Here is a 109,847-nt window from a genome sequence, read left to right as displayed (position 1 = left end):
GATGGTGGTGGTGGTGGTGATGATGATGGTTATGATGACAATGGTGGTGGTGATGATGATGATGATGATGATGATGATGATGATGATGATGATGATGATGATGATGATGATGATGATGATGATGATGATGATGATGATGATGATGATGATGATGGTGGTGATGATGATAATGATGATGATGATGATGATTATGATGGTGATGATGATAATGATGATGATGATGGTGATAATGATGATGGTGGTGGTGATGATGATGACGGTTATGAAGATAATGATGATTATGATGGTACTGATGGTGGTGGTGATGATGATAAACATGGCAATGCATTATTCTTTTACCCATTATTACATCGGGAACCTTAACTGACCCACGGACGCCGCGACCATAACCTCTGACCATGGGCAGATTGGCCGCCTAACGGCATTCCCACTCGGAAAGCTAAGCCTACGGCGACGCCAAATTGAGGTCCTGAATGCGTCGATTCACTCTTGGTGTCACATGCGCCATTCTTTTTTAAGGGTCGAGCGCCGAAGGTTGAATCAGTGAGCTGCTAGCAATTAATGACCCCTTCGTCCCTGTCCCTGGTGGCACTTCTCAGATCTGAATATACACGCACGCCAATTGTATTGCAGCCAAAAGCGTTAGTTCAATCATGGAGCTATTACCAAAGCTCCATGGTTCAATTTACATGAAAAGAACCAATACAAAGACTTTTTTTTCCTAAAAAAGAACCGGGCTTAGCAATTCAAAACCTGATATTGCCCTTTGGAACAACGTCATTATCTAAACTCCTTTTATTACTAAAATCACTGAAGTCTCTCGAAGCGTAACAAGATAAGATATATTTGAATACGAAATACACAAAATCTATATCGAATCTTTCAACAAATTAAACGAAGAGTAGAAAAATATGATTACAGGAACGTGTAGACGACGAAACGTAGCATATTCACAGGGCACGAACACACTAGCATGACTTGGATCACATTTCTCACTCAGCACTCTGTATAACAACTACAAGGTCGAAGTAATGATGTTGTTTGATTTACATGAATGTGAACCCACGAGGTGATTATTTGTATGTCTTATAGTTCGAAAACTTAAAAGCAGATAATTCCGACAATTCATCATGAGAACTGAGCGGGCACTTCTGGCCAGGTGAGTGTAACTATAGATACAAACTGGTAGATGTTAGGCCTAAACACTTTACTTACCCCTGCCCTATACCCCCCTCCCCTCTATCATCACCACCACATTTGACATAGGTTTTATAACTCGCCAGGACATGATTTCATTTGTAAAGATGATTCAATTTCCATAAAATTTGGTGCTAATTGCATATACTATCAGCAATATGTAGGGATATTATTACCGGTACTATGAGTAAAAAAAAATAGAAAGGACCTTCTGTGTATTAAGAAATGTTACATTGTCGTTTGCATGTGAGTCATTTGTGTATGACGACGCATGTTAATTTTGAAGGACATTATAGCAACACGTTTGGTTGAAAACGGACATTTGGGGGGGGGAGGGGGGGGGGGTGGTGATTGGCGGCTCCGTGGCCCTACCCTTAACTCATCACTGATCGTTATGGTTGTTCTTACAGTGGTTAAATCCGATTCTACCTTTACTCTACTGAAAGAACAACCATCTTAAAATGTAGCTTATATAACATCTTTCTGACATAATATAATATCTGCGAGCAAATTCTACAAAATGAGCATTCCTTTGAAAGCCTCGAAACGGAAATGATACGAGCTTAACTAAAATGGTTCATATACCACGTAAAATTTGTATAGCTTATATAGACCATCTTAGATAGTCCCTTGTTTGATTTTGTTTGCATACTTTCCGAGTTTGAAGTTTGCATAAATCACACAGAGACAAGAGTTATCTTTAAACGATGTAAATGAAGACTCGGCAGTTACCATCTCAGACCAAGCGAAATGAAGTTGATTTCTTACATACATGCTATGCTGCCGCTAAACAGGTCATATCATAGAGACAGATGTCCAAGGCTGGGTGTCTGGGTACGACCCCAGAGCCCGGGGGTATGGGAACAAGATGGATCAGAACAGGGCTTCCACCCATTAGGGGGAAAAGTTCTTTACTCGGCCCTGAGTTTTCCATTAATTGAAAGGAGCCATCCGTTGACACAATAATCGTCAACGAGTTCCAATATGGCTCTCGAGTCCCTTGTGTGATGACTATGGTGTGACGATACTGCGACTCCAATGGATGGGTCATGTATACATATTCAGGTCGAAAACAAGACAACGAAAATTTAAAGTGACTAATGATGTCAACAATTACTCGTATGACCGTTTGCCATTAATATATATATCTATGTTGACTATACTTAAACAAACCTGTGACAACAATTTCATTTCCTTAATTTTACATATCGACAAGCAGTCCGTTTTCGATGAAGATGGTGAGAGCAATATTCGCCTCTCTCTCGATCACCTTCTTGGTGTTAATATTAACATTGCTGTCGGTGACTAATCAAACACAATCCAATGGGGTCGTTACGGGGACTCGAGGCTCCGTCAACTTCGCCGATCCAAGACCCAAGGTCGCACAGATGAAAGAGAAGAGTTCAGGGTCTCGTCGGCAGAGTCAATATGATCAGGAATCGGCGGGTGACGATCACCGCGGTAGAGGGGAGATGGTGCCGAGTCCGAATATCGGGAGAAGGATCGAAAATGATGAGAACGATTTTGGAGACTCTGATAGGGACTCCACGAAGGAGAAGACAGGCATGATTTTGAGAAAGAGTAAAACAAATAAGAATAAACATGGTGCTGCGGGATTTTTGGCTTTGATGCGGGATAAATCTAATTGGGTAAATGGCAAGATCAACGGTTCTTTCGGTCAATACCTCTTACAACGGTTAAACTCAAACACTGCAGTAGATCAGAGTGTAATGAAGGGTTATAAGTCCAAAGTGACTACAGACGAAGGTATGATCAAAGAGCAGAGTCATTCGATGTCGGTTTCAGAAACGAGAGAGGAAAGTTCGTCGGATTCGTATGAATCCAACGACGGTAGCGAAGTTTCATCGGGGTCTGATAAAGAACAGAAACTAGTCTTTGGGAAGGAAAATAAGAAAAGCCAGAAGAATATACCTAAACTGCAAAGCATTTGGAAAATCACGGTTCGATGATTATTAGACCTAAGCCAAACCTTCAATGGCCTCGAAAATCCTTAGGGTAATTTTTGTTTTTAATTTCCAAGATATTCACATAATAATAATTTTTTTTTATACCGCCTGTCTGTAATGCTCTGACTAATGTCCTTGCTAAACTGCAGAGGGATATAAAAGTAATTTTGAAAGTCGTGTGAACGTATATGAAAACTTTGACACCCTTGAATTTACATATCTTCAAAATCTGGCCCACGCACCGTTAGGGACACCCATCTCTAACCTCCCACAACCCATATTTCTATAATCCAAACTATATGTTTGAACAATACATAACCTGTCACTATATGCGTTGTCTATGCAAGTCTCTACGTAAAGTGCATACTTTAACCCTTGTAACATCAATAGTTTCATTACATTATGGGTATTATATGTATGACGAAATAGGTGAACGAAGCACAAGTATATGATTATAGTACAAGTACCCAAATGCATTGTTTGTTTACGAAAGCAGGTGCGCCCACGCGCGAGTTACCCAATCCATATTGTATTCTATATATATTATATATACGAAGCTGTCTGAGTCGTTATACACGTACGATATTAATGCTATTGTTCAAAGTCGTCGTTCGTATGCCCATGATAATATTACAAATACTAACAGTGCAAGCTTTATGTATGCAAAGTAAATTTTCAAATGTGATTGCAATAACAGAAAACATTTCACCTGTTGTTGTGTAATATGAAAGCAGCAATATATATACGGTGCAGTTATATGTTTTAAAGAGCATTATCTTGCCTATATATGGACTCGAGCTACATACAGATATCCATTCTACTCAAAGCTACACAGACTAAACCGAAGATAAACCTACCTAAGTTGCAAAAGGTATGATAAGTAAGATATTAATTATTACTGACCGAGCTAAGTTTAGGTAACTTTATTAGGCAATGGCTGTTGATCCTGTAAAGGGTATACTTAAATATGATACTAAAATATTTACTAATATGTTAACGATTAAGTAGAGTCGATTGAATAATGGAGATAGGCTATTAGTGTTCGTTTATATGGTCTCCATATTGTTTTACACTCTTTAGTATTTCACGTATGATCGGTATTGAAATCCGTACAGCAATGTTATTATGTTCAAGTTATCACAATTGGGTTAATCCAGAGATTAGCATGAAAACTAAATTGACTGGCCACACTAGTGGAACTTTTTATCCCAATGCGGGTGCCACAACACTTAAGGAAACGATGTACCTGTTACCGTAACACAAATGGAAATATCACATTTCATGGAAAATAAAAAACAAATGATAAGAAAGTCCTCTCCATTTGGAAATTGTAAATATGCTATACTGTTGAAATATTTTATCACAAGTCTTATATGAAAACAAGTTCCTAGACTCATTTCATGTGTTCCTTTAATTGCTATAAGGGTTCGTCAGAAATAATAGCGTTTTGACTTGAAACCTAGTGGACCGACCGAAGGTTGTTTGCTCACGGGCAACATGAGGGCCCGGACCGACTGTATTCCCACCCACCTGTGCGGTATAAGTCATAAATAGAAGACGTTATACCCACCGTTACACGAGACACAAAGCCTATACCGTCATTAGTAATCTGTGTGAAAGATACAACTGTCATAAACAACTTGCCCCAACAGCTAAGAAATATACCCTCTGTCATTTGGGAGATATTCCAAGAGCTGTTCCTTCACACGTTACACAAGGCCTAAAGCCCGGGTCACATCTGCGCGATTCAACACGCGATTCAACTCGCAATACAATTGAAGGTTGAATCGTGAGCAATTCTAAACATGAAGTCATTGAATATGCATGTGCATCTTTATATGATACACCTTTTTTATATTAAAATGATTAAGTTCTGTAACTGTGATGGCTTTTGCACGTGCTATTAAAGCCAGTGGCGTAGAAAGGTACTTTTGAGTGGGGGGGGGGGCTGAAGACTGATGGCCGGCCTGGGGGAGGGCTTAAGGGGAGGGTGTCCCCCTCCCCTTTGGAAATCTTTTGCATTTCCAGATGGCCTCAGATGCAATATAGCACACTTCAACACCCACTCCATTTTGTAATTAATTTTGCATTTTCACCTGGCCTTAGATGCAATTTGGTGCTCCAAATGAGATTTTTTTTCTCATTTGGAAATGAAAAAGGGGTTTTCTGACATGCGAAGCGGGGGGGGGGGCGGAATGATACTTCCGCCCCGGTTCATACGCCCTTGATTAAAGCCATAACATAATATAATGATGGTATGGGCTTCAGTGTCAACAATGTCAACATTGAAATACACTGAAAATGTTAAAATATATATCAACAAGCGGAGCAAGGTTTGCTCTTCACAGAGCTCTCTTCCATATGTAAGCTAATGTTGCATGGTTGGGTTTTGTGTCCCTATTAAAGACATCAACACGGCATTAACTCTCCATGGCTGCATATTCCATGTTTCTCTATCTAAGTTCTTGACTAACTTCCTCTTGATCTCGTCTTTACTTAGATGCAACTTTCTCCTCCCGATGGTTGTTGACGACAAAATAGCAGAAACAGAAGAAGAAGAAGAAGAAGAAGAAGAGAGAGAGGAGGAAAAAGAACGTAGTTATTGGTTGTGATTTCAAGAATCTTCAAGTTGTATATTCAACATGGCCTTATCACAGCGATCGAACATAATTCTGTTTGTTTGTATTGTTACTATGTTGTTAATCGTTTATTCCAGACAAGGAAATAACGCGACAAGTTTAACATATTCTCTATCCAATGGACACAAGAATACAACAACTGACGATCTTCATAAAAGTGTAATTGTTCAAGCATTAAAAAAGAATCCTACTATCGATAACAATTCAGATGTTAAGGAAACCCAGACTTTGAATAAAGATGGGATGTCCAAAAGTTCTCAGAAGGATACGGACAGTAGCTCACCATCTAGTAATTCAGGAGTTACTCCTCTCAAACAAAGCGACAGTGAGAATGAGACTGGCAAGTCGGAGGGCGTCCCAAGGATTGTTACAGATGATGTCCAAGCACCACAGAAATCAATAAATGTAACCACTTTAGGTCATGCAAAGTCGGAATCCATTCCCACTAAGCAACACAGCGATGCCACTACGTACCATCAAGACGTGTCTACGACGACCGGCGGGAATACTGAACGGTTCACATCGGTAATTACCGAAATAGTAACAGAAACGACTGCAGAAATAATAACGTTTACCTCCAATGAGGAGGTAAACGATGATAACATTGCGGTTACCCAAGTGGATGGGACAATGACGAACAATGATGTGCAAGAATTAGTAACACAAATAGCTGCGGTAGAAGGTACCGAGGTCCAACAAGTGACTGACGAGAAAGTAGTAACAGAAATAGCTGCGGCAGAAGGTACCGAGGTCCAACAAATGACTGACGCGACGATCACAGATGATAATGAAGTGGACCGAGATGTGACGATAGTTACCGAAACAGTTTTAATAACTGAGGTACATGAAACAATGACTACTATCAACGAGTGACGAAAATGACAAAACAATAAAAGAAGAAGCAAAGAGGTTGTGATTGTAAATGCAGCAAAACTGGGTTCCATCAGAGGTGTCGGAGTGGAGGGGTACAGGGGAAATTCCCACTTCCCTCACTTTTGTTCCCACTGAAGTGTCCCCTTTTAATAACTTAGATGCACCCCTTGTCAATAAAAATTATCCCCCTTCCTTCTTTTTTGTACATAAAACGAAAATGCCATCTTGTGTGTTTTTTGTTAAATGTTTTCATACAAAGCGGCCGTTTTTATTGCATCTTTCTTTAGTTTTTCAAAATGGCACTCTTTCAATAACAAAAAAGCAATTTTATATTACAAAACAAAAGGACTTATTTTAAAAACAGGTACTTTTGACTATTTCACAAAACTGTCAGGACGAGGGGACGGGGGGGGGGGGAAGGGGGACGGGGGGAACGGGGAATATTCCCCTGTACCACCTGACCCCGCATTCATGAATTGGCTCGTCAGAATGATCTTGAGCATATTTTAAATCATCAATAATTTTGACAGAGAAAACTTTATGAACAGATTTTTAAGTGCTGATGTGAAATAACGTTGGCATTCCGAATTGTTCATATACCGTATTGCACCACAGGCATGACTACCGTTATGTCGCAACTTAGTTCCTATACGTCTGTACGCTAGACTAGTTCCGAAAGAAATATGCTGTACCAGTAGTCTACGTTTTACTACAATGTCATACGTTTGCCAGTTTATAGCAACGAACAGGTTGTTATTTCTAAAAGGAATTAAAGAGACCATAACAAATAATATAGACAAGAAAATATAGAAAAATCCCCTTTTTTCGCCCTTCAGTTGTAGTAGGGCTAATGAAATACACAGTAAACAAACACAATACCGTACTAGCATTGTGTTCTACGCTCGGGTGAACTGGTGTTGAATTAACAGGTCGTACACAGTGTATGCGCGAGGTCTATACACCATAACACGTTAGCCTGCGAACGCTATGAAAGAGGTGTCGTTAGTACCACTATTGATAGCTCCACACACCAACTTCGTCATTTTCCAAGGTCACAACAGCGAAGCAGTTTTCCGAAACCGATATCACTCATCAACTATATGATAGCTGATGACCAGGACTAGAAGAGGGTAACGTTTAGCAAACTAAGCCTATTTTATGTTCCCAGCCTGCCAAGGATCCGAGGGGAGGGGATGTTAAATCTCCTTCCTCTCTCCCCCCCCCCCCCCGTCAACCTCATATCCAAATCAGTTAATATCACAAGCTTGCGTGTACACCTTAGTACAGACAATGCACCATTTCAAAACGGTTCATTGTTCTTTCTAGGCCAGGGGTGGGCAACCTTTTTGAATGTATGGGCCAGATATATGGGGTGAAAAATTGACTGGGCCGCACCTAACCAACGACCTGCTGTTGATTTCAAACCTTTGATTTTGAGGACTTTCAAGCAATAGGTGTGTGTACTTAATCTGTATTCACAAACACATGTCAATACAGCACAGTTGATAATTGATAGGGATAATAGGCCTACCTGACAGCATCATTAGTGCCGATAAATTCTAAGCAGCTAGCTCGTTTTTGTGATAATGTAAAATAGATTGATTTCTTTTTCTTTTTCTTGAGACATCTCACAGGCCGCAAAATATCACTGGCGGGCCGCATGTGGCCGCGGGCCGTAGGTTGCCCACCCCTGTTCTAGGCGATGGGATGGGTAAACCCAGACCCGCTATATGCAGGGGAGTCGACTTCAACGACCCCAGGACCATACACTCTCCTTTTTAAGACCCTGGATCCTTCCCTGCTCCCCAACCCAGAGTGTCAACTCTTGTTGCGTAATGTTAATGCCCATCAAATAATTTGTGACATGAGTTATATCACCGAAAATCTTCGGGATTTTTCTTTATACCATCATAACTTCATTTAAGAGACTGTTCAACATTCAAGCATCAAACTTAGGTGATGATAACTGCTAACATATACACACACATACATACAAATAAGGGCACTTCAGTATGTCTGTTAGAATTTTTGTTTTGACAATGCTTAGTACGTGACTACAAGGTTTTCACCCCTCACCAACCCTCACCCAGTGGCTAACAGTATGAACAGGGTACACGTTTAACATTAACAAAAAGAAAAGAAACTTTGCGAAATATGATTAACTTTCAAATAGGACACAAGTAGGATAATTGCTTTTCTCTGTTAGCAAATTTAATTCGTTCTCTGACATTAACAAGTAACACTGAAACAATTAATAAACACAACAATATCATTATCCCCATATTTTTTTTGGCGTTTTTTGTTTATCTCGTTAAGCACAACTTCTGCAAGTAAATGCAGTCTGTCACATCACAACGTAGTATTTTTTGTGTGTGCGTATAACCCAATTCTACTAGGAAACTAGCAACGTTTTTTTGTTTGTTTGTACAAATTTATCTACAAATAAAGAAAGTGATAACACAAAATGATCTAAACTGGGTAGACTTTATAACTGTTTCTTTAAAATTTTGGAATGAACCTTCTTTTACCAAAAAAAACCAAAAAAAAACGAAGTTGGTTAAAACATACTTTCAGGTTATTTGTAGTAAAAATCTGTCAAAAATTCATAAAATTTTTCATTTCAGTTAGCTAAGAAAAACGATTACTAAAATTTCGTGGAAACGCTTTTTTCTTTTCCTTCCTTTTGATAAAAACTGCACAAGAATAACTGTCACATTTAAAGAAGAAGAAAAAACTCACAACATTTTTTTATTTTATTATTTCAGTTTAAAAATTAACAATATTGGGATGACATCATAAAAATGTTCTAACGTTAAGAATACTTCATAGGGGGTCACAAACCCAAACGTCACATTTCGGTTATTATGACGGACATAATTATGAACAGCAACACCCCCCCCTTCCCAAATGGTTCCGTTTGAGAGACAACCTCGTCAAAACGTTGTGTTAAAACTTCATAGTGCATACATATAAAATCGGACACTTCTTACTTTCTCTTTGTATGCTTTTTGTTTATATTTCAAGTTCAAGGTTGAATGTTGTTGACAATTTTGCCACCCAAACCAACGTCATCATAATTAGATTATGTTATGTGTTTAATAACACGTACAAAAGCCATTAAAGTTACAGAAAATAAACATTGTAATCAATAACGGAAAACATAATAAATTCAACCACATGTGGCTCGATGACGTCATATTTAGACTTGATCAAGTTTTCCCTTTAAGTGACAACAAAAAAAAAAAAAAAAAATTAAACGAGTGATATCTCTAAAGTGGAATATAATTTTTCTTTGCTATTTGAGGAAGTTGTTCAAGACAGTTTTATCTATAATTACATAAGGTACAACAAACTATGGTAGGGGTTAAGTGCCTTTCTAGGCAGTACAGAATTTCCTTCACACTAACCATTATCAGCATAAGGACAATGTAGTACATTGCGCTGTAGTTATTGGATATCAATCATATACAACCATAAAAAACGACCATAAATGAAGAAGTCTATAACAAGGGGATGGTATCGTTTTAGGGGTAGCATACTACATTTCTTCAAATTTGTTTCCCAACAAAACTTCCCATCTTTTAAATCTATTTAATTTTCTCCAGAGGAGTTGGAAATTCAGTTTTGTTCGACTAACATCTTTCTTGAAGAAATTCAAAACTTGTTGCATTTCGAATTGCTACAAATCATTAATTCGCTATCGTTTTCGCCAACAGGGGGAAAATGTTGCCATGTAAACAATTACCTTCGTTGCATATGCATCCTAAAAACTAAATCGTTAAAAAAAAAAAATTACTCATCAACTTTTCTCCTGAGCTGCATAACCATATTCTACGGATGTTTACAACACAATAAACCTCAATAAGTGCAGGCAATTAATACTTCCATATTTTTCAACAAAATAAAGTTGGTTCTCATGACAACCAGTTAATTACTGTTCTGTTTAAAATGTGTCATATCAAGTCGTCTAGAAATATACAAAGACAAAACAACAACAACTAACAAACACGCATTCATAACATGTGAGAAGACAACACTTTGACAAAGGAGCCCTTCGAAGTAACGGGATTACATTAAAATTATGAGACTATGGATTTATAAGCATCATCAAAGGTCATTTGAGGTCATTTAAGTTTGAAGACGGTATATTCAAAACAATTCTGCCATGTTTTTCATGAATCAGATAAGCCAGCCTGTTTAAACAATTAACTTCAACAGTTGGCTTAAACAGTTGACTTAATTAAATCATCTTATTGCTTTGGGTGTTGTGCATTTGATGAAGAAGAAATTGTAAAATTTATACCTCTTCTAGCAAAACGTATTATTAATACCCTTACCTACAGGTGGTAGTTATCACACATAAAGTAACAGAAACATTGTTGTAACAGCTTTGAAGCTTGCTGCAAACATTATTACAATGAGTTATTTGTAGTTAACACTGATTACAGTTACACACTGTGATTGTCACTGGGTTGGTACAAGAATCATTGTTGTAAGTAACAGCTTTAAAACTACCTGCAAGCATTATAAAAACTAAGTAGTTCACACTGACTACAGCAATGTAATGTGATTGTCACTTGCTTAAATCGTTGAAACAGTCTGAAAGTTTTACGTCAGCATAATAACATCACATTTTGCAGTGAACACTTAACCTACTTGAGACCGTTTTAACTTTGTGTTACTTCAAATTACTTGGTTAGTGCATGACAATACATCGATAGGGATTGTTTATCCCTCCAGCGACAATGTTCACTTCACATGAGTTTCTGCAATTAACGCCTAACTTGTTAGACAGTTTACGATTACAGTAACGTAGTGTGATTACATGTCACTTGGTTGCTACAAGTGATTACCTTTTCTTACTCATTGCAAAAATTTGCACTTTAAATGAGTTTCTGAACTGAACACTAACTTATTAGACAGTTTATGATTACAGTAACGTAGTGTGATTACATGTCACTTGGTTGCTAAGAGAGATTAACTTTTCTTACTCATTGCAAAGTTTGCAATTTGAATGAGTTTCTGCACAGAACACATTGTTAGACAGTTTATGATTACAGTAACGCAGTGTGATTACATGTGACTTTGTACATACCTGTAGACTGATGTCATCAATAAACAACAAAATTGACCAAAAGGCATACAACATCGAAACAGAACTATTATCAATGCAATTGGTAGTCTCTTGCAAATTCCATAAATATCAAGAACTATATTATCATTCCCTCCCTTGTGATTACCTAGGCCAATAATTTGAGCTTGCTTTCCAAGCAACTTATCATGCATGTTCTTTCCATCAATCAAAGCTCGCAAGGACATCGTTGGTCAAGCACACAAAACGATGACTTCCTCAATCATTTTGTTACCCTTGCAAGGAGGTCACTGTCCCAAAAAAAGTGACCAATTAAATAGAGACACAGAATAACATAACCTCACAGGATCATCTACAGAATTGTCCTCTTTAAAATACATTAAGTCCTTCCAAACCACTATTAAAGTTTACCATACTCGGTCTAGACATCAAGGGCAAGCATAGAAATCTAAGCACCAACACATTGAAGCAAACTCATAAATACTCCTGTTGACCCTCCAAATTATTGTCGCTTCCCTACCCCCCCCCAACCCCATCCCATTTCTTCTGATTTTCCTAGCACATTTTATGATAAAATATATGATGACCTTGAAATATCTGCCATCATAATAAAGCACCAAATAAAACACTTGATTTCAAGCTCACATCTTAACATAGCGGACATGTTACGACGGAACTGAAAAAAGCACTTGTTATATTTCTTTTCCTCAGAGAGAGAAAAACCCCATATATCTCAGAGTTGCATGGATTGCTCAGTTTGATAATCCACAAGAGAAATGCATCATCATAAGACTTATCCGCAGCCATATGCTGACATCATAACGTCAACACATCGGAAGACTGTTGTAATGACAACGTTATCAAGAGACTCTTAACTTACTTCAAAAAACAAATCGCACACTACAAAATAAATCCAAAAATCTGACGTTATTACCATGGATACGTAAGTTGCCATGGTAGCCTGCTATTTCGAAAACTTGACTACTGAAGAGCTTTTTGATCGTTTCATTCTTATTACTGACTGCTCCTTAGAAATTAGAACACCACTGTCTGGGTAAAGTGAGGCACTCGAGGCACATCCATAATAGTCCAAATGGAAACACTACAGTTCGTTGTTTGTATTTTTCGAACAAAGGTAATGAATGGTATTTGTGAATAAAAAGGGGGCAATGGGCAGTGCGTAGCTCACATGTACAACAACGATCATGAAAATCTCTGACCAAAAGTTCGCAATAATGGTTTTAAAAAAAAAAAAACCCTCCATTAGTCTTACTTTGTGTATAGTATTGTTTAGCAATGAATATATGGTATACATCTTTCCATTGGTATTGCAAGTTGCTATGGGATACTGGATAAATTATTCCATGGAAATGCCGATCTTGACTTTGAGAAAGAAAAAAAGGGGGGGGGAGGGGTAGTAATTAGTTTTGCGATATACACTCAAAGCCATCATTGCGACATCTGACAAGTTTAAACAAATATTCTGGACCCATTGTTATTAACCGAGGGTTAATTAAAGATAAATATATGCATGTGTTGTTTTGGAAACCAAGGTTTTGGTCACAACTCTTCATCCATTTTCAATCAGTTCAAGAGTCATGTGGCAAACGCATTAAAACAAAAACAGAAAACGAGTGAGAACCATCCTTCAAAAATTTGCCATATATTTGTTCCCTATTTCAAAGAATTTCAAATTCTAAAACATTCTAATTAGCGAGAGAAATGAAGTTTCAAACCAATTCAACCTAGACCCCCCCTATGTGGGTGGGGAAATACAGGAGGAAATAAAATACTGTAACATAGGTAAAGAAAAGAGGACTAAAATCCATCTATTTTTCTTTCAATATTAAAAATTTTTCATTAAAATGTTAAATGTATAGTGAGATTTTAAAACAGATTGTTTGATTGCAAAATTTCATACTTTTGGCACCAAAAAAAAAAAAAAATCCCATTATTTATTGGGCAAAGGATTGTCATTTTATATATATCTTTTATTCATGTACAAAGGATGCTATCAAACTATTTAAAAAAAAACAAAAAAACCAAAAAACCAAAAAAATGATATAATCAGCGTTCTGACATAGACACTGTCTGAAAGGAGGGTTAAAAACTTCTTGGGTAGGGGAGAAGGGGGTTAAACAAAAAGGGGGGGTGGGGGTAAGGGTAGGAAATCTCTCCTAATCCATTGGTATTGAACGAATCCTTCCACCTGGTTGTACATTCGTCCTCTGCCTCCCTCCGCTGTCTCTGTGACAACGCACACTCTATGTACACAAATCCCTAGAAATTTCTTCGCGCTGATGAACCTCCCTCTCTCCTTTATACCTGACTGACGCTGATCTGGGATGAGGCCTGGTCTTGCTGATGACCGTCCACTCCATCCTGAGGACGGTGCATGGTGGGATCTCCTGAATTTATTGAATGATCCCCGGCTCGGGGTGCCACCACCTTGGTAGAATTGGCGTTGACTTCGCCGGTAGTGCCGTTGGTAGGAGAAATCTTCACGACAAGAAACAAGAAAATAAAAATTGTCATATTTCTTAAGAGCGCGTGGTCAAGACTGATGGATCCAGAGGAGTCCAACACATTCAGCCAAAGTCACCATCTTAACGAAAATTGGCTTTGATATCGCGACAGCCTCCAGGTACCATTCTCCGATTATCCAAGGAAACACAAGTTGTCGGCAGGCAATATCTTTTGTTTTTGTCCACCAAAATTTCATCAAGAATGATGAACAGACTGTCTTAGTTGACACAACCATTGGCAATTTGGCAATTCTTGGTTTACGAAATCTGCTGCTTTTGACTCGAAGAGGCTATTAATTTGAAGACAAATTATTGCACAAAATTGTTAGACTTAGACTTGCCCAATTTGCATATTACATAGCTACAGTTTTCACCAAACTACCAACAGGATACTTTCTCCTGAGGGGTATGTCTATGGTCCGCTGGACGACTGGGGTGAAGGGGAGGGGGTGGGGGGAGGTGCTGCCATACTTACCCACCAACATTTTTCGATTGTCCCTGCAAACTGGACGAATATGGATCGACCCAACCGACCTGGACGACCCTGTTTTATTGTTGCAGCCTCCAATTGACGTAAGCATAATCCTTATCATAATTACCACCGAAAATATGGAAACTTCTTTGAATTATAATTGGTATTCTTACCTTTTGTGTAGAAGGATCTGTCAAGGCCTGGCTAGTAACCTGTGCAGAGACTGGATCTATGGGTTAACGAGAAAAAAGGGACATGAAATGAGCGAATGACCATGCACAATACAGCTGTACCAGAAGCAATCCACGGTCACTGCACAATCTATCTCTCTCGGTGTAGTTCCAGTGGTTCCCCCACCCAGGGGGTATGTGATCCCCCTCCTGCATGGTGAGACCAAGAATTTGGGAGAGGGTGGGGGGGGGAGAGAGGGGTTATGGTGCTGTTGCTGTATACTGATTTGAAGTTTATACATATTTTGACCACAAAGTGAAAGACTGTGAAAACAAAGTGAAAAGTGTTTATTAAATTGAACTATAAACCGAAGCGTACAAATTGAGTGTTATAGCTGTGCAACGATACCAAAATGTTCGGTTTTTATTTAAAAACGTCAAGCAATATAAGACAATATAAATAATACGAATAGACTCATGGTATAGTGCTTAGCTTCAGAAATGGTTCATAATTCAGGACACTGTACTTTGATTAAGTGTGCTAAAGCTTGGAAAACAGTTTAACGATTGAATAAGGAAATATAAGTTCAATTCCATAATTTTGGACACATCTGACTTTTTCATCATCGATCGTTTCAAGTTTGGTATAAAGTGTCTATGAAGACACCAAACCGGAAGGCACAAATGGTTTTTCCTCCATCAAAATGGGCTTTTGTAACTATTTCATAGTCAATTATTTCATGGTATATTGTCAATCTTTGAACGGTTAGCCAGGTCAATACAAGGATAAAGAGTTATCAACAGGTGTGTGTACCAGTCAAAGCTTTGGAAAAGTCATTGAACTTTTAAAGACATGAGAAGATGTGAAACCTACATAATACTCTTGTCCAACTGTTAAAGGCTACTGTTACGCTGTTGGTTGTTATTTCATGAGAAAGATATATTTCTGCTTATACCAGATACATTTCAAAATACTTGCACAACCAGAGGTAAAGAGGAGGCTTCCGGTCAAGGGCTTTCAAAGCAAGGCCAGACCCCAGGGACCTTTACACTACCCACCCCCCGCTTGAAACGTTCATAAAAGTCTATGAGATTGCATTGTCCGTTATTTTTATATTTGCCTGGGCCCTCTCAATCGACCCAGGATTGGAAAACCTTTGCTGAATTTCCAACAAATGTTTTGTTAGTTATAACCAAAAAAAAAGGCCTGTTATTTAATTGCATAGTGGAAAACCCAGCAAATCTGATACATGGCCTATTTCACACTGACAAGAGAATATAAACACTCTGTGGTTTTTGCTTTATTATATACCATTTTTATGTTATGCGGTCTATTTGAGCCTTTATACATTTTTTTCCCGTTTAGTTTATATAATTTCTCTTTATTTTCTATATTGTTTCTCATGTGAGCTACATTTTCCCACCAGGTAATTTCAACACCTGATTTCACATGGTGAGCAAGGTTTTCCAACCCTGCTCAAACCATTGCACATCCACTCCCACCCTCCTTGCCCCCCCCCCTTACCACCTCTCACCACTTTGTATGCATTCGTCGCAACCACTACAGTATAGGTAGAATTATTCCATTTTCAAAGTACTGTTCACTGATCAATGTCTGTGCAATCACATATATAAATTGTTAAAGTACATCAACTACATAACTACTGTAAAAATCTGAATTTCAACCATTTCTGCCCTTTGACTTTTATAGGGAAACTGTTCTTACTGTTCTCATGAGCAGAGCGACATAATCCACCTTTTTAAAATGTGGGAGCATTTCCTCAATCGACACGATGCACACTTCCTTTAGAAGTCACGACCACTTATAAGTAGGGGCAAAGACAAATATTAGAAGAATAAAAGTATTTTTTGATGTTGTAGATCTATAATAGACACTGCATTCAGGTCAGGATATATTTCTAAATCACTTTTTCCCCCCTCTTTTCGTTTTAATGAGAAAAGACCTTTGAAACATCAGAGACATGTCTACAAAGGTTGCTTTTATCTATTTATTCAAGTACACATTCCCAATAAGTCAGTATGTAATAACTACACAAAACTCACTCAAGACTAAAAACAAAACCAGGTTAAAAAAGCCCATATTGTTTTGGAATAAAATAAAGCCATTTACAATGCATTTCAAGTTTAGATTTGGTCAAAGGCAAATGGTGAAGGTGGCTTTTATCTATTTATTCAAGTACACATTCCCAATAGGTCAGTTAGTAATAACAAAACAAAACCAGGTTAAAAAAGCCCACACTGTTTTGGAATCAAATTAAAAGCCATTTACAATGCATTTCAAATTTTGATTTAGTCAAGGGCAAATGGTGTGGACTTCACCATTGGGCTCGCTATGGTGACTTACATTGAATTCATGTTCTTTGGTTTCTTTCATCAGAATATATAACCAAAACGTGGATTAGCAGTACTATTTAGACCTACTGTCCATTGAATGGGGGGGGGGGTGAACACCATCGGTTTAGTCTTAAAGGAGTACTCGACACATTTTGATATTTTTAAAGTAAATAGCTTTGAAAACCAGAATAGCTGTAGAAACATTTCTATTTTCTAGCACCTCAAAATCCATTAAAAAAAAATAAATAAATAAATAAAAATAAAAATTGTTTTAGACACTCAGCAGGAGAGATCTTTCTATGAATACGTCAATCTACAGTATATAGTAGTCTTAAGATGGTAATAATTGATCCCGTATTCTATCCTAACCTGCTACCAAAAATGGTCAAATTGCTACAAATGTGCAAAGATGTACAGCAGTTGTTAAGCACACAGGGACTAAGGTATTTCATTAGAGACAGAGAAGTCAGAACCCTTCTAAATCTGCCTTACAAAATTAGAACACTAAATTATTTTTCCTGGATTTTTATAACAAAAGTTCAGAAGACAATTAACAAGAAAGCTGTTGGTCAATTAATTTAAGGCACAACTTAATTAATAAAGCAGCAAATGGCACAGCAAGCAAAAAGTTTTGAGGAAGAGAAGATAAAAATTTGAGCATTTGTAGAAACGAGAGAAATCAACTCGAAACTTGTAACGTCAACGAGGGGAACAAACCTTTGTTCGCTTGGAGCACTTGATTGGGTTTCCCCTTGATATCCATATGTTGGGGTGGGGTATAATATAGGGATGTATCTACAGCATGACACAAAATCAAAAAGATGAAGTGTATATATATTAAACATGACAACAAGTTGACACCATCTGCAAAAAGGAAACTTGAAACTGCCAGCACATTATATGAAGGATTGCCAAGATGTGACGTCCAGAAACGATGTCGGAAAGGAGTTTGAAGGTGTCGGGGGGGGGGAGTGGGGATGGTGCGGGGAAGAGAGGACTACAATGGTCTGACTTTTTACATCTCTTTACCCCATATGTGGGAAGTTGAAAAGTTGAAAGCGTCAAGAAAAGGCAAATTTTTAAGGATTTCATTTGGTCATCCCTCGGAACGACCAGGCCATACATTTTGGTTGTACGAACGGACATACAGCAAATTTTGCTGTCGGAAGAGAAATGTAGCAAAATGACATATGACCAGTATGTCTCTGTAGGAGAGATGTTGAGGTTGGTAATTAGAACACCAGCTTTGGGGGGGGGGAGGATGGTGGGGATGGGGGGAGGGGTGATAGCAATTCATCATTTCACCAATTTTAGGGATTATTTAGTTACCATGCAATTTTCATCTAATGTAAACAACTGGTCGTCTGCCGGACAAAACTCCACAGCTGATTGTGGCCGTCCAAAACAGAAACTCGGCTGTCTCGGACCACCGCCGGACAACCATTAAAGATCTTTGCCATCAGATGTATTGCAAAACAGGACGTACAGTGTCCACAACTTTGTAGGCTGGATTACATCAAAAAGCATCATCATTAATAGGTTGTATTAGTAGGAGTTACAGCATTTAATACACAACAGCCATGGACCACTCTTTCCACCGCAACTCAGACCTAAATAGATTCAACATGGGTACTGTAGCTAGCTAACTAGTGGTGCATTTTTTTTGTCTGTAACCAGGGAACCGGTTTATCCAGCAAAGTAAGGCAGAATACTATAGATGCAAACTATATAGATTGCTGCCTAAAGTGATGCATTTAAAATATGCAATTTTAGGACAAATATGAATCGATAAACCACGATGTTGATTTTCATGAAACGACTAAATTCATATTTTCAGATGCTACGGAACAGTTGTTTCAATTCTCTCTGTCTTCTTGGACCCACTGATTTGATCCAGTGATACGATCACTTTATAACAGTGCTCAGAAATTTCTTCCCAGGTATTTACATATATGCAAATGAAGCTACCAACCTCTTGGGATACCGACTATGACAATGTTACTACACTAGAGGGCCCTACTGTACAGTACTGTGTTGACATTATTTTGACAAAGAAAGTAACCATTTCTAGAGTTATTAAAACAGCCGTTTTTATGTCAAGCTATTTCAACTAACTGCTGATATTTTGCACTCACACCTTGTTAATCTGGCAGAAGATGTTACCATGGATACACAATCAGTTCTGCAATAATAGTCTGCACTGTTTTGTGCCCAAAACTTTACCGATCCCTCATTCCTGGCTGTCTGATCGAAATCAGGACAACCAGAGAACACAGATCTCAGGAAATTCACATCCTTATGCAAACAGTACCCCAGGAACTAAAGTTGTTTGTATAACCAAAAGTAACTTCATGAAACAGGTGAGTTCTCTGCCTTGAATAATAAAATAAAAAACCCAAAGAGTATTGAACTGTGTGCAGCACGGCAAAACAGCCAAACCTTCAGTGTACTCCGTTCTTAGCGGAGTTCGGAAAGAGGCGGGAGGTGAGGGCAAACTCTGAGGCAATAATTCATCTGAAGGACAAGCGAGGAAAAGAAATATATGAGATGTAGTTATGCTGGTGTAAGTCTAGGTGTGGGGGGGGGGGGTAAAAAATAGTTATTAAATATGTAATTTATCAGGTATGACCACCACTGCACAAAAGGATTACAGCATCATCAAAAATAAAAACCTGACGATCCCAAGTTAGATATTGCAAGAATAATTACTTTCAGAATAATTACTTTGGTTGGAATGGAAGACTTCCAGCACAAATTTATTTATTGCATTTTAAGACTTTATTGAGCAGGCTATCATCAAAATCATATTTGGACATTTTAATTGAATTTGCTGGAAGGAACCATAGAAAACTGGAGGACTACATTAATCTTGTCTGGCCATGACGTACAAATTTAATTTGGCATACACTAAGTCTACAGGGAGCATGGACAGAGGGGGGGGGGGGGAGGGAGTGGGAGAGGGAATAGATTTTGGAAACCCTTAACTTTCCAACTGTTTGTTTGAACTCATATGACATGTAACTACTGCAACACCGTTATTTGAGAAACTAGTAATGTACCTCCAGTACTATCACAACTTAACCTAAACTTAACCAGGCTGTAAAATTGCTTAATATGACAATTTATAACTGGAATTTTTTTTAAATATCCTCCCCTCTTCCCCCACTACCTCCCTGCCCCCACCCTCAACTCCTTATATCTCTACTGACCAAATTTATAACAAAAATGTGAAAGTACATCAAATATGAAAATGATCTTCCGGTAATATTCATCACCCCGATTCAAATTTCTCATTGTGCCCCCTTATCCCAAACCCGTCTCACCCAGCCTAAGGGATATACTGTGATGAAATTTTACTGCCTGAGGAAAAGCCTAAGAGTTACATACATGCACGAGTGACTTTCAGACAACCCCAGGAACTGATACAGACAGCATCATGGTCAAAACAGGAAACTATCTATTGTCCCATCAAATCTGTATTTCTATGTTGATTTATGGTTCTTTTTTTCGATAACTGTGTGACACTTAAAGGTCACGACAACGCAGTTGATAATTTTGACTAGTACTCAAACTTCACTTTTACAATAACCAAGAAATAAGGCACAAAGGTTTTTAGGAATGGCTTTCCTAATGCTGCTTTAAATATGAGAAACACTGCGAGGTTTTCAAGGTGGTTGCAAAGCTTGTGGTCTGATGAGCGGAGTGAGATGTACTCACGAGTAACACAAACTCTGAGATTTTTTGGGGAAATACAATTAAAACATAAAGTGGCAGCTGCGAATTGCCAGGCTGTTACTAGGTACCAAACACTTCCGGCTGGCCTCTTTCCTTTAAAAGTTGACATGAGAAAGAACTCAAATTTTGTCTTGCCGGAAGGAATCAAATTCATAGATGTGTTGCATATCCTACATTACATCACAAAAATAATACAGGCAATCATCAGCTCAAGGGTCAAATGATGCCAACCCCTGGAAATAGTAGAATTGAATGCTTTAAAGCTTAGGCACAGAAATGATTGAATATACATTGTGTGTTAGGCTACTTGAGCTGCAACAAACCAATGGTGCAAAGAGGACATGTGGTCCTTCATAGGGTGGCAGTGGGGGAGTTGAAATTAAAGCCATATTATGTAGTGTTTCCCTAAGAAGGTATCAGCAAAATAACAAGGTTGAATTCACAGTGGAATGTCTCAAAATGAAGTAAGTAACCATGTTGTAGGAAGGTTTCATCTGTGTGAAAATTATGGGGCGGTGGGGAGGGGGGGTGGTGGGGAATGGGGAGGAGGGATCAGGCCTCATACGCGACAAATTCTCTTTTCCCACTCCACCCATTAGAACTCATACTAGCTTTCTATTCCAAAATTTAGCCTCAGACTGCTACAAGTGTGTTGAAGCATGTTCTTATTTTCAAGAAGAGCAAACTAATGAACAACTTAAAGAAGAGAACACAATGCTGAACAAGAGCAAGATACCATCCCTGATGAAATACCCAGTAACAAAGTGCCATATAAAATGGATATATTGCTACAAAATAGCATAGCAGTTAGCATTATGTTCAGTATCTTATCGCACATGATTACATTTTCAAAACCCTCAAGACTGTTGCTCCCTTACCCCCTCCCCCCCCACACCCTTTTCATGCCCTGTGAGACAATACTTTAATGAAGGTAAAGAGCAGATCAACTGCATACTTGGTGGTGCTATTAAAAAAAGAAGAAAAGAAGAAAGATGTAGAACAGAGTTTTGTCATATCAACCTAAGCTGATACTGTACCCAGGTTGAAGCATTCCAGGCAGTTGAATAATAGATGGCGCTATATCGCAATAACACTGCAGAACAGGTTAAGGCAAAGATTCCCATTAAAAGATGGGGCTATTTGGAAATTAATCAAACATAAATAATCTACAAAATGGCTGATACTCTTGAGCAGGGTAGGCAACAGTGCAGTAGGTAGGTAAAATACATAACTACTCACAGATACAGTTAATACAGCAAAGTCGTGAGTAGCTGTCTCCAACATTGGACAGTACAACCTTACTTACAAAAACTGAATATAGTAAGTTCATACTAAGACACAGGGTGCAGATACATTACTGTTCCAAGCTGTGAACCAGTTTCTAATGTTAGACAGCAGAACCTTGCATGTCTATAGATGGTTATCAAGTCTTTAACTAGACACATTTACCGGTTACATTTTAAACCATCAACTAGTTTTAAATTTTAGACTGAAGAACTTTACATGCGAAGCTGTTCAAGCAGGTGTGTGGTTTAAGAAGCCTTTAACAAGACACAGGTATGGTCAATGGTTACAAACCATTTGCTGCGACCGAATGGATAAAGGCGGTGGCATTTGAAGCAATGAGGCTTAGCAATCGGGAGGGTTCCGGGTTTGATACCCAGCCAGTTCATAGTAAGGTGGGTTTTTCATCCAAGAGCAATCTACAGTTTTCCCATCTGAAATGACTTTCTAAGCTTGAAACGATTCAAAATGTGAGTAGAAATGTTGAATTGGAAGCCACCCGACGTGTAAGTTGTACAACTCCATAAGCCCATTTGTGGTCCCTTAAAGGTTGTGAAGACTCGCGCACAAAGAAAAATCTAATGCCGGTAATCTGACCTAGTTTCAAATGAGGTGCAACAGAAGTGTTAGAAACCACCATCGATCCCAGAAAATACACACACAGCTTGCTACCGTCGGTAATTAGACACTAGTGTACAGTCGATACATGCAGCTACGGTCTATACCCACAACATAGTGTACATATGTAGCAGCGATGGACATCTCAGGTCTAGATAAAAGATAACAAGGTATCACGTTTCATTACTGTCTTCATTTTGTATCGACAAGAAGAAAACATAATTTTGCAAGCAACGGAAAATTAAGTATTTCAGAGCGCGGCACGCGGTTTGGGGCGAGTCTTCAATGCCTTTAAGAGTCGTAAAAATAACTGCTGATTATTATTACTATTATTTAAATCTATGAACTCTGGTTGCAGACAGTAGAATGACATACCTGTGACTACTGGAGTGGATGGAGTAGCAGAAGCATTTGATGTGTTAGTTTGTGGATCTATGGAGATGATGAAAAAATGAATGAAATCAGTGTCATAACTGTTCATATTTTGTTGGAAGGCTAGCATTGCAAAAAAAGTTTATTTTTAAAGGTTTTGCACTGATGGTTAGGTCTCACCAATTTTACTTCCCTAACATCATCAGTGGAGTACTTAAATAGGCTAAATTATATCTATCATCGAGGAGAGCGAAAAATCGCTCCAGTGTGGCAGTAAAATGTTTCTCAAGTTTGAGGATGAGTGACCATTACTGAACTTTCTGGCCTTATTTCAGGGCAATATTGATGACCAATGAAAGCAGATGTCATCTTTACACAACATCATGCAATTATTGATAACAACAGATGAGTCTGTTACATAAGTGTCATGCCATGGGTGAAGTTCAATGGGCGACCAGGGCACATATGGACACCATACCTTGCCCAACAGCCCCTTAAACCAGTGAGAAAATATGCAAGCAGAATTTTTTAAAGCTTAGAAGCACCCCATCCAATCAACAACTGATAGGCTAAAGTTCGCAAAAAAATTTGGTGCGCAAGCCCCATGTGTTGAGGGTGAAACAGTGGCATACTATGATTCAAGTGAAATATTAGCTTAATGTGCATATGGAGATTAATAAAACCACCACATAGCTTAATAATCATAATCTCCAGATATGGTTCTTATAACTAAAACAGAAATAAGTCAACAAAGTATCAATCAACAGGATAATGGCAAAAGGGTGAATACCTGGTGTGGTAACTGAAGACAAAGGTTCATTAACAGAAGGGGCTTGGGTAATAGGTACTTGCTCTGTGAAATGAAACAGTGAATGATTATGAAAAAAAAAATTGAGGCCACTGTATTTGTCACCTCACAGTGACACTGTAATTCCAATGCTAAATTGAGGTCATTGTTCTTGTGACCTCACCCTTCTGATTTATCTTGAAACAATATTCTAATACTGAATTTAAACACTGTAGGCAAATTATATGGATGTGAAGCAAAAACACACAAACTGGACTTGTATATTATATTTATGATTAAATTCACATAATAATAGTGTTAAGGCACCTGTCAAAAGCCTGGAAAGTTGGAGTTGTGTGAGTTTTGCCCTAATTATGTTAACATTATCTCACAATTCATTAAAACCTTGCTAGCCTAAGTCATATGCAATCTTATAACAGGGCGCATTCAAATGAGGATTTTTTCCACAAAATTTGTCCAGATTAAACACAAGAATTCAACGACTTTGATGACCTAGAAAAGAGGTGTTTCCCTTGCCCTGCTTTCCTTCTCTTTTTATTCAGATTTTTCCCATTTTCCAATTCGGGTTGCTCAGGTGAAACATGTGAGAACAGGTATGCGGTTATATGAAACGATACCAGCTATTGATATTTCCAAACACATAAATTTAAAGCAAAAAATTATATAAAAAAAGAAGAAAATATAAAGAGACAAGTACCTGTTGACAAGGATTCGGGAACATGTGTTTGTGGTGCAAGGGAAACAGGAACGGAAGCAACATGAGTTGGTGCCCTTTGTTCAGCTGTACCAATGTGACAAAATAAATTTGAGAAAGCGGCTTTCTTACAGATACCGATGAAACAATGATTGGGTTCATGCTTTTGAACAAAATTGATAATTTTTATATAAAACTGCAGAAAGCAAGCGATGTATTTTCTTCTCTTTTTCTCTTTGCGAAAATTACAAGCTAGAGAATAACTCATTCCACTACGGCCCGAGTGATTCGGAGACAATTTTTTTTCCGAAATCTAATCTCATCACCAGTCACTAGATCTTATTAATATTCAGCTTCTACTGCCCCTCCCCCACCCCCCAAAAAAATTGTTGACCACCACCACCAAAAAAAAAATGCTGCTACCATAATTTTGCTTCCAAAAATGCTATAAAAATGTTTTGTTGGACTTTAAAGCTTCCATTTGTGAATAAATAAAAGTACCATTTGCAATCAAATGAAAAGGATGTGCATTCCATTAAATTTGTGGGACACGCAATAATGGTTACTGCACTCGATGAAAGATAGAGCAAGAAAAAATGGAATGTACCTAAGGGAGCGGGCAAGCTTGATGTTTCAGGAGCTGCTTTGTCTTGTGTGATAATACTTTGTGGTTCTGACGGCTCTAACGTGACAAAATGAAAAAAAAAGATATTTTAACGTTCAGAGTTATACATGGTTTGGCATGGGGAGCTAACAGTATAGGAAGTAAAGGATTAGAAACTGCTACATATTGTTTCAAAACTAGGAAACAGGAAAGTTAGTCATCCTCTGTATCCAGTATTCTCGCATATTGTCTTTTGATATATTAAAATCAGAAAGCCAAAACCACAATGCAAAATGCATTGTGGTTTTGATGATGTAACATGAGCAGTTTTCTTCATGACTCTGACGTAATGTATAGGGAGGGTGTACATGATTACAAGGGTTTCACGATTTGACCTCTGATGACCCCAAATGACCTCCACCATTTCCGCAAACTGTCTTTTGATATATCAACATATATGTGGATATCAGAAAGCCCCCCAAAAAACAGCAACAAAAACCTGTGGTTAAAATGATTGCACTGAGAGGAGGAGAAAAAAGTCAAAACGAGATGGAATGTACCTAAGGGAGCTGCGGGCAAGCTTGACGTTTCAGGAGCTGCTTTGTCTTGTGGTATACTTTTTGGTTCTGTCGGCTCTAACGTGACAAAATAAAAAAAAACAGATATTTTAAACATCAAACACTAGATACAGGCAAAGCATACAAAGCAAAAAAAGGCTAGAAAAGCAAGGAATACAAAAAAGTTGCTATTTGTAAATGAAACAATGAATAGCTTGAAAACACCACTGCTTGAAAAACACCATGAATGTCAATGGTCTGCTAGCTTTTGTACCAGGTTCCCATCTCCTCTAAAAATTGTTTGAGAAGCCTTATAGATATATCCAAGCGGTGCTTTTTGCCATAGCTTTTAAGCTGTTGGTATATTAAAATGAGTTACTTAGTGGTAACAACTGTTGATTGGCCAGAACGGTCACCATGGAGACATGCCGGTGAATTATTGGGTAGTTTTTTTTTTTGGGGGGGGGGGGTTTAGCTATGTGCAACCTATGGTGAATAAAAAATTGTTACATCATTTAACGTCGGAACAGATAGGAACACAAGCAGAGTACAGAAAATCGGGTAATAATTTATCAGGTATCACATGGTCGAATGATCATGCAACACAATTCACACTGCTACATAAATCGCATTTTCATGAATAGCAGCAGACCTGAAAAAATTGACAATATTTTATGATACACAACATAAAAATTCATAAACCTTGGAACTGGGGTGAAAGCGTCCAAATTCTTTAAATCATTTCCCTGGATATTGAGACTATTAGACTGTCTTTGAATGGTTGCTTTTGTAAAAATTGCATGTAACTTTCACAAAACAGGCACATAAGAAGATACATGGATAAACCAAAAATGAGCAAGAAAATGTCTTCATTTCAAAGATTTTTCATTTGTTACCTTTGACCTCTGGTTCAGCAGGTGGGGTCACAACCTCCTTGGGTACTTCTGGGGCAGCTTGCTGGGGGGCCTGAGGGGTACCCTCCCCTGACTTGGTTTCTTGAACCGTCTGGTTTTTAGGTTCTGTGGCCGCAGCAAACGAAAGAATAGAGAAGGTAAGAAACTGATCAGCAAACCTCCCATGCAGTGTTTGGTAGAACTAAACAACTCGATGTAGTTTAAGAAAACAATCAATGGTTTGAATCAATTCTAACCTTTTTTTTTAAATTTGTTTGAAATGATTTCATATTTGGATAGAAATAACAAACACTTTGGTAAATGCTTTTCATTTAGCATATTGGTCCAATCAAGAAAGCATTGGCAAATAAATACCTGGTCTTTGATGAAGAATGCTACTTTTCAAGATAAGCATCAACATTTAGCATAAGCTTATATGTCTGATATCTTTCTAGCTAGAAATATTTTTTTTTATAATATATAATATCATTTACCTAATGGTATGGATTTGTACAGCTGTCCTTGTGGTATTAGCAACTATTTTTTGGTTTGATGCACTAGTGCCATGATAATTTCAAACCCAACATGAACACTTGGGAGTTGAAACCTAAAACACTATCAAAGCAAATGCGTCTAGCCGGCTTTGCATATAAGAATCGGGACAGCAGTCGTTATTGTCTTTAACCGCTGAAGTTTATCCCACTGCTAAAGCTGCAACGTTATGGACGATACCAAAATGTCCATTAAGACTTCCTAACTGAACTTGGAAATCTTCAAACAGTGTGTTACTTTTCAAAAACCGACGTGAACACTTTGAACCTAAACCTGCAGCAACATAGCAATTGTGTATAGCCTACTATGCGTATATAAGATATATATATATATATCTGCAACGATACCATACTCTTCCATTCGATCATTACAGATCATTTGCACAGATAATTTCAACAAATCTTGATCAGAAAAATATGGCTCAGAAAATGCAGACAGCTCAAACTTGATTCAACTGACCTTTGACCTCCTGTTTATCAACTTCTTTAGCTTCTACCGGTTCTGCTTCATCTTCTTCTGCTGCTTTCGGTTCTTTGCTCTCAGCTTTTGTGTCCTCCGTCTCTTCCTCCTGCTCGGCAGGGGCTGGTTCTGTCATACGAGGAGATTAGTTCAGGGACATAATAATTCCCAGTGACATTGACTATGGTGTTTGTCTTAATAAGTGGATATTTCTGGTGACTAGATCACTAGAAGTTGATTGCTGAATTTGCCTCAAAATTCAAAATAACTATCTGACTAATGAGTGAGTTTAATTTGTGCAAGAAAATTACGTGAGAACCAGAAAATGGTTTGTAGCAATCCCTTGTGGGCCATCAACCATGTCATTCACTGGTAAGGATTTTACAGTGTAGAATTTTAACCCAAAATGTTTCAATATCCAGAACGAGAAGTCTTCCTATGTGAAATATAGACACATTTTACCAATTTTGAGCTAGCAATCCCTTTATTATTGTTGAGAGTAACATGACATTGTTTATACATTGTGAAATATTTTTGAGAAAATTTAAATTGTGATTTAGACAATCTACCTAGAACTGTTATTTCTTTCTTTCTATTTACGTCTTAAAAAAAAAAAAAAAAAATGCACGATTAAATTTATTATTTATAATTTATTGAAAATATTACCCAAATCAATCCTCCTCAAACTGAAAGAATAACTTAGCTGTTTGAATTATCCATAGCCATCTTTTCAAGGTTTACCATATTTTTTTTTAATTCTAAACTATTGAAGTTATTTTAACATTACTGTATGTGTCAAAAACAAGAAGCATATCCATCTATTGCACCCGAGTAGCAAATTTGATCGCTTATCGAAATGAGGCTCTTTCCTAACGGGTCCAACAATTCAGTTTTCCTCATCCGGAGCAAAAAAAAAACAAACCTACCAGTTGCAGGTTTTTCCTCTGCCTCTTCCTCATCCTCTTTAGCAGAGGTCTTCTCCTGGTCTTGTGGTGGTTCCGGTGCATCTACTTTATCCTCTGAACAAAATAAAAAACAAACCAAAATATAAATAAGAATATATAAGAATATAAATAAATAAAGAAGAAAGATCATCTCAGGAAATAATTTAATGAGTGTTCGGATTTTGTGTAGATGTTTTGAAGGCTTTCTCTGAACCTGGGGTGGGCAACCTACGGCCCACATGCGGCCCGCCAGTGATATTTTTTGGGCCCGTGGGATGTTTCAAGAAAAAGAAAAATATCAATCAATTTTACATCATCACAAAACGAGTTAGCTGCTTAGAATTTTATCGGAACTAATGATGCTGTCAGGTAGGTAGGCGTATTTTCCCCTTAATTATTAACTGTACTGTATTGACATAATGTTTTTGTGAATACAGATTAAGTACACACACCTATTGCTTGAAAGTCCTTGGAATCAAAGGTTTGAAATCAACAGCATGTCGTTGGTTAGGTGCGTCCCAGTCAATTTTTCACTCCTTATATCTGGCCCATTCATTCTAAAAGGTTGCCCACCCCTGCTCTTAACAAAACACACTATGGTTTCCTGTTTATAACAACTGCCATACAACTTTCCACTCTGGTAGCAATCTGCCAGTGTCGCATATCATTTTGTGACGCGATACCACTGGATAAATTATTCCCTGCATTTATCAAATAGAAGATAAACAACAACAACAACAACAAATATTTTTGAAATGTGAGACTTTCACACCATCAATAAAAATGAGGTATGTGGGTGGGTTGGGGGTAGGGGGTGAACGATGTATCATTGCTGTTGGGTAGCAAGGCAATATAGACCCAAAGGAAAGCGCCTTTCAACTAATTTAATAAATCCCCATTCAAATATCATTAGCAATAATATCACTATCAGTGATTCATTAATATCATTCACAGTTTTCTTTAAAACCCCCCTCCCCTGTACTGCACTCATATGATCGTATACATACAGAGGTGAGTAAACATGAAAATATTGTTACAGCTTTCAAATGCATCAAGCAGTGTTGTTCTCTCTCTCTCTCTCTCTCTCTCTGAAGTTGTGATATTATTCCCAATGATGAGAAAGAAACATCTGAGATAATTCATCTTGGACCAGATTTCAACAGTGATAGAAGATACTGTATCTTCATCAACCACTGACATTTTACGTGTTTCCTATAAAACGTAGTTACGCTTGGCCTCGGTACAACTGTTGTGACTGTGTGTTGTAGATCCAAAGTTAGTGCTGAGAGATGATAAATCAAACTTTTGTTGTTCAACTCAGACTGGAGTGATGCTTTTTTTCCCTTTCTTCTCAAAGTTGAAAGATGTGTAGCAATAGTTTAAAGGTTAATATTGAAACCATGATGTAGAGAAAGTCCCCCTTGTAGTGAGCAAAGATGAAAAAAACTTCAAGTTCATGGTTGACTGATGCACTTTAAGCCACTCCCGTTGTCTTGGCTATGAATGCTAAGAACAATCTGCTCCTTCCCTTCAACCGAATTATGACGATAGTAGATGGCATGTTTCTCCATCCACCTCCCCCCTTCCACCATACCCTGTACTATCTTTTTGTGTTTTATTCCAGTTGATACAGACCTGTACCTCCTTACAGTCCTACAACCTCTGCAGCAATTTTCTCAATTGACTCTGGTACCCTCCAATGAATTGTGTAGATATTGGGTAGTGGATTGCCACCTCCTATATCCCTCCCTCCCTCTCTCACTTTCTACCATACCCTGTGCTATGATGCTGTTTGATACAGACCTGTATCTCCAGAGGGTCCTACTTCCTCTGCACCCTTCTCCTCCTCATCCTCCTCTGGTGCAGTCTCGTCCTGCTCCTCCTCCATGACTTCTGGAACATCCTCTTCCTCCTCCTCATCTTCTTTGGTTGTCTTGGTATCTGGTTCATCATCTGCGGGCTCTTCTGCCTTCCTCTTACGACTCGAGGAACGTGAACGAGGAGTTGTTTTCTTAGGTTGAGCCTGCAAATTCAAAAGATCAGACTTGTTCATCCTCTTTTGAATTCAAAAGAGGAGATAGTTTATTGTTAACCGTGCTACAAAAAGATAAGGGATGCTATTTAAAAAATAATAAAAATAAATAACTAAATAAAATATTAAAATTAACAAAGGCTTAGTTGAAAAGAGATTCCAGAGATCTAAGGATTCTCTTCTTCAGTTTTGTTGGCCATTTTTTCACAGATTTACAATTTGGTCAGACTTTAGGGAAGTTAAGGCAGCTTTATTTTGTTTGCCCAAAGTAAATGAACCAAGAAATTTATGAATTTGATCTCATCCCCAACAGTTCACCATAGAGACAACTTGTTCAGTGTTATAGACATTAAAAAAAGGGCAATTTGGGGAATTTTGTAATTTTTGAAATATTTTTGACTTTTACTTTCACTATTTGAAAAAAAAAAAAAAAAATGACTACTGTAGTTGAAATTATTTTCAAGCAACATCAGATAATTTATGAAATTATCAAAATCAAGATAAATTGCGTTTTGAGAAACAATTTCAGGAGAGGGCAGCGCTTGGCCACCTTCAGTTGTAAGATATCATTCCTTTGCAGGATTTTATGTGTGCATAGATATAGATACATATATAGTATACATATATACATATTTGTATTATATTCATAACAAAATGTTAGCAACATCTAGTCAAATTTCAATACCTTTTTGGGCGGTGTTGTTTTAGGTTTCTGTGGACTTGGTTTTGACCTTCTTGGTCTTGAGCTGGATGGTGACATCTTTTCTTTTTCTACTGTTGCTCTGGTTGGGATCTCAGAGAGATCCTTTCTGGGTTTGGAAGAGAGACGAGAGCTCCTTCTCGGGGCCTCAGATTCCCCCTGTGATGATCTCCTCGACATGGTGAGAGTCAGAGAAAGCTGCATCATAAAAGCAAAATACAACGTTTGTCATTATCCAGATTATCACAAGATTTGTATTTAAAAAAAAATGGGGAATGTGAAAAAGTAAGTTGGCCTGACGTTTCGATCCTAGCAGGATCTTCTTCAAATGCTAAAAAAAAGAGTTATTAAGATTTATATTACTACAAATTCCATAACAGACAGTTTCCTTTTTTTATAACCACTGGAAACTAAATGTTTATCCTTTTTTTTAAGGGGGAGGGGGGGGGTTACAGAGAGGGGCTTTGCTTTTCTCTTTCACAACAATCCCTACAGTAGAAACAAACGTTTTAATTAATTTGATTTTAGCACAGACATGTATGTCATTTCGTAATCTGCATTCTACAAATCTAGAAACCACTTTACAGAACAACTGCAACAGTATTTAACATGTTAATTCTGGCTGCAATGATTGATATCAACGAACAGTAAAGTTGCTAAGTGCAGAGAAAATGGGGGAATGTATCGAAGCATACATTTAGACTACATCATTGTATATGTACAGGAAACATACTTGCAACATAGATCAATCTGTAAATATAAGCAACTTCAATAGTACTGTTCTTTACAGAATTGACTAAAAACACTGCAGCTCATCTTAATTGTCATACAGTTCATGCGTACCCCTTCAAGTGCTTTATCATCATTATGCATGAATGCACAACAAAAAAATCACTCAATAGTTTCCATTGATTTGTGAATGGCACTTTCTGTTTTGCACAGTGATGTTGGATTACTGTGAAAATACCATATATATAAATACAAATTGATATAGTGTTTTTGGTTATTGTGGGGTACAGTAAAATACACCTCCTCCCCATTCCTTCCACTGTTATACCTATAGCCTATGCATTGCAAAGTGCTTTGGTTTCATTACTAATAAGCCTATAGATGAAGGGCGAGGCTTACAATAACAAAATGAACTGAAAGAAGAGGCCACATTGGCTAAAGGGATCCCATCCAATAAAAATAGCCATTACCATAAAGAAAAAGACCACAAATTTACCAAGCCTCAATCCCAGCCTAGAATATTTTCATATAGCCTAAGCTAGGCCTTAATTTAGCCTAGTTTGAACTAATTTGTGCACCTGAAGTTACCCCTTGCAACAAATCAACAGACATAAGGTCCAGCTGGAATATGCCTAGCTTAGGCATAAGTGAGATAGATCTAGCCTAGGATACTGGTACGAGTATTACTAACTTAGGCCTAGGGCCTAGTTGCATATTGAACCACACTTTGACGATCATGTTTTCAAGTCAATGAGGCAATTATATGGAGAATTCTTAGGCTAACCTACTGATGCCATTGGAATAGTCAATGGGCTTAAAACTACTTGACGTTTGACAGTAAGTGAAACATGAATTCGACACTTTACCATGTAGCCTAGCCTAGGCCGATCACTATTGTAATTCGTGTTAGGGAAGCATATCAACGGCCTACTGTTTATGTACAAGCGAATATTACTAGGCCAGATTCAGAACTTTATTTCAAACGACTGTCAATCGAAATCTACACGTGATACCCGCCAAAACACAACACACAACATAGCACAGAAAGCACACGCAGAAAGAAACCCCTGATCACAAAGCTTACCTACGAGTCCTCAGGAAAACTTTGAATTGCTCACCAACTGAACAATTCTCATCAAAATAAAGAGCACGAGTGGATTTTGTGAGTTCTTACGTTCCCTACCGTGTTAATTTCTTCGGTAGAAATGTCGCAATCAAGGATTAAAGGGTTATTTTTCCGGGAGCCTCCAGTGCTTGTTCCGTTCGTTTGTCCTAACGCTTACCTCGGTAATGCGGGCGCTCTATGGTTATGGCTGATCTTTGGGGTCACTGTATTCTGCGAATATGTAAACATTGAAGCACGCCCCCAAAATACTACTGTTTACTCCCCTATCGCTTAGGTTTATGATGTCCGGCGATATCAACATATGGCTCTTTGTTACAACGCTTAGCGTTAAATGATACGCCAAACACCGCAAAAATTCTTCATATTTCAAAGTTTGATTTATTCTTAAAGAAAAAACAGGAAAAAATACTAATCTGTCATGTCATATCATGTAATTCGCAGCCCTGCTTCAGAGGTCCTCATCCAGATATCTTAAAATAAAAAAACCTTATAATGCTTGGTCATTGTCAGAGTCACATCAAAATTGGACTGAATTAATGCTTTTTAGCCTCATTTACATAATGTTCACAAACATCACTGCAGGCACAGAAACTTACACTGTGTTATGAGTATTATAAACGGAGTATATATAGTGTTCAAAATGAGTTTGTGGATTGGACCGTTAACTTATAGCGAGGTATGACTAACGATAAAAAGAAGTCACATCAATTTGCCTTTGGGCACATATTCTGGGCCAGTAAGATTGATGTAAACTCTCACACATCAGGGGAATCCCTTCACAATTGTGTAGCACTAAAAATTAGCTACAAATGTTGGTAATAACAAAATATCAGTTGTCGGCAAACTTTGAGTAGCCTAGGTTCCATGAGCGCACTTTTCTTAAACTTTATCGATGTTGCCGTATGCATCGCTATTTCGGTAGTAATATCCATGCCTACTGATACTTCCCTAGCCCGTCCCCATCCTTGTGGGGGTGGGGGAGTGGGGCGGGGATTCTCAATTTCGCCTGACTGATTCAGGTAGGGGAACGAACCTTTCAGTATGAGAGATATGGGGAAAAACACAAGTTATGTCTAAACGCAAGGTTGTGCAAGGTTTGTGTAAAACTGAAAAGAGGGAATGCCGCTTCCACATCCCCGTGATGCCTTCTTGAGGGGTGTTCTGTAGATGCCCAGAGGACTGGTCTAAATCTTCTCAGACAGTTAAAAATCCCGCCCACAGACGGCCGACTGAGATGAGATGCCACTGCCACAACATATGCCCACATTACACTCTCGTCTATTTTAACATACTAACCAAAAGCATTATTAACACGGATCTAACGGGCTCAAGTTAGTTGTCTTTTCGTATCAGCTTACTTTTGATGTTCGCGTGTAGAAACCAGGATGAGTGATCTAATTCCTCTCAGACAGTAAAAGATGTAAAAATCCCGTCGACAGAGCATTTGTAGCCGCCAACTGTCGGCCGACTGAGGTGGGGTGCCACTTCCACAACATAGTCCGCATTGATATACTCTCGTTCTAGACGATGAGATTCCTATCACATTCTCACCTGCCCTCCCTCCCTCACCCCATCCCGCCGCGGTTGGGTAATTGAACCTTCAGGGCATGATGGAGACTGGTGGTGATGACCCGAGGGTAGCTCTTTCGTATGAATGGCACGCATAATGTTCGCATCCATGTCGGGGGCATTACAATTGTCCCACCCCTCCCAACCCAATGAATTAAATATTCATGATTAATTCAAGAATTGTTTTACTATTTTAACGGGCTTCCTATCATCAATCATTGTTTTAATTGCCTATTTCATACAATGAGGGCTGACAGCAGAGCAACTCTTGCTATCCCCACCCACCCTCTCCCCTTGTTACCCCTCATCACCCCTCCCACAGTTCCATTCCACCAGGACCTTGTTGGCTACGCAAATTGCTCCAAGGACATAACTTGGGTATCTTTTGCCATTTCCGTATTTCGCAAAGTTGTTGAACACAAACAGACAAATATTAATTTAATATAAAGAGACACGTTACAAGTTTGGTATTTAACATTTTGATACTTTGTTTGTTTTTACTAATATTTCCTTTCAAAAATATATCTGAAGATCGAATATAACATGATTGAATATTTAAAATTGACAATATAAAGTGTGGCTCCCTAAAAAACATAACTTTGTGCAAAATGCAAGCCACGTGACTATACTTGCGATAACGAACTGCGTGTGTGCCTTCATGCAGTGACATGTCACTAAACACTAAATATCTGAGCCGTTACACCTATACGAAACAAATACATTCTGCTGGGGTAATACATATATATTCGCCAGCCAATTCCTTATACTCTTTGCTATTGCTATTATTTCAAGGTAGCAACAAAAATGTTGGAGGAATAGGAACATTCCCGAGATTTCGATGTAAGAAAGAAATCAAAACCTTTTCAATAATAAATGAAAAATTTTGACCCGGTCCTCATCGATATCGATCCTGGCTTATCCAGATTCAAAATCCTAAAATTTACCCCTCCCTCCCTCCTCTCTCCAACCCCTCCCCTCCCCGATCCCCCTCCCCCGTGTAAAGCAATATTCCACACGGTTAGTTGAAAACCGTACTTCAATATCTCGTCCGTAGCTCGAGATATTGGTTATAATTGAATATACAGCTGACTGTCTAATCGCCCCTCTCCCTACCCCCCCCCCCCTACGTCACTACAGAATGTGTAACACAGTGGATGATTTGTGATAATCATCATGGTAAATGATCTTCGAAATTATATTACGTGTTCCTTTGATAATCTTTTCGAAACTTTATCCTCGATATGTGAAACATTTTCAATATTTGTTTATCTGGCAGCATTCTCTATATATATATATATGGAGAATGTCATATAAATGATGATCGAAAGTTAGATACGGTGACTTAAGACACAACTGATATCATAAAATGTAAAAAAACAGAACCTGTTATCAGACCAGGTTGTATTTGACATTTGTAATATTTGAGAAATAACCTTTATATACAACCGGGGCTCAAAATGTAAGCAGTTATAAGCACAACCTTGTGTGTAGACACACATATAAACCTAACCTATAGCCGAAACATAGCTCCAGAATACACAATTTCAACGTCTCAAACTTTATTTTCTTTATGGGGAGGTACCCCCTCGCCCTTCGATACCCCTACATGAGAGTTGGCTTCAACCTCAGAGCCAAACCCCTTTTTATAAATCCCAATTCCGCCCCATCAAGGACAAAATGGTGTTGATTGTGATACAATGGTCCTGTTCTTCATATGAAATTAAAAGAATCTGTTTTGATCAAGCTATAGAACTGATGAAACACTAACCTTAAAGATGACTCCCATGACTAAAATTAAGAAGTATACCCAACAGGCGCGTAGCCAAGGGGGGGGGGCGAAGGGGGCGGCCGCCCCCCCCCTCCCTTTAGCATATTTTTTACAAATTTTTTTAAGGTTTTTATGATATCGCTAGTATTTTCAAAAGAGAAAATGCTAAGATGCAACTAACAAGGCATGGGAAGTGCCATTTCCGGCGATCTGGGGGGCATTTACAGCCAAAATTTTCTTGTACGCTTTGCGCCAACCATGGTGGCGCTACGCTTAGATAGTTTGCAATGCCGAATCTACAGTTTCGCCCCTCCCTTGGCAAATTCCTGGCTACGCGCCTGATACCCAACGCTCATTCTTTTTCTTCTTTTTCTTGGTCTAGATGATAAATCAAAATTGAAATTCTGAATTTCAAATCACCCTTGGTAAGCTGCACATGTTTACAAATCTACAAAGGTGTGTCATATTTTGGTCAAGCACAATTCTGAAGTAATACTCTGTAGTAATGGCAAATCGACAAACGCAAACGGCTGTTTTATAAGTAAAGACCCAAATACGACTAATATGCCATGTGACATGCTCGGACACCATTTCAAACCAATTAGAAATATTCAGAACTATAGTAGCAGGACATAAATTGATATGCCACCAGATGATCAAACATAGCAGCAAAGTATAGGCTAATGTAACTCCATAGTACACATGCGCATGATCCTTATAAAGCGAATGAAATCTCCTGTTAGTACGAACGAGAACATTATGGAACGAGTTTAGACAAGAAGATGTGTGACAGGCAGCGTGGACGAATCATACACAATGTGGCAGTTCCCGACGCAATAACTTGCCGGCTATCTTTATGTTTACCATTCGCATAATGACATGATTGAATAATATATCATAATTTATGTAATTTGACAAACCAATTCCTTCAGAATCGACACCTCCCCGAAACCAACCCTCGCCACCCCACCCCCCCCCCAACCCGCCCGGAAGTATCTGTCTGTGTGCATTAGCCACTTGTAGTCAATGGTAGAACGTATTATAGTTTGTTTTTTTTTTGCTACAGTAGTAGATGACTTACATGTAGATATACGTTATCAACTTAAACTTCCAAACAGCAAAATAATTTTTTTGTGTAATCGTGAAACCGTACCAGAAGGCCCAATGAAATGTTCATACCGGTATCTTATATAATTATGAAGATCAAACATTAATGTGTTTACTTTAAATTTACGAGGGATTTTACCTCTTGTTAATTCCGCAACAGAAAATTGCCGATCGAATTGGGCATATGTTAACGACGAATTTAGGCACGCATCGCACAGACACCGTAAACTTTCATCATTTATGGTCTAGCACATTTTAATTAACTTTTTTTTCTGTTTATTTTCATACCCATGTTTCTATGACAACAGAGGCATTGCTAATACCACTATCTTGACTATGCACAGAACTCAACCCTGTGTCGGAGCCAGAATCGACATTTTCTGCACTTTTACCTTTTTCTACAGGGGAGAGAATGTCTTGTCCAAGTCCTTGGTCAGGACTTCGCACCCTTGATGTGCTTGGCTTCAATATTTTAGATTTGATTGGAGTTGAATGAACAGGTTCTCTTATTGGCAATTCTTGTTCGTCCTTAAAATATACTTTTCTTCCTATTTTACTTATCCCTTGCCCATTTAAAACATCGCTTTCCACCTTCTTTTTGGAAATGGCACTCTTTAAATCTTGGCGCAAGTTGTTACACTCCCCCGTTTCCTTTTCAAGCGATACCTTTATGGTAGATGATAAAACATGTCCATTTAATTTGCAAGATCGTAATTGCTCAACTCGAGGGTGCAATGCAGAACTACAATAACTTTTCGGAGCCATGCCAGTGCTGCAAGCTACACCAGGTCGTTGGATACAGTGCGAATTGTTCAATGAAGATCGTGAAAGTACATGGTTAGGTTCTGTTGGGCTATGACGCACTGGACCAGAATCCTCTGTGGGATAGTAAATGGGAGGTTTTGGGACTCTTCTTACAGATACTGGCGATGATTGAGGCTCGGGAACTGGTCTACTTGAAAATTTGTTCCCACACTTTGCTGCAGTGATCGAATGTACCGCACGGATTTCGTTATTCTCATCACATTGTTTGTTCTTTACCACTTGTTCAGAAAGTACAACTGAAGGATTTCGCGAAACCGGTTTGGCGTTTGATTTCGTTCTATGAGATTCTTCTGATCTTTCACCATTAGTTAACACGTTCATTGAATGAACTTTTGAGGTGTTCCCTTTTGTACTTTGCAAAGGGAAGTTGCTCCCAGAGCGGTCGTTCTGTTTTAAGTTAGATGCCTCTGGGGAGGACATCTGCAACCTGGCACGTGGTGCTGTATTTGCATTTGAGGTTTTTTTCATGGGAGCGAGTATAGGCTGAGGTAAACTTTGCCGAGAGGTAGGCATGTATGGCAATATCTTAGCATCGTCCTTTGGGCATTTCTTTTCGATGGTCTCAGGTTTAGATGAATCTGCTGGTTTGCTGTTGTCAAATTTTTCTTCCTTTCCTTCCTCTCTTTCTGAATGATATGAAGTTTTCTCCTTCGAAACTAATTGACATCTCATTCCTTTTTCTTTCAATTTACATTCAGGGGAGCAAACTAGGGTGCCCTTCATCACCTCTGAGATACCAGCTGCATGAGATGTATTCGAATCAGCAAACAAACTTCCCTCTGAGCGCGTAACTTGAGTTGATGTTAAGTCAGACCTTTCACTTATAGGTTGCGGACCGTCTTTGGTCTCCATGTTTCCGTCAACCCACGTTTCTATTACTTTCGCTTCTGGCATCTTATTTTCGTTGGCACAATCTGCTGAAGTCAAACACAGCTTATGCTCTAATTGGAGGTCAGAAATACTGACATTGAGCTCACCCACTTTCATAGAGCTATTCGTATTTACCGTACCTGATGTCTTTGCTTCTCTATTCCTGTTCGCAAACGCATTGCGGAATTTAAATTTGCGGTTACCACGGCACTTTAAGTCCTTGTCACTTAAAAGGCTCTCCGAATCCCAATCAACAAAACTAAGATTTTCCATACTCTCCAGTCTCTTTAATTCCTTGTCCATTACTTTTAACCATTCACAACTTTGTTCAAATTCATACAGCCCAGGCAACCGCTTCTTGACCCTGCCGCCATGTTTATGTTGTCGTTTTTTTGTTGAACGGAATGAAGGCGTCGTGTCTTCGTAAACCGGTGATTCCTTCCTCGCGTCGGTATGATGGTGGTGTGAAACATGTTCAGTCTTTAATATTTCATGCTCTGTTTGATCTGGCGTTTGTGACGATGTGGTATGATCTCGAGGCAAAGGATTGACTACTAAGACCTTAGTACCATTCTTCTTTCCTAATACAACCTCGGAATGGCCATGTTTCTTCCAGGAATTCTCCTCAATGTTTATATGTTGTTCTGCGGCGTTTTCTCGACCAATACTATTTAAAGTTCTGTCATCCGTTTGTTGGTCATTTTGAACATTTTGCTCTCTTCCTTCTTTACTACTAGCTGTTACCTCCTCTTGTATTGTACCACATGAATTACTGTTATCCTGATTTTCTAAACCATTTTCATCCCGTTCTGCCAAATATGCATCTTGAACATAATCCTTTCCACCCTCAAGTAGCCTGTAGTGATGTAGCTTCGCTTCGTAGAACAGGATTTCTTCATCCATATCTTCGACAGTTCGACTGATACCTTGTAATTGTTCACTTTGACGAAGTACCTGTTTCAGTAATGTTCGCTTTCTCCTCGTTGCAGGGGACTGTCCCCCATCAGCGACACTTTCATTTAGTAAATATAGTCCCACGCCGTCAGATGATGACGTATTTTCTGAGTCATCACCTCCAACGGCATGGGGTTCCATACGGAGGGCGACGTGTCGTTTTGGGACTTTCAATTGGGAAGCTTCGACATACTCTCCGAAGTCCTTTCGGGCAAGTGTTTCCATGGCAACCTTCTTGACGACAAATTTAACATGAATTCTTTCGAGGCCCCACAATTTCCATAGTTTATAGATACGTTTCCCGGGAGGTATTAACCGTTGACAGCCACGCCAGTTTTCGAAGAGGGCATAACACCTGCCCGATCGACGGGCCTTCTCTGTAGTTGACCACACACACTCGGACAACACGAAGCTCACTATTTCGACCGCAGTTGTCTTATGGGAGACCCCGCCGATTTGTTTTGGATGACCTTTGACCCACACGGAGATTTCTCCCATGGCAGATACAAACTACAATTATGTAGGTGGAGCATGCCGATGATAAGAGACCTGCTGTCGTTTGTAATGCAGTAGGAAGTGCGGATCGGATAGGCGAAGAGAAGCAGACAATCTCTCACAAATTATGCCCCTGCGAATAGAAAGAGAAAAAGAGAGGATAATATTTCATAGCTCATAAATCCATAACTATATGTGAAAAGTATTTTGGAGTAATTAGATAATCTAGGCAGTTGGGATAAGCCAAATTACGGGCAAGGGGAAGTATATACTAGACGATTTTGGTGGTTATTCTTTGCCTTAGTTGCCTAGAGTCAAAAGCCACCTGCGATTATCGTCACGCATATGGCAAGCCACGTGGGACAAACACCGCATAATAATACATCCACGTTTTAATTTGAATATATACACGTATTAATTCGAATACATACGCGTATATATCATTTGGCAATCAAAAGGCGTAAATATTCACGTATTAATTCGAATATAAGCACGTATTAATGCGAATACATATGAGGATTAATTCTAATACATATGAGGATTAATTCGAATATATACACGTATTAATTCGAATAGATAAACGACGTATTAAGTCATGCTGTTGTCTAGATCAAGTAAGTTTGGGCCTGGGTGTACGTCAATAGATACTAACTTTGCAACTTTGCAAAGGCTCACTTTGTTGTACTGGCGAGGCTACAATGTGGATGTAAGCTATAAGACATGACAGTTATTGTCTGATTTAATACGTGTATAATGTTCGAACTAATACGCGTGTATGTTCAATACGAGGATACGGTGCGGTGTTGGTCCCATATGGCTGGCCATACACGCATATGGCAAGCCATGTGGGACAAACACTGCATAATATATCAGCGTATTAATTCGAATATATACGCGTATTAATTCGAATATACATGTGTTGTAGCCTACATGTGTAAAGTTTCGCTTTTTGAAGCGATCACGCGAGCCCGCCAAAACATTTATCGTATATGTACACAGCAAGAGCGGAAATGTTTTTTCGCGTATATTCTAATTAATCCGTGCATATATTGGATTTAATCCCCATATGTATTTTATTTAATACGTGTATATATTCGAATTAATACGTGTATATATTCGAATTAATACGTGTATATTCGAATTAATACGTGTATATATTCGAATTAATACGCGGATATATTTAAGCCATATGATTGGCTAATAATATATACGCGTATATATTCCAATTAATACGCGTATAAATTCCAATTAATACGCGGATATATTATGCAGTGTTTGTCCCACATGGCTTGCCATACACGCAGTCTACGCAGGTGCATAGAACATCAAAGACTCATCTTTTCTCCATGTCCTCACTAATAGTGATATGTACATGTATATATCTAAATGCGATGTTGTCCAATGGTCGCAAGATTTATGAAGTGCGTCCTCCATTTACCCTGCCTCACACAATGCCATTTCTTTGAGCATTTTATACGAAGTCGAGTTTGTGATGTGAAATTTATCAATCTAACGAGAGGTATTTTACAGCCGTTGATTTTCCAGTATCGGAAAATAATATTTTATTCTTCCGGAATTTATTTTGTTGTGTGGGTAACAGCTGCTTTTCATGGTGGAACATTTATGTCCCAAAACCGAGGTAATGGGTCAAAAGGCCATGCAAACATATAAATGTGGGAAAATCTAATATTGCTTGTGGGAATACCACGATTTTGTACCATTGGAAAGTTTTGTTGATCTCTTTCTGAGTCAGCAAACTTTTCTCGATAGTTTATTTGACAAACGACAATTATGCGACATCGCTATATGCTAACAACACGTTTTAGCCTGTGGGAGAGATTGAAATAATCTTTCCTCAATTCTGGACCTCAAGAATTAAGGGCTTTCATTGTTAATGAATTGGAGGTACGACACAGTGCATATCAATTTCAGTGTCACAGGAGTTGAGGTGTCACAAATGGAGATGTTGCACCCATTAGGCAATAACACCCTCCTGAAGTGAAACACAAGCATAGAAAAAAGTTTCGTTTTTATTTTGCAGAGGACTGGTGAGGTTCTTTTATATGGGGAGGGGGGTGGAAGGGGGGCCTAGCACGACCTTTGTAACGACAATCATACCTAAAGATTTTAAATGTAAGACTAGATCTCGCGTTGGAATAAGAAAAACATCTTCGTCTTTTCGAAATTGGGCAGGGAGGTAGGCCCTGTAGCCAGGAGTTCGGGGGTACCGACAAGATGGGCACAATTTTATTGTGTCCTGTAAAACTTGTAAAATGTTTGGTACACATTGTGGTGGCACACATCCATGGGAGGGAAAACAAAATAATAACCATCATCATAATAATAGTGATTTATAACGAGTGCATATCCACCCGGAAGGGTGTTCAAGGCGCGGGAAGGATGTTCAATGCGCGGGAAGGGTGCTCTTGGCGAACAGGTCCTCACATGATGGGTGGGGGACTGCCTGCGTGTCCCAGCATGGCTGCGGGTTTGGAGGAAGGGATATTTTTTCTCTTTGTTTTGTGATACATCACCATGGTGACCACGCCACGTAAAGATTCACATATACTATCATACCACATTATCTAACTATTAAGAGAATTGTAAATGTGGTTTCAACTATTTATCAGTTCCTTTTGTCAAACAAGTCATAAATCGTAAATTCAATATACTGAAAATGTGACGTCTCAAAATGTTAATTTAATACCGTAACTTATCAATTAGAAAAGCTTTTATAGCTCTTAAATTAATCGGATTCAATCGTTCCAGATTCGAGTTGTTGTATGCTAAGGTATGTAATAGTTAATTTTAAGGAACCTTTGCTTTCCTTTTCGGTTAAGAATGCGATAGCGACAGGTTTTGACAAGTTCAACCCAATCGCGTCCTTTAATCTGCAGAAAACTGGTTATAATCTGTTTCTCTTTGCAAGCAAAACTGAATATGAATATCAATTTTTGCTCTATACTAGCCGAAGGCGAAAATAAACTACATATCATTGGCTTTGACTCATTTTGGACAATACAATTCTTTGTAGGAATTTTGCAGTTTTCCTTCAAAGTATGATATTGTCATAGCGATGATCATTGCTTTCGACCTGGGCGTAATTGTCCGAGCCCCAATTCAGTCGAATAAGGGGTTTACACAGTTCATCATAGATTTCAAAGCTATATACTGAGTATAACAGCATACTTTGAAGATCTCTTCGTTAAATATCGATGCCAAAACAACAACATGCAACAAGAATATGAAACAAGAAGTACAAATCGAGGATTCATGCACTTAATCTACAGGTTTTATCCTTATGTATTTCCAAAAATTAAACCCTGATTGCTCGAATACTCGTACAAATCTATAGGTGGGATTTTGGCTTCTTCCATGTTGGGATGTTTCTCAACCTAACGTGGGAAATCTTTGGACCTAAAAAAAAATGTTATCACCACTCTAGTCCTCAATAATAGCGAGTTAGCGAGTTAGCGAGTTAGCGAGTTATTAATCCATTAAATACGATAACAGATACTTTTTGTGTTACACAGACATATCCTAGACCGTTAAGATGTTATTTTTTTTTGTACTGATTTTGGTGGACGATATCTACCAAGACAGATTCACTGATCATACTAGGTTTTCTAGAGTTGTAACGAGCCACTCGATTTTCGGGTCGAGTAGAGTCAATTGACTCGACACACTGTATTACGTCTATATGGGAAGAAATACCGCAAACTTCTTCTTCTTCAATTTTGAAATTGAGTGCCTCGAGTAATGACTCATTAAAAAACAATGCTATATAGGTTCTCAATTTTTGTTCCAACCACGGAACTCTAGGGACAATGAAGAAATGTTCACGCCCCTCCTACTCCCCCAGAGTATCCCCACCTACTCCCCCAGAGTATCCCCAATGACCTCAGCTCCACCGTTTCGGTTTCTTTGCCAAAGATGACACTGTTAAACTTGTCACTTCTGACTTGTTCTGGCTGTCTCAAACAGCACAAAGCAGGAAACTGGTAATAGGGCCCTTCTGCGTTTACCGACCTCATTTTCGATCCGGGGGGGGGGCCGAAGTTGCCAACCCGGACCCCTACATTTAACGGATCCCCTACGAGGATCCCGCGGATTCCAAGCTGAGGTAGATACAAATAGGGGATGTATAAGGTCGAGGCGAATTATCATGTTTTGCCAAGGAATGTTATTGGAACTTATTGAAGCCGTCTGAAAATTCAGAGGTCAATATATTGGTCACTTGGTCGTGCCTGTCATCATAAAGGCAGGACAACACGTGTCTTCAAATCGAAACTGAATAACTCCAAGATAACACAAAAGCAGAAGAGACGACTTTATCGTACAATGCAGGGAAACAGTGATAAATCATCCCACATTTCATTTTTCATTTTTCTTTTTTTCTTGTTTTAAGGTCTGTTTATCAAAATAAATTTTTCTGTTTAACTTCTGATCGGACAGATGGCTATACAGAAAAAGACCAAGTACCTTCATAAATCTGTCAAACTCAAAAGTGAACTTTTTCACGGAAATTCTAAACAAGGACGACCTGTTACTTGGTACTGCGTTTTGGCATGCTGAATGCCAATATTACAGACCAAATGTAGTAGGTATACACATGTAGGCTACATTTGTAAAAAAAATTGCACAAGAATGGAGGGCGGGGTGTAGGAAATAGCTGAGTTGCTGTCGTAATAGGCCTAACAGTGATAGTGTCTATCTGTTGTATTATAATGGGGCTTGATAGCTCCATGGTTGTATATATTACAAGACGTCATGTGTGCAATTTGTATCAGAGGACACAATTTTCTGTTGTCGATCAAAACCTTCAAATAATTACGCTTGATAATAATGCAATTTATGAATCTAAAACAATAGTTTGAACTGCTTTCCAAGTGAACATAGTAGCAGGCGTGACTACATGATTACATTCGAAAGAGAAGATTTCGTCTTCTTATTTAATATTTAGGTATACTATTAATCACACACACACACACACACGCACAAGGAAAAATCAGAAAAGTCTCCGGAGTTTAGCCATTTCCGTCAGATTTAAGTCGACTACATAATCAAACATATATCATAAACTAAAAATCTTACATAGTCCTATATACAATCCTACATAATAACACGGTTGGTTACCCAGTATATCTTATTTCATGTATAGCTCCATGCCCATACAGAGTGCAGGCTATAAACGTTCCCTAGAAATACTGTGAGCAGGGAGAGTCCTGCCTTATCCGAAACTGCCGGGAGGGGTGAAGGGGGTGGGGATATCTCATTAACTCTCACAGCAATTTATTTCCTGTGGGCGTGGTGAGCGTCTCCACCCAACAGTGTATACATGAGAATAAAACAGACTAACACAGGGTCCTCGGCACTGGGGAATGGGTCCCAGAGCAGTCTCAGAGCAATGGTTTTCAACGGTACTGGACATTGTTCAGAACACTTATGCCCACGAAAATATTCACTCTTGCTACCCCCCCCCTCCCTCCACCACCACTACCCCAACAAACGTAAACCTGTATCAAGAAATCATGTAATTGTTATCGGTTATTAGTTTGTTGCATGGTTAGTTATAAACGTATATGCATACCGTACATGACAGATCGAGCTGAAATTATAGCAATTCAACTGGTTTATATAAAACATAAGACAACCAAGTTGCAAGAAGTATTCGAACGGAACATTACGGTGATAGCAACGATTAGGGGATATACCTACGTATTAAGATAATATGTGAATTATGGTTATATATATCGTATATATATATATGAGAGTTTGATAGTGAAACGCCCGAGGCGTCAAATTCACTATTTCTGAGACATGGAGGAGGTACAACTGTGAAGCATTTCCACTACAACTCGGAGGAAAGAAAAAGGCTCTTATGGTGTTAATAAAATATATGTTTAATCAGTGACCTCACTCTAGGTTAAAGGTTGACAATAGCTGACTATGATCTAGCATATTTGGGTGAAATACTATTGACCTTCAAAATCACCAGGTTTAACATATAGTTTACATCAATACAAAAGCAAGAACAGAAAATCCCAAACTCAATAATCTCACCACGATATTAAATAACTTCTTTTCTCTGTGGACTGACTGCAACGATGAAGGTAGAAGTTTAATGTGAAACCAAAAAAAACCGGGCGAACCGATACGAAATGTAAAATCAATTACACCAGCGTGAACAGTCGTAAGTGAAAATGTAATCCGCAACGAATTCAACAGAAAGAATGCTGTCTAACTCTTTGTAACTTTTCAATGACATCTCCCGTCTCAGCACAATTATAAATAGTTCCAACTACCAACCTCAAACAGTACGGACGTTCACACATTCCGGGATGAGGGAAAAAATGTTCATAAATTAATGACAATCACAAGAGGGCCAAATTATGACTCATCATTCACTCGAGAGAACAGATGTAGCTTTAGTAATATTTGCTCAAAACTTGCAAAAATCCAGAACTCTATATAGTACAGTATTCACCTGCAGTCTAAGGTCATCATTTTACTGCCACAGTGCAGACTTGAGTTTAGGTTTGTATATAATTTATCTTGAAAGAGAAAAAGAGACAAAAAACCTTGGAATGTTTGTTCCACTATAAAGCGTCAGGTGTCACCATAACACTCAAAATCGATAGCAGAGTCACACGGCTGTTACGCGACTAAAATAGGGCTCTTGGTTCTGAATGTAACAACGTCTGAATTGAAATCAATATAGCTTGATATTTTTTTTTCCAGTTCTCTGTTCGGATGAATGATCTTTGCACAACGAAAAAAGCAGAACGCCTGAGACATGATTTTTGAGTCCACCACGCGAGACCCAACACCACAAAACAAATACTGAACACAAATCACAAAGGTCAACCCGTATATACCGCGTTAGACTATCACGGAGAACTTGTAATTATTACCAAGAAAAGTGTCAAAATATTAATACCGAAATTATTGGCGTGTCCTCGTCACCTTTGGTGTTGAGAGTTGGTCGAAAGGAGGTGAGAAAGAACAAACTTTCAGCCGGGTTTTGGCTTTTTAAAATGACATCAAAACAAGTATCTACTTTTGGTTATATATTTTTTGCAGGATAAAAAAACTGGAGGCGTTTAAGTGTTTCTAGGTTTCTCGTCCATATTATTCGGAGTATCAAGTTTTGTTATCTAGATTGTGAACTTTTCAGTTTAAAGACAGAATTTAAAGGAGAAATGATCCCCATTTGATCATCAATAAACCTGTATGTGGCAGAGGTCAATAGAAAGTGAATAATTCCAACCAACAGACAGTAAAGCAATGTTTCTATTCCTTTTTGTTTTTACGAGATGTCATGTTTTGATTAAAGCTACAACATCATGAAGACTAGATCATGTCTAAATATAATATCACAAAGACTCTTATACTTTGAATTTCCATGTTAGTTTCTTTTATTCACTTGTTTACGGTCAGTCAAGTCATTGGCGTCAATCCCATTGCCCTGAAGACTATCGGGGATACACTGTGAGGCCCGAAACCAGGAGTTCTGAGTTGGAGGGGCACCAACAAGTTAAGGAGGGGGGCTTAACAATTTAATGAGGGGCACCGACAATTTATGGAGGGGCACCAACAGATTATGAAGGGGGCACCAACAAGTTAAGGAGGGGCCCAACAATTTAAGAAGTGGCACCAACAATTTAAGGAGGGGCCCACAAATTTAAGAAGGGGGCACCATAAATTTAAGGGCACCAACAATTTAAGGAGGGGGCCCCAGAGTTTAAAGATGGGCACCGACAATTTAAGGAGGGGCACAACAAATTTAAGTAGGGGCATAATAATCATTTCCCCGCTGTAGTAAATTTGTTGGGTTCAAATGTTGGTGACACAGACGGGTTGTGGTACAGTAGTCTGCTACGGGCCGGCGGGGTTAGGAGGGTCATATCCGCGGCTTCCTGGTCGAAGAGTCAATCCACTCAGCATATATAGCTGTAATATATAACAACAGTGTTTAATTGATGTGGTAAAGGCTAAGCCCTTGGTTATATTGTAGTAACTCTCGCTTTTCTCGTTCTGTTTTAATTATTTTCATACCTTTGCAAAGCTTAACTCGCGGTACCCTCCAAACTATTTATAGCACTTCATTGTATAATAAACTAATTAATAACAATTAATCAATATGTCAAATGTCAATATGCAGCTTTTCAGCTCATGGATGCCTGCCTGATCTTTGTAAGTTTGATCAGTTTTCTCATCCGACTCGCCGATGAAATTGACCTGTGATGAACCGTGCCCTTCATTATCTGTTACGGCTCATCACAGGCTGTCACCAGCGATCATCCGTTTACAACACCTCGATTGATCACATATGGCCCGCACGATACACCGGTAATCATAAATGGTGGGAATGTACTAATAAATGGCGGGGAAAACTTTACTACCCAGATAACACCCCAAGGGGTTAGAAAACAAGAAATATCTCGGAATCGAGAATATCTTTTCATCATATATAGTTGGTGAAGTTTTTGAACTATAGAAAGAACCATTTCCGTGCTTAAGGAACTGTCTCCCCGGGATAGAAAATTGGTGGTTTTAATCGGCCTTATTAAAATATGAAAAGAAAACATTGTCACAATAGATATTGGCAGAGTTTCGTTTGACCTGATAACGAAATGTCAAGCACTAGGATACACGATATGAGTTTGTAGCAACAGGATCGCCCGAAAAGTGGTTCTCTTCGGGGAGTAGGCCTATATATGAACCGTTTTCCATGCAATGGCAGTATATATCTTTAGCTTAAATCCTGAGGAAAGAAGTGCAATGGTTCCATAGAGTGTCGCAAAGTTCAAGCACTTTTTTTTGGTATAGTTATTTGGCACTTGGCTAAGACTATTATTGAAGGCCATTTTGTGCACAGCTTCATACTGCCCTTCAATTGGCAAAACTGGCGGTTGCGTCGTTAACTTGCATTCCGTTCGTGTAGCAAGGGATTGCGGGCGCTATTTCATGAGGAACGATTCGGTTGAAACTGATGCAAGTAACTGTGTCACATTACAACATATATACGTTACAGCACATTATATATATATATATATATATATATATATGTATTTATTTATTTATATTATTATATTTATATATATTTATATATATATATATATATTTATTTATTTATTTATATATATATATATATTTATTTATTTATTTACTTATATATATATATACACATGTAAATATGTATATATGTATATATATTTTTATATATATACATATTTGATTCAATTTTTGTTTTCCTCGAGAAAAAAAATCAACTTCATAACGTTTAACACCATGACCACCAAAACAGCTACAAGAAATTTCTTATTTTCTTATCAAGTAAACTCCTGGAAAATCAGATGACAGATCAAGCTTGTCAAAACAATTACAGGAGTAATATTTATGCCGAGAGGTTCGAATATTTAATGTCTTTGTTTGTGTGCTGATACCACTTCCACCCTTTATTCCTGGTAATCTGATTTCATTTCATAACCTTTATGAGGTCACTATAAGTTCCCACAAATTCGTTGATTTTTGTTTTGTCAAAATTTAAAGAGACGCTGAGGATTCACCTCCACATAGACTACTTAAAAGACGTTATGAAAATTTGTCAAAACAGCGACTTAAAAGGGTGACTTTTTGGCGCATAAGTTCATTTTCAAATTGCTTTGTTCTAAATCGTTAAAAACATACGATGCTATCAGTTATAATATTTTCTATACCCCTTTTTATTGTAGAGATATGATCCTTTAAACAAATGAGGCTCATCAACTAAAGCGACTTGACTACTTAGTCTAACACACAGTATACCTGGGAGGTTCAGTTCGTCATTTGCATAACAAAACTCATAATAGGGAAACAAAGACTATTTGTGGCCTCAAATGACAATGCTTATACTATACCCGACTCATGTTTGGTTTCCCGAAACGGGAAAACTATGGATCCACTCTTACCGACCTTGCAAATTGTGAAGGAGTGGGGTGGGGGGGGGGTGCGGATCGCAAAGTCGGTAATTACTATTACGGTTAGATTCGTCCAACAAGGCAGCATACAGAAACGTGGTACTCAAAGCCGAAGTTAAAGTGAATTAATCAGGTCAGGTCAAACATCCGGAGTGTAAACATGCTAAGTTCTTTACTACCGCCCTCATTACCTTCCAGGGAAATACTCATATTGTAGATTTGGTAACGAAAGGGGAGTTGTGCTCGATGTAGATTTCTGTCATATACGTCAAAGATGATGGTTTGGGATTTCCAAAATTTACTTTCAAATCATATTATTCTATAATCTCAATTGTGGGTTGCACACATCATTTAGGGAGCATCTTCCATATCGCATAATATTAATAGAGCTTAATATACTTGGCAGACGATACCCATTTTTGAGTGACACAGACAGTGTTTAGCGCGGGTTACTTCAAGGTTCAACTTACATGCTGGGAAAACGTTTATTTATAATAGAAGCAATGTGCCCCCTATATATTGACACTTAACCTCCCTGGCAACCAGACACATGCATTTTTCTTCTTTTCCTTTTCCACCTCTTTCCATAAATGGAAAGACATTTTCAGTGAGAAATAATTGAACCTTCGGGGAAATTGGGGAATTAGTCATAGTTAGTGTAGCTTGGGGGATAAACTGTTGGTTGGTATGTAATAACACATATACCGCACACAATCTGCCATAGGCTGCCTTACAGTTGTATATTCTTTGTGGTCACCTCGTGTATAGTTTATTTACATATTTTAATACCCTGTACAAGACTTTGATGCACCCCCACGATCATCATCATCATACCAAATCTGACTTTTTCTTTGTTTCACAGAAATCGATGACGCGATATGTATTTTTGATGATTGAGTTTTCTGTCTCTTCTTTATATAGTGACATATACTATATAGGATCATACATGGGAAATAAAACTATGTGGCCAAAGAAAACAAAAATGTGATAACAATGATGAATTGTCATAATCTAGTATTTATTAAGTTAGGTGACCCTTTTCTGTTCTTTCCTGGAAAATTATCTCACAGAGACTTGACGAACGATAAACTTGACAATCTTGTAGAGGATATTCGAGCCATGGGTGTGGGTTGAAGGGGAGGGGGGGGGGGCAGGGCGTTGAAGACGGAGTTGGGTTGCGCAATGGGAGTCAGACGGAAGACTGTGGGTCAAAAGCTGGACGACCTTGGTAATTGGGACGTTTTATATGACTTCTTCTACTCGGTACGACAATTAGGTCTCTGTCAAGAGTCGAATATAGCCTATATCGAAGTATCGTTTATATGTCAATGTTATTAAGACATCATAATGTATACAGATATTTTCAATGACCCGTAGAAATAGCCAAACAATAGGCCTATATATAGTATGACTCAGCACATCTCTGCTGCTGTAAAATAATTTATACCCAACATTTATATTCCAGGCTCGTCGGTTGTTTATAGTGCGGGTGTTTCATGGAAAGCGTCTTGGGCATGGTAAAGTAAGAATTTTGGATCGAGTATGTAATAGGAACTAAAGATGTCCCTCTTTTTTTGTTGTCGTCATGGGGGTGATCGTATAACATTCCCTTTGTTTCATTATCGACAACAACGGGGTGTCGTATGGGAACAATAAAAACTTCAATCCCATCTTTCATTTCCCTTTGTTTCTATATACGCTCGCTGCACATGCGCGACACAATATTCTTCATTTCATAACTTCACAACTATATACTGCTTGCTGTAAGTCGATTAAACTTTCAACCCTCGTAATAAAAAAACACAGATTTCATACGCGACCATTTTTATGACTTGATAAGTTTAAGTGCATGCCACGGTGGTCAGGTTTCGTTTACCCGCGCCAAAACGGATAGGATCTATCAGTGTGAATGGGTAACCTAATATTCGTTCTTTTCTCTAGAGGTTTAGATATGCGGTAATGTCCTCCTCAGTATATCAGTAAATCATAACTGTACTTAGAAGATAACAAAAGAGTCGCATTTCTTGATTAATGTTAGACGCCATTCTCAAACATGTTAACATTTGCATGGGTGCGGTTGTTTTTGTGCCAATTGACACATTGTCAAATGTTGACTTATAAGATAAAAGTATATGTATGTGTGCTAAGTTGAGTGTGTACATAAGACATGTCCGTATACAACCAGGGAGTACACGTATAAAGGTGGCTGCAGTAAGGCGTACAGAAGGCTACGATGTGTACTAAATGGAATCAACATTTTAGCAGATAATGTTACGATTACATCTGAGGCGGCGGAGGAGGGTTCAGTATAGGGAGAGGGACACACATCACGGGGCAGTAGGACATGTGACTTTGGTCTGAGGGTGAAAACCACAATATTTTCCCGGATCCGCCGCCGTCCCGTTTACCGTGAATGCTCCGCACGTGAGGGTAACGCGTGAGTGAGGTAGAAGAGTGAATTACCCGTGCAAACACAAGCAAACAGAATATTAACATGACAGGGGAAGGTGAGAGGGGAATGGTGAGATGGAGGGGGCTATACCAATCTCGTATGTTAATTATCGTCTTAGTTACATTAAAAGTCACATGCCCTCTATTTCGTCAGTATGATTCTTGTGCAATACATGCTCATACGTGCTAGTCCCATTGCTTTATACATTGGTGACATTTTAAGAAGTGTGGGAGACATCATGGAACACGAAAGGTAATACATATGTGTACAAAACGGGCAAAAATTCTGGCAGTGCTACTTGTTGCTATGGTTACCAATATGTTGTCGCCATTCCGTCGATTGAAAATGTCGAATTGGATCACTTTTGAAGATGTTATCGAATGAGAAACACAAAAAAACAATTATGAACGTCTGCCAAAAGTTGGCCATGGATAGTTATTGATGAAAGATAATCACATGACGAAATAAGGTCGGAAAAAAGATGTGCTTTTATCATAATAATAACATCAATGATTACGAGAAAGTGAAATAGAAACCTAGTCATAATTTAGTAGCATGTCTGACCTTCGCCCGGCAGGGAGTTGGGACGAGTAATGTGACAGCATCGCTGAGTGTCAAAACTTCAAACTACCTTCTCGCATTGTGACGTCATACCGTTGAATTTTGCCTCCTTCTTAAAGGGAGTGAAGACTCGAAATGTCTGATGTCGGTATCTGACTCAGTATCGAATGAGGTGTAACAGAAGTGTTATACACCACCATCGATCCCAGAAAATACACACACAGTTTGCTACCGTCGGTAATTAGACACTAGTGTACAGTCAATACATGCAGCTACGGTCAATATCCGCAACACAGTGTACATATAGCAGCGATGGACATCTCAGGTCCAGATAAAAGATAACAAGGTATCACGTTTCATTACTGTCTGCATTGAAAACTTCATTTGCAAGCAACGGGTAGTTTAACTTTTTCAGAGCACGGCACGCGGTTAAGTTGGGGCGAGTCTTCAATGCCTTTAAAGTAGTAGATTTTTTTTTTCATTGACTCAACATTTTGTGTGTATAAAAGTTATCCTGCCTGCCCTTTTCCCAATTTTCGTGTCACTCATGCACCAGTAGGTATGCAACTCACTGCCTCTTCATGGCCTATAATGATGAAATTGTGCAAAGTTGGTGCTACACACATGTATAATATTTTCGCTTTATGACTATTAAGCAACTGTGCATGGTCCCTCACTCCACCAAAACTGTAAGATCACCACCCCCCCCCCCCCCATCCACCATGTCCTACCAGAATCTTCCCAGAGTTAAGGTGCCGCGGTATGTTTAGTTTTCTAATAACATACGGTTAATTTGCAAGATCGAACTCTACCGTCACTAGTTAACTATATACAGTGCTCTAAAAACGTTTAAAATTAATTTAATTATCCATTTCCTTAACTGCTACTTTATCTACATAGTTCTGTACAGTTGTAAATTGGGCTTTTATTTCAACCCGCACTTCCACCGACGATGACCAAATCACCAAATAGGCCTATTTATGAAATAGTTAACTGTATACAGTGCTCTAAAAACGTTCAATACAAATTAATTTAATTATTCATTTCCTAAACTGCTATACTTTATTTAAATAGTTCTGTAAAGTTGTAAACTGCGCCATTATTTCAACCCGCACTTCCCCCGACTATGACCAGATCACCAAATAGGTCTATTTATGAAATACTGACTAAAGTTTCGGTTGTTGGCTAAAAAACTGAAAATCCCCCATTATAGATCGTAATGTCTATACACTGCTCAGTGTTTTTTTTTTTCATATGTTTATCATATACTTTACCTAGCCTTTATAATAATTCGAAAATTTAATACTGGCAAAATGCAAATGTGACTAGGAAAATTAGAATCCAATGTATACCTATTTAAAACAATTTCCCGTTCATTGTGATAAATTTGTGAATACTAAAATCCCATTACCATTCATTTTATTAGCCCTATTTAAGTCCGTTCGAACATATTCAGAAGTTTGTATTATGGTGAGCAACACAAAATATGAAAAGTGTCTATAGGCGACCGCGAAAGTTTCCAGATGAAAATAAAATCATTAAGAGGATAAACAGTATTAATCAGATGATCTTTGCTGACTTAGCCTGGTTTCATTAAATTCAATCTTGCCGAACACAGTAAACGCAATATGCCTACGCTGATTAAAATAGTGCCATGAAATGACGTCATTCAAATGTCACAGTGAATTGTTGACGTAATTGCATTTGTTTCCTCGTTCTCATAACAACGTATGAGAGGAAGAAGGACGGAAAGGGTGGGGGATGGGCTGGGGGGTTGGTGGGTGGGAATTGTTAAAAGAGAAAATATTTAACCTCTTTTTTGTCTATATACGCAAATGGATTTAGTCAGCAGTGACATTGATAACCGAATATCCTTATTACTGTAGACAGAAAATTAGCGTTAGGGGGTCTTGTTAAGGGGTAAAGTTACATACCAAGCGGCTCGTTTGGTCAGGAGGTAGGTATAGTATTGTCTTATGTGGAGGTAGACATATTGGAATGTAATACAATATACGTTGGTCCTTTCAATAATAACGTGCACGGTATATTGTATAGTACAGAAACGTTAAGGGTGCCATCAAAAAGTTACGAAGCTTTCGTAAGTATATGTAAGCAGAAATTTTCCAAAAATGGTAAAATTGTTCAGGTATTATATTAACAATTTGCAACAAAAATGACAAATTCCTTCAATTTCATAAATGAGAAAATTCAACATTGTGCTAAATAATGGCAAAAAAATGATTTTTTTTACCAAACGTCATAAATTTAAAAGCTTGCAGCACTAATGATAATTTGATCACTTAAATAATGCATCTCGTCAATTCAACCTTTCTGCAACAAAATCACGAATTACGCTCACATCAGAATGTCATCAATTCAACATTTTACAGAAATATTGCAATTTCCACCAAAATTCCAGAGAAATAGCATACCCATTTCGGCGGCACCTTAAACGTTTCCATGAGAATATATAATGTACGGTGCGCGTGGCTGCACATGCGCAGTGATGATGTATACTAGATGATTGGAGTGACTTGAAATTGAGCGGAACCTGAGACTTGAAAGTGTCTTTCCCTCAAAGAGGGATTTTTATACGGTTAATATTTCATATTGTTCGTCATGTGTGCATAATATTTTTTTTCTACTCACAAGAGAATCACTTTACAACAACTAACATAATTGAAATATATATACATATAGCTTCCTTTCACTGTGCTCACGGTAAGTTCACGAAATTTCTACTTATTCCAAATCAAATATAGAGATAAAGACATATATTTTCAGTAAAAACAAAATCACAAAAAGTACGGTTAAAACTTAATGGTACAACTGATGCTCAACTTATTACTCCTATAAAAAGTAGTACGAGTAAATCGACAACGAAAGACAGACTGTGAAATTATAAATAACTTCTGAACGAGCCGCAAAAAACATGTTTTGACTAATACTGCGATTCGAAGCAGCGACAAAGCAAGAACTCCTTTTATCGGCGTATAACTTTAACAAGAATCTGCTACATAATAATTTCGGCCTGGCAGACAGTTAGTTTACGGCGCTAAGCAGCCCACATCATGCGTGTAGGAGAAGCCGAATGGACCGAATGGGCCGTATGGATTATTTATCACACTTCCACGTCGGGTGGCTATCAAATTTACAGTTTTCTTTAAGCTCATTTTGGAGATTTTACAATTTGGAAGACCTTTTTAGATGAGAAACAAAACAGTGTCTTGTTATTACTCCACATGATTTCACTTTACACATGCGCCCATCAAGTATTTCAAAGATACAACAAAAACTGCGTTTTCTATTGGACCGCTTACCTGACAAATCACCTTGCAACTTGGGACGGCGGGCATAGTTCTTTCTCCAGGAACCCGTCGACCTCACTCACGAGTCTCTTCTGAACCGGGTTTTAATACAGCCCTTGGAAGTTGTTTTCGTTTCGAGTCCTCTGATTGTAATTCGATTTGAAGCCGATGGCCCGAAAAGACCATTCAGATGTCTGTTGACAGATGAGGAAACAATTATAAACACAGCAACCTCTCAATCGATTCTTTAACGCTACTCTATAATTGTCTTGTATACAAAGGTGGAAGGAAGTATTGTGATAGATATAGGGTCCAATTCGTGGATGGAAAGTGCGTGAAGAAGAATCATTATCTCTCTTCCGCGAAACTTTCTCTTTGCCGTTTCAATCAAACAATCTTGCTTTTACGAATAAAAAAGTACCCCTGTTTTTTCTTCCTAATGGTTATTTTTTTTTTCTGTATTTCATTTCAGGATCGGCCAAGAGATGGAAATACCGATGGAGAGGATAAACCATATAAAAGAAAGACGAAAATAAAGAAAGAAAAGAAACACGTTATTATTTTCGAAGGTGATTTTTGGGAAAGGTTGGAGTAATCCGAGTGGAGAAGGAGGAGGTTGGTCACAGCCACAAAATAATTGCAATTCTTCGCGCATGCGTAGTAGATTCAACCTTAATTATGACGGTACAAGTACTAAACTTGCTAAAGTTTGAGATGGTTATCACTGTCAATAAGCTGCTGGCTACATTTAACATTCTCACAAGGAGGAGACAACACATGCATTATTCAAGGGTCAAGACGCATGATAATTATCTACTACGTTAATGCATTATGATACTATAGTTGTGTATATAAGCAATCCGTCCAATCTTGCAGAGCAGTTTGCCGACCATTCATAAATATACACTATTATCAGTGTATAGTATATAGTATACTACTATAGTATCGTGTAGTATCGTATAGTATACTATAATACACACAGTATAGTGTATAGTATACTAGTAGTATACTAGTAGTATACCATATAGTATGCTATATAGTATGCTATATATTATACTGTATAATGTACTGCACCGTATACTATATGCAGAAAACAGTATACCGGTATACTGTATATACAGTACGGTAATAAATATAATATACTGTTTAAATGTACTGTAACGTATACTATATGCAGAATACAGTTTGCTGGTATACATAACTGTATAAACAGTACGGCACTATATATAATATACTTTATAAATGTACTGTAACGTATACTATATGCAGAATACAGTATACTGGTATAATGTATATACAGTACGGAACTTTGTATATTATACTGTATAAATGTACTGTAACGTATACAGGGCAGGATATTGTATAATATACTGTAATATATATTGTAATGTATACTATATGCAGAATACACTATACTAGTATACCAGCAGTATATTTAAACAGTATACTATATATAGTACCGTATTATATAGTACTGCAACGTATACAGAGCAGAATATCTTACACTATATTGTATAATGTACATGTTTAGTATATATACTTCAAATACAGTATACCGGGATACTATATAATATGTTGTATATAGTATATCATTTAAAATTTCACAGAATACGGGCTATATGATGTAAACTTTCACAGAATACGGCACATGTTTCTTTAATTCGGAAACAGTATACAAAGCAGTTGTTTCTCATATCCTTACGAGCTCGGACGTGTCCGAAGAAACCTCCGTGGGTTTCACTGTATGTCGCCTATTCCATAAGTATGCGACTAAATGGACGATTGTTCGATCTGATATCAATAAAACATATGGCAAGCCTTTGAAAAGGACCAAGCTTGCAAAAAAACGAAAAAGAATAGGTTATGGATTTATGGTAGTTATCACTAACAGGCGAAGAGGTCCGACGGACAGATAGATAAACTAAACATTGAAAATCAAATGAAACGTAAACAGGATGACACAGAAGAAACGAGAAACACCTGAAGAAGAAAAAATATTGTATAAAAGAAAAGCCAAGCTTTTGTCAGTGATAGAGAGAGTTCACTGGAGTATACTGGGTGGGGGTTATATGCAGGCCGAGACAGGTTATAGACACCGCAGAAACTGGATGATGTTTATAGTAAAAGAAATATCTGCAGACGAAAGTCCCTAAAATACTCTTACCACTGTTGAGAGGTTAACATATATAGCCCATGCATACTTAACAAATTAGAAGCAGCTCATTGTCTTTTTCCTATATATTAATAATAAATTTCAAAAAGTACGAGTTTATACGTTACCCTGTTCGTCCTCACTGTATATGGATAGATTCCTCTTCTTATTTGTTTCACAACATGAATTATGAAATTAATTTTCACCCTTCAGAAAAAGTTCGACCTGAGATAGAACCAAAAGTTTCCCTGATTTAACCACATTTCTATTTATTTCCATATGAAATCGTTCTAAGCTTATCACATACTTCGCTCTTAAGTATAGTTTATAGGTCGTATCCCTTAACCTATAATAGCATCACCATGAGTTTGTGAATACCAAATCGAATCCATCAGTTCTCAAACATTCATGGAACAATGTATATACCGTACTTCCGTCATACTTCATCAGGTCCTTTTCCTGTCCAAGTCTTCTCTACTGTCGTAACAAGGCTTTTCTTTGTCACAAGTTTGTTTGAGAAAAAAATAAATTCACAAAACCAAATCCTCACGATCAGAAAATTAAACATAACTTCATGCATGCGTATCCCATTACTGGCGCGCTAATGTGAGTACATGCTCTCAATTCTCTTTGACAGAAACTCATGAATCTCTTTACGATCTCGCAAACAGATTTGCAGTTTATAAAATAAACCCATACCGTCACGTGGACTTCATGTCCCATACATATACACATTAATGACACCTAAAACAATGACGTTCTAAGTTGATCACTGCTCAGTTTGCTCCCTTATAACCCCTCTCCACGAGATCATTAGAACATCAGTCAAAAACTTTTGAAAAAGTGTGTTCTATTTTTCCAAATCATGCGGCCGTTGATATAGGGTATAATCCTATGTATGTATGGTATAGGTAGGTTACGTATATATGATCCCCCGTGACTTTATAAAAGATGTAGTAACTTACACCAACAGTATATATACTAAGCTGCAGGTTTGTCAACAACCGTCGATCGAACGTGATGGGGTGAAAATGGATCCGCTTTGAGCGCTGACTTTGAACTTGGAGGTGAAAAGACGATGGCCTTAGGTTATTAATCTTGTTTTAAAACTCAAAGCTACCGTGAACGGGTGGCACGCTCTCCCACGGGTGTTGTGCAAGCCCTCCCCCTCGCAAATGTACAGAAAGAAAGGGAACCGTTAAAAGGATCTGTTGTTGATTATAGGTAGGAAATGACAGCGAGGTATCTTTCAATGGTTACTAGTATACACTAATGGCTCGATAGGGTGGTACGTAGGCCTCACAGACTCGGAAAAAAAAAAGAAAAATAATAATGTAACGACACGGTATTATGAGTCACAGAACTTTACCAGTTGTATCACTACTAACGACTTTGATTTGGATCAACTTAAAGGGAGTGAAGACTCGCGCACAAAGAAACGTTTGATGCCGGTAATCTGACCTATGAGGTGTAACAGAAGTGTTAGACACCACCATCGATCCCAGAAAATACACACACAGCTTGCTACCGTCGGTAATTAGACATTAGTGTACAGTCAATACATGAAGCTACGGTCAATACTCACAACACAGTGTACATAGCAGCGATGGACATCTCAGGTCCAGATAAAGATAACAAGCGACAAGAAGAAAACTTCACTTGCAAGCAACGAAAAGTTTTTTTTTCAGAGGGCAACGCGGTTTGGGGCGAGTCTTCAATGCCTTTAAAGGAAAATTTGAGGTACAAAATTAATGTTGATATGTTGTAGAACTATTACAAATGACTGCTGCCATTCAGTTCAGGTTGTATTTCTGCACCACACTTATTTAATTTTTTCCCCCCGAGAAATGTTCCTTTAAACATATAAGGGCTTATCAATTAAAGTGGCTGGACTGCTTAGTCTAGCACCATTTTTGGTCAGTTCATCAGACGCAACACAAACCTCACTTAAAACAAGATTAGACCTGTTTAGCCAGAATTAAGTCAAGTTAGCCTTAAAGGAGCATTCCGGAGATTAACATACTTTAATTCTGAAAATCTTGAAAATCGGGCTAAGTGTAGAAACACCATAACTAGCATTTACATGTTTCTTTCTTTCTTGAACTAAAGCATAAAAATAAATCATAAAATTATGCATGAAGTCACCGTTTGAAAGAACTTATTTTGGTTGAGTTATTACAACTTTTGAAACAATGAAATCACATTCATCGTTAGGTCTACAATGAGGAGTCGACGTCACCATCCAGTTAGTGTTAAAGAAGCCTTCTGGGCATATATAAAAACTCAATAACTTGGAAAACCGAAATAGCTATAGCTTACTGCACTTTTCTTCTTCTCGATTGGACTATCAAAATTTCAAGACTAAACTTCTGTCTATAACTTAAACTTTTTCTTTGTCTTTACTGAAGCCTATACAGCTCTATAAAGTTTATTCACTAAAATATTTAGCGTCGACTATTCCTGCGCTTGACCTATTTTTCCCCCTATGAAGGCAATACAGGCAACTGTCATTCAGTGGTTATAATTCTTCCGAGAAAAGCTTTTTATCTGTCAATCTTCCTACGAAGGCTTCATTTTGGATCAATCTTTTCGCGTCCATTACCAAAACTTAAATCAGTCAAGAAGTTAACAAGACAATTGGAACAAGATGCCAACGCTGTTAACATCGTCGAAAGAAAGAACGGCTTACTTTAGGGGCGGCGTCAACGACAGGATTACAGCCAGTTACATGAATGAAAGTATCAGGACCTCCCGGGGTGTGTAAGGGGGGATCAAGTACCTCCAAAGTTGATTGGGGTTTTCTGAAAAGGTTGGACTTTTATCAGTTGATAAATCCTTCAAGTGTTTCGTTTTCGGGAAAAAGGTCAAGCATATGTATGGCTTGACATGAAGTTATATGCGTTCTTAAATTCTTAAAGGGTCCTGTGGTGCATCGGTGGGTGGAGGGGGGGGGGGGTGGAATGTAGGATTAGCCTGATAGGTATACAACCATTAGGTTCAATGAGTCTTGCGAGGTATCGTACCGACAGGTTCCTGCGAGCCTGGTAAACTTTAAATGAAAACTTTGCTAAATGTGGAACTTTCCGGATAAAGACTTCTCAGTTTTGTCAACACCATATTCCTATTTCTCATGGTTTCAAGTTTGGGGTTCGTCCTTTGAGCCCAAAATCAGTATCCTGCCTGTTGCCTATGAATTACGAGTTAAATGCATTGAAAAGATTCCCAATTTGACTTAAAATGTTTAATTGGAAGCCACCCGACGTTAAAGTTGTAATCCATAAGCCTTTGCGAGCTTCTCCCTCATTTGTGGTCGCTTAAGCGCCGTAAAAATAAAAATAACTGCTGATTATATCAACAGCAGGGAGCTGGTAGCGGCAGAAGTTTGAGATGGGCTTGTGGGTGGAGTGAGGGGGGAGGGGAGGGGAGGGGTGGGGATGGAGTAAGTCTGACCAATATTCCGTGGTATCGTAATTGTCACTTTGATCGGCACCACCCATTACAAGGGCTTAATGAGCGTATGAATATAATAAAATCACATAATGAAAGTAATGTTTTCTTTAACAATAAGTATTGTCAGTTTTTATAAAACTTACCTAGTAGAACCTTTGTACTTGTTGCTTCTGTATATTCATCCACAGTTTCTGACCGTCGGAATCCTGTGAGACCTTCTAGATGGCCTACTTTGATACTACTTTCTGTTGCTAAAGTTGGAGGCGGCATACGTCTTTTTTCATAAAATTCATACTCAATATATACAACTGAAATGTTCCGTTACGAATTCGTCATTAGACTGGATAACATGAGACGAGCAAGCCTAACACATTTCCCGTTATATTTACAGACTCAGATGAATCTGAACGTCCGCAACCTCTGACCAACACGGAATCAAGTTTACAACTTTAATTTGTCTAAAAGCTTTTTTTACAAACTTCCCACGCATTCAGAATTGGTCCACACGTTATAAATGCTTGATATATATTCCCGGCTTTGTCTTGACAGACTTCGCTATATAGCTCCGACCGACACAAGGTAAATAACATCCACAAACACAACAAGTTTAAATCCATTTAAACTTTCCTTGGTGTATATATGTACTGAAAGTCTAATGGTTGTAATAGATCTATTAACCTTAATTCGTGGTAATTTATTTACAAACCCTTCATCTTAAGAGAGGGAGAGGTGGAGAGGGGGGTGGGTGGAGAGAGAGAGAAGAGAGAAACGTTATGTTTAATCGATCTTGCAATCCTTAGAACGATTAGGGATTAACTATTCAACCATTTCAAGTTTGCTCAGTTCGGACACTAAAAAGCACACACATACCACTGTATGCTTTTGGCGAGTTCTTCCCGCGTTCCAATCTCTCTCTATAATATTGACAATGGATCCACTCACAGGCACTCACCCATCCCTCTTCATCCTGTGACCAGTTTTAACTTCACAGAAAACGCTATTTATGTGGTTAGAATTATTCTATAGCAAGAAATAAATGGTTTCTCTCAAACTTCGCAGCGGGTTCCGTGTGCGTTGGAAAATGATTATTTTATAGGGGTGTCCCAATCCCCTCCTCTCCTCCGATGTCAGTCCAGTGCACCCCCCCCCCCTGCCATCCCTCTTATTGATTCGTCGGATGTTACGATATATAGATAATTTCATCTGCTACAATACAGAGACCATTCGCACTTCCTCAATGCAAAACAATTTGGCAAATCACCACAATTGGCAAATCACCTGGACCCCTTTCTGGACACTGCTATGAGATACGAACTATTTTGTAGTTTTAGTGTGTTTGTACAGGATAACAAAGTTGTATACAGTGGCTGGGTATGTTTGTAACGTACGTACTTACACTGGTCACTCGGAAAACCCTATTTCAGTTATATTTACGTTTGTTCGAGAGCTCTTCATCCCTCAATATATATTTGTGCAATGACTCTGTTGTCATGAAGTGCTTGTCGACCTTCCATGGAATTTGCATATAACCTTCGGTTGAAGAAATTACCTTTCTAACCAAAGTACATCTGATTGAGTATATTCATATATAGTGTATAGTATAAAACTGTATAGGTTTAGTACGCGACGTCTACATCATAATGTATATATGTTATGATGTTGGCACATTTTCCTAACATTTATACCTCTCATACCATGCTTGAAAGCACTGATACTGACAGTATGAGCACTGAGTATGAACTATCCCGTTGAAGAAGGTTAGCAACTGTTTGTACTGGCAGTACATTTGTTTTGAAGCATGATATGAGAATACAGTATACAGTGGTAGTAGCACTGGGAATATTTTCCCCAACTAGCTGGTCAGGTATATAAGCCTATATATACACTATAAATTATCCATAAATTGTGCTGGTGACGTAGTACGATCTCACCTATAACATGCCTTCTCATTTAACGCAGTTTGAGTGTGCGTCTGTGTGTCTATGTGTCTGTCTGTGTGTTTAGTTCGCACAGTTTTCCAAAATACAGAGTTACTACACCAAATAATATTGTTAATCAATCGAAATAATCATACAGGCTCATACTTAGGATTTTCTTGAACGGGGCGGTGCGTTTACTAAAGATGTAGATCTTTTTGTATTGAATACCTTTGTGGGAGTGTTTCAATATTTGCATAGCTTATTTTAGGATGCTTGGATGCAAAATGGTGCTGTCTAGTTTGTACCGGTGTTTGGGTGACATTTTGGCGTAGTTACAGGTTAACGTCCGTTATTGTGGAAGAGGGACACCCTTCCGTATCGTGAAACACGTTGGACGATAGTTCAACGTATTTGGTTTTGCCTTACATATCAAAGCAGACAATATTTTGCTTCTTCATATTCCAGGCAAAGAGGTACTCTATGGTGTATGGGGGGAGGGGTACCGTGGTACTGAACGATGCATTATGGGTTGTTGCAGTTTCTAAAAGCTGGTCGCAGTGTCGTCGAGAGTCAGTTCGAACTCGGGGAAAATTGATCTCACCAGAACCCCCCCCCCCCCCTCTCTCTGTATTTGAATCCTTAATTTCTCTTTCAGCACATTTTGAATATTATAATACATGTATTATGCTTCATGCCATATTTCCCCGGACCCCTAATTGACCCCGGTCCTGACCCCGAGGCTGTTTTCTCTGACCCACTGCCTCCTTCTCATCAAGCCTTTTCTTGGTCTTATCATGATTATAGTAACTGTTACAGGAATGTATCGCACATGCAGAGGCTTATATGAAAATTATACGGGATGGATTAAGCTTTCAGTTCCTTAAACTGATCTCTAGTCCTTCCCATTTAGTGAGATATATAGGAAAGAATCCTCAAAACATTGTATAATGGAAGTTATAGGGTGCTTTCTCTGGATACTATACCCTCCCCTCACGCGTCACCGGGCTGTACTCCATAGATGTACCCCACGAACTCAGATGACTGAAAGTCTAATCATACTGCAGGGCGCCCTCTCTATACTTGGAAGACCTCATTTTTCACAACATGCATTTAAATGTTTAGAAATAACAAATAACATGAAGTGAAGGAAGCGGAACAATAAACGGTTGCGGGCTTTAACGGGAAGCTCCGCTCCCTAAATGCTATATGTAAAACTGATTTTGAGTCCGTAAGATTTCAAAATGTGTTACAATAATCTGTCACATTCGGAAGTATTTGAGCACCAGAATGCCCTAGTAAGGACGACCTCAATATTCCCAAATAGAAATTATATATGACACGACAACAAACTATATTCAGGTCAGCCACTCTACACGACCACTCGAAACAAAAGCGACGAGCGCCAGCTATAACAAAACAAAGTTAGGCCAACTATAATGTGTCAAGCAGCATTTTGCCTGTGTTTGGTGAACACTTTTATAGAGCTTCCAGGGTATTTCTCAAATGTTGAATTAATGAATGGATGTATGACTGAATGAATGTATGAATGTATGAAAGTATGAATGCATGAATGTATGAATGAATGCTAGAGTGTATGAATGTATGAAATTATGAATGTATGAATGAATGAACCGATGAATATATGAATGTATGAATGAATGGATGTATGAATGGATGAATGTATGAAAGTATGAATGTATGAATGAATGAATGCTAGAATGTATGAAATTATGAATGTATGAATGAATGAACCGATGAATATATGAATGAATGAATGAATGCATGAATGAATGGATGTATGAATAGATGAATGTATGAATGCATGAATTAATGAATGAATTAATGAACGAACGAACGAACGAATGAACGAATGGATGAATGGATGAATGAACTAAGAAACGAACGAACCAATGAACGAACGAATGAACGAACGAATGATTGAATGAATGGCCGTCCAGACCTTTTTTTAAAGTATTTCATAATATCAGTATGTAAGCAATTCAAGCCCTATGATGCATTAAATCTCGAAGATCTAAAAAAATCTTTCTGTGATACTATTGTGTAGTAAAGAATCAAATAATTATTGCTATGTTTTTTGTTTTTCTGGCCAAAAGTTTGGTTCATTCGCAGAGATAGGACGAATCACAAATTCATACTATAACATTTATATATATTTATATAATTTATCGATTGAACTAAAACAAAAACATTCAATTTGGAGCGTATAGCTGACTTTCATACTTCCTATTTTTCGCAGAGTTAGGAATCGGTTAGGCTGTGTATACTATAACGGTATGCATAATGACGATTTAATCACATTCAACAAGGTATTAGAAAACAGCCGACTTTTATCTCAATATTAAAATAACATAAGCCTTAGAACTAACTTATTCGATTTTATTTTCAAGAAATACAAACAATTTCACAATAAAAAGCAATGCTTTAACGTCGCTTCAATTTAAATCTATATCTTGTGGGAGAAATTTTAGGCAGAAATCTAAAGGAAACCTTTTAATGTTGTCAACAAAAAAGGGAGACTTTTATCCGCGGAAATATTTGCATATCGAAATTCAAAGAATTATTCTTTAAAATATGTCAGCTGTTATGCAATGCTGTGGTCGATTTTTACCCATCGTGCATTCACAGAAACATCAATTTAAAATAAGGTATTAATAATAACCATACCTATAAAAGAGAATACCGTATTTGAATTCATTTTCTTCTCAGCAATGTTCTTTAAAAATAATTGTTTCCTTGTTAACTTTTAGCTACACGTTTTCCTCTTTTCTCTTCTTTTTCCCTTTTTCCCTTTTTTTATATATTTCTTTAAAGTAAAATTCCTTCCCAATCTTCACGTGTCTGTACATGTTTCTGTACCTCCTGGTTTAGTTAATAAAAAATATAAACGGAAAGTCGAATTTCCGCCCCCCCTCCAAAAATATATATATATATATATACATAAAAACATACAAGGCATCTAAGGTCGAACAAATTGACCAAATATTGGCATCTGTTTACCCATTTTTGTTGACATCTTAAGTTGATAAACAGCCATTGCCAATGGCAAAGGAATTACCAGTAACCAAATTTACTTGGACACTACGATTTAATAGATAGAATAAACGCCAAAGATAATATATTTAATTCTGAATTTTTTGTTGCTGGTGGTTTACAGTTTATGGTTTGGGGACCACTCAAGGTGAAAACAAATTTAATACAATATGACTCTAAGTGAACTGTGAGGCAAGAAAAAAAATCGTTGGACAGATTTTTACAGAAAAAAGTTCAGAAGACAGAAAAAAAAAATGGTATTTCGATGTTGTCATGGTCAGAAATTGGCTGTTGCAAAAAAATAATGGTAAAAGTCCAACAAGAAAACCCTGTAAAAGCCCACAATATTCTGACCAGGAATGGTAAACAAATGTAAGCATAAACTACAAGAAATAAAAAAAAAAACACACAAATGAACCAATTATAATATTAAAATAAATTAGTTGTGTGACACAAAATTATCTGTATTGCATGAAACGATTAGTAACTCGTTAAATAAGACGTAAATATTTCAACATGTATTTTAGGGGATTTAAGGTCTTCTGTGGTAGACTATCCCCAAGTATATATATACTATATATAATCAATTTGTGGTCACTCCTTGAAATAGCTTCAAAAACAAAATTCAACTAGAACTGACTGCATTTGCATGCAACTTCGCAGTATTGTAGTGCGCGTGGAGTGCTTGCAGTATTATGTGCTATATTGTTTGGCGGACAACACACCAGGCCTGGAGTATAATCATGTAGTTACTACAAAGTGAGGGCGCTTGTGAGCGCCGTGATAGGCTCAGAATCAGTTGCCTACGCAGCTATTCTCTGAAAAGGCAAATGTACAGAGACTATATGAAACTTTAAGTTTCAATGTCCAGTCAAGCAGGTATCGTTCACTTGGCAAGTAATGCTAATATTGTAGCGCGCACGCGCACTACAATAATAAAGCAGATTGATCGAGTCGTGGTCAGTTCGGCAGTGTGCACCGAACGTTACAATCAATTAGTTGCTCCCAAATTGTATAGATTCATAAACCGTTTAATTTAATGCCGGAAGCTTTTGTTTCTAATAAATTTCATGCATTGGTTTGTTTGACTTTAAACCTTAGACCCAATTTCATTCGTTGTTTCTGGTGCATTTTTGTTGTTGCATGTATGCTTATGGGGTCTGTTTTTTAAGCGGTCAAGTTTGGTAATATCAGAATGTAGCAAATCTCAACAAAAATGGTGCTTAAAATTGGTCAAGGACTTTATAAAAAAAAAGGCAAAAGGAAAGAAAGGAAACATTGATATTTGATCAAACAAAATCACGTGACTATTTCGCTAAAAACATTATTTACTTTCAATGCACAAAGTATCAAATAGTATTTTTGCTTTGGTTTTAGTTCAATGACTTAATCTTTATCCTGGATAAATGTGTATATATATGACGAACAGATGTAAAAGTTAAACGCCGGGTGTTCGCAAGGCATCAGTTGACTTTAAATGTCAGGGCAATGCCTCATCGGCCCTTCCTTTAAATATATCAGCCAATGACCAAGGAAGCTTTCAAGATCTTAAAATCAGAAATACACGTGAGCTTGAATCTCGTGTACATCCTTTACATATGGCGGGAAACAAACATAGGAAAAGGAGGGCTATATATAAACCCCAAGGAAAGTTTTAGATTCAAAGATTTAGGTCATCTTACTCAATCACTGGTCCTTCATTTCATTAATATAATCAAGAAGCACGTGAGTCTCGATGACGTCATGTTTAGACTTGATCAAGTCTTTCATGCCTTTAGTGTGATGAAACATTAAATCTGTGACGTCTCCCAAAATGGAATAAGATTTTTTTTTGTAATGCATATATATGATAAGGGTTTTTCACATTCTTCAAAAATCATATACGTATGTAAATTTCTTGTGTAAAATACATTTCTTTCAAACTGCCTGCCTTGGAGTATCAAAATGCGCTGGGTGGGCAGGGAGGGGGGGGGGGGGGGAATCGGGGTTCAAAATTTCGCCTGTACTTAAAAGCATAGCCTTATATACGGCTCTGCTTAAAAGATTGATACAGCGCCCTCAGTTATATTGAGCTAAACTATGAAGTACACATGCACATATCCACTTAGACAAGATTAGTGATTTTCAAGTTCGGTACATCGCGGTTCGTACTGTACACGCACCTCGTAGTGTACACCGCGGTGCGTACGGTACACCGCGGTCCGTAAGCTAGTCTGGTGACAGTGGTGTCGGTGGGGATTCAAAATAGACGAACAAGACTCCGAGATATGGACAAAACAATTGTAGATTTTTTAAATAAAATGTCACCTTTAAAAGTTTCAAGTTTCATTGAATTTACTACAATATATAGTTGGTACCGTGCTTGTATATGAAAAGACTTAAAGTACTAAAAGCAGTATCTTCAAGTACTAAAAAGCAGTATCTGTTACCTTCGGAAGTGACGGCCTTGGAGACTTCTTAGAAGAATGGGCCTGTGCTACCAAGTGAAGGTCGATAACCAAACGTCGTGACAAATATATGTGCTAAAAGGAACATTCGTAAAACTTAAGGAATTCCCTGCCTTGATCACCCCCCCTCCCCTACTATGCATATGCGTCGGGTTTGAGCAAAATTATGTTTGTAGATTTATCCCTTGGACATACCTCCTACCCCCTGGACCTACTCCTTGCATGTCATATTAACAATCACCCCCCCTCCCTCTTTGATCCGTCGATTTCTACAGCTGGCGATATGATCCGACGACACATTGATTGGAACTTGCCCATACAGAAAGGTCAAAATATTGAAAGTTTTAAAGTGAAGTTTAAATTTCCCCTTTCAACTACCATGGACAGGTAATGGCAGCACAATAAGTTGTTTACAGAGAAAGAAGGAAACAGCCGGAATAGTGTTGGAACAAAATGGGCTTAACAGATGGGTTTAAAGAAATAAACAGAAAATTTAAAGGCAACACAAAGTTTAACAGAAAATAAAAGTGAAAAAAGGGAATAAGGGTAACAAGAAATACGTAGAACCTGTGAGCTGTATGTTTGGTTTCGTTTAAATCTTATTTTTAAAACTTAATCAAGTGTTGGTTGATTTCTCTGGGTGAAATAACTGCATAGTTACACCTAAAAACTTTAGAATATAAGTAAAAAATATGTCTTCTTCACTATCCAATACAATATTTGTACATAGTGTTTCCGTCCGTCCGTCCGTCCGTCCGTCCGTCCGTCCGTCCGTCCGTCCGTCCGTCCGTCCGTCCGTCCGTCCGTCCGTCCGTCCGTCCGTCCGTCCGTCCGTCCGTCCATCCGTCCGCCCGTCCGCCCGTCCGCCCGTCCGTCCATCCGTCCGTCCGTCCATCCGTCCATCCATCCATCCATCCACCCATCCACCCATCCGTCCGTCCGTCCATCCATCCATCCATCCATCCATCCATCCATCCATCCATCCATCCATCCATCCATCCATCCATCCATCTAGAAACTATTTTTGTGTCTTCTTCTAGTTTTACTAAGGACATATCTAATTTTTGGACAATCATTTTGTACTTTTAAGAGGATCATGCATGTTACATCGACCTTAAGTGATTAATTGACTACATTATGTATCACCATAAAACTTTCCCACTTCCGCCGCTTAATGCCAAATAGCAACAGAAAAATCGCTCAGGTTAATTTAAATCAAAGCTGATAGCCTATTTTTCTTTAATGTCCGAATAACCTCATTTGAAAGATCATGTTTTGGGACAGGCATTTATTTTCACCTTTTTTATTTTCATTTGTTTCTTTCTTTCACATTTCTGAACTACACGCACACGGTCTCTTAGCACCAATCACCGAGCTATGTTACAATAGGGGCGTGTCTTATGGTGTTGTAAATACGATATCTCTCTCAACATCGTGAGGAATATTTCACTTCCTTTTCTAACATAATTTACAAACTTAAAAAGTCAAGTTTTTTAATTTTTTGTATCTCTTATATCAATTCTTATATTTTATAACTTTAACCTTGTCTTCGAATGAAGTTTTCTATGCAACATCTATTGCGTCACTAACCGGAAGGTAACGGTCATCTAAGACCAAGGTGGAAACAAATAAAAAATAAATAATAAATAAAACAGACTGTCTGATGACGTCACCCCTTTTCAAATTTTTGTTCGATTTCATAGAAATAATCCCCAAAATTATTTTAGCTATCTTTTCAATCTAATGGCAAATACACTGGGATATTATAAACTAGTTATGATTGTATATACATAGAAATATGTCTAGTTAGATTGCTCAATATAATTGCAACAAGTTGAAATTAAAATTAAATCACTTAGATTCGTCGAATAAAGAAGATGAGGAACAGAATATTTGTGTAGTAGGGACGGATCCAGATTCCAATGCAGGGGGTGGTGGGTGGTGGGGGGGGGGGGTGATGATAGTAGAAAAATAACAAAATGGTTCAACCTGAGGCATATTTAGGCTATAAATTAAGTCTGTAATTAGGTCTACATTCAAGACCTGTAGTACTGATATCTACTTTTATTTTTTTTTAGTAGGGTTGATGGGAGGGGGGGGTGGAGGGGTGTTCCACCCCCTATTGAGGAATGTTAGTTAATATAGGAGGGTGTTTAAGTGTGCAAAATGGTGCTATCTTTTGAAACAATGTTGAATTTTCGATTGTGTAGGTTTCACCCCATGTACGTGTTATATCTTTATGTACTAATAATACACTAGGCTTTTGTTGTAATATTCTGTCTGTCATGCAGTGGAGAGGGGAGGCGTGGGTGGGGGAGGGGTTTAAGTAAACGTGGTTGCACCCCATGACGATTGCAAGATTGCAATGTTATGTCGTAATTACTATAAGTTTAAGTCCCTGGAGGAAATACAACTACTAGCAATTTTGGTGCAAGGAATTCCGGCAACCGGAAATAATTGGTTTAATAATTATTTTGACTTTGTAAACAGGTAGATAACATTTGACCAAGAACGTAAGCTTAGCCTTGGACTTTACACCGATTAAGGGAAGACAAAATAGTATATATATATATTGAAAAGAGCGAGAAAAAGAGTAGTGAGTGACAGAATTATCTATAATCTGTTCTGTACGTTTAACTTATGTAATAATATAATATTAACCAAAACTAGAAAAAAGAAGAAAAAATTCTGAATATTCATGATTTTGTGCTTAAAAAACCTGTAGCAGGAAAAGTTTATGAAAATCTTCTGTTAAATATTCACGCCTGGAAGTGATGGACTTTCACTGTGAAGAAAACCCCAATTAATATGGGTGATTTGACGATGTAACGCAGTTAACCTTTAAAGGGAGACACAAAGTAAAAAAAAAAAACCCTCACTATATGATAACTGAGAAGGGTGCGTTGTGTGTTATTTTACGTTACAAGGAAACTAAATAAAAGTGTAAAATATGGCCGTGAATACCTATGGCAATAACAGACTGTAAACATCGGGCAGATTCCTCTTAAATGTTTCGGCATCTTTCTTCAGTGTTGAAGGAGGGGCTAGTAAATAAATGGAGTTTAAAGTCAAAATTAGCGGTAGTGTCAAGCCCAATACGGTTTCCGCAGTGCATTCGTATACCACCTACAATAGTATATGATTCTTAAAACTGTTTAAAAATAAATCTGCCATATACTTATGCAACAAACGTGACGTGGCCAGACGCCAACATTATTGAATACAATTTTTGACGTGATACACATATAGGTCTCAAAGCTCCTTTAATTTTCAACTAAATTTCGAGAAGTATTATAGTTTAGTGGAGGTCAAAATACTTGGGTCGATATTGGAGGTCATAATAAGTACATGCACCTGATTTTCAGTTCGTTCTTGTCAGTCTGTCAGTCTCGCGAATCCTGGAAGTGGTTTTATTTGACTTTCCTCTTTGCGTGCAATCCAAAAAGGAAATGTTTTTGCCTTCATTAACGAAAGAAAAAAAGAAGATCAATATTTTAGTTATAAACCCGTAAACTTGCCCCGTCAATCTTTCTTAGATAGCCCTTCTTTGAAAGAAATACGCCGTTCAGTGTTTCCATGGAAACATTTATAAGTTCATATATGATATATACTGTAGGTGGTATATACGAGTGCGCTGAGGAAACCGTATTAGACTCGACATTACCGTTTTTTTTTTACTTTTAACTCCATTTTATTTACTAGCCCCCTCTTTCATGCCGAAGAAACATTTAAGAGTAATCCGCACGAGGTTGTAGTATTGAGGTTGCGTATATTAAGTGCATCGCTTAACTGGTATAAAATAAGTCTGGTGATTCTTAAGTTCACTGGTTTTGAAACCCTTTCTAAACTTCCATTGTTTGATATTTCATTGTATGTTTAGGGGGGGGGGGGGTGGGGTGGGGCGGAGGGGTGTAAATCATGATTTCAACACCTCTCCGTAAGTTACGTGGGTTTACCCATCGGTGGTTCGTGGCGTCGCTATGGTGGGCGTGCGTATACTGAGAGTATACCGTATCTAACACGACAAATGCCGCCGACAGGAGCGGACTGTGACCACAAATAGCTCCCAGCTCAGTGATCCAACCGTAACGCGGGCCTTGAAGGCAAGCACCGCACCTCCGGAAGATATAAGCACCTTTCACGACCAAGCGGAAATCTTCGCCTTCGGCAGGCTCGATAGAGTGCAGGAGCCTCTCGTTGCTTCGGACCCAGCAGCGCGCCGAATCCGAACCGGTATGAACTAGTATAGGCTAATCCACTTCTGGCTGCCGTTGCAATGCATTTAATTTTTGTGATATGACGCCAAAGAAATTCTGCAGGAAACCATTTAGGAAGCGTTTCATCTTCCGTTGGTGCCGTTATTAATAAGATTGAAAGCCATACGAGTGATTTCGGCGGAGTTATACCCTTTTGGCCACCACGACGCGCCCCTGCACCGCACCCCAAGGTGATATTCTGAAAATATTTAAAAAGTAAATTCTATATATTAACAACAACAAAAATAGTCCTGGCATGTCCAGTTTATATATTTCACTCTGTTAAGTGAAAATTGGGAATAATGCCACATTTGAAATCATATATAAAGGATTAACTGCGGTACTTTGGAATCACCATATATATATCGTGACGTCACTACATAATATATACGAACGTACCTGTACAAAGTTAATCAAGTAATTCGAAAGCATGGAAAAAATCCATCGTTTGAGATATGTCTTCAACGATCATTTATTGTGTGGCATGAATTCAGTCTTCTTCCACGCATAGCCGCAGAGTGAATGCCTGCAAGAGGCAGATTTTTATATAGAGAGAAACTGATATATATATATATAGCATCGAAGATGAGTTGACATGCATGACGTCACTATTTGCATAAATCAAAGCGAGGAACTCACTCATGTATAAGTAGTCAGTAGTCTTTCCTCAAAATTCTTACAAATTAAAACTTGAATATTAGTATTGATATAGTTCAAGAATAAAAAATTAAAAAATTGAGTGCTGGTTTTGTTGCTACAATTTTTCCCGTTTTCAAGATATTTATCAATTTTATCAATTCTATTAACTCCACCAAAATATGTACTTTTAACTTCCATGTATACCAAACAGAGCAACCTTGTATGACAGTCAACACTATTTGTCATTGACAATTTGGTAATGCATACCGTAAAACGTGCAATTTGTGGTCACACGGAAGTTTTATTTCTCCCCATCGAGCTTTGCGTCGCGTCTGAAAAACCGACCCTTATTGATTGTGGATATATAGTCCGGTCACTTTAAATTTATGAACCTCAGCTGTTGAAAAGTACAAATTTTCAAGAAATAAAAAATGGTTAAGAAATGCAATCTGGACTGGCAGCAGTGGTTTATGACGGTCTACAATATATCAAACTTAATTATCAAACTTAAGTCAGCCTTTAGACGTTGCTACATATATCACTACAAAGTGCCTAAATATCTGACTGTTGCCGCATACTGAATCAATCATGAAGCAATGGGTTTCGTTTACTGGAAGAAGTTGTAATTAAAAAATAATAATAATAATAAATAAAAGCAATCGTAGCATGCATTTCGTTTTCTACACCAGTGTAGAACCAACGTAGGGGATATTCCAATAATATATACATAGAATAGCCGGTGAGATAGCGAAGGTATATTCTATACTGTAACGCCGGCCTGTATGAGACAACACCACTGTAATAGCGTTACTTTGTCGCTATAGAAGCTACTGAAATGTTCGTATGAAGTTTCATGCATTATTTCCTGTAGTCTGGCGGGGATGGGAGGGGGGGTGGGAGAGGCGTGGGAGGAGGGAAGCAAACAAATGGGCATAACTATAGACATTAAAAGAGCCTTATACCAGTTATAATGACACGTGCAGCAAGTCAGACCGGAACGGTATATGCCAAGTAGAATATATTTACATATTCATAACTAGAAATGTTACGGTCATTTCTTTTCTGAGAAGCAACGTACTTTCTAGAAGTCTTTATGACTCTAATGTCTCTAACACAACCAACTATACACTTTACAACATTCAAATAACAATAAAGTATTCCATGATCTTTCTCTAAATGATTTTATTCATGTTGAAGTTATAAATATGTTGACTTTTCCTTCTTCCATCCCCTCCCCCCCCCCCCCCTCCAATATATTTTGGTTCATTAAATTGAAGCTTTGCCAACTTTGGTCGCTGCTAAATATTTAATGATTTAAAAATTAATGAGTTTATTATCTGGTAAAATGAGACATTTTTAAACTAGATCAGTAGTAAACTATTAACTGCTATTTCGGAAACAAAACTTCCTCATCACAGATGGGTTTTTAGCCCAGGTGGGATAATAACTTCCGAAATTTGGTAATCGTTATCGGAAATGAACCTAGCTTGGAAAGGCAATATCCTCTTCAAAAAGGTTGAGTTTTTTTTATTATTAACTTTTTGATCACGTATAGATCAGCACAAAACGTTCTACTAAAAAATGCTTTTATAATTTTTTTTTACTAAAATATCATTTAAAAAAAAGTTGTCTTTGATAAAAAAAAAAGTAACATCAAATATATACAATTACAAATGTTATAGTTTATGATGAAACTTTAAAATAATAGAAATACAAGATAACACTATTTTGACTACAGACAGGGGGGGGGGGTAACATAATGCTTTCGTTGACTTTAAAATTAGTTTTAGTGTAATTCATGAACAACATACAGTTAACACACACACATGCAGCGGGTTGCGGTGGGGGTGGGGGTGGGATGAAGGAGGGGGGGTGGAGGGAGAAGGCATTAACAAACCTTGCCCTACACTGGTACGGAATTTTATTATAAAGTATAGGTTGCCCCACGTGAGATGTGGTATCTTTACACACTTGCTTCGATTGTCATCGATTTGAAAAGTTCTAATTTACATTTTTGGATCATTTTCCATTCGTAGCCGGTCGGTATATTCCACTATTAAATAGGGGTGTTTTGTATTTGTGTAGAAGCTAAAGTCGTTGTACTTAGAAGAACTTAAAACCATCGGAGTGATCGGAGGGATACGGGTATTTTGAAATGGAGTATTTACTCTACTTTTAAGAGTAATGGTAATACTAATTTGTTTACTAATACACATCGAGGCAATATATATATTTATATATATAATACAGTACCAACGGGGATTTAAAACACGTTTGAGAAAACGACTGAAATCCCTAACCTATGCCAACCGTTTACCCTATGATATACTCGACACCCAACGAATGGTATAGTCCAAAATAAAACAACCGATAAAAATGGGTCATGATCCTTATATATTTTCATTTGAAGCTTTCTGAGTCGACTCTACATTTCAAACATAACATTGGTACTGTTTTAAGAATAGTAACCCACGAAAACAAATCCTTGGGACGATAAGCGAACAGCTTGATCCAGCGCCAACTCCAATCCCCTTACATGGAGACCCGTATGTAACCGTATCATCATTATAACGATGTTCATTCATACTTAGTAAAGATTCCTAAATCCTATTGGTCCATTCAGGTCAGCTGACCGTGGTTAATCCTGTGAGAAACGCACGGGTAAAATTACGGGGCATCACTTTAATAAATCTTTGGTTATATGTAACCAAAAATGTTTTGTTTTATGATTTTTCCCCCACACAAATGGTAGTGTATGAATGAACGGGGTTAATGAACGGTCTAGCGTGCGTTACTCACATGATTAATGCACTCCGGGTGTTAATGCTATCGCTGGATGCACTCGGGCTCCGCCCTCGTGCATCGCTTGCATTATCCCCCGATCGTGCATTAATCCTGTGAGTAACGCACGCCAGACCGTTGATTTACCCCTTATTATGCAAAGGGATTATCACGTGTCCCTTTGATATACCATCCCGTGTTTAAAGGATAGGTATATATGGAAGTATATATACATAAGGAATGACTGATGATGCATCAACATTTATACATTGACTATTTCTATGCTTTAGTGATACTTAATAAAAACTTTTTACGTGGGTGCTGTTAACTCTATTGTTTTCCGTTTTTACGTTTGAAATATTAAAAAAAGTAAAAGGAAACGAGAAAATGTCAATAACCGGAACTTTGAATTATTGAGTTTTGCCAAAAAAAAGAAGGTCAAAAATAAAACTCATGTGGATGATCATAGGGAGTTACTGATCCTTGGAATCATATGGTATCAAGCTATTGTCCTCCTCAGTCCCACAAAGGGCTATTGTTCTCTCTGACTCGTTGATTGGCTATGTCGAATGTATATCATGATTGAACAGACAATGAATTAAAAAAATAAATTCTAGCAAAAATGCTATTAAATATACGTTGCATTAATGATGACTTACGGCAAAAGTATGAGTTTGATACACGATAGAATGTGGTTGCGATATTAACACCACCTTAAGCTTCTTGAAAAATTACCCCTTATCATCTTGGACTTAGCTATTAATCTGCATGGACTATATTCACCCTCGCCCAATAGTCAGAGGCGTCTCAAATGTTGGCACGGGGAGATGTTAGGGAGGAACTGGCCATAATTTTGCTTGAAAATTCTGCTGTTTTATGCTGATATAACGTTTGGAAACTATGGAAACCTCAATGCTTCAGGGCATCGCCCTTTTGATCCCCACCAGGGGGGGGGGCCCATTCCGACATGACTTGACACCCACCCTACGCACATAAAATTTCATATTTTTGTGCCCCTCCCCTTCCCCAATTTCAAACGTCTTACGGCGCTACTGACAAATTCTACTAAGTAAATGTACCACTTTTTACTTACCTTGAAAGATGCATGTTTACCATATATATAGCATTAAGAAACTAAATAACGGTAGAACGGCAGAATTCTAACCTTGGTTACTTGAATTTAAATTAAAACTTGCGTCTGAATTGACCGAGTAAGCAATTCTTGCCTTCAATATTTATATATATATTCAACATACTTTAATATATTCAACATAATTTCAAAGGGGAAAAATAAAACGTTATTAGTGCATATAGAAATATGCATGAACACAGTCATTATTTAGTTTCCACTGTATGTCTAAACACGTAATAGAACATTATACAAATTGAAAGGATTTTAAACGCATCTAGTGTATTTGGGTCGCGAAATAGACCCCCCTGCTCGCTTCCCCTGCTAAATATCTTCTCATTACTACGGCAGATTATAGCTTGAATAAGAATAGGCACACGTTTATCATAGTGATTCCGCACGTCTATAGACCTCTTCTCGAAGACTAACCTATATATGTGTATTGCCCATAAGCTACAGATGAAAGTCCAAGATATTTAAACTCCCAGATTCACATAAAGTTGCTCCGCACTTTCATATGTACTTCAATTAAGAAGTGTCAATTATGGTGTCTCATCTCACTTATTGACACTTTTTGTTTCCTGACATGAACCTCTGGGGGCTCAGATATAGATTTATAAAATTATGGCAATGTTTTTTTCTTCTAGCTGACGCGTCTTCCTAAGTTAACCGTCACAATGTTGCAAATGTGTTGGAAATGTTGCAATGGACAAGGATCATAATATTAGGCAACCAATAGCCTTTATAACATTGTAGAAGTTATTTAGAAATTTTTGACAATGTTAAAGAAACCATAAACATTTTGGATCCAGAATGTATTTTGTTTAAACCCTCTTTTACAGATTACTATGCAACGTACTGTAATATGTTATGATAATGTAAGTATAATATGTAACTATAATGTAATATAATATGTAATCACAATGCAATATTATATGTATTATAATTTAATATAATATGTAATCATAATGTAATACAATTTGTAAACATTATATAATAATATATAATTATATAATCATGTAATCATGATGTAATATGTAATAATAATGTGATGTGATATGAAAAAAATGATAATGTAATATGATATGAAAAAAATTATGATGTAATATACTATCAATACCGTAAGAATATTGTAATATAATATGTTATAAAAATAATGTATTGTAATATGTAATAATTATAATGTTATATGTAATAACCAGAATGGACACAGTATTGGCAAATACCGTACATTTTAAACAGTGAATACATATTAAGAATAATTGTGATACAATTCCCTTTCGGGTTATCGCAGGAACTGTTGTCCACATGCATTAATACTTTCATTCCAAGCTGTTTGACGTTCAAAGATGTTGTTTTTTACGTATACTGATGAGGTTGACAGCTGATATATATATACACACACACACACACACACATGTATTTATATATATATATATATATATATATATATATATATATATATATATATAATAGATGGATGGATCGATATAGATCCCTGCCTGTACATTGTATTAAGGAAACGTATTCATATGGAATCTTTTCATTCATGAATAAGCATATATACATCTTCATGGCTGTTTATTTCCACCTAAAGTGTTTTTTGTTTTCATTCCCTTGTGAATTGATCTATGAAAGTGATATAAAAGTATATAGAAGAAACATCTTCGGATCATCGAAATTACTGTAAATCTTCTACTTTAATTAAACTGAACGAATGAGATAAACAGGGTAAATACGGAGGCTATATATGTAATTGTCTGAGTCACCGCGGTATCGTACTATCAAATAAATTTGAATGAACACTGCAATTTGTAAAGACGGTAAAAGTTTATTCATTTCTATATATTAAGCGAGATTTCGGAGATACTTTTGAAAAATCAAAATCTTCTACCATAATATATGAATGTAATTAAATATATACATTAGCGTATATCCAGTTATTACGTTTGCCAACGTGTCCTTAATTCCAATTTATTACTTTACACGGTTGTGATTTATCATGTGTATATCAACGTATAATCTCTCTTTAGTACATCAATCAATAAGAATACAAATCTCTTCATCAAAGGATAAGGCATGTGTAAATGTTTCATTGGATACTCAGGATAAACTTGTTTTCGACTCATATAGATGCCAGCTACTATTATGCAAATTAAAAGAATTGTAAACGCATAGTACTGACTTATTTTGCGATATGTGATATGCGATATTCGACATAAAAACAGAACTAGTATTTTTCGATACAGATGACAAACGCCTACAGTGGAATTACGACCTTACTTACCGGTTTCGAACCTCTGGACATACAATCAACGTCCATAGCCTAGTGGTTAGGGTGTCCGCAATATATATATATATATATATATATATATATATATATATATATATATTTATATATAATTTTTTTTTTAAGAACAAAATTAAGAGAGAAGAGTAATGTCCTTTTTAGTTGAAACACTTTGCCCTTCAAAACGGCTCTCTCTCTCGTGTTTTCAATCACAATTGTTTCAATCGACTTTGATGATTGTATTTCAGAGCGATATTCCACTTAACAAAATGATTCGATGAATAAAACTGTTTGTTACTTCTCACTAGACAGACGTTTTAGCAATCCATATTTTTTTACCTGCTTTGTTGTCATGACTTAACTCACGTAAACATACAGAGAACAAACATCAAACCAGAGTAAAATAACCCGTATTTTAACCTCTTAAAGGAAAAAAGTGGAAAGTTGTTGAGGACGTTGGATCATATATCCTGCATGCTTTATTTATACCCATGCCAAGTACATTATATTTATCGACTTTTTCCAAACCTATAAGGTTATTTACAATACTTATAATATATTTCATTGATCTATGTTGACCTATGCTAATTTTAATATTTTCCAATAAAAGTATGATGTTTTGCTTTCTTCAATTAAGTTTTCTTTTTATTGCTATACTTTTCATGGAGAGTTTGTAAAAAAAAATCTGTTATTTTATCTGATACAGTTTAAAAGTTTGATGTGTGAATACTATCGATAAAGGTATCCGATTTTTATTTTCTATATTTTCAGTATAATTATGCTTGTGATTTTAAATTGGCTATATGTTGCTGTCCATGTATGTACGAACATAAATATAGAGTTGTCAGAGTATAATAGTAAATTTGACATTAATTAAAATTAGTTCATAAAAACAAAAGAAGACTTCCGAACCACCGACTAAGCGGTATGTAATATCAAAACACAATATTGACCCAGAATTTCAGCGTGATAAAACTTTCTGAAACGTATTTAAAAGAACATTCTAGAGAATAATTCAAAACGTTTAAAGCGAGAGGGGGGCCCGGTGGTGGGGTGGGGTGTGTTATTAGACAAGGAAAAGGTGTCACGATGATTTAAAAAAAGTGCTTTGAGTTATACCATGCCTCATTTGACCTTCTACCATCACATTTAGGGAATACGTCTATGGCCTTTAAAAATCTCCCCCCCCCCCCCACACGCCCTCCTCTTTCTCTGTCCTCTTCCAGAGTTGAGAGCCAAGAAAATTTATAAATCTCGAAGACCAAATCTTCTCGCCTTGCTATGTTTTTGAACACGTCCAGCAGTATAAATGACGTGATATGGAAGTGTTCAGCACGTGAATTAAGCGGAAGTTTCTAACCGTTCGAGGGGAAATGTCGAGTTGTTTGTTGTACGGGGTAAAGTTTAAACACATAGGAAGACAGATGTTTCCTAAATTCCTAGTAATTAAATACACCTCCGAATGAACAGTCGCAAAGAAATGGATATTAAATTTGTAAAAGATATCAAATTTGCATAATGAAATATCATAGTAACAGGAAAAAAGAAAAAAAAAACAGTTTGTATGTCTTTGGAAGTTATTAAATTTTACTTATGGAAGTTACAGGTAGGCTATAAAGGTAAAAAAAAATAGCTGCTCACCTTTTTTGAACTGGTTTGGACAGAGTGTTGAAAAAAGTACGAGCGGGCAACGAGGAGGTGACTGTGCGTATGTGTCGAAGGGGGAGAGGAGGGAGGGAGGGGGGTATATCACGCAAATTTGTTCTCTGTATTTAGAATTGTTCATATGAGCAGGGGTTTTTTTCTGTTTGAATATATGATTTAAATTTTACATAGGAAATCGAAAGAAAAAAAAACATTTTCAACACAAGTGAGCCTCGATCACATTCACGTTGCTGTTGAAAAACTCTTCAAAATTTCGTTTAAAAAAAAAGAAAATTTCCGTCAGTACGGACAAGATACCATCCATCCCTTTTACCTATCTAGTGGTCCAGCAGGCAAAACGGCTGGACTAGTTAAGCTAGCACACAAACCGATAAACTAGTTCCTCAGAAGCAAGGACAAAGTCCATATAGGAAAACATAAGCCTATTAAGGCCTTGAAATAACATATTTAATATGTCATGAAAAGTATGTGAAGGCCAACTAGGTGATATTCCACCCTAAGCATAAGAACAAAACTATTTTTTTGGGGGCTTTCCTGGTGCATTACGGTACATTTTCAAATACGAATTTAACACATCAACGTGCTTCTCACCAGTTTTATAAGGTGCTTGAATATGGTTCCTTCAAGAGGAAGGGACATCCCTCCGAATATTTCCCTTGCCCTCGGCGGAGTGGGGGGGGGGGGGGTAGATGTTACGTAACAGCCGACTATCCTTTCAAAACTCCTGGATTTGCTTCTGCCATTTTACGTTATTTCTTCTTATTTTGTAACCTCAGTATTCTACTCGAGCGCCCTCTGTAACCTTCTCTTTCTCTGTTTCTCTCCTTATAGGTAAGCTTTCAATCGTTAGATTTAAAAGGATAGGCTGATATTTCGTCCAAAAAGGAAATTGGCAAATAGAGAAGAAAAAAAAAATCTCAGCTAGGAAGGAAACATCATTTTTTTCCCGTTTTGCACCTGTTCATATTAAATTCTTTTATAGATTGCACAGATCTAAGCGTTTACCTTTCGAAAGGAAATCTCGTGTTTCGACTTTCAATATGGCTAAGTACTTTCTTATGTGACATTTGACCTCAAATCATTTGGATCGTTAAGCTGTACTTTTTGGGGGCATGTAAATCAAATCAGTCTCTTTTTTCTCCATAAATTCATGTTTAATTGACACAAATATGTCCAATTGACAGCTTAGTTTTCATAGTGTGTTGTCAACCTCTTTTTTTAAATTTATTTAACATTTGTAGATTGAAACAATGTTCAGATTTAAGCCCATACCGGTGAATATTTTGATTGAAATTTGTAATATGAACTTTCTTTCTCATTACGTTGTGTTTGCATCGTATTACATTGAATTACACTATATTGTACTCCATTATATTGACATCCATTGCCATTGTATTGCAGACTATTGTATATAATTGCGTTACAATACATTGCATCACAATACATCTTTTGCAATGATGCTTTTTTTGTGCCAATGTAATGAAAGATTGTACAGTAACTTACTACTACTATTACTTTACTACTACTACTACTACTACTACTACTACTACTACTACTACTACTACTACTACTACTACTACTACTACCACTACTACCACTACTACCACTACTACCACTACTACCACTACTACCACTACTACCACTACTACTACTACCACTACTACTACTACCACTACTACCACTACTACCACTACTACCACTACTACCACTACTACCACTACTACCACTACTACCACTACTACTACTACTACTATTACTATACTACTACTACTACTACCACTACTACCACTACTACTACTAATACTACTACTACTACCACTACTACCACTACTACCACTACTACCACTACTACCACTACTACCACTACTACCACTACTACTACTACTACTATTACTATACTACTACTACTACTACTACTACTAGTACTACTACTGCTACTGCTACTGCTACTACTACTACTACTACTACTGCTGCTACTACTACTAGTACTACTACTATTTCAACTACTACTACTAGTAGTAGTAGTAGTACTAGAACTACGACTATTTCTACTACTACTACTAGTAGTAGTAGTACTACTACTACTTCTACTGCTACTACTACTTCCACCTACTATTACTATTATCTGTAATATTTACCACAGTACACACCAACACTGCTAAAATTAAAACAGGATTGTTGCATGTATGCAGCATACCAAATTTGATTTTTGCTAAACATATAGCGGGAAAAATGCTTAGCAACGAAAATTGGTCAATAACGTCAAAGTTCGGTTTAATTATACATTTCATAGAATTTTATTTAAGTAACCCTGACATTCCATCACGAAAATGTTCAATTGGGATTCGATTTATAAAAGAAAATGAAGATTTTATATAATATTCAAAAATTCCGAATGCGATACGCAAGATTTTTTACTTTTGGAATTAAAAAAAAAATAATATGGGTACACTTATAATTAATGTTATTGGCCTTGTGTGTGTGTGTGGTTTTGTTTAAATGCACTTCATACGAGAACACCCGGTGCTTTACAGTTTGAATAAATACCGTCACGTGTTGCTCAAATAAATTTTCAATTTTTTTGCAGAGTGAGGTCATAGTAGTATTGAATAAGCAATGTATGACCACAAATTACCAATAAATGACCACATATTAAAACAAAAAAAAAAGACGATTTTTAAACTAAAATGATTGACGTTTGAGAGAAATGCAATTTTTTTTGTTTTTTATCACTATAGAGTTCAACAATTTTCCAAGCAAGACGCTTTACAATTGTTACGCAAATTTAACTAACGATTTTTTTTATCAATTAATAAGTCCATTTTATAAAAATAAAACTATAAACTTGTAAACATTAAGAGAATTTTCATTTTTTTTTTTGCACAAAAAGAACCTTTAAATGCGGGCAGATTATTAGTGATTTCAATATACGAGTTCGGAAAAAGTCATCGCCCCTGTTTCTGCTGTAGCACCCCTAATATTTCCCAATAGTAGTGTCTATAGTTTTGTCCCCCTGTATAATATACCCTTCCCCTTCACTTTTATTTTTCCAATTTCCTTTTATCTATTTGTGGTATTTTCTGGTAACACTCATTCCTGCCAGAAGGACCATTAAGTCTCTGTGTGGTCTGGTTCCACATTAAGGTTACTCCGAGGTTACGCTAAGGCTAGTGACCACTTATCTGTCATTCCCTACATTAAAAGACCAGGCCTTGCCTTATTTCTCCCTTAAGTGTAGTAAGTATGTTCACACTCTCTGGAATCTCTGGTGGAGTAAGTTAAAGATGTGGGAAGACAGTTTGTCTACTTCCTGGAGTATTGGTAGCCAGTCTAAGTAAAATCTTGTCTGGTAGGGTGGGATAACAACCTTCCCTTTGTTCAAAAAATGGCTTAAAACAGCTAAGTTTGCAAGCAACTCTACCATTCACCAAGACACTCCAAGCTGCTATGCACCTGGCTGTACCAAACTGTTCCAGTTTCATTAGAAATTAATTTCATTAATTTCTACACAGGTAAGAGTTCATCTTTTGACTTTGCCCCAGACCCCTCAGTAGCTTGTTCATTTTCATTGTGCATACATAGTGTATTTTACTTGCAAATGTATTCATGTTAGTTCTGTGCTGGCAATGTGCACACAGAATATAGTAGCAGCCCTCATTAAGTGTAATTGTGTTGTATTTACTATTTACTACATTTATCCTGTGATGGCTACATGCACACAGACTGTATTTATTATGTTGTTCCTGTGATGGCTACATGCACACAGACTTAAGTTAATAATTAAACGTTTGTACCTGTAATGGCTGTAGAGAGTCTACAGGTGAGATCATTATTATTGTTATCCGTTGCTTTATAGTATGTTTATAAGGTTGTTTATGGCACTTATAATGCCCTCAACCTTTGCCATCTTGTGTATTGTTATGATCTAACCTACATTTAGTTAATGTAAGAGTATTGAAAGTACTTAGGTTATTTGGTCTAGCGAGAACCCACATTTGGATATTTATTTAGTTTATTATGTACTCTTGCGATACGTCTAGCATTACCCGTTACTGTAATGTACTCATATTCGTATCTAGTTGTACTTAGTTTCCGCTATTCGAGCTATGTTTGGATCCCATGATGCAATGTTACACTTTTACTAGTTGCCATGGTGATAGGAATAGTTGAACTTCTGTTAACCGTTATATTGAATCAATCGTTGTATCAATATGTTAGTAGGCATATTGACTATTTTGTGAACCGAGACACTATTGTAGTTTTGTTGTTGTTTATTAGAATATTAGAGTATTAGCATGTATTTAGCCCTGTGAGTCACCCTTCACTGGTACAGACTCCATCTGACCAGATATTTACAGCAGATAAGCTAGGTGACATAGTCTCCGTTTTATAGCCTGCTCTTAGTCCCAGGGGACGCTTAGGTACCTGCAGCCTAACAAAGGTGTCAGTTGCCATGGCAACCTGTGGTCTAAGTTAGTAAGAGGTGCATGGGTTGAAGTACATAGTTAGTATGCTACTGTTGTTGCTATTATTACTAGCTGAGGGATTTCCCCAGTAGTACATTATTTATACTTGCAGACTTCACGTAAGTCATAGAGGTTGTAATGATTTTAGAGTTAATCACTCGCCTCTACTTGGATATTGTTCGTAGTGGAATTAGAGCAACCAGCTTCTAGTTATATATATTTGTTAACCTACGACATTCCTAGTTTTTACTGCTATGCCATATAGGGATAGACAGTTTCACTTATTTATGGAGCACTGTGTTATTGCTGTATGAGTAACATAGGCAAGTAGTTGTATGCTTAGCAACCAGTTGTGTATTAGTGTCTAGGTCTCGGAAGGTTCACTTTATTTTAATACTTTACAGTTTACTTGTTGTCATGCCGACCAGGCATGATGAGTGCATCATATATTTCACTCTTTATTAGGTGATCAGGTTGACATTTGCTTATACTATTTCATTATTGTTGTGTCACCCTTACTGATTATCTTTGTTGTATATTATCGCATATTTTCATACTTATTTTAATTGCTTAGTAATTGTTTGTTTACTGTGGGAGACCGTTAATCCCCTTGCCCTTTGTTTAGTTTATTTTTATTGTGTTGGCAATGCATGGTGACCATTCACCAAGACACTCCAAGCTGCTATGCACCTGGCTGTACCAAACTGTTCCAGTTTCATTAGAAATTAATTTCATTAATTTCTACACAGAATATATACTGAGATATTTTTGATGTGTAGTTTGCACCTTTATCGAGGGACCGTACGTACTTATAGATGTCCTTGTAGACGACTATTTTAGACGCCGGAACCCCCACTCCTGGTCCGGGTAACCAAGGACGCATGATGCACCCCCACTAATAGACGTTATTCGTGGACTGAGGGACCAACCATTAGACTATAATATACTAGACAAGATTGAGGGGCCAACCATTATGCAGTAATACATACTAGACGAGATGAGCGACTCCCGAGTTATTAGTTTAGTAGGCCATTAGAGTGTTAGGCCATGTTGAATGTCATGTTTTAATCATGTTTTAACTTTATTTTGTATTTTATATATTTTCATTTTGCATATCGTAATTTCTCTTTTATCGTATGGTGAATACATATTTACCCTGCGGATTACGATAGATTATTGCGTTTGTCCTCATTTTAATATACTGTGTCATTATATCTTCTCAAAGGCAGGCGACTCATCACAGATTTGAACCCCGCTTCCCTTGATCTTATGTATCTTGTGGTTGCGTAACCAGCACATATTTAGTCCAAAAGCTAAGTGCTACACTGCTATAAAGTATTACTCTTCTACAAAAGCATACACCAGAACACCTCCCACATATTCGAATTATCTGTCACCTCATTTGATGACACTTGATTAGGCAAACGTTATTTTGAAAATGTTGTATTAAGTAATCATAAAAAACTTTACAAGGCCAAACACAACAACAGCAAGAGAAGCAATTGATTTGGATTCAATCTCCTACCTTAAAGAAAAGTTAGAAAAAATCCTCACTTCCAAAAGTAGGCCTATATTGATCTCATTTCTAGTTTTTGTATATAGGCAAATTGATCAAATCAATTCACACCCTCCCCCCCCCCCCCCTTCCCTTCGTTTTCTTATTTCTCTGATTTCTTTCAAATGAATGATACAGATTGAAAATCGGATTTAATATCGACAAAAAAATGTGTTAAGTTTCTCGTTTCTCAATACAAAAATATCATCTAACATTTGATTCGTGACTTTGATTCGTGATATCGCTCAAGGATTTGCTAAAGTAATCAGAAATTTCAAATAGTTCCTGTTTGTGAATTTTGAGGATGTAAGTTTAGCTATTCCATACTTCCGAACGATCGCTAGAAAGATATTTCAACAAATAAGAACTGACAAAAAAAGAGGATTAAAACTTGAAACCTCGTTATAATAATTAAAAAAAAAAAAAAAAAAATCAGTTCAAATGTTAAAAGCTGCCAAAGAACTATCATGATTTTGCAAATTTTTTGAAAATATCCTTCCTGCTTTTTTTCTTCATTCGTTTTGTTTCGATTCATTATTCTTTTGATTTGGTTGCCATATTTTTTTTATATTAAATAGCCATAACCTATTTAGAGAGATTCGTAGGCTCAGGTATATGCTGAACCATTTGACATGTTAAAAACGATACAGTATAGTTCATGAAACCAGAAGACTTTTAGTATGTTTTTTATTCTTCTTTTTTTTTTTTGTCTTGTCAATTGTATTTAGTTTAAGAAAATGTAAAATGCGTACGCAAATTTTGCCAAAATTCTAACAAGTTAATGCAAAATACTAAATATTCCAATTTTATAATGTCATCGAGACGTAAGAAATATTTTGGATTGCAAATTTGTTACAAAATATAGTGATACAATACGGAACAGCTAAAAGAGAAGAACTTAGAAGAAGGAACATGTTAGGCCCACTAGGTCTAGGGAGAGGGGAAGGGATCAGGGGTCGGGGGTCGGGGTCGAGGGTTGGTGCCCCAGGACCCGGCGAATAGTTAAGGACGACTAGGAGAAATATGGGATATAGGATAAGGAATAACCTATTCTCATTTTCATAATAAACTTAAGGAGAAAAGAACGCTCACGCAAGAAAGGTGGGTGAGGAGGGGGGGGGGGGCGTTTTTTTAAATAACTGTTCTCGGGTCCAACCCTAGCTGGTGAAGCTATACTGAGTTGACGGTTAATAACTTGCTAATTGCAAGTGTTCAGAAGGGTTATGACTAAATGTACACCTGAAAGTTGATTATTACGTGGTGACTTACTCAAAATGACAGAAACATTAGCACTCATCTTAATATAAAGCGGTTAGGGATATTCCGTGGCCAATGTTGAGCCAAATCTGTCTGAGTTAAATTGCTTTTTTCATGTATTGACGCGTGTATATTAATATATATATATATATATATATATATATATATATATATATATATATATATATATATATGTTGCGCGTCAATCCATGACTAAGCATATTCACACCGACAGACGGATACACTGATATGGTTTTTGACTAACTTTAGTTGAGTGGCGATAAAATTTTAAAAGGTTGTGTATGCCGTTGACGGGATTATCGAAGTCGACCCTTACTCACCGCTCCATTTCTCCAATTACTGTCTTGATTGAACAAAATTTTCAGGTGTAAAGTGAGAATGTCACGTCAACACCCGGGTACATAGAAGACTGTGTAACTGATAGAGACAAGTGTTAGCTACATAGTCAGATACCTAAGTCACGCAGAAAAGAACATCTTCGAAGTTGTTCACGTTTTTGTCTCCGCAAGTTTTCTGAATGCATGTTGAACTAAAGTTAGTACTATTTTGTATACAAATTTCGCTACTTGTATTTTTTTGGCTCAAAATGATGTCTAGTATCTGTTCTTTTAATATGTACAGTACACTCCTCAACCTTTGAAAGAATATGGACAAGAAATTATTTTTAGATGATAAAACCGGTGCTGTGGCCGAGTGGATAAAAGGCGGTGGCATTTGGAGCAATGATGCTTAGCAATCGGGAGTTTCCGGGTTCGATACCCGGCCTGGTCATGTTATAAGGTGGGTTTTTCATCCAAGAGCAATCTCCGGTTTTCCCGATGCTGTCGTGACTGAAATTTACATAACGATATATTACTTTAGGGTAACAAGGTGAAACGTCATTTCAATTCCATTAAATGTCAACATTTTTGACATTTTCATTGTTTCAGTTTATAGTTTATCGTCGTAGCAGTGACCTAATTGAGAAATGATGGGAAACAATTCAACAATTGTATTTCGTTAGATCGGAAAAATTTGAAGTGAAGTTTAGATGACTTGTGGATCATGTCAGTTAACGCGTGAATATGTGAACTGATCACCTGTAGAATCGTTGGGGGGGGGGGGAGGAGGGGGTGGGTGGGAAGGGAGGTGACACAAGAAAACTTATACAAACACAGAAACCGTTCTCTATAGTTTATATAACACATCGATGTCAGTTTAACTAAGTCGTCCTCGTTCTTCTGACTAATCACGACATTTTAAAGTAAAATGACAACATAAAAATCATAGTTAAATGAAATTAGAGATATCTTAATCCTGGGAGAGTCCTTTTTAGATATATATATATATATATATATATATATATATATATATATATATATATATATATATATATATATATATATATATAAATATATATATATATATATATATATATATATATATATATATATATATATATATACATATATATATATATATAACTATATATATATATATATATATATATATATATATATATATATCGTGCTATCTATTTTACAGAGCAGCATTACTACCATTATTATAGTTTCGACTCTATAAGATCCGAATAATACAGAATTAACGTCATTGATGACGACACCGAAGTCCAAATAAATTCAGACTTAGTTATCTGTAATAACTTAAAAATGATGAAAAAAACAAAACATGTTATTGACAGTTCTGTTATTTGATATTAATTTGACCTTCCCTTCTACCAAGGTCACTTCCTTATTTTTTGGTTAACTTTCTTTTACCTGACGAGTGTTTATATACTTCTTATGTATGTGGGTGTGTGTGTGTTTGTGTATGTGTCTTATTATTACCACTAATGACGACTATGACAAGTCGACACCCAAGGAGATGACGAAAAAATAAGAAAATGAAAAAAAGAGACTTATTTTATAGTTTTATTGATCGAATTTCGTCAAAATCATTCAAGGTATGAAACCAAAATAGATCCCGGCTACTTTATTTCCCGTGGATCGATTTATATCTTTTGAAAGATCAGCCCGCGTTGTTGACCGTGAGCTAACAATATCCCGGTACCAAGAATTTCATTTCTTTTTACGTCTTCTTATGCTTTGTGTAAACTATGGCTTGGAGAAAGAAGCACAAACAAGTGCTTGTTAAAAAAAAAATGCCGTTTTTGGGGGTGATATTTTTGCCTACGGGGACAAGATATCTTAAATATATGGACTGTCAAAGATTACATTAATTTTGTTAAATTGTAATATACAGTATACCTGTGGGTTGTATTCATATATCACGGAAGAGATATCTTGTTATAACAAGTATAGGCAGTCATACACAGTATGTATCTTATGTAAAATTGAAACAGTAGGCCTGTATCATTAACGTTAATGATTAGCGTGTCCGAATGTAAAGCGGGAGGCCGGGGTTCGAATCCTGGTGGAGACTGGAAGTTTTATCACTGTTCTTGATTTTCCAACTCACTACAATTTCAATTATATATGTATATATATATATATATATATATATATATATATATATATATATATATATATATAGATAGATAGATATAGATATATATAGATATAGATAGAGATATATTTACAGATACGGACACAGATATAGATATATACAAAATCTTAATCGTTAGTATGTTTTCTTGTTCTCAACTTCCGGGCGTGATTTATGCATAGTATTGTTGATCGTAGTATTGTTGATAGCTGATGAGTAAACTGTTTAAATGTCAAGAATTTTGTATGTTTTTTGTTACAACAAAACTCCAACAATCGTTCATAATATTGTAGATAAACAATACATACAGGTATATGTTGCATTTTTATCCAAAATTATTTCACTCTTTTTTAATGTGAGGTTATGAATACACTCATATTCCGTGGTATTTATAAGATTCGTTCACTATTTACCGTACCTGTTTACTGTGTAAACAAACTTATACTTGAGCATTGGTGTTGCATAATACAGCTAGGTATTGCAAACGTCCCCGTGTAGTGATAAAAACAAAAATATGGAAAGCACCCTCAATTGAGTTTCCAAACATTAAGGGTGAAAAATAAACGGAGAAGAAAAATATTTTGAGTTTGATCACGTGCAGCAGACAAATAACATTTTGTTTTGCATATGACACGTTTCCGGTAGAAAAAATAAAACCAACAACGTGACCTAAGTAGTGTATTGACCCATTATACCACAAAATCGATAAATCGATGACCGGAACTAGGGCAAAATGGACAGGGGGACCCGATATACCACAAAATAGACAAGGGGGACCCGATGTACCACAAAATCGACAAGGGGGACCCGATATACCACAAAATCGACAAGGGGGACCCGATATACCACAAAATCGACAAGGGGGGCCGATATAGGACACTTTAGCATTTGTGACCTATGCTAGGATTATAGGTTGACAAGTTGGACATTATTACACAAGGTCAAAATGAGAACAAGAGCGATGTATTGTACTTTTTTAATATTTTATTCGAGAGCAACACGGCGTCACATCAACCAAGAAAATACGTGTGCTTAAGTCATACATGTAAAAACAAAAATGATATCGATAGTACATCACTACTTTGTTTATCGTTTTACCATAACGTTGAGGAGACGGTAGGAAACCCGTTCCGACGGAACTTATTTGTTACACTGTAAAAACATCAACGCATGTGAATAGTACACGTATTTAACAAAAGGATAAGTCAATAGTGGCTTTAGTGACAATAGCGACTCGTCCGTTAGGTAGGATATCGATCAATTTCTGTTTGAGGCAAACAATTACTAGCCCCTAAGATCATCGACCGTTTGCTATATTCGCGCTCAGTAGACAATGAAACTCAATGTTCTCCTTTGGGGTCTTAACCTATCCGTTAGGATTTTGCGCGGTAATGTAGCGGGGGACGGATTTTCCAAAAAATTTAGTACACAATTATATACAAACACACTAGCTACATATGAGAAAAACACTGTATTGAATATTGAAAGGTATCCGCCATTTGCTATGCATGCAGCACGACACGTTTAGAATACGAAACCTCTTTTTTTCATTTCAAAGGATATAAAACTTTACCAAAAAAACATTTCATGAAACATCATTTGGGAAACGACAGTTACAAAAACTTCAATTGCAAAGATAACACTTTTTAATCAAATGAAAAGTAAATTTTGATCTAGAGTATTTTATTAATTGAATTAAATTTGGCTATAAGAGAACGTACATTACAAAGTGATTTACTAAATAATGTAAAAGTTGTTATAAAACTAAACTTGAGTGACAACAAGCGATTTCATGGTATCAAAACTTTTCTTCATCACGAAACAGTTCATAAAAATCACCTTCGAACATGTCGCGCATATACTTAAATTTATTCATAAATGTGAAATAGGGTATCAAACATTTAAAGCATACGAATTAAAATTATTTTAGTCGCTTAGAAAAAACTTTTCCTAAAAGTTTCACTTGATCTGAAACTAAAAAACGGTAGCACTGAACAGTTCATAAAACGTCACTTTGTAAATGAATCAAATAAAAAAGATAAATGATGCATCGCTAAACACATTTCATAAAATGTATGTCAATTGTAGAAAACATTTCATCTAAATCAAATTTTTTAAAATTTTCATCCCAAACATTGTAAAGTTAAGAAGAATAAAATTCATCGTAATGTAAAAGTCAAACTAGATTTTTCCTAAAAGTTTCACTTGATCTGATACTAAAAAATGTTAGCACCGAACAGTTCATGAAACGTCACTTTTTAAATAATAAAATTAAAAAGATAAAAGATGCATTGCTAAACACATTTCATAAAATGTATGGCAATTGTAGAAAACATTTCATTTAAAATAAATTTTTAAATTTTTGATCCCAAAACATTGTAAAGCTAAGAAGATTAAAATTCATCGCAATGTAAAAGTTAAAATAGAAACATTCTTTTAACAAACTAACCAATAAAAATGTTCATTTAATCATTCTTTCGGAAACAAACGGTGCATAGATAGTTTTATATATTGAAGGAAAAATAAAGTTACACGTAAAAGGTTTACAACCATTTGAATGCTTTACAACAACACTTTTCACATAGCCTATTTTTAAACTCAAAACACGTTTGCAGGTAACAGTTCACCCTTGTTTGTAAATAAAAATTTACAAAAAGACTTTAGCTGCAACATTTAACAAATATCATCATATGAACAGAAGAAAGCTCTTCGTTTATGATAAATTTTGGATCACAAACATTGTACAAGTTAAATAAAAAAATATAAAAAATATAAAAAAATCATTGAGATACACATATTCGATAGGTTGTGAACTTTCCATTTGAAAATGGTAACCATAACATTCATTTTCTATCCAACGCTTAACTTCAACCAGACATGATCGAAAAGAGTTCGGAGAGAGAACCTGGTGTTACTGTTCCAAACGTTTTCACTGCAGAAATTTTAGTCGTTGTTTCACGTACCTGTTCACATTAAAATGTTTCATGTAATCCGAGTAAAAGGAAAGAAGCACCAACGCGGTTGCCACGATGCAGCAAGTTCTCAAAAAGTAGTTCCGTTGAGAGTATCATGTTAGTATCTCTCAGCTTTATTATCCACCAGTAAAGCGCAAACATGCTGACCACGCAATCAAACATGCATCGTTCACGAGCGCGATCCAACAAGGTATCAAAATCAGACCACGAATGCCATCAATGAAAATGTAGAACATTGCGGGACCAGCGTTCAAGAACCTACAAAGTCATTTCGAAGTCCTTCAAACATTGTGGTATCTATATGTAACCGAAGACAAATGTGTCGCTTAAATTTGCTCCTCTGAAGTTATAACATGACTATGTACCCACCATAAGGGTTCCCCGATCTATGACATAAAAGAAACACGCATGACCTTCACTCGAACGAAGCACTAATCCAAATGACAGAACTTGGCATCAGGTGGCCAGAAATATAACCTAATGAGTGGGACCCTATTTTCGCAAATGATGTCATAGATCAGTTTTAGGGATGACATCATCAGTTACATAAGTACATCGTACGAGTGAGTACTGCGCATGTGTAAAGAGGCGGTGCTTACATGATTTGGCGGTATTTTTGAAACTAGCCATTACCTATACTTACACTGTGGTGTACACACTAAACGCTATTAACATTTGGAACCCCATATAAGACGATGTCTCTGTGGAGATCACGTCATTTGAGCTATAGCCTCGAAGATGGCTAGCAAGAGCATATTGTGTCTTTTGTTGTCAACGTTTTGACACACCAACGCAAATTGTAAATCACCCGGTGGCCTGCATTTGTATTCCACCGTTGGGTATTTGCGGCATGTGGAGGAGGAGAAGGAGCCTGAAGGAGCAGAGGATAACGGGAAAAGAATACAATGTCTTCATAGAGACACTGGCCGAAATTTTCCCGGAAACTCACCATGGTAGATGAGGACATTAAGGAGGAAGAAGAAACCATCGAAGACCTTGTCAGACTTAAGCTGATCAGTACTTTTCTTCTTTTTTTTAATTTTTAACCGACTCTACAAAGGGTTATCAAATATTCCAGAAAGAGCAGGCTCAACACTCTCCTTAAACATGCATTGTGTCGTCTCATTTATTTCTAACGTATGTATAGGCTTAACTATAGTGGTAGGCCATTTAGGCATTGGTGTAATTTAAGAGGTTGGTTAATTTAATACATTTAGGCTAGTTCAGTTATATATTCTTCTATCATGTAAAGGCTCCGATACTTTACAACATAGGCCTGTATATATATATATATATATATATATTTACCCAAATACATAGATCTTTATATAGTCTACGTTATTTTAAACTTAGGACCGTATAAAAATACCATATCCAAATGTACGATGTGTGTATATCATCAAGCACAATCTTTATTGTACACAAAAAGGTGTTTTTGAGGTCCATTTTACCATACGACTCAAGTAAAATGTAAATTTATTGTAGACCTAACGGTGATCTTAGTTCCATTTTACCATCGTTATTTAGACATAAAAAAGTATGCTCGCCCTATCGTAGTACTGAGAAAACTCTAGGAAAGAAAAATCTCGTTAGTGTTGACTTTTCCGGGGAATAGCAAGTTACAGACAAACTAATGTTTCACGGGGAAACGAGTGAAAACCAAAACTTTGCGGTTAGAAAAGAAAACTTACCTGGCTAATAAGAGCCAGTTATCCAAAATACTTTTTTAAGAAAAAGTCGCCCAGGAAAGAACCTGGGCACGAAAACCAAACTACTGAACGACTGATCCGCTTCTAACCCCAGTCCCCTTGCATCGGGACTGTGACTGTGTGATCATCGTCAGGTGTGCATCACCATTCCCGAAAAGAACAGATACTACACATGATCTTAGCCAAAAGGCCGAGAAGCGAGCCAGTTATCCAAAATAAGGATGATCCAAACATGGGTTACGATGGTCTCATACGTTGTGCCTATAGCTCACACAGTGTTATACAAATACACTATATACACTGCGTATATGTGCACATTATACATGCCAAGTCTCACCCAAGTATCGATAATGCCTCATTGTGTGTGTTGGAATCTTAGGCTGGTGGCAGACAATGGTCCCGATCGATCGTTTTCAAAGAGGGGTAAAGGGGGCAGAAGGTCAAATAGTCTTCGAGGAGGAAGGTGCTCCATTAGAACTTGATAAAGTATTGGGGGTATACAAACAGTGGTTAGGTAGGACAGTCTCACTTTGTGCCAAATTTTGATCGGGAAAAGTGCGTCATGGCTGAAAAGTAACCAAGTCGATGCGTTTTTGGCTGATACATTGCACGAGCAGGCTTGATTGGTCCCATACCTGTGGATCTTTCGCCTGTGCCACGTACACGACATAAAACTTGATACACATAGACCAATCGGATTCATTTACCGGGATACTTTCTCTCTTCCCTTTGTCGGACCTTCGAAGCAAGTTCCGTGGATTCATACGATATTATTTTCACTGGAACCTTTACCGTGGATTATATCATTTTTTAAATATGAGCACAAAATGAGTGACTCGAAGAGCACACCGTGAGCAAAAAAAGAGTCGTTTAGATGAGCAATTGAGCATGTGCTCATATTAGAATTAGCAACAAAACAAAAACGCGTGATGTGGTTCATGTGATGAGCACGCGAGTACAAAATGAGTGACTCAAAGAGCAAAAGAGCACACCATGAGCAAAAAAGAGTCGTTTAGATGAGCAATTGAGCATGTGCTCATATTAGAATTAGCAACAAAACAAAAACGCATGATGTGGTTCATGTGATGAGCATGCGAGCATAAAAGGAGTGACTCAAAGAGCAAAAGAGCACATCGTGAGCAAAAGAGAGTCGTTTAGATGAGCAATTGAGCATGTGCTCATATTGATATATTCAAAAAGTATATCATTCACATTTTTGTTTAATAGCTCTCATTGCGTCGAATGACACAAAAGAGTACACACCCTCAAGATGAGATTTCGTTGTAAAATATGCAATAAAGGATTTAACCGTCAGTTCAATCTTCGTCGACACGAATCCATCATTCACCCTAGTAATCAAAAGGCAGCGATGGTAACTAAAAGCGACGATGACATTGTGAATGGTAATAGAGTTCGTTATGTGAATACGCGTCGTGTCGGCGTGAAATGCAAACATCGTGAAAGTGATTCGACCGATGACCGCAGTGAAGAGGACGATGACCTGGTGGATACTGAGGGAAGTAATGAACAAAATAGTTCGGATGAGCCGATTGAAACATCAGACGGTACTGGCAGTAGTAGCAGTGAGGATAATGGTGGTGACGATCACGATGACGGCAGGCGCGGCGGAACGCAAAAATTATTGGGGGGGCTAATATGTGGAGACTATCTAAGCGGAGCGCCACCATCGGTTGGCGCGGAGCGTACAAGAAAATTTTGGGTTTTTCAAACCCCCCAGATAGCCGGAAACGGCACTTCCCGAGTGTTTTATGCTGCGAATACCTAGCCTAAAACATGGGTCTCAAGCCTGCAATTTCTCAGATTGCACGTAAAAATCTGTAAAAACATTGTAATTTGTATATTCGATGGTGTTTTAAGAGAGTAGTTATTACTCGACGTATACTCGCAATGACGTTTTTGAGTGTAGTAAATTACTACTCGCAATTAAATGCAATAATTACAAGATCGTCGGAAGCTATTTTTGATTGGTACGGCGGTTCAGAGTGTGGCCAACTATCATAATTATCGGGGGGACGTTTGGTAGGTCAAACTACGCTACGTGCCACCATGGTTGGCGCGTAGCGTAATGGAGAAAATTTTGAAAATATGCCTCCCCGATTGCAGGAAATGGCACTTCCCGAGCTTGAAAACAAGACTCCTGCCATGCCAGAGTAGTCACACTTAGCCTATTTGCCGTCATCATTATTGAAAATTATTGAAACATATACCTCCGAGATTTTTGTTTTTCCATTTTTTAGTCCTACTTTTTTTTTTTTTTGCGTCGTGAATATTGGTCCGGCGTTCGCCGGACCTGCCCGTACCGGCTCCGACGCCCCTGAATTAAATAAATGTCATAAGAAAAAACAGAAAGCATTTCTTACTGTCAACAAAAGGGTAATTCCAAAACAATGTGCAGTTGCCAACAAATTTCTATGACCTAGCACTCTCATCATGTCATGAATGCATGTACCCTATACAGTACAGGTGAAATGCAAATATTGTGTTTTTGTTCGTTGAATAATTGATTGCGTTTAAACATAGAGCCATGTTCCACGCCTTGCGTGTACTCGTAGTGTAAACGTAAATGTTGATGAGTGTAGCGTTTAGCTTATTACGCTCTTATTTAAAACACTAATATTCGATGAGGCATGATACAGACAATCAATTATCATATTTAATTATTACACCTATATAGTATACGTGTGCATCGGACAGATCGACAAGTATGCATTAAAAAATGGGCAGATGAACGTTTCGGAGTCTTGGTAAATATTGGGGGGGCTTATCATGCATTTGCCCCCTCAACTTTTTCATTGGGGGGGCTGAGCCCCCCCAAGCCCCCCCCGGTTCCGCCGCCACTGGATGACGGGGATGGTGAACGCACGTATGATGCTGTGGAGACTTGGATGCACTTGCTCGAACTCAATAAGGAAATGTCTAAGATATTACATCATGGACTGAAGTACAAATACGAAAGTGATGAGGAGGAGGACGATGACAACGATGTGTAAGTTGTCAGAGAGACGTGGGTGACTATACGATCGATCTGAAGAAAGAAATAACAACCGTGGACAACGTATGGCGGATATCGTTGGCAGGTTTACCGATGATGTTCACCGTAATGACCAAGATGTATATTATTTTATCAATCCATATCTTTAACGATTGATCATTTCAATGTTCACTATTTCATGTGCTTACCAAGTTGTTGTTCTAAACATAATCATGCATGATTTTATGTGTTTATTTATTTTAAATGAAGTGTTTTCTTAAATTGACATACATTTTATGAAATGTGTTTAGCGATGCATCTTTTATCTTTTTTAATTTTATTATTTACAAAGTGACGTTTCATGAACTGTTCGGTGCTAACGTTTTTTAGTATCAGATCAAGTGAAACTTTTAGGTAAATCTATTTTGACTTTAACGAGTTTAGAAAAGTGTCGTGCTGATGTTGGATACCTTTCAATATTCAATACAGTGTTTTTCTCATATGTAGCTAGTGTGTTTGTATATAATTGTGTACTAAATTTTTTGGAAAATCCGTCCCCCGCTACATTACTGTACCGGACAAAATATATCCTAAAGGAAAGGTTAAGACCCCAAAGGAGAACATTGAGTTTCATTGTGTACTGAGCGCGAAAATAGCTAACGGACGATGATCTTAGGGGTTAGTAATTGTTTGCCTCAAACAGAAATCGATATCCTACCTAACGGACGAGTTGTTATTGTCACTAAAGCCACTATTGACTTATCCTTTTGTTCAATATATTTTCTTGTTTGATGTGAAGATATGCTGTGGTGCACTCGAATAAAATATTAAAAAAGTACAACACATCGCTCTTGTTCTCATTTTGACCTTGTGTAATAATGTCCAACTTGTCAACCTATAATCCTAGCATAGGTCACAAATGCTAAAGTGTCCTATATCGGCCCCCCTTGTCGATTTTGTGGTATATCGGGTCCCCCTTGTCGATTTTGTGGTATATCGGGTCCCCCTTGTCGATTTTGTGGTACATCGGGTCCCCCTTGTCTATTTTGTGGTATATCGGGTCCCCCTGTCCATTTTGCCCTAGTTCCGGTCATCGATTTATCGATTTTGTGGTATAATGGGTCAATACACTACTGACCTATATAACTAAAATGTACTGAGAAATTGAATGGAAAGTGTCACCAATATAATGAGATTGAGTAGATAACCTGCTTTTTAAAGATCAAAAACATGTTTTTAACTCAATGCTCATATAATTTGTTTTTATGGTAGGACAGAGGACCCTACAGGCCTCTGCTTTGAAAAGTTATGCCTATAGTGTTCCAACCTAGGGACGTATTCTCCCCAGTGGCGTCGCCAGACATTTCAATCTTGGGGGTACAGGGTGGGGGCACAATGTTTATTTGTGAATGCTGTCCTTGGGGTCGAAAGGGAGGAGGTGTGCCCCTCCCCTTTGAGAAGTTTTTGATTAATGAAGGGTCCTTAGATGCAATCTTAGTTGAAATAACTTAGTTCAAGAATTTTCGGGGCTTATTCTGTCCGATATTTATGTTTTTAAATGAGGCACATAAAGTTTTTGTTTTGAGTATTATTTTGAATACTACAAATCGCATCTGGGGTTTCCTTGACATAAAGCTCATTTAATAGGCTATCTCTTATTTTCGCCTTTTTTGTTTTATCGCGTCGGCATTGTCGTGAAACACGGGAATTTTTCACCGTCTGTTCAAAAAGAGAACAAAGCTGGACATTTATTAAAATAATTATTATCTAAAGTAATGATAATGTCCCGTCTGGGTCACCGTAGCAACTACAATTTTTACGGTCCAAACGTTGCTTCTGTTGAAGATCATATCCCCCTCCCCCCCAAACCGCCACCACACACCGGTTTTCGACTCCTTACTTTTTTCTAGTGTCCTATATACACTGCCAGTGCTAACTTATAACTAAAATATAATATACAAATTAAAAACTGTTCACATACATCAGAGATATAAAGTTACGTGACCCATATTTGTATAATGAGCTGTTGCACAAAATATGACGTACGGCTGTTATTTCGGGGTACTAAACAAATACATTCCGTGCGTTTACAAAAGGAAATACATAAAACTGATCATTTAATTTAAAAAAAAATGGAAATTCGTGTTTTAAGCGGCTGATCTGACGAACCATGACAAATAAAGCTAAATTTGCCAAAATAAAATGAAAAAATAAGCTAATTTTGCCAAAAACGTTTCATTTATTAAGAAATTAATGATCGATAGTATCAAAAAAATTGATACGCTGAAGACATATTTCATTCATGTGTTCTGTTACGCCGCGCCTCTTGATTTTAACAAGCCAATGAGAGAACGCACTGTAATGCATATTCAGTACCAACGAAGCTCTCTTTTCTCGAAGAACAGCTGATCGTCGATGCAGACTAGTGACAACAATAACATGTGTGTAAAACCTAGCCTATAGTCACGCATAATACTACGCTTGGTATCACAGACCTTCGATCATCACAATATCTCTCTCTGACTATAGGCCTAGCTTTATTAGAACTATAGGTCTCTGACTAGGCTACTAATATTATACTAAGACCTAGGCTATACTAACAGTTACGTTCCAACTGACGTTCGATGAAGCTGATCGAAGCTGATCGAAGCTGACTTACCAACTTTATTGTATGTTCAAATCAGCAATAATCTCCATTCCAAAGTCCTATGATATGATAATAGTTGTCCGGTGATGAAACCTATAACGTTGAGGAAGTATTAAATCGAGACGAAAACAACTGGTATCACTAGTACAGCCTACCACTATCCTAACAGCATTAGTGTATGTAGTATATACCTTACCAATACATTACCCAGCTGAATACAGGCCACGAGGCAGTTAGTTTTACAACCACTAATGTGGCAGACCCGCAAGTTGTTATGGATTAAAACTTCACACCGGATGGCTTCCAATTCAACATTTGAACTCAAATTTGGAATCGAATCTAGAACTAAAACTTGAGTAATATGCACCGTCGATGTTAGTTTTGCATATTCATTACGAAACTCACATCTAGGCGTAGTCTAGTTCAGAAAATGCTTTCAAAAATTTTACCGTTTTCTTACGCCGTTTTTCCGTTAGTTTTCAAAACAACTATCACTGTCATTTTGCAGTCATTAAATGTCATATTTCATCCATGAACAACACCGATGGTAATTTGAAAGATAAAGAAAAACATCAGATCAAACATTATCTTACGTTTTTCCCCTTTACGGTACGCACGGAATCACTTTAACCGATGCTGGCACGACACCCAATGTACATGGTTCGATCAGTTTGTACAGTGTACATGTGAATAAAAGACAACCGTTGATCATTATGCTTCTATGAAAAAAAATGACTAACAGACGAATTCATTACTCAAAGCCTGTTTCAACTAATGACTGGTTAGGACGGAGTCTAAACAACTGTCCCTATGTGTTTGACTAGTAAGTATATCTTGTGTGTGGATGGCTCAAATTGCAGATTTTAGGCGTTTTGCAGCTAAGGGACATACACTTTCTGTTAAAGTGTGGACGAAATTATTGGCGAAACCTTTAGAGTAGACAATCGGTTACTTTGGTTAAGGTATGATATGTTTATTGTTTAATGGTAGGTTCTTTAAAAGCTCACCCCACCTTATTTGCTTTTGGTTTCTTTGTATACTTGTTTTCATTTAAGTTTTTTCACATTTTTTTTGGGGGGGGGGGTGAAAAGTTCCGAAACACATTTCAATATTATGAATTTTTCAATCGAATAGACTTTTGATATGTAAAAGTATAAATGAACTGGAGACCTGAATAATAAAGTCAAGTTCCGTTAGCATAAGATATCTGCAAATGGGGCAAATGTCTTTGTTCAATAATTAACAGGACAAAGAAAAACTCAGAACAAAAGTAATAGTAATTATATTATAACAAAAAATAATTAACAGAAAATATAGAAACTTCCCTTTTGCTGACAGGAGCTGGTGCCAACAGAACCACAGAGAACTAGACGCTAGTTTTTTTTTCAACTACATGCTGATTTTTACCCAAAAAGAAAGAAAGAAAGTAGGTCGTTTAATCAAATAAGGTCATTACACCCACCGGTCATTAGTCGAATCAAAATACATATTTCACAATGTGTGGTAAAGTCATGAGACTTGCTAACACTGGTGGGTTCTTATCCCAACATGCCAGCGAAACTCTATATAGCCTTCTGTTCTATGCAACAACTTGTAGATATCTTGGTAGGCCCCATAGCTGCTGTACTTAGCTTGTCATTTATATATAAAAAAAAAGGTTCATAGCGCCACGTTCACTAAGCAGTTCATACTAGCGAACAGCATTACGGGGGGATTTTCCACATATGCTTATTACAGACCAATGATTTTCTAATACAGTACTCCTTATTTTTCAATTATGAGTCATGTCTAATTTATCTGCTTTTTGTTTAATATTTCTTTCTTTCCTTCATAATATTAATATATATATATATATATATATATATATATATATATATATATATATGTATATAACATACTCAAATTTCGACATTATAAATATTGAGACAATGTTTTGAAAACACTAATGTTGTCGATATATTTTGCAATGTTCACTTCTTCAAGGATGTAAGCAATACAAATGAAATCAAAACGTAATGTTTGGTTACTATAGCTACCATAACTTACCCCGTTATATACGAAATGATCAATTAAGGCAGTGTCCATTTTTTTAAGGAAATAAATGACGTATCGAAATTGAAAAACAACAAGATTTCCCTCATTTCCAATATTCATATCCAATATTCTGGAAGCTGCAGCCAGAGATGAGAATGTTTTATAAATGTGAGTCGTAAGGTTACAAAACATAAATATTGGCAGAAAATATGTCAAAACTTTCCCCGCCTCTGTAGAACATTGCTTTTTCACATTAAAAATTTGTAGAGTTCTGTATGTATTCCTACCGAATATAAAATCATTAATATCGCTCTAGTAAACCAATATTTATTTGCTTATACGCTATATTACTTCATCTCTACATAGTGTTTCTAGCTATTCAACCCATCAAACATTGGTCTTTTTGGTAATCTTAAAAATGTGACAGCAAAGATATTCTAAAGCGGTTCCTCTCTCGCACTTAAAAGATATATCATTTTAGACATTTTTTATCTTTCCCATCTTTATCTAGATGGCCCGACAGTACTACATATCGCTCTATTTGGGAAGAAAATACCATGCTCAATTGGTAATTTGCAATTTACTCTAAAAGTTCAAATGAAATATATGTTTGTGATTCTTCCACATTTTGATACGATCGACTCATATTTCGTTCTTTCTTTTTATAGTTAAAGTGTTAACATTTATATAAAAACTGACTGAAAGATGAATCGAGAGCTTCTCAATCTTGGATTTGACGACGATTCTTTTAAATTAATGCAGCGAAAAATGATGCTTTTAATAAAAAAAACAACAGGAAACATAATTTCTTTCTGATAGCAAGTGGCTATATACATCTACATAGCTATGTGGACTAGATTTTAACGTTCACCTCGGATGATAACTTTCTGATATTTAACCGTCAACTTTCAGTGATAATGCAGCACCGTTGGGTGGGGGTGGTGATGGGTAGGGGTAATAGGTGTAGGGGGTTATAGGTGTAGGGGTAATAGGTGTAAGGTATTAACCGTATTATGGGGAAAGGAGGGGGACAAACAAAAAAGTTACATTATCATGAATATATATTTGCCCACACATGTGCAAGCTTATATTGACATTTGTACTGTTGTGATGCAGTTTCGTCTGGGTGACGCGAGGGGAAGGGAGAGGGATAGGGGGAGGGAGGGGCGTTCTTGTGCATGTGAAATGAGGAAGAAAGGTATCAATAGGGTCAAAAACTTGAAAATAAACCTCTTTCAAAAATTGTAAAGCTAACTTAATTAACTTAATAAAAATGATGACATTAACGTGAAACTACAAAACATTGATTGTGGGAAAAGTTGTGATATTTCAATTTACTTCAATTCTTTTTGTTTCTTTATTAAAATTACTCTGATTTTTTAAGACTGCATTGCCACTAACAGGAGAAGAGGTAAACAGAAAACAAGGAAATGAGAAGGCTTACATGTAACACACTCATTTACTCCTATTACTTCTAATTTAAAACAAAGTTGTCATCGATCAATTGATTAACATTTATACTTATTTTACAATTTCATCGAACGCTTATACTCGCAGGTAAAGAATTCTTTTGTACACGAACTCCCAGTCAAGTCAATTTCGATTGTCTTCCTCCTCCTCCACGTATTCCTCCACACACACTCATACGAGCAGCACCCCTCTGATACCCCCCCCCCTTTCTCATTGCATTAACGATTGTAGATGTGCTCCTCTCTCACACTTAATTATAATATCGTTACAAAAATTTAGTTCACAAATCTTTAAGAGTCATGCCTCCTGTTCTATATTAACAGTTCTGTATATAAATGTCAGATATCTATTTTTGGAAATATTTAGTGTCACTTATGATCTCAAAAACTATATTAGAACCTGGATATGACATTAAATGGGAAGTGTATAAACGCTATAACTAATAGAGAGAACATAGGTTCCGTTTACCAAGCATATCTATTCGTTAGGCTAGCTGTCTATCAGCGGGTGTTTTTTCTCCTTTCGAACAACACACTGTTATACGATCAGTAATCGATTCCATCTGTTAACTTTGTCAAATATTCCATGACACTATCAGTTTGGCCTTCTTTTTTGTTTTTCAAAAAACTTTGTTTTTCGTTTAGATTCATAAGTGTCTTAAATTTGTTTCTTACAATTCTAAGCACACATTGTTCTGTTTACATTCATGATAACTGAATTTTCTCCACTGCGTTTGACGTAATTGAATATTATAACAAAATGACTGCGAAGGTTTAAAAACAAACTCTATGAGAAGAAAACGGCTTAGGTTTCCAACAACAACTGATGGGCAAAAGTAAATTTTCTGTAAGCTATGGATGTCTCTGAATGGCTTTAAGGTATATGCTTCAACATTCTACAGCTGTAATAAAACGGAAAAAAAACATCAATACATTCAAATTTCTATCAAAATTTGAGCTGAATTGTCGAAAAGAAGTTTACAAACGTTTGCTAAATTCTTCTTCTTTAGAATGTTTGGCATAACCGAAAAAAAAGAAGAGTGTCCGGAGGGGAAGTGAACTGGCTCATTTAATTCATTACAAACTCTATATGTTCATGACGAAGTTTATTTAATCGATTTTCTGTAATTTCCATAAGACAAAATCATTACAGTTCGCCTTAAAACTTCGACTATGGACTGTTTTTATCATTGGTTTCGTGTATATATATATATATATATATATATATATATATATATATATATATATATATATATATATATATATATATATATATATATATATGCGTCGCTAAGCTTTTATCCAGCATACACAATTACTGATAAATGCCTGTTGAAAGTTTCATGATGCAGTCGGTGGGATTTTGAAATGGACGATGATGGCTGATGTCAATTTCATTTACGGATTTTTGGTGGTAGTTGTGTGTCATTTCTGAATCTAGCTGTCTGTTTTCGGTACCATCATTTTCTTTTCATTAATTCTTCTTCTTGATTTGTGACCTTTTGATTATTCTTGTTTTTTGTGTGTACCTTCTCAGTGCATTTGTACATGTAAGCAGATTTATGATGCTAGCACAATGTCCAGACGTCTAATAAACTAAATAAGTGCGAATATAAGTATGTGTACAAGTAAAAAAAATTATGAGTACGGCTTCTTCATGAGTTTTATATTGGTGAGTACAAGCACGAAGATTGGTACTCGAGTACTAATGCGGATAAGAGTACGAACTCGAGTACTTCAAGTCTGGTTGAGAGGAGAAGAAATGAGAGGACAGCAAAAGGACAGGATTGAGAGTACAAAGCCAAGTTTAGTTGTTAGTATAAAGATCCATTACTTTGTTTAAAATCCATTATAAAGATTTTCCCCCTCCCCCCACCCCTACCCCTACCCCTCAAATAAAAAATGCTGTCAATGATGGTAGTGCGCATGCTCTGGTATATTAAATCAATTCTTGAATTTATGATTGCTTTGCTGGGTGTTTATGTTAAGTGTGTTGAATATTCATGAGGCAAAATCACACAATGGTTATAAGTATTCGCCCGACAGTGACACCCTAGTCTAGATTATGACAATTCACCCTATACTTGACCTTATTTACGGTTTAAAAAAAGAGGGAAAAAAATCGTTATTTTAACCATCACGTATATAGTCATCCTTGCATCACTCGTCATGCGCATAATTAAATTTGTATATTTATTTCTCTCACTATACCTCTTTTTTTTTATTGTAATTACTCCTAGTTTATCCACAACTGCAAACAAGACACTCTGAAGTTATTTGCTATATTATATACGTATTTCTTTCTTCCCCAAAGTCGGTCAAATTTTTGGTCATCAGTTCCATCCCACACATTGTTACTTTGCTTAAAACGACATCATAACCTATAAACCTATAAATTCCACTTGATGTAGTTCTGTCCCTATATACCTTCGAGTATTATCTTATTTTGCCTCATGGTTCGTTCACTTTATGAGCGAGAATAAAAAAGAGAGTTTAGAAGAAAAAAAAATGATAAGAAACAAAACAAAAGAAGATGAAGAAGAAAAAACTCCAGGAAAAAAGAAACAGAACCATCTGACCTTCATTGCCTTCAAATTTATGCTGTCCACCTCATTTAAATAATACAGTCAAAATTGATCAAATTAGAAAACACCTTCAGAACTTGTCAAATACGATGTTATTCAATCCATAACAAGACAGTTTACGGAAGACTTCCGTTCTCTCTCACCTGTGTGGCCCGAAGCGTTCCCGTATTGACTGTGTCATTATGTGCATAGACAATTGAATTTAGTAGAGGGGGGAAAAAATTACAATAACGTCGACAGCTGAAACATATAGTCTAGGTATCAGCCGTTTTTTCTAGACATTATAATTTCCCTTATACAAAACAAGAAAATTTGATAAAATTTAGCAATTTTTTTTTATTTTTAAACTTTCAGTTTTCTGGCTAGGGTGTTATATATATGGTATTGTAGCAACCTTAGTCATGTCGGTAAAGGGCGAACAAGGTATCATGATATACGTAATGTAATTTGCGATATGGCAAAACAAGTATTTATGATCAAATTGTTTGGGCTTTCAGTTTTCTTGTTTAGGGTAATATATAGTACGGTACTGCAGCAATATAAGTCATGTTGATAAAGAGCGAACAGGTATAACATGATAAACGTAATGTAATTTTGCGAAATGGC

General features: G+C 37.2%; 3 protein-coding genes and 1 pseudogene across 33 annotated transcripts; 1 reads left to right on the top strand and 3 right to left on the bottom strand.

Annotated features, from left to right (window-relative positions):
• Positions 1 to 803: 803 nt before the first annotated feature.
• Positions 804 to 10,528, top strand: LOC139969709 (uncharacterized). 4 transcript variants are annotated; one of them, XM_071974892.1, is made up of 3 exons: positions 809 to 1,159; positions 2,417 to 3,213; positions 5,665 to 10,528. In XM_071974892.1, the coding sequence occupies exon 3, from the start codon at positions 5,807 to 5,809 to the stop codon at positions 6,674 to 6,676; it is 870 nt and encodes a 289-aa protein (XP_071830993.1). In that variant the 5' UTR covers positions 809 to 1,159; positions 2,417 to 3,213; positions 5,665 to 5,806; the 3' UTR covers positions 6,677 to 10,528. The 4 variants fall into 4 exon arrangements, with proteins under 4 accessions (XP_071830994.1, XP_071830993.1, XP_071830995.1 ...); XM_071974894.1 differs by having other exon boundaries at positions 819 to 1,159; XM_071974893.1 differs by lacking the exon at positions 2,417 to 3,213 and having other exon boundaries at positions 804 to 1,159.
• On the bottom strand, positions 10,124 to 33,573 carry LOC139969707 (uncharacterized). 27 transcript variants are annotated; one of them, XM_071974861.1, is made up of 15 exons: positions 33,356 to 33,573; positions 31,528 to 31,740; positions 30,614 to 30,833; positions 28,793 to 28,885; positions 27,867 to 27,995; positions 26,859 to 26,981; positions 25,966 to 26,040; positions 25,409 to 25,483; positions 24,805 to 24,888; positions 24,090 to 24,152; positions 23,303 to 23,359; positions 19,730 to 19,804; positions 18,008 to 18,085; positions 14,939 to 14,994; positions 10,124 to 14,267 (listed from the first exon to the last, which is right to left on the bottom strand). In XM_071974861.1, the coding sequence occupies exons 2-15, from the start codon at positions 31,720 to 31,722 to the stop codon at positions 14,088 to 14,090; spliced, it is 1,503 nt and encodes a 500-aa protein (XP_071830962.1). In that variant the 5' UTR covers positions 31,723 to 31,740; positions 33,356 to 33,573; the 3' UTR covers positions 10,124 to 14,087. The 27 variants fall into 27 exon arrangements, with proteins under 27 accessions (XP_071830962.1, XP_071830964.1, XP_071830961.1 ...); XM_071974863.1 differs by having other exon boundaries at positions 33,455 to 33,572; XM_071974860.1 differs by lacking the exon at positions 33,356 to 33,573 and adding an exon at positions 33,138 to 33,263.
• Positions 33,574 to 35,436: 1,863 nt separating this feature from the next.
• LOC139969706 (uncharacterized) lies at positions 35,437 to 60,551 on the bottom strand. Of its 2 annotated transcripts, XM_071974858.1 has the most exons (3): positions 59,549 to 60,551; positions 57,281 to 57,462; positions 35,437 to 41,118 (listed from the first exon to the last, which is right to left on the bottom strand). In XM_071974858.1, exon 3 carries the CDS (start codon positions 40,986 to 40,988, stop codon positions 38,124 to 38,126), a length of 2,865 nt encoding a protein of 954 aa, XP_071830959.1. In that variant the 5' UTR covers positions 40,989 to 41,118; positions 57,281 to 57,462; positions 59,549 to 60,551; the 3' UTR covers positions 35,437 to 38,123. The 2 variants fall into 2 exon arrangements, with proteins under 2 accessions (XP_071830959.1, XP_071830960.1); XM_071974859.1 differs by lacking the exons at positions 57,281 to 57,462; positions 59,549 to 60,551 and adding an exon at positions 47,049 to 47,202.
• Positions 60,552 to 97,621: 37,070 nt separating this feature from the next.
• On the bottom strand, positions 97,622 to 97,716 carry LOC139970333 (U2 spliceosomal RNA; annotated as a pseudogene).
• Between the last annotated feature and the right edge of the window lie 12,131 nt (positions 97,717 to 109,847).

This window comes from Apostichopus japonicus, chromosome 7 (genome assembly GCF_037975245.1).
Source record: "Apostichopus japonicus isolate 1M-3 chromosome 7, ASM3797524v1, whole genome shotgun sequence".
NCBI lineage: Eukaryota > Metazoa > Echinodermata > Holothuroidea > Aspidochirotida > Stichopodidae > Apostichopus > Apostichopus japonicus.
The sequence above is the reverse complement of the archived record's forward strand: the minus strand, read 5'-3'. Positions and strand labels throughout refer to the sequence as shown.

What these genes read in the sequence shown, in the direction of transcription:
- LOC139969706 (XM_071974858.1), bottom strand. Translation starts at nt 40,988, where the DNA reads ATGGGAGAAATCTCCGTGTGGGTCAAAGGTCATCCAAAACAAATCGGC.
- LOC139969709 (XM_071974893.1), top strand. Translation starts at nt 5,807, where the DNA reads ATGGCCTTATCACAGCGATCGAACATAATTCTGTTTGTTTGTATTGTT.
- LOC139969707 (XM_071974860.1), bottom strand. An exon ending in AAGAACGGAGTACACTGAAG is followed by an intron (nt 18,086 to 19,729) that starts GTTTGGCTGTTT and finishes GTCATGCTGTAG; the next exon opens with ATACATCCCTATATTATACC. An exon ending in CAGATCCTTCTACACAAAAG is followed by an intron (nt 14,268 to 14,938) that starts GTAAGAATACCA and finishes CTTGTCGTGAAG; the next exon opens with ATTTCTCCTACCAACGGCAC.